We start from the raw sequence: 122,367 nt of genomic DNA, 5'->3' as shown, positions 1-122,367 counted from the left end.
TATCAAACCATACACCCAAGTACTTAAAAACCTCTTTCCAACTCTCTACCTGACAGATGAATTTTTAATTCAGGTCTTATGCTCCCCCCTACACTGTAAAAAGTGATTCTGAGTTTTAGTCAGGTGGACTAGTAAAATCATGTCCTGTCAACTTGCAGTGTCTCACTACACAATAGGATGAGTTATGACAACCTCAACTTGAAGGGAAATAGAAAACTTTAAATAACGTGTTCATATAACAACAAAACATAGGTTCTATCAACTTTCTGTGTAATGCGCATGTGCCAGAAACTCTACGTCATGATGACGTACTATTTGAACAAATTTGAAGCAGACGCGCCATCGCCATTTTCTGCACGAGAAGTTGCTGATGCAAGAAAAGACGAAGGAGCCCGCGTTTGAACGAGTAGGCTACAGGTGGACTTTTATGGACTCCAAATAATGAAATGAGTAAGTATACCCTGATTTGTGCTTTCTTTCATGTTAAATTAGGCTTGTTTCGTTAGCGCACCTCTTCCGTATTTTGATTCCAGTCACATTTTGATCACATTTGGCAAACTCGATTAACGTTATTTAACAGGAGCCACACGCACTGCTAGGCAAATTTCTGCTCGCTAGACAGAGACACCGAGCTGCTGTCGAGACGTGAGCACCGACTTCTCTTTCTGCTCAGTGAGCAGAAAGAGAAGTCGTCATTATAAGTTAATGTTGATAAATAGATAAATAGTGTACATATAAGTTATTTTTTTAGCGTGTTCTTAATCGTATCTCATTATCGTTAGAAACACCTAGCCTAATAACCAGTAAGTTAATATCTGAAGCAGCGCCGCCAGTCCATATTTGTGTTTAACATGACAAAAAAAAAAAAAAAATGCTCGATTGACTTATATTTCTTAAACACCCAGTTGTTATTTTTTCAAATGACATAGGCTACCATATGGATGTTTTGAGCACGTGCAAACGGTGTGTCTTCTGTAGGCCTAGGTAACTTGCAATGTAAGTTATTAATACAAGTCATAACTTTTTGTAGTGTAATAATCACTTTATTAAACTTATATGTAATTTGTGTTACCTGTGAAGCCCTGAAGAATCATGAAATTCAGAATTACGTTATTTGTAGAAAACATTTTTACATAATTAAAGCTATATTTATAGCATTGCTCACTTTTATATTGACAGCAACATCATCTGTATAATACAATGCATCACCCAGCCATAGAAATAAAAAATGTTGATATTGTTTTCCTCATTGTATTTGGGGAGTAAGATGTTTTAGGGCTACACATGATTATGGCAAAAATCATAATTTTCGATTAGGCTATTCCCTTGAAATTTTAATTGGCGATTATTAATTACGATTATCTGCATAATTTACATTGAATGATGTTTTAAATAGCTTTATAACAGTGGTTCTCAACTCGTTTAAATTCGACCCACATTTTCCCATGGTCATCAAGTCACGACCCTATTATTTTATGGATTTTTTTATGCCTATTATAACAATTGTAGACACAAACAAGTGCTGTTCTATTAGAAGATATGGGCAAACTTAATATCCTAGGATTATATGACCAGTTCTTTCATGTTGAGTGAAATTAAAATGTTTTAACTTGTTAATGTTTTAATACTGTCACTGAGATCCTGGCATCTTTGTTAAATTTGTAAATGTATTTATGTTTTTATAGATCAGCAAAGAATCAGGGCAACAAATTTGGAAATCCACTGTCTCCTCAAAAGAGTCCATTTGCAAGCAGCAGAAGGTCACTTTATGCGACACACAAACACACACAGTAAACCTGTGTTGTTCACTCAGCTGCGCATAATAGTACCGAATTATACTGACCCGCGTTCTGTTTTCTATCATGCGGCGTGCACGTTTGCCATGATGTAATATGCCCAAAAACGCACCAGGGTTCGATAGAATCAAGTTGAGTGTGAAACCAGACCAACGCCGGGAACAATCGCGCTCGGGCTCGGACCGCAACAAACGAGCCCAGTGTGAAAGCCCCCTAAACTAAACTGCCAGTGTGAAAGCACCCTTAGACACTCCTGATTTAAGTGCCATGAGCGTGTTACACCCACTATTAAATCTTATTTTGGTGCTGAACAAAAAGATAACAAACAACTGTTGTTGCACCACATCACTGGTAAATTACAACAAAAGTGTACAAGTGTAAATGCGCAAATTTGAAATGAATGTTTATGTGTTGTTTTGTTTTTTTTAAACAAGACAGAGGGAGGGGGAGAAAGGATAAACGAATAAAGAAAAACATTGGATTGAGGATTGAACCAATAAAGCTGGTACTTTAACCATCCTTTTATTTTACAGACAACAAACCAAAGGATGAGGACTGCAGCATTGCTTGGCCTGCCGTGGTACATGCGAGAGAATCCTTCAAAATTCATGAAGATATGTGAGGTAAGCTGAAACCTTTAAGGCAAAACAATGAAAAATTTAAATCTCTTAATTTGCAGGGGTCTGGGGACTGTAAATTGTTTGTGTAATTGGTTTTAAGTAGGCTAATGGTCCCTTGTTTTGTTTGCATTCTATAAAGCCCAGTGACACTGAAGAGGAAGTGATCAAGGGTGTGGTGATAGGAATCCTACTGGCTGTGGAAAATGTGATGGAACCTCAGTCAGCGTTCTACAATGACGTTGTCCTGGTGATTGAGGAAGAAGTGGTAATGTGTCACCTGAGTGATGTACCTAATGCTTTTCTGAACCTGATGGGCCTGGTGTACGCATTAAACCTTGACTACCCAAAGAAATTCAAATTCACTTTTGAAGTGATACAGCGCCTGTTTATTGGTGTTGGATCAGACTGGTGGTCAGTCCCTACGAGTGGGAATTGAAGACACTGTTTTTAAACAGTTTAATCTGTGAAGTTTTTTAACACAGCTTATTGTGAATTCTTCATGTACACTTGTTCCTGCAATGAAAATATCTGATAATGACAAGGAGAGTTATTTGTACTATTTTGGCTCTAAGATGGGTCTGTGCATAGAGAAGTTTGCACTTGTTTGTGTGAGCTGTATATATGTGAGGGTTTTTCTTGTGGTGTTTTTTAATCTTTGCAAGATAATTCTTTGTGTCTGTGTCTTTTAGGTGCAATGCATCTGTTTAAAAAAATAAATGCTTAGAGTTTCAATTTTGCAGTTGTTGATTTCATTAAAAATTTGGTTCCAGATAGATATCTAGAACTTCTTGTTAAAGCAAGCAATGAAGTCCAGTAAACTCAAATAGTTAAGTTATGATGTTGAGGAAAAATGACTATTTTATGTCAATTAGACTTGGTTAATGGTTGTGAAAACATGAAAAATTAAGTTCAACCAATATGTTTCTCAGTTGACTTAACTAAAAATTATAAATGCTTATTAATTGATACAGTACGTTGGTTCAATTTACTGCAAGTTATTTCAACAAATACATACAAGTTGAGAGAACTTAAATCCTAATGTTGGCTAAACTTAACTGAGTCAATGCAACAAGATGACTTGACTAAGTCAAGTTGTGTCAACAAATCATTTTTTACAGTGATAGAAAAGAACATAACTTTTGTTTTCTCTACTGAAATGACACAGCGACCCCATAGACTTCAACAGAGAAAAGTGAATTAGAAGCACTCACTTCCTGATGGTTGAGCGTACTGCGCAGACTCAAACTGAGCTTGACGACGTAGATGTGACGTGAGCAACCCGTTTGTCTTCTAATAGCTGTGCCAAGAGAAATCTGAATCATTCCCTTCCGAAACTTGCAGAGACAGAGAGTGTGAGTAGGAGCTGTCCATGAACTAGGAGCAGGAGCAACTTTATGAGTTGGAGCAACTCTCTATGGGCTTCTCCCTTGACTTCTCCCACCTCCTCCCGATTGCCTGCGAGCTTCTCCTCCTGTCGGCTTCTACGGGGCCGACAGCAAGTGATGGCTTTCTAACCAATGGATGCCCCCATAGAAGGTACACTTTCCAGGTGCTGGATTACCCCCTTGGTTTTACCAATGGTTTTACCAGATCTCTGATCAGTTTTATATGTTTGAAGACTTTTTATTTAGACATTAGTATAATTGGTTGCCAATTGCCGCTCAAATTAAAATCAAGGCACTGATGTTTGCCTACAGAACACTCTGTACTCCTTAACCTAAACTCACTACATCAGACCTATATTCCCTCCAGAAGCTTGCATAGTGAACAGCGTTTTGTCATCATCCCAAAGAGGCACAAAATCACTTTCACTGACTTTTGACTGTTCCCTGCCTAACTCAACAGAGCTGCTGAGTCTTTAACCATTTTCAAGAACCTGCTGAAGATGCATATTTTCAAAAAACATTTTATATATTTATTATTTATTAAAAAAAAAATGCATTTGATGCACTGATTCAGTATTTTATTTTACTGTAAAACAGTTTTATCTAGACAGGAGGTCAGACTTTGAGGTTCATAACAGCAGGACAGGAAGAAGCCCTTCACCTACAAACTAAACACACATGGAACAAGTGGCCACATTAAAGATATTTGTCCATCCAGCAGATCAAACCACGTTTCTATAGAAATCAGACCACAGGTGTGTTCACACCAGCTTGAGTGTTTTCAGTGTTCGATCAGTCATTTGAAGAAACAACTGAATAAAATGTTCCACATTTTTGTTTTGTTCTGTTTGTGCTGGTGGGTGTCGCCCACAATATAGGCTAATATTATGTAAAAAAATATATATTTCTATCACCATGCCCTGCTATTTTTACCAATGACAGAAATAAGCGGTTAGCAAAATACAGTAGGCTATGTGAGAGAACATTACTGTTACTATATTGCTTTTAAATGGATACAAATAAATGTTTCCATTCAATGAAAACCACTTTGCATGTGTAATAGGAAGGGGGTTAATAACAGTACTGACTGCTTGTTACAGCTGTAATGGTTATTACTAAGCATGTGCACTAAGATTGTTGTCATATTACAGTTCTGTTGTTTATTTAAATCCCTTTTCCCACGGGTTTTTCAGCCAATAGTTACTTACTAAATCACTTTTCACATAAATATTATGGAAAATGTTTCCCGTTTATTTTGTTCTGTTTATTATATCTTGTGATATGTTTTTTTTTTTTTTTTTACAGAGAGTTAAAGAGGAAGATTATGTGGACTATATGGAATAACCAGACCATTGGTCATTGATTTGACTGTAGAAACCTCCTACAACAACCTCACAGTCTGACATGGAGACAAGCATGATATAAAATTTGATGTTATTTTCAGCAGATTTCAAAGTTCTAGTTTTAATGTTAGTGGACACACAGCAGGGTCATTATGGGGATGTTCAATTGAGATCGTAAAGACCACCCAATGGCCCAAAGACAGAGTCCAACGTTCTGGGTGAAGGTATTGTATGTCTTTTCAGCGCTCCAGTGAAGTTTACTTACTTTATTTGAATTTAGTTTCAATATTACTTTAGCTTTACGCTTAACCCGACTCCAATTTCTAATGATAATCAAATTTAGATCGTGTTTCTTATTAGAAAATAATCATAAATATTGATTATGAATTAATTTACATCTTTCATTACTCTGGGTATTTTCAATTATACATTCATTAAGGACTCGGTATCGCTTTGAGACGTCACGTTGTGAATGTACACTCACGATCACACACGTAGCCAGTTCTGAAATAGTCAGAGGATGCAGTGCAAACTATTTAACCCTTAAGCGGTTGCCCATACTTCCCAAAAGGTGTCATTTTTTTGTAATAGTCGCAAGATGCTATGTGCTAAGACAGCTAAGTGATGTGCTAAGATAGTCAGAAATCGGAAGGTCTCCTTAATGATGTGCCCCATGCTCCATTCATAGTGCCTTTGGTTTGATCTATCCTGGACAGAGATTTGAGGAAACACCAGACTCCACATTGATCTACTAGAAATAATGATTTCAGAATACTTCAGAATAAATCAAGATTTATTTGTCAGGTAAAAATGTATCATGCCAATTACACAAGGAAATTATTAAAAGCCAACTCAATAAATACATGACATCAATTACTCAAAAATGACTCTAAGAGTAAGCTGACAGAGACACACAGTGGTGTGTGAGTGTTTTCCGAGGGGAAAACACTGAAACAGCACTGTATGGGGAATGATCCAGGCTACAGGTTTCCAAAGTCTGCTCTGCCACTTCCCCTTAAATACCCACACCAGAACAAAAGGGTTATACTAGTATTTTTTTAGAGTTGTTTTGGGTCAATTCATGTAGCCCAGGGGGTAGCACCTGCATTTGTTGGTTTTTAACCAGCATTGTGTAGCTTTTCCAGGATTTGAAAGCATCATGGGGTGTTCTATATAGAACCTTGAGTTCTATCAGGCACTTTTGGAACCCTTAAAATGTATAAGGTTCTTTGTAGCCAGGAAAAAATATGTTCTTTATAGAACCTATTTAGGGGTTCCCATATGAGATCATTTCAGTTTTATTTTGAATTAAATTTTATAAATTAAACAGCTCATTTAGATACTTTATCAATAGAAAAACTGAGATAACAAGCCATAACACATCAATCACTTAAGACACTTTTAATTAGCATTTACTATCACACAAGCAATCTATAACACAGGAATTCATTGAGTTAACAGAAATATGAGCTAAAAGACTAACTAGCATTGTGTTTAAATTAATAAGCATTAGACAATAATATAACATTCTGATAAGCATTTTTAACAATAAAAACAACTGACACATGACAATTTCAGCACTGGGCAGGGCCAAATAGTGCTGAATGAAGAAACACTGATTGCTTTATGATGCTCCATATTGAACAAAAAGTATTTTGACATCTCTGTGTTATCAGTCAGTGACAACCATTTTGATGTTGAGGGGGCTTGACAACCTAAAGGCATCTTTGTACACGGCATACAAAACATTCGGACATGAATGTTGAAATTCGCTGCCTTTTTTTGCAACTGTGACTTAGCTAAAACTTTGGCCAAATTGTTTTGAGTTAATGATTGTAAAAGACTTGCCATTAAATAAATATTTTTTATTTGTCCTATTGAGTGTTCTTGGACTATAATTTTACCAGCCATCCTTATAATCCTATTTATTTTTTACTTTATTTGCAGATGTTACTTGTCCAAACCAAGCTTCCTTGACAAGAACCACCTCTGATTTGCTTTATTAAGATTCACTTTGAAATTCAGTTTATATAAAATCAAATAATATAATTAATGTGAGGGATTCTGGGTGATTTAAAAATGAATTCAGAGATGGACTGATGAAACTGTCCCTTCAAATCTTCAGAGGTTTATTTGTTATACAAGGACTTTTAACAATTATCTGTATTTTATGGCCCAATTTAGCATTTTCATGTTTGACTGCTAAAGTCTCAAAACTAATTGAGACAGTGTGTGTATGTATATCTCCAGTGCAAAACAGATGCAAAACTCATACATCTCATTTGAACATGGTTTAATCTCTAGATGGACAAACAGGTTCTGCATGAACAAGGTATTACTGGAAGTGTGTGGTTGCTTTCAGTTTGTGTGTCAGTAGTGTGTCTACATGCGGTTGAAGGGCTTTTAAACGATTCAGGTGTAGCTTAGCTCAGTTATTTCTGATAACAAACTCTAAAATCATGACACAAATTCACAGATTCTAGCTGTTATAAGTAAATAAGATCTGTTTTAATGGCATCTAGTACATAAATATACAGATATCTATGAAAATGAATAATCTAGAGATCTTTGGCTCAGAGCTCAAGGCACACAATTACTGTCTCTTACTGATGTTGTGCTACAGTATGTTTAGCTCTGGGATGGAAATTATTCATTTAAAAATAGGCACCATGATGACATTTTAAAATCCTATTATTCTACGAAAGCAGGAACCGTTCAGTGCTCAGGTCCAAGTCTGTTTCGGTCACATAAACAATCATACACAGTACGACCTGTACTGAAATGCTTTGTACGACTCTCCACAGAATACAAACAAATAAATAAAAACAAATATATATATAGCTCTTTGATCGGCTGACTCTGGAAACAGCCCTGAGAGAGAGAGAGATTTGCACAATTAGTGCAATTTTCCAATGTTCAGACAAACAGATTTAAACTGGGGGAAAACATACTTTACCTGTTCAAGTGCAGGTGATCATTTCCATCAGAGTGATAAAATTCTACAATACAAACAGGAAAACAATAATAAAATATGAAGTTAAATACAGCACAGCTCAACATGCTTTAAGAACCAACACAGACCAAAAAAAGAAAGAAAAAGGAAGATGTGAAGTAGTGCATTTTTACCTTGAAGGCCCCACAGGTCTCCATCACTCCAGCATCAACCCGGCAGTAAAAAAAACCTAATCAACATCTCAAATGTTTACAAAAGGTAGAATGTCACACTTTACAATTTTTTTGTTGTTGTTGTAACAAGTAAAGAAAAATTCAGTTTAGCATATTTCAACAATGAATACATTCAGTAGAAATAAAAACATCTGTAATAAAAAAATAAAAAATTGTTTTATCAGTAAACACGCATTTGTGAAATGAACTTCACATTCAGATGCTTCACACCATTAAAAGGCTGCACAGCAGCCAGTAACAGTTATGAAATGTATAACAATTTAGTTACAAAAATATATTTGGCATTTTGTAACTGCTTCAATCCACTGTGTCTTTCAGTGCAGTTTTTACAGGTTCAGTTTCTGAAATTCAGAGTTTGATCAAGATCACAATGGCGATATTTCATGGATTAACTCTTGCTGGATTTTAACCTTTGATCTTTAACCACAAATGTTGTTACCCAAACATTAGTGTAGAGTGTATTGGTGTATTCCAATAACATTTTTGTGATAACATTTTGAGAATATTAAAGTCTTATTATAGTCGCTGGTATTTAACACAATTTCTCCCTGAGTAATGAGAATTTCATTCTGATCTTCTTCCAATTGCTTTTTCCTATTTTCCTATTTTTCATATTCCCTTTCAGTGAAACTATTAAAATAATAAATAATGTTACTATACAATCCCATTAGTATTAGTCACACTAGGAGATGCCCCATTATCAGTAGTCTCAGTTTTATTATGGGACGTGCTATTATCATCCTCCATCTGTGAAGTCTCAGTCCTCTGATTAAGGGGCACTGTGACACCATTCTCCTGAAAGACAGAAACAGATTCACAGAAGGTAAAAAAAAAATGTTCATGATTGATGATTCAGTCACACAAACACAGAAAAGTTTTATCTCTCTGATGTTTGTTGAATGCAAAGACCCTGTACTTCATTCTGAAGTAAAACAACAAGATCAGCGCTCTCTTAAAGAAGTCAGTTATTATTAGTGTTTATATGTGATAAATTTTGAATAAAACACACAGAGAAAACTCAAACAGGGGCTGGTTGCAACAAAGCCCTTAAGTTAAGAAAACCCAATTATAAGTTTAAAGGGAACCATTAGTGAAACCTGGGTTGCAAGAAAGAAAAAAAAAAAACCTTAAGCTCATCATTCAGCATTATCCCTTAACTGATTAGTGTTTCCTTGAGTTCTGTTATGTGTTGCAACCAGGGTTTGAAATTAACACCCACCAAATGTGGGTAAAAATCAATTGTGGCAGGTAACGCTGTCAAATCACTAGCCAATTTAGCGTGTTACTTATTGTTTACTCACTTTGCTGGGGAGGTTTGTGTAAATCAAATCTGCAGATTTAGCGCAAATACTCAACTCGTGATTCATCATGATGTATTAAATGCATATCTGGCTTACTTGAACATGCACGTCACTACGCAAAAAAATAATGGCACACTTGTTCATTTTCATTGAAGTAAAAGCGAAGATTAAAAAGCATTGGGTTAACAGAAAATACTTTATTTTCCAACATCATAAATTATTTTGATGTTCTTTGTACTGTATTGATCTGTCCACCTAAAACATGTTTTTGGTAAAAAAAGGATGAGGATGAAAGAGGAGGGGGGAGATGGCTGGATAACAGGATTTTGTTTGATTAAGAAATGAATGTATGAAATCTAAATTTCAAATATAATCTGTGACGTAGTTAATATGGTTTATTTCTTCTTCTTTTTCTTTTGGCTAGTAAAAGTTCTGAATGACCGGTACCTTAATTTAGTAGCCAAATTGTCCGAGTGAAAAAGTTCATTTCAAACCCTTGTAACAAAGACCTTAGTGACCATTTTACCCTCAAAAATAAAAGGACCAAAACGGCTCCTTCAAATTGTCTACTGAACTCACAAGCAATGGCTGATTTCATGTTTATTAAGAAGGAGGGAGTACCAAGGTTTATTTTAGTGATAGAAATAGAAATAAAGTATTATAAATATTATAGTTATGATATGATTTGAAACAATGTGTATAGTGAAGAACGCTTTTAAAAATTAATGCTTTTAAATTAAATTGAATTTTTAAGCAGCTTCGGTCTCATAATTTCACTCCTACTGTGTGTTTGACAGAAATATATATATTTCAGTTTCCTGAAATTAAGAATACTTTTAACTGTCAAACATCAAAATATTGACAACAAAATCAACAAAAATGTTACTGACAACAAGTTTATGTACACAATGTATCCTGCAGCCTATGGTAAAGTCTGGTTTGAGTGGCACACTCACATTTGTGCAGTGAAGTTCAAAAGAGACTCGCTTGTGGTAAAGAGAAGCAGGTTTGCCTTATGAAAATGTGCGTCTTGAAATCATACAGTCGTGGGAAGTTAAACAAGTAAGCTGTCGGTTATGTTCTGTTCGGGAGATGTCAAATCTATAGCAACTGCTTCCCTATTGCTGTGTTTTGACAGAAACTATCATGAAATGCTCAGTATAAACACTTAGGTAAAAAAATTACTTGCCTCAGGGAAATTTTCACCTTAGGGATACACTCAATAAAGGGTTTCATGCAACCGGGCCCTGATACACACTACTAACAAATGCAAATTTCTAGTAAGGTCAGTGTTTTGCAGACAGATTCAGAGCTCACAGTATCTCACCTAATAATGATGATGATGATAATAATCATCATCTCGCGGTGTCCCGTTTCCTGTTTGAACAACAACAAACTTTGTCTTTGGTCATTTAGAATAAAAATACATACTTTTACATGTTTTTAAAGATCCCTTTGCACATTAAATATCTTATTTATATTTTGTACAATCAGCTGTATGTACTACTTGCCTTTTCGTTTTCTGTGGAGACAGTAAATCACAGCAGCAGCAGCCACAAGCAGAACAACAGCAGCAATTATTCCTGTTCTAGCAGCTGAAGACAAACCTGCATCTGGAGGAGCTAAAGACACAGTCATTATTAATAGAGATCAACTGATAAATCAACTCTCTATAATCAATACCGTTGACTGATATTTACATCTTTCTGCTTTCAGTATAAAGTTGTATGATGTTGATTCATTCGATAAATCTGGTGGGGTTTTGAGTAACAGCAGCTAAATCAGCAGGGTTCACGTGAAAACTGACTAATTTTGTGCATTTTTCTATATTGTTAACAACAGAATTCAAAATTGTAAAATTCTTAATGTGACAAAACTCAATGTGACAATTGTCAGTCACTTTGATGTGCATAAGATCATGAAGATGATCCAAAATGAAAACATTTACTGGGAGGATTTAAGTAGGACTATTTCAAGCTGTATTCTAAAACTACTCGAGGTAAAATGCACTGAATGATTAAATGAGACTCACCAGTGATAGAAACACTGTATCTCCTAATGATGCTGAATCTGCTGTTGTTGATCTGTAGTTTATATTCTCCAGAGTCTGTGTTTGTGATGTTTGTGACGATCAGAGATCCAGTCTGATGATCCAGCTTCAGTCTGTCTCTGAATCTCTCTTTACACTGAACATCTGTACAGATCTTCCTCTGATCTCCAGTGATTTCAGCGATGAGAATGTCATTAAAATACCATGTAATAAAATCATTTTGTTTTCCTCCTACACTAGTATATAAAGTATAATATATAAAAACAGATTCTCCTTCCATTACGGTCTTTCTCTTCATTTCTTCTCGTTCAGCAGCAGAAACACCTGAAACACAAACCAACAGATGCTGGAGGATCTTTTTTGTGGAAAGATACAGAACATGAGAGAACTGGGCAATAAAACATGCTTTGACTTTCAGTTTGAAAAGCAACATTTATCAACATTATGTGATTATAAATACATTAAATTAAGTCAAGTTATTTAATTTATATAGCACTTTATACACTGATGTATTTAAATACATGATAACAGAAGGTGAGAAAAAAAAAAAAAAAGAAACTGTCCAGAACAAAACTGAGTGATAAAACTAACTACTAACCAATGGAGGAGCAAAATGTGTTTAAACAGCACCTAATGCTTTTTTCCCCCCATGTTCATTTTTTTTAGTGTATGAATTGCTGTTTGAGCATGAAAAAGCTCTGCAAAGTCCCTCCAGCAGGATGGGATGATTCTCTATATCAGTGTCACTGTTTCTGAACTCCCTGAAATTCTAGTCTTGAGTTTTCTTCCGGGAACGAACACGTCACAATATTCCTTATTTAAATAATTACCGTCCAAGGAATACACTATATAAAGGGACGTGGTTGAGTTAGTTAGTAGTGTTTTTTAGCCATGTACAAGAGAAACTGTCTTTCTACCCCAAATTGTACCCTCTTCTTCAAAATTTCTAAGGCTGATGTACTTAGGAAACACTGGTCAAAATTAATTTTTAACACTACTCCACAGCCGTACAACCACAACCTATTGTTGTGTTCTCAAAGTTTTTATAATAAATGCTTTTTGAACCAATGCAGGTCAGATGTTATAAATGACAGTTATAACATCACATGTGAAATGTAAGAGAAGTATAAAGTAAAGAATTACCACTGTGAAAAGTCGTACTTGCGGAGGTAGTTCGGCTTGATGCTTTTATTCTATATATTGTTTACACACATTGTTTAATGTTTTCAACTAAAAGAAAATCTCAAGATACAATGTAAGCATGTTGCGTATATTTGCTAAGCTCGCTCAGAAATTGTGACAAAAACATGATTAAAAAAATGCCTTTCAAGTTAAACTTCATTTAAATAAACAAATATTAGGATATTCCTTTTTTTATGAGCCCAAACATTTAAATGCAATATTTTTGAAAATATTTTTGAAAAGCCCATGCCTAGTTGAATGAATGCATGAATGCCTTTATTGTCATTGCATTTAAATACAACGAGATTATAGAGCCACTCTAGTAAGGTGCATCATTATAACACATTATAACATACCAATTTTGGTGGCTTTTGAAAGCAGTTTATACGAATAAAAGCCTAAGTTAAATCTGATTATCATATAAAGTGATCGACTCCCTTCAGAAAATCTGGACTAAAACGCTCAATTCATATCTCTTTATGAACTTTTTGAAGCATCAGTTGCGTAGACTGTCAGTGGAGAGACAGAAACAGCTCAAATTTCATTAAAAAGATCTTAATTCCTGTTCTGAAGATTGGAAAAAAAAAAGAGGGAGAGTAAATAATGACAGAATTTTCATTTTTGAAACTAACCTTTTAACTGTCATTATTGGACTCAAAACTGACACCCGAGTAGCTACAGTAGTGTTTACAGTGCACGGTTATGTTAAGAGCCATTACATTTCTGACACACAATCTAATGAAAAATCAGAGCAGACTGTGCTTTTTGGAAGGAGGGTTTAAATGAAACCGAAACTAAATCAGCTGTTGCAACAATAAAACTTATATGAAAAATAATGAGTTTTAACAGGTAAAAAGAAAAAAAAAACACCTCTGCATGTCAATGCAAAATAGTTCACTAAATGCATTAATGATGTGATTTAAATGTACAAGACTTGCTTTTAAACATAATGACTCACCATGAACAGAAACACTGAAGATCTTTTCAGTGTCACTGCTGCCGCTGCTGATCTGTAGTTGATAAACTCCAGCATCTGTGTTTCTGGTGTTTCTGATGGTCAGAGATCCAGTCTGATGATCCAGCTTCAGTCTGTCTCTGAATCTCTCAGTATCTTCATTACACTGAACATCTGTACAGATCTTACTCTGATCTCTATTGATTTGAGCGATGCGAGTGTCATAATAATACCATCTAATTCTGTCTTGTTGGTTTGTTTGAACACCAGAGTTTAGAGTGACTGAATCTCCCTCCATCACTGACACTCTGTCTGTATCAACACCAGAAGCTCCTGTAGAAGAAATCAACAGTTCATTATGAACCAAATAAAATTATACAACTGGAAAGTACTGTGAAAATGTTCATAAATATTGTGAGTAGAGAAATCTTTCTATATTCATAAATGTAACACATACAAACAAACAAACACTGATTTACACATTCACACATCAGACTCATGCAGCTCACATCTGATATTTGCCCTGTGCATCAATCACTTATTCTGTGCATTTACTCAACCAAGTATTTCCATACTCAAAATCACAATGAATATTACTCATTATTAATAATAAATAGATGAATACTGCTCATAATATTTTTTTTACTTTGTCCTTTATTAAAATTGTTTTATTTTTTACCACATTAAGATACAATGTCAAGTTTTTTCTACAAAATCGTATTTATACTCCTGCTGTTTAAATTTCACACAAAAAAAATGTGCTACAGTTATATACCGTATAAAACAAAAACAAATATAACAAAAATGAGTGACAGGAGACGTGGCTATACAAGACAGCTGTCAAGAGAGAAGAGACCTGGTATTGGTGTACTGATAATGTGGAAAAGCGGTATTTAAAAAAAAATATATATTTCAGTTGATGTATGTATCGAAAAATGTTAATTTTTGACAGCGTTATTAAGGAGAAACCTAAAAGATTCAGGGCTTTTGAAAAAGAAATTGGGGGCTAGAGCCCAGAACCCACCACATCGCTCTAGCCCTGGATTACACACTCAAGGAAAAGGAAAACATTTAAAAGCATCATATACAACCCCTTTAATGATGTGATTTAAATGCACAAGACTTGCTTTTAAACATAATGACTCACCAGTGACAGAAACACTGAAGATCTTTTCACTGTCGCTGCTGCCGATGCTGATCTTCAGTTTATAAACTCCAGAGTCTGTGTTTCTGGTGTTTGTGATGGTCAGAGATCCAGTCTGATGATCCAGCTTCAGTCTTTCTCTGAATCTCTCATTACCTTCATTACACTGAACATCTGTACAGATCTTACTCTGATCTCCACTGATTTGAGCGATGTGTATGTCATTATAATACCATCTAACTCTGTCTTGTTGGTTTGTTTGAACACCAGAGTTTAGAGTGACTGAATCTCCCTCCATCACTGACACTTCATCTGATCCAACACCTGACACACCTGAAGAAGAATGAACAGTTCATTATGAGCCAAGCAACATTATACAACAGGAAAGTGCCGTGACAATGTTCATAAAGATTGTGAGAAGAGAAATCTTTCTGAATTCATAATGTAACATGTAAACAAACAGCAGAAGAACATCATTGATTTGCACGTTCACTCATGATCAGACAAACATGAGTCTCATGTAGGAACTTATGCAACTTGATAGCCATCTTACAAACAACACCCTGATTCATATACAATTCTGCTCATAAGTTTGCATAACCCTTGCAGTATTCATTTTAACAAAAATAAATCATAACAAAAAATATATATATATATTTGGTCCTGAATAAGCTATTTCACATAACATTGCATATTTGAACCCATGCATTTCAGCAGTGACTGTATTTTTGCTTGTCGAAAAACAAACTTTACCACAAATCGTATCATCTAGATGCAATAAAGACATACGTTTAGAGTATGAAATACCTCCACATAAAGAGACAACACCCGAAGAGATAGCACCAATTACAGAGGCAAATTCTTTAGGGGAAACAGGGAAGTTGAAGTATGAAAGAAACTCATCATAAGTCATTTAATACCCCTGATAATTCAACAACTGTCCAACCACAAGAATGCCCTCGTCAAACCAAGTTTTCAAAAATATACTCTTATGTTTGTACAAAATATTACCATTATTCCAGATGTAATAATGATGTGGAGAAAAATTATGCTTGTAAATTAACTTCCAAGCCAAAAGTGCTTGCCTGTGAAAAGCTGACAGTTTAACTGGAAGTTTCTTGATTCTGTAATCGCACATAAGCAAAAATGGAAGACCACTAAGTTTGTCAAAAACCAATTTAGAAATTATATTCCACACAGAATCTGTGTTTTTTAGAAAATATTTCAACCAGTTAATTTTGAAAGTGTTATTTAAAATAGAAAGATCTAAATAATCAAACCCACTCCTTTGCTATATTTATGTCAACATCAATGTTGTCTTTACTTGTTGCTTTCTTGGCATATTTATCAGCCAACTCATTCCCCTCCACCCATATGTGGGGTGGACCCCATAAGAAGGAAAATTTTAATCCCGACTTTTGCAATCTACTCGCTAACTGTAAAACATCAAGAAGACTGTCTTTTCTGGACCCTGAGCGGGAATTCTGGATACTTCGAAGAGCAGAACTAGAGTCAGATGCTATGACTGCTTGTTTATTACCACCATTGCTTTCTACCCATAACAGGGCAAACCATATAGCTACAAGCTCTGCCGTATACAGCCAAATCATCATTTAGCCTCTTAACTACAGCCAGCCTCAGTTCAGGCACCACATGCGCCACTCCCACCCTTTTATCAGTTATTTTAGAAGCATCTGTAAATATGATTGTGTCATGTCTGTAGTGTTCTGCTATATATCCACTAACTCTCCATTTGTCCACTTCACTTTCCTGCTTTTCTTCATGCAGCCCTAGATCCACTTTTAATTCTTCAAAAGTCCAAGGGGGAACTGTAGAGTATGGAACCTTAGTGCAGATATTAAGATCACTTAACCCCATTCTCAACTTTTTGTTTGATAGTCCACCCAAAGCTTTCTACTCCCTCATTCAATCGCTCTTGACAATTTCTTAGAACTGGCTGTGCAATGTGATCATCATTATGTCCCATAAGATTAGCCCAATACACTAGGGCAAGCTGATCTCTTCTCAAATACAAGGACATCTCCCCCACCTCCACTTGGATGGCTGCCACTGGAGAGGTTTTGACAGCTCCACTACAAATTCTCAGGGCTTGGTTTTGCATTACATCAAGTTTATATAATAATGACTTGGAGGCTGACCCATATGCTACACACCCATAATCAAACACTTATCTCATTAGACCAGTGTAAATTGTTCTCAATGCTAACCCAGACGCACCCCACTCAACCCCACACAAGCACCTCATTACGTTTAGAATTTTCTTACACTTATCCACCATCTTCTGGATATGGAAGGCCCATGTCAACTTCTTATCAAACCATACACCCAAGTACTTAAAAACCTCTACTCTTTCCAGCTCTCTACCTGACAGATGAAATTTTAGTTGTAAGTCTTCTAGTAGCTGTGCCAAGATAAATCTGAATCATTCCCTTCCGAAACTTGCAGATACATAGAGCGTGAGGAGGTGTCCATGAGCTATAGCAGGAGCAACTTTATGACTCTCTATGGGCTTCTCCCTTGACTTTATCGGACTTTATGACTCCACGTCCCCCCGATTGACTGCAAGCTTCTCCTGACGGCTTCTACGGGGCCATAACGTAATATACAAGGTAATGGAGCCTTTTATACATTGTCGTGTTTCTTTAGAAATAAATAATGGGCAAATGGAGTCTTTAAACGCCTTTAATACGTTTGTAGAATTTTTATTTAGACAGTATAATTAAAATGAATAATGGTATGTTTTTGATGTGATATTTTTGTATAAGCTAATGTAAAAAATATTTATATCACCATGCCCTGCTATTTTTTACCAATGACAGAAATAAGCGGTTAAGAAAAATATAGGCCATGTGAGAGAGCATTACTGTTACTATATTGCATTTAAATGGCAGCAAATAAATGTTATCATTGAATGAAAACCACTTTGCATGTAGGTTATTAGGAGTTTAATAACAGTACTGCCTGCTTGTTACAGCTGAAATGGTTATTAATAATCTAAGCATGTGCACTGAGATGGTTGTCATAATACAGTTCTGTTGTGTTTATTTAAATCCCTTTTCCCACAGGTTTTTCAGCCAATAGTTCCTACTAAATCACTTTTCACTGAAATATTGTGGAAAATGTTTCCCGTTTATTTTGTTCTGTTTATTATATATCTTGGTTAATGTTTTGTTTTTCTTTTACAGAGAGTTAAAGAGGAAGATTATGTGGACTATATGGAATAACCAGACCATTGGCCGTTGATTTCACTGTAGAAACCTCCTACAACCTCACAGTCTGACATGGAGACAAGCATGATATAAAACTTAATGTTATTTTCAGCAGGTTTCAATGTTCTAGTTTTAATGATAGTGGACACACAGCAGGGTCATTATCGGGACGTTTAATTGTGATATTCAGAGATGGGCTGATGAAATGAAATGGTCCCTGAAAATCTTCAAAAGTAGTTGCTTTGTAATAATTTTAACAATTATATGTATTTATCTAGTGCTGTAATCTCATCTATATATCTCATCTAATACATCTCATACATTTCTGTACACAAATGTGATTTCATCGGTTGAGTGGACAAATGGTTTCTGCATGAACATATGGCATTAATGTAAGTTTGTGGTTGATGTCAGTTGTGTGTATTTCAGGAGACAAATGTCTCAAATGATTTACATTTACTCAAATGATTTACATTTACATTTTACATTTACATTTATGCATTTGGCAGACGCTTTTATCCAAAGCGACTTACATTGCATTCAAGGTACACATTTTACATTTTATCAGTTCTTGCTTTCCCTGGGAATCGAACCCATGACCTTGGCGTTGCTAGCGCCAACGCTCTACTGTTAAAGCTACAGGAAAGCCTAGATTTAAGATTTAAAGATTTAAGATCCTTCAAAACATCTGTGACTGTGAAACATCTAATATAATACTATAAATGAATGGTGTAAATGTAGCAAACACGTTTTGCCCACACAATGATGAAATTACAAGCTTTTACAGTAGGAGCTAATTGACCAAGTTAACCTTTAATCCAATATAATTTACATGATATAAAAAGTTTTTAAAATTACATTTGATTAGACATTGTGTTTATATTGCTGAGGATAGAGTTGAACCACTTGTTAGCTTGAGTAAAGCTTAAAGGTTGAGTTTTGAATGTACAAAAACACAATGATCTGTAAAATCATGACAAATTCACAGATTTCAGCAGTTATGAATTATGATCAGACCTGTTTTAATGGCATCTATCACATGAACAGAGATCTTTCAAATTTCTTTCCATTGTTAGAAAATGTGTTTACAGGCTCAAAATTAAGGCACTTTTTCTTGTTGGCTAATGCAACATTTAAGAAAAAAAAAAATATATACATATATTTATATATATGTTCTTCAAAACGGCAAGGCACACAATTTTTGTCTCTCACTGATGCCGTGTTTTTGATTCAGATGAGTTTGAGGAGTTTTGAGAAGGAGTTTGGCAATATTGCAGTACTTAAACCACATTAAACAGGATAAACCTGTGAAAGAGAGAGATTTGCACAATTAGAAATCTTTAACGTTTTTTAAACAAACAGATAATGTTTAAAACAAGTCAAACATACTTTAAATAGTTCTAGTAAACTTTTTGCAGCTCTTCAGGAAATGTGGCGGTGGAGACCGAACTGACCAGTCAAGTGCAGGTCATCATTTCCATCACACAGCATTCTACAAACACATCAAGGAAACATACATGATTAAATCACACTGAAAAAAGTTAAGAACTGAAACAGACAAAATGGAGGTAAATAGAGGGATAATGTCACAGTATTCTTTACCTTGAATGTCCCACAGGTCTCCATCATCCTCAGATCAAATACAAGACCTTCACTGTAAAAAACTAATCAGCAAAACTTACAAAAGGCAGATTGATACACTTTACAGATGTTTTTGTAACAAAGAAGAATTCACTTTACAATTTTCAACAGTGAAAACATTCAGTAGAAAACATCTGAAATCTATAATAACAAAAATGTTTTTCCATGGAAATCATTCAGATGCTTGAGCAGCAGCCATTAACAGTTGTGGAATATAATATACAATACAGTATATTACAAAGACAGCTGTAGCTGCTTCCATTCACAATACACAGTGTCTTTCAGTGCAGTTTTATACAGGTTCAGTTAATTCAGAGTTTGATCAAGGCCATAATGGTAATATTTCACAGATCAGCTGGATTTGAACTGCCTTTTTTAACCACAAACCTTTGTTAACCAGACATTCAAGCATCAATGTGGAGTGTGAAATGTTTAATTTTTCAAGTATTTCTGGTAAAAACACCAGTTTAGAGTTAACAAAGCTGGTTGAACAAGGGAGGTTTGTTGGTTAAATGAGCTGTTCAGCATCAAAATTCAATACTGGTGTTTTCAGCATAGAGAACAATCATTCCATTCCTGTAACTGGAATAACCCTGAGAGAACATTTCCAGAACATTAGCTGAGTTCTGAGATTAACATTCCCTGATAGTGTAGCCTAGATGACAATGCTAAAACTGTAAAAATGTAACATAATCAGGCATTCTACAGTGTCAAAAGTACACACTGAATTGTCTTAATATAGTCTGTGAAGAGCACTCGCATCTTGCAATATGCCATTTTTAGGCCAAAATTTCAGTCTTGAAAACATATTCATGTTCCCAGCCAGTTCTAAATGAATGTAAACAAAACAGATGATATGTCAAGATCACGCTTACATGCACCCAAATGATCTGTTAGTAATCAGACTGATGGCTCAGATGGATTGACAAGCCTTCATGTAAACACCTCAATCAATCCAATTCCATTAGACTGAAAAGTTCATAATGGATGAAACCTTTAAAGTTTGACTATCTTCTCAGTTGGATTCAAAAATATGCATGTTTATACATGTCTTGCATCTTATGAACTGGTGATGGATGAATATGAATATTTAGTAAACATTTGCTCTTCTTAAGCTCTACTGACATTTTTCTTAGCTTTCTTTTTATGGTTTGTCATCAAGGAAAATATACTTAAGGCAGCTGCGGTGATTATCATCACGACTTTCTCCTGTTCTGAAAACACTTGTGCAGCATTTTCGTTCTGAAAACACACAAGGACCCTTTTCACATTTCCACAGTTCTCAGAAGCGGAAGTACTCATGGTTGAGTAAACATCTATAGTGGTGAACGGAAACTACAATTTTTTTTTTTTTTTGCATTCCTATTTGCTCCAATCGTAAAAGAAAAGATCCACAATAGCATTTCCATGACTTTCCAACAGAGGAAAATAATATGGTAACATGACACTATTTTTTGCTGCGAGTAATGAGAATTTTAGCTGATCTTCTTCCCTTTCCAATAATTTTCTCATTTCTTTTCATGTTCATTTTTAGTGACACTATTAAAATAATAACGTTAGTCTGGAAACTAATAATCAACTCATCGCTGCAGTCTCTGTCTCCATATGGGACTGATCATTAGCAACACCCTCCTGTGGACTGTCAGTGTGAATAAGGGCCATTTCTCCTGTGAAAACATCCTCCTGTGTACTGTCAGTGTTAATAAGGGCCGTTTCTCCTGTGACAACATCCTCCTGTGTACTGTCAGTGTGAATAAGGGCCGTTTCTTCTGTGACAACACCCTCCTGTGGACTGTCAGTGTGAATAAGGGCCGTTTCTTCTGTGACAACATCCTCCTGTGGACTGCCAGTGTGAATAAGGGCCGTTTCTTCTGTGACAACACCCTCCTGTGGACTGTCAGTGTGAATAAGGGCCGTTTCTCCTGTGAAAACATCCTCCTGTGTACTGTCAGTGTTAATAAGGGCCGTTTCTCCTGTGACAACATCCTCCTGTGGACTGCCAGTGTGAATAAGGGCCGTTTCTTCTGTGACAACATCTTTCTGTGGACTGCCAGTGTGAATAAGGGCCGTTTCTTCTGTGACAACATCCTCCTGTGGACTGCCAGTGTGAATAAGGGCCGTTTCTTCTGTGACAACATCTTTCTGTGGACTGCCAGTGTGAATAAGGGCCGTTTCTTCTGTGACAACACCCTCCTGTGGACTGCCAGTGTGAATAAGGGCCGTTTCTTCTGTGACAACATCCTCCTGTGGACTGCCAGTGTGAATAAGGGCCGTTTCTTCTGTGACAACATCCTTCTGTGGACTGCCAGTGTGAATAAGGGCCGTTTCTTCTGTGACAACATCCTCCTGTGGACTGCCAGTGTGAATAAGGGCCGTTTCTTCTGTGACAACATCTTTCTGTGGACTGCCAGTGTGAATAAGGGCCGTTTCTTCTGTGACAACATCTTTCTGTGGACTGCCAGTGTGAATAAGGGCCGTTTCTTCTGTGACAACATCCTTCTGTGGACTGCCAGTGTGAATAAGGGCCGTTTCTTCTGTGACAACATCCTCCTGAAAGGAAGAAGTAGATTCACAAATGGTAAAACAAATGATCTCATAAAATGATCATAATTGATGATTCAGTCACACACACAAAGAAAAGTGTTTTTCTCTCTGATGTTTAGGCAAGGCAAGGCAAGGCAAGTTTATTTATATAGCACATTTCATACACAGTGGCAATTCAAAGTGCTTTACATAGAAGAAATTAAAATAATAAAAAGAAATAAGAATAATTAAAACAGTTTAGAAAAATAAAAAATAAAATACAGTACAAACAGTCGGACGAACATTGGCACAGTGCTCATTCAGTAAATGCACAGCTAAACAGAAGTGTTATGAGTCTGGATTTGAATGTGACTACTGTAGGATTACGTCTGATCTTCTCTGGAAGCTGGTTCCAATTGCGACTGGCATAGTAGCTAAAAGCAGATTCGCCATGCTTTGAGTGAACCCTTGGTATTTCTAGCTGATATGATCCTAATGATCTGAGTGATCTGTTGGGTTTATATTCAGTGAGCATATCTGCAATGTACTGAGGTCCTAGGCCATTGAATGATTTATACACCAGTAATAATACTTTAAAATCAATCCTAAATCTAACTGGGAGCCAGTGTAAAGACCTGAGGACTGGTGTGATATGTTCATATTAGGGCTGCACGATATTGGGAAAAAAATTACATTGCGATATTTTTTTCCCAAAGATATATATCGCGATATTGCGAGCCATCAATCCAGGCTAAAGTCAATAATTACCATTCCATGTTATTAATAATTTCACTAATAAGCAAGCTTCATTACAAGTAACAAAAAGGCCACTTAATATTTTATTCCAGAAACATATTTCTCTCAGAATTCGGTGAACGTTCTACACAGGACCTAACGTTCTTCAGGTTCTAGGACCCGAAAAATTATGTTTTCTGTGCTGATTCAGTGACGCGTTCATGTAAACGGCACCTAGAACCAGCAAAAGTAATGATTAATAATATGTAAAATATTACAGTGAGACATTTTAATTGTTTATTAATAAACAAGTGTTTTCTGTAAAGATGAAGTTGACAATTACTGACTCGCGATCTTCGCAGCAGTGATCGGGAGAAATGCACTTTTCATACAGATTAAATTTTTTTTTAATGGTTCTTCTGTAGATAATAGTTATATTTCTATTTTTTTATTATTATTGTTATTTTTAGGTGTGTGAGGCGAGTAGACTACCTTTTATGCTGAGTTTCGGTTCATGGATTATAGCTTAATCTCCAGTTCAGGCGCTGGCTGCTATATTTAATTTTTAGGCTAGGCCCTATTTATTAAATCCAGAAAATTGGATAATGAAATACTGATTAAAATTAAGATACAATTAATACAAAACGAAATTCGTTTTAAAGAAAGGCTTTGTGCTTTCTGTTTGAGGTCTCTGTGAAAGTTTTAAAGCAGTCTTTTAGTGCGGCTTTCATAACGGTCGCATCCGTAATGGAGAACTGTCACGCAACATTGTTTTTTCCTCATAAATGCGAACACGAAAAATAAAAGACTTTTTAAAAAAGACAACATCCACAACTTTATAACACTCCTTTTTGTAGCCAAAATAGTCCCAAATAGCCAACTATATAGCCAAGATATTTTGACTTTCGTTTTGGTACGAAATCATCATTTCGTCACCCCAGCAACAAGCCATACAACAAACTCGTGTTTACTGTGTGCTACCCTGGTGCTACCATTCTCTTAATACACCATGGGTGCTACTATCCTTCACATCGCATGTTCCGGCGATGTGACTATCGCTCATGCGTGACGCGTCCATAATGTCACGTAACATTGTTTTTTCCTCATAAATGCGAACACGAAACGATTTTTAAAAAAAGACAACCATCCACGACTTTATAACACTCCAGCAAAGTAGCCTACCTCTTTTTGGTCAACATCCTCCTTTTTGTAGACGAAATAGGCTAGTCCCAAATAGCTGATTTTGATTTTGTTGCGGACGACCCACTTCGTCGCGCATTTTTAGCTATAGGATTGCCAGTGAATGTTGGCTGTGAGCGTGAGCGCGGCAGAGCAACCAATCTCTGTGCAGGCACGCGGAACGCGTATGTCACCCCAGCAAAAAGCCATACAACAAACTCGTGTTTACTGCTACCGTTCTCTTACACTATGGGTGCTACTAACGTTACCCTTCACATCGCATGTTCCGGCGATGTGACTATCGCTCATTTGCACATCGCGATGTCGATGTTAAAACAGAATATCGTTCAGCCCTAGTTCATATTTTCTGGTTCTGCTCAGAATCCTGGCGGCAGCGTTCTGTATGAGCTGCAACTGTCTTATGGTCTTTTTGGGAAGGCCAGTGAGGAGTCCATTACAATAATCCACCCTGCTGGTGATGAAAGCATGAACAAGTTTCTCTAAGTCTTGTCTGGAAACAAAGTATCTAATTCTTGCAATATTTTTCAGATGATAGTATGCTGATTTAGTTATTGCTTTGACATGACTACTGAAACTAAGGTCTGACTCTAGTGTCACACCAAGATTCCTGACTTGATTTTTAGTTGTTTGACCCCTAGAGTGAAGGTATGCGTTCACCTTGAGAACTTCATCTTTGTTTCCAAACGCAATGACTTCAGTTTTGTCTTTGTTTAATTGAAGAAAGTTTTGACACATCCAACTTTTGACTTCATCAATGCATTGGCACAGGGAGTCAATGGGGCTGTAATCGTTAGGCGATAGGGCTAAGTAGATCTGTGTGTCGTCTGCATAGCTGTGGTAAGCAGTTTGGTTCTTTCTCATTATTTGGCTCATTGGGAGCATATACAGGTTGAACAGGAGTGGCGCAAGAATCGAGCCTTGAGGGACTCCGCATGTCATGGATGTCCACTCAGACTTATGATCTCCTATACTCACATAATAACCTCTCCCATCTAAGTATGACCTGAACCATTTTAGGACTATCCCAGAAAGCCCCACCCAGTTTTCCAGCCTGTCAAGAAGTATGTTATGATCGACAGTGTCAAATGCAGCACTGAGGTCGAGTAGTACCAGCACTGATAATTTGCCTGAATCAGTATTTAAGCGAATATCGTTTATCTTTATGAGCGCTGTCTCTGTGCTGTGGTGCGGTCGGAAACCAGATTGAAAATTGTCAAAGTATCCATTCAAGCATAAGAATTTGTTCAGCTGATTGAAGACAACTTTTTCAATGATCTTGCCTATGAAAGGAAGATTTGAGATCGGCCTATAGTTGCTTAATATGGTCTTATCCAGATTGCTCTTTTTCAGGAGGGGCTTGACAACTGCAGTTTTCAGGGAGTTTGGAAAACTCCCAGAGAGAAGTGAGGCATTTACCACTTCTAGAAGATCTGCTTCTAAACTGTTTAACACACTTTTGAAAAATGATGTGGGAAGTGTGTCAAGAGCGCATGTTGATGTTTTAAGGTGCTGTACGGTTTCTTCCAAAATTTTGCCATCAATTTCTTTGAAGTCAGACATAGTAACTACTTTCTCAGGTGGTTTGATCTGTCTGACCTCAGGGCAACTCAAGGATGTGCTGATCACCTTTCTGATATTATTGATTTTCTCAGAGAAGAAAGAAGCAAACTCACTGCACTTGTTGTCTGAGAGCATTTCACTGGGAATCTGGCTTGGGGGGTTTGTCAGTCTCTCTACAGTAGCAAAAAGAGTGCGTGTGTTGTTTAAATTACTGTTTATAATATTTGAGAAGAAAGTCTGTCTAGCTTTGCCTAGTTCCATATTGAAAGCATGGATGCAGTCTTTGTAGATGTTATAATTAGGGATGGGAATTGATAAGAATTTAACGATTCCGATTCCATTATCGATATTGCTTATCGATCCGATTCCTTAGCGATTCTCTTATCGATTCTTATTGGGTGAGGGAATAAGTACATATTTGTTTGTATTAACTCGCTTTAATATCTGATCAGAAGACACAGCACAGAGTATACACAAATTATGTGTAGCAACCTCAGAACAAACCTAAAAGTAGGTGAGCTACTTCTCAAAGTAAAGTCCAGGGACATATAGCCTAGGGCAGTGTTTCTCAACCAGTATGCCACGGCACGCTAGTGTGTGCCTTGAAAGATTATCAAGAAGAGTGCCTTAGGATTAGGAAATTGATAATTTTCACATTCATTGGTCCGGACAAAAAAAATAAATAAAACTGCCATTTATGTGCCATAAAAACTAAGAACACAGACTGAAAACAGTTAAGGAAGAGCTTGTGTCTTTTGGAATATTAACAGTGCTCATTTGGATTAGGCTATTGAGTTACTAAAACAATCTTTGTCAAATAATACACGGGTTTTCTTCACATTTTGAACGTTTTTGTTTCCATTTGTTTAATTTCAAGATCTGATGGGACTTATCCATTGTTGTTTTTACAGCTACAAAGCTGGGAGCACTAAATGATATTCAGTCACATTATACACGCTTTTAACATTAAATAAAGCACAAAAATAGTACCTGATATTATCATTGCCACACTTTGAGATTGTTGTTCCAGCGCGACGTCGCAGTAAAATAGGATACGTTTCAAATAGAATCGTCGCGTGTCGCGGCTGGTTAAACTTTGATTAACATGGAAAATTATACTTTTTATTGCGTGTCGCGCCGTCGCGTCGCATGTAGTTAGGACGCGGTCAGAGCGCTTCTGTCTCGATGCCATGTTTGCTCATAGTGTTTGCTACGTTCTGAACCAAAACAACGCAGCACGTGTGTGATGTCGTGTCACATTTGAATGAGCGGAACCGATAAGCGGAATCGTTAAGGAGGCATGCTAACGGTTCCAAGGAATCGATTCACTGGGCACCGGTTCTGTAGAAGAACCGGTTCTCGGTTCCCATCCCTAGTTATAATGTACTACAAGTTTTGTCTTCCGCCACATGCGCTCTGCTTTTCTGCATTGTCTTTTCATATTTTGCACTGCTGTTGAATTTCTCCAAGGTGCTTTTTGTCTGCCACTCTTCTTCCTGACTTTAACAGGAGCAATATCATCAATTACACTTTTAACTTTTGAGTTAAAAGAATTAAGGAGAAAATCAACAGAGTCTGCAGATATGCTTGGTGTTAAGGATATAGCCTTCATAAATAGTGCACTAGTGTTCTCATTTAAGCATCACTTCTTGACAGACACAGATCTAGCTTCAGTGGCAGGAGAGATCAATATATCAAAGAAAATACAGAAATGATCAGACAGTGCTACGTCCTTAATAACAATCGATGAAATGTTTAGACCCTTACTGATGAGTAAATCTAGAGTGTGTCCACGATTGTGTGTGGGTCCATGAACATGCTGAGTCAGATCAAAAGTTTTTAAAACAGTATTGATTTCTTTTGCCATATTGGTTTCTGCATTATCTATGTGGATGTTTAAATGTCCAGCAATGGCAAAACAGTCAAACTCTGAGGTAATTGTTGATAACAGTTCTGTAAAGTCCTCAGCAAAGGCTGGAGAGTATTTTGGAGGCCTGTAAATAATGATAAGTAAAATGCGTGGAGCACCTTTTAACACAATACCCAGATATTCGAAAGACAAGTAATTCCCAAATGATATTTGCTTACATTGATAGATATCTTTAAAAAGAGCAGCTAGACCCCCACCTCTCTTAACAGCACTGCAGACACTCATAAAAGTAAAGTTAGGAGGGGCTGCTTCATTGAGGATTGTTGCACTGCAGCTGTCTTCTAGCCAGGTTTCATTTAGAAGCATAAAATCCAGATTGTTTGTGGTTATTAAGTCGTTGACTAGAAGTGATTTATTTTTAAGTGAGCGGATGTTAAGGAGTGCTAACTTAACAGACTTACTTTTCCCCACAGCAATATTAGTTTGACGTGTAAGAGGCACCAGATTAGTTGGGTTTGCTGTACGGCTATTGAAGGCCTTAGACTTTTTATCTTGTAATAGAACAGCAATAGAGGAAGATACAGGCACACTGGATGTTTAGTGAATGTAAAGACCCCTGTTCTTGATTCGAGTGGCGCTCTCTTAAATACATCAATTATAATTGATATTTCTATGTGATAATTTCTGAATGAAACCACCTATACATTCACACAGAAAACACAAACAAATACACACTACCTCAGTGTCAGCAGGAGCAGTCTGAGACGTCGTAGTTTGATTAAGGGACATCCTTTTATCAGCATCTGTCTGTGGATTCTCAGGCTGATGAAGGAACGTTAGTTCATGGCCATTTTCCTTCTGAATGAAAACAAATTCACTAAAGTTAAAACAAATGTTCAGGATTGATGATTCAGTTGTTTACTGAAGTAAAACAGCAGAGAATCACTCTCTTAAATAAGTCAATTATTAATGTTTCTATGTAATAATTTCCGAATGAAACACGCAAAGAAAAACGAAACAGGAGCTGGTTGCAACAAAGCCTAATGAAAATGTGTGCGTTGAATTCATACAGCCATGTTTGACAGTCAATAAGTGATCACTAAACTTTTGCCACAAAATCACTTGCTTGCATGCATATTATTGTATTATAAATGTTATATTTTATAAAACTGAATGGTCTTAGGCACAGCCAAACTACACCTCAAAGCACCATCTATATGAAACGGGTAGCTGCAGCTCGGAGTAATAATCGTGTGGAAATAATTTAATAATCTATTATTTTGTCATTAGTACAAGCCATTTTTGTTCAGTGATAACAAAGAAAAAAGATAGGCTGTCAAACCATAGACACAATGGTGTTTTCAAGTAATTGTACGAACTTCTGGGTAATGCCCACTTCCGGTTGTATCCTAATACAGATAGATACAACTAATTTTGAGGGTGATACAGATAGAGATGTTGTCTCCACTGCACGCCCCTAGTGCAAACACTCAGAAAACAATGTGTTAGGATTTTAGGTCATTTGTGTCTTTTAGGACACTTTGTGCTTCTTTAATCTTGTCTTTAGTAATCTCCATATAGGTAAAATATTGTAGTGCAGATATACAACTGTGTTAAGTTAAACATGTTTAAAAGTAAGCGGTCGTTATGTTCTGTTTATGGGATATGGCAAATCTATAGCAACCGCTTCCCTATCGCTGTGTTTTGCCAGAAACTATTGTGTAATGCTTAGTATAAAACACTTAGGTAAAGAAATTACCTGACTCAGGGAAATTTTCCCCTTAGGGATACACTCAATTAAGGTTTTTCATGCAACCAGGCCCTGATACACACTACTTAGAGAAGTCAATCTGTAGTATTCACAGTGTTTTGCAGACAGAGATTCAGTGCTCACAGTATCTCACCTGATGATAATAATCTCGCTGTATCCCGTTTCCTGTTTGAACTATAACAACAAACTCTTACTTTGGTCAATTAGAATAAAATACTTATTTTTACATTATTTAAATCATCTTTGTGCACATTAAATCTCTTATTTACATTTTGTAAATCACTATGTTATACTTGCCATTTTGTATTGCTTCACTTTTGCTAGATCTCCTGTGGTGATAGTAAATCACACCCACAGTCATGAGCAGCAGAACACCAGCAGCAGCAGCAGCACATATTCCTGTTATAACAGCTGAAGATGGACCTGAATCTGGAGGAGCTGAAGACAGACACACATCATTACTGGAGATCACCTGATAATAAACTCCTTATAATCAACCAATACATTTACACCTTTCTATTTTCAGTAGAAATGTTTATGATATTGATTTATTTGATAAATGGCGGCATCTGGTGGGTTTTTGAGCAACAGCAGCTAAACAGCGGTGTTCACATGAAAACTGACTAATATTGTGCAATTTTCTTTATCATTAATAACAGAATAACATATAAGAATAACAAAACTCAATGTGACGATTGTTTGTAGCTTTGATGTGCATAAGGTAATAGAGATGATCCATATTGAAAACATTTACTTGGGGAATATTTTCAAACTGTATTCTAAAACTACTCTAAGTGACGAAGTCAAAAGGCACTGAATGACTAAAATATTCTTACCAATGACAGAAACACTAAATGTCTTTAAGATGCTGAATCTGCTGTTGTTGATCTGTAGTTTGTATTCTCCAGAGTCTGTGTTTCTGGTGTTTGTGATGGTCAGAGATCCAGTCTGATGATCCAGCCTCAGTCTGTCTCTGAATCTCTCTTTACACTGAACAACTGTACAGATCTTACTCTGATCTCCAGTGATTTCAGCGATGGGAAACTCATTAAAATAACATGTCATCACATCACTTGGTTTTCTTCTTAAACCAGGAACCAAAGTAACAGATTCTCCCTCCATCACTGACTTTTTCTTCATTTCTTCTAGTTCAGCAGCAGAAACACCTGAAACATAAAAAAAAACGATGCTGAGAATCTTTCTTCTTTTTTTTAGGGGGGGACACACAACATGAGAGAACTGTGCAATAAAATATACTTTGACTTTCAGTTTGAAAAGCAACATTTATCCATGTTCTGTGATTATAAATACACTTTAAGTCAAGTCACCTTTATTTATACAGCAATTTATACAATAAAACTTTTACATCATAACCTCTGTATTTTGGATTGCTAGTGAACTAAAAAAAAAAACTTATGGATTTAAACAGATATTTTAAAGAATGTGGTAATCAGACAGTTTATGGACCCCATTGACTTCCATGGTATTTATTTTGTCCTATACTATGGAAGTCAATTGGATCCATCAACTGTCTGGTTACCAACGTTCCTCAAAATATCTTCTTTTGTGTTCGGCAGAAGAAAAACATTCATACACGTTTGAAACAACTTGATAATGAGTAAATGATGACAGAATATGTATTTCTGGGTGATCTATTTCTTTAAATCTGTTCATTATACAAAGTGATCGACTCTCTTCAGAATAAATTGGACTAAACAGCTCGATTCATTATCAAAATATCAATATCAAAAATCTCTTTATATTAACTTTTTGAAGCGTCAAAGTGTCAGGTATGAGCCGTCAATGAAGAAAATGAAATCGCTCAGATTTCATTAAAAATATTTTCAGTTTTGTTTTTGATGATGAACAAAATTTGTATTGGTTTGGAACGACATGAGGGTGAATAATCAAATGACACAATTTTCATTTTTGGCTGAACAAATAAACAAAACTGACGACATAGTTACAGTAGTGTTTAGAGGTTATGTAAGATGCGTCTGACACGCACTGTAGACCAAGCTGTAGACCAATCACAATTCAATTCAATAAACACATTTATGATGCAATTTAAATGTACAAGACTTGCTTTTAAACATGACTCACCATGAACAGAAACACTGAAGGTCTCGTCACTGCCGCTGCCGCTACTGATCTTCAGATAATAATCTCCAGCATCTGTGTCTGTGATGTTCATGATGGTCAGAGATCCAGTCTGATGATCCAGCTTCAGTCTGTCTCTGAATCTCTCATTATCTTCATTACACTGAACATCTGTACAGATCTTACTGAGATCTCTATTGATTTGAGCGATGCAAGTGGCATTATAATACCATCTAATTCTGTCTTGTTGGTTTGTTTGAACACCAGTGTGTAGAGTGACTGAATCTCCCTCCATCACTGGCACTTCATCTGTATCAGCACCTGACACACCTGAAGAAGAAATGAACGGTTCATTATGAGCTGAACAACATTATACAACAGGAAAGTGTTTTGAAATAGTTTTTCTACAGTACATAAAGATTGTGAGTAGAGAAATCCATCTGGATTCATAAATGTAACATGCAAACAAACAGCAGAAGAACATCACTGATTTACACACTCACCCATCAGACAAACATACGTACATGCAGCACACATCTGATATTTTGCCCCCTTCCCTATATACGCATTCACATTACCAAGTATTTTATTTTATTTTCAGAAACATGGCTGCATAGTTTAATTACTGATGATGAAATTAAAATTGATGATTATGTTTTGAATAGATCTAATAGTCTATAGATCTAGAGGTGGTGTGGTGGCCACATATGTTTCTATAAATCTTATTTCTAAATGCGTCATTCTTAATATAAATCCTGTTCATTTTGAGTGCCTTTTCATTAAAGTTACTTTTCATGTTAACAAAAATGTAACTACAGGTACAATTTATAGACCACCCTCTGCTTCGTTTGATTTTATGATGTGTATTCTGTCGACTTAATTCTCTTGAGAAGCACAAATTAATTGATTATTTTGGGTGATTTTAATAGTAATTGGTTGGATCATTCCTCTGTTAATGATATAAATTTATTTGGTAGTTCAAATCTTACTCTGTTAATCAACAAGCCTACCAGAGTTGAGTATCTTTCTTCATCTTTGCTGGATTGGATACTAGTTATTAATCCTGAAAGGATAATCACATTTGGTGTAATGTCAGATTGTTTAAAGGGCACCTATTATGACCCTTTTCACAAGATGTAAAATAAGTCTCTGATGTCCCCAGAGTATGTATGTGAAGTTTTAGCTCAAAATACCCAACAGATAATTTTTTACAGCATGTTTAAATTGTCATTTTTGGGAGCTCAGAAAAATGTGCTGTTTTAGTTTGTATCCCTTTAAATGCAAATTAACTGCTGCTGAACAGCACAGGAGGCGGAGCCTCACGAGCTCGCGCTTCAGTCAGGACAATCTCATCTGATAATATCAGAACAGAAACTCTCAGTTGCGGTGTTCATATTGACTCGGAGACGGACAATAATGCCCACAGAGCCAGAGAATATATGCTGTATGGAGATAGAATAGGTACAGTTTAGCTTAATTATGGTTATAACTTATTTATCATCTGCTTTTATCCACTTTTATACAAGCCTGCAGAAGCAGACCTCGTCCGAATGATGACCAAAATATACTGATGAGTTCAATGAAGTTTATTGTACATCACACAAAAGATGAAGTGTTAGTTTTACTCCAGAAAATCACTGTAAGAGCAGCTAAATAAACATAGTATAAGAAGTGAGCATTAAAGTCTTATGCATAAACTCTCTCTCCATTTCATTATCATGGAACATACACAGCGAAGTACACAAAACACTCGTTACAACTAACAGTAAACAAATATATACACACCTTTTCAGTGGGTGCTTAAAGGGACACTCCACCCATTTGCATTAAGCTTTGCATTGTTAGAAACCCAGTCATACTATTGAATGGTTGTGCAACACTCTCTCATTATTTACCTCTTACACTTCCTCCTACAATGACGCAAAAATCGTCATTTTGCGTCATTGTAGGAGGAAGTGTAAGAGGGGGGGATTTCTGTTGAGACTACAAGCACTAGTCATAGACAGTATAAGAAGTGGACAGAGCCATCTCATTGGATCTCAATTGAGACAAGTGAAGCCCATTTTTAGCGATTTCTTAGCACTTCCTTTCCTGACGCGCAGACTCAAACAGAGTTTGACGACGTAGATGTCATGTGAGCAACCCGTCTGTCTTCTAGTGGCTGTGGCAAGAGAAATCTGAATCATTCCCTTCCGAAACTTGCAGAGACGGAGAGTGTGAGTAGGAGCTGTCAATGATCTTGGAGCAGGAGAAACTTTTGCTAGGTATTATGATTAATTATTTTGTCATTTTGCCTCCACATCCCCCCGATTGCCCGCGAGCTTCTCCTCCTGTCTATACGGTAATCTCTCTACTGTGTGACAGAGAGTCGCCTGGTTATGACGCAATCGTTAGCCTACTTTTACAAAAACTGCTTCTACGGGGCCATAACATAAGCTACAAGGTAATGGAGCATTTTATACATTGTCGTGTTTCTTTAGAAATAAATAATGGACAAATGGAGTCTTCAAACGCCTCAGATGTAAAGTTATTCGCTGTCAAAGTGACGCCAAAATGAATGGGAGTCAATGGGATGCTAACAGCAGGTGAAGTTCTGCTACAAGATGGTGGCACGCGGCCGGCTTCAACTTCCGGTCGACTTCCTTCCCGCTTGGCACTAGTTCCTCATCTTTCCCAGGGGGCGGGACCCGCTCACGCTACAGACCTATTACAGATCAGTGGGTGGGACTTTACTCTCTGAAACTGAAAGCAATATCCTCCATCTTGTTTGAAGCTAAGCTAACAGGTGCTGTGGAGACAGTACAGTTATGACAATAGCGGAGGAGAGTACTCAATATGATATAGAAGAAGAGTATTTCGGAAGTCTGATGCTTGAATCAGGTGTTTGTGGCTACCTTTACAAGCCGCATTATAGCGAAGAGCAGCCGAGGCAGAAGACCTGCCTGCCGCGGACGAGGAGCCCGGACTGGCTCGAGTTAGGGCGGACTGGTGGCGCCGGTGATCTCACTATGCAACTACGAACCGCTACGAACACAGAGATAGAGTCCGTCTGCGGCCAAGAATTTCAATGATGACAATTTCTCCTGGACGAAATCTCTGAATCAGACGAGGACACGGACGTTTGTGTTGAGAACTATCCTAGTTTCGCACCGCATATGTTCTGACTGAACATCCAGGTACCATGCAATAATTCACCTTTTCGAAAGAAATACAAACGAGGAGTAATGCACTAATGAGTTCGCTAACTAACTAGACATTTTGTGTGAATGTGAAATGAATTTCAAGCTCTGGTGGTAGCTAGCCTTGTAGACGGAAGAGTGATTTCTCTTATAGGCAGATATGCGCTTTCTGGATTAGTGGGAGTGGCTTGCGGAGCTGTGCAATGTGGTGCATTGTGGGAGTTGTTGTCTTTCATACAAATGCGTCCTGAAGTTATTTTTTGTAACTTCAAAAAACTTTATTAACTTTATTTTTGAAGTCACGAAGGCACCAAATTCAAAATTTATTTTACATTTCGACTACATATATGACCCACTTTAAATAAAAACCAATGTTCAAATGGGTGGAATGCCCCTTTAATAAACTGGTAAACCTTATATCTGTAAAATGACTCGATGAGCTGTCATAAAGTGCGTGCTCTCACTTTCATTTCTGCCGTGATCAGTAATGTTAGTCCTAGATGTCGCTCCGGAGAGTGTAAGCTGGATCACGAACAGTTGGTACAGATCCATCCTCGAGTAACAACGAGAGTAAATGAAGACTGCTGTTCATTCTTACATCCAACAACAAAACACCTCAATCGCTTAGGAGACATTCTTGTCTACAGCTGCTCAAGAGTCGAAACAATGGCGGACTGTGTGCCACTCCCTCAGGGCGGGTCTATGCTCAAACTGCAGTGTCACTGGACAAAGCGACCCCGTTGGATTCAACGGAGACAAGTCAATAGAGAGCCTAAGTCCCGCCCCTCCGCTTCCGGCTCATGGGACCTTACTTCGGAAAAAATATGTATGGAAGTCAATGGCGAGAGATAACTTATATTTTTATTCCGTCTGAACTGTGCCCTGAACTACACATATGATGTTTGTCAATTTAAAAGGTAATTATGAAAGTCAAGAAAGTCGCAGTTTGTCATAAAACAGAAGAGTAACGTTTAGTTTTATGTGAAAATCGCTCAATGAACTACATCTCTCGTCTCGCACTATGTACGTCACAAGATCCGTTGCTCATATGTGTGTATTCTGGCTCAAAACACTCGGGCATGACGGCGTAACGTTACGATTAAGGTAAGACTATAGAAAAAATGACAGACGTTAGCTTCAGTAAAGTTAGCTTCATTCATTGAGAGAAAAGGTATGACGTCGCATGTGCGCCTTCTGGGTTTGTAGTCTTTCTAATTACGTATTTTCACAGTCTTATACCTCAGCAGTTTTACATCAAGCTGCGACTTTCTTGACTTTAAAATGTATCTTTTAAATTGACAAACATCATATGTGTAAATCAGGGCACAATTCAAACGAGATCAAAATATTTGTTGTCTCTCGCCATTGACTACCATACAATATTTTTCCGAAATAAGGTCCCATGGTGGTCGACCGGAAGGGGAGGGACTTAGGCTCTCTATAGGCTATGTCAGAGCCCGTCTACGGAGAGCCTGCCCACTCCCTATTAAGCTCTATTGTACCGAATTTTGGTTGTAGTACCACCAGAGTTCCACTGGGGGCGATCGCCATGAGTGCAAAATGAATGGGAGTCAATGGGGCTAGACAGCTAAATGTGTCTCTTTCACCCGATTGCCGTTGATAAATCTCAAATCTGATTGTAGATTTTGCAAGTTCAACATGGGTTTTAGGTCGAAAGTTGAATGAACGAGTACTTATGTCCTTTCGATTTCTTACAGGTTGAGTTGTTGTTGCCCATAACACGCTAGCATTCTGCTAATGAACGCTGATTGGTCAGTGAAGGACTGATTACGACCAGAGATACCGCTTGATGGCATCGTGTCATCCGCAGCGGGACCAGAAACAAACAAAACAAAAACTCTTCTAGCACGTGTGTTTACCTGTGTCAGCTGTGTTGTCGATGCCTCGAGTGAAAAGAAAGTGCAGAGCGCGAACGCACCAAAGTGACTGAAGGATTGCCGTAAAGCAGTATCTCTGGTTGTACTTGTATATGACGTCATTGACACTTTAAAAGACTTTTTAAAGCAAATAAGTGACTCAAAAAAATCTAACACCCAGCAATGTGTAATTTATTTGCATCTCCTTTCGAATACAACATTCAAATTACTAGACAAAAAATTATATCCTGAGAAAAGTGGATTTTTATTGGTATATAGACCTCCATTCATTCTGCACTCGTCCTGTGAGCGCCCTCATATGGAATCAGAGAGGAACTGCAACCAGTTCGGAAGCCGGAAGTTTACTGAGAGTGAAACTTCTCGCCATATTAGACATTCTCTGGCTATGTGCACAAGCGTCGCGACGAACTTCCGCTATTGTCAGTTGTCGGCATATCAGTTTCCGGTTTACGGCCGCTTCATCGGCACCGCTGTAAACAAACAAGATGAGTGCTGCTGTTGTACGAAATAAAGAGATACTATGTGCGTGACACATCTAAGTTTCTAAGAACTGTAGGTGGATCTTACGGCCGTTTCCCACATACTCCGTGTGCAGTGTGTGTGTGTGCGCGCGCGCGGTGCAGGAGCAGCACGCGATATAGTGCTTCATATATGATGCGTTTGCAGTGAATAACTGATTCACGGCTGTACCACAAACACTTACTATTTTTATTTAAAATCCAGAAGTTACGCTGCAACTTTTATTTAATAAAACGTTTTTTTTTCAGCATTGCGATTCTCTTTGTACACATATAACCTACACTCTTTAATGGACGCATGCACGTTTAAACACAATTTAAACAACGTAGGGCTATATTCCATGCATTACTTCTATTAAGTTGCTCAAGCAAGTGGTCAAATATTTAACTGTAAATTGACAAAAACAGCCGACTCTCATGCCTTTTCTTTTCCATTTAAATTTTAATAAAATAAATCTTGCATGTCACAACTTGTTTTTCCACCTCCACGAATGAGAGTGTTGATGTCGCCTTGTTGAAGTAAATTGTAGTTTACCTTGCTTTACCCCGGTCTTCTAAAAGTAAAAAGATGACTGTGAAAAATAGTAGTAGGCCTATAGAATTAAATGCATTTATGGTGAGATTACTACAATTTATTGACAAATTACAATTTATCTAGATTTCCGCACCGAGTCTATTTCTGCTGTGCTGCAAAGTGCAAACGCTGAATTAAATTGACAGCGCATGTTTCGTGGTCAAAATTAACAAAGATTGACATGAAAATGTAGTAATTTCACCATAAATGCGTTTAATTAAATAAATTGTAGTCTCATTCGTGGAGGTGGAAAAACAAGTTCTTTGTGACATGCAAGATTTATTTTACTTGGTGGTTGGGCAGAAGAGTGTTTTCAGCTGGAGACTACGGCAACTCTGCTGTAGCAAGGACCGGTACAGAAAGTCATTCCTACCCACTGCAATAACAATATATAACAGATCTTCTCTGGGTAGATAAGAGATTATGGACATTAATGACAGAATAGAGAATAACACATGAATATATGGTATATGACATTTTAAACTGCACATCTTGTGTAACTATTTTATTTATTTATTATTATTCTTAAGGATTTTTATACAGTATAGGTCAATGTATGTTATATGTAATATGTCTGGTATGTATTGTAATTTTGCTGCTGTGACATCACAATTTCCCCTTGGGGATTATTAAAGTCTTTCTATTCTATTCTATTCTATTCTATTCTATTCTATTCTATTCTATTCTATTCTATTATTAAAATTTAAATGGAAAAGAAAAGAAAAGGCATGAGAGTCGGCTGTTTTTGTCAATTTACAGTTAAATATTTGACCACTTGCTTGAGCAACTTAATATAAGTAATGCATGGAATAGCCCTACGTTGTTTAAATTGTGTTTAAACGTGCATGCGTCCATTAAAGAGTGTAGGTTATGTGTACAAAGAGAAACGCAATGCTGAAAAAACATTTTATTAAACAAAAGTTGCAGCGTAACTTCTGGATTTTAAATAAAAATAGTAAGTGTTTGTGGTACAGCCGTGAATCAGTTATTCACTGCAAACGCATCATATATGAAGCACTATAGCGCGTGCTGCTCCTGCACCGCGCACACACACACACACACACTGACTGCACACGGAGTATGTGGGAAACGGCCGTAAGATCCACCTACAGTTCTTAGAAAATTAGATGTGTCACGCACATAGTATCTCTTTATTTCGTACAACAGCAGCACTCATCTTGTTTGTTTACAGCGGATGCCGATGAAGCGGCCGTAAACCGGAAACTGATATGCCGACAACTGACAATAGCGGAAGTTCGTCGCGACGCTTGTGCACATAGCCTATTGTCCCGCGTTCCAGTCCAAAATTGTCATGCCCTTCACTCGCTAACTTCCCTCCGTCTCGTTCACTCGGATGTACGTCATTGCTTACGTTGCACAAGTGCCCACTACTGGCGGAAACTGCAATGGGCTGAACTGGAACGTCCTAAGCCCTTGATCACTTGGAATCAGCTGTGGAGTTGATTTATTATGTAAATTTTTTTTATCCTTTAAGAATTTGTTTAATGCAGCATCCAAATGTTTGTGTGTTTGGGTTAAAAAAAAAATATATATATATAATTAATATATCGTTGTCTGTTGTGGTGGTGATTAGACGAGATATGTGGTGACGTCACAGTCGTACTGCATTGTGGGACATATAGGTACCTGAAGTGTACATTTGAAGTAGACTCGCTCCCTCGGTCAAGATCGAGGGAACGAGTGTCTGTCCATCTAAACTTCACGAAGTGGAACGCACTTCAAAATGGCGGCGGGGATTCCCCCGAGGGGAAGTGCTTAGGGAAGTTCGCAAGTGCGTGTCTAAAAGTGGACTGGAACGCAGCACCAGAAGCTCTAACTTTCTGATGGTCGAGCGTACTGCGCAGACTCAAACTGAGCTTGACGACGTAGATGTGACGTGAGCAACCCGTCTGTCTTCTAGTTGCTGTGCCAAGAGAAATCTGAATCATTCCCTTCTGAATCTTGCAGAGATGGAGAGCGTGAGTTGGAGCTGTCCATGATCTAGGAGCAGGAGAAACTTTTGCTATGTATTCTGATTAATTATTTTGTCATTTTGCCTCCACATCCCCCCGATTGCCCGCGAGCTTCTCCTCCTGTCCATACGGTAATCTCTCTACTGTGCGACAGAGAGTCGCGTGGTTATGACGCAATCGTTAGCCTATTCTTACAAAAACTGCTTCTACGGGGCCATAACATAAGCTACAAGGCAATGGAGCATTTTATACATTTTCGAGTTTCTTTAGAAATAAATAATGGACAAATGGAGTCTTTAAACACCTCAGATGTAATGTTATTCGCTGTCAAAGTGACGCCAAAATGAATGGGAGTCAATGGGATGCTAACAGCAGGTGATGGTCTGATAGCCAATGGCGGCGCCCGGGGAAACTTCAAAATAATATGAAACCCTGCCCCCCTGAGTGTCACCAGAGAATGTCTAATAGGAAGAGAATTGGCACTCTCTGGTTACTTCCGGTTTCTGGACTGGCTGCAGTAACACGTCTCTGTCCATGCGGGGGCGCTCGCAGGCGAGTGCTGGATGAATGGAGGTCTATGGCGCTATACCCATCAAAATCCACTTTTCTCAGGATATAATTTGTCTAGTAATTTGAATGTTGTATTCGAAAGGAGATGCAAAGAAATTACACATTGCTGGGTGATTTTTTAGAGTCACTTATTTGCTTTAAAAAGTCTTTTAAAATGTCAATGACGTCATACACATCGTACGACCAGAGATACTGCTTTACGGCAATCCTTCAGTCACTCTGGTGCTTTCGCGCTCTGCACTTTCTTTTCACTCGAGGCATCGACAACACAGCTGACACAGGTAAACACACGTGCTAAAAGAGTTTTTGTTTTGTTTGTTTCTGGTCCCGCTTCGGATGCCACGATGCCATCAAGCGGCATCTCTGGCCGTAATCAGTCCTTCACTGACCAATCAGCGTTCATGAGCAGAATGCTAGCATGTTATGGGCAACAACAACTCAACCTGTAAGAAATCGAAAGGACATAAGTACTCGTTCATTCAATTTTCAACCTATAAACCATGTTGAACTTGCAAAACCTACAATAAAATCTGAGATTTCTCAACGGCAATCGGGTGAAAGAGACAAATTTAGCCGTCTAGCTCCATAGACTCCAATTCATTCTGCACTCGCCCGCGATCACCTCCAGTGGAATTCTAATGGAACTGCAACCAAGATCAATACAATGGGGCTAATAGGAAGTGCCAAGGCTCTCCTAGACGGGCTCTGGTGTCACTCAACAGTCGTGGGAGGTGCCTGTGCAATTCTACGTCATATTGCATAGAATCTGAGAACCTGGAGTTTTAATTTTCCAGACACAATATAAGACTGAGACAGTGTAAATATATGAATGTAGATGATTTTATCCAAGACCTTATTGATTTAGGTTTCAGTTGATTCCCTTTGTTGAGGATACATTGATTTTTTTTTTCATTCCAAAGTTATAAATATAATAAACATGCTCATATAAAGACTGTTAGAGTCATAGACAGACATTAACTTGGATCAGTTCTAATCTTATCAAACTTCTTAAGCCAAGGGGTAAAGCGTAATACAGTTACTCAGGGATCTCACTGATTGGGGAAACTATAGATATTTGAGGAATTTATGCAAGTTAGAAACATGGAATACAACAGCTTTTTATTATAAAGATTGTTTCTCTCAGGATTTTCACAACCCTAACCAGTTTAGGAATCAGTTGAACAATCTTTTGAATAAACCCAATAAAAGCTTGGTAAAAATATTACATTTAATAATGAAAGTATTTCTGATCCTTTACTCATTTCTTATGCTTTTAATCAGCATTTCTCTTCTATCTGTGGTTCTCACTGCTCTGATTTCTATTGTACTTCTGGTTCTTTTAATTCCACTATATCGAATGGCTCATTTTCCTTCAAGAAGATTATGCCTGTCGATGTATACTATGCTATTTGTGATCTAAAAACAAATAGTAGTGCTGGTCCTGATGGTTTGGTAGCTACATTTGATGCTCATGTATTAATGTATTTTATTTGCAGATTCATTTAATTTGTAATATTCCACTTGTTCCGTTCCCTTTATATGTAAATGTGCAAGATTTACTACTTTGTTCAAAGATGGAGACTCATCCGATGTGAATAATTATCATCCAATTTATATTATTTTTTCTATTGCAAAAAAATGGTGGCTCACTGATGCCCACAAATTATATACAATATAATTACCCAACTATATAAGTGCAACTATAAAGTAAAATCATTGAAATATATTTTTACTTCCAATCTCATATTATTTTCCTTTCCAAACATAGTATTCGGGTTTTGGGCAACATCCCTAACGACAACACTACAATTCACTGAAGTCTTGTCTTCTTTTAGTTGCGTATGCCTTTGGGTGGGCATTATGCTAATATTTCACATTGAGACTTGAGGAAATAATATCTGGACTTTGATCAAGGCATATAAGCAGGTCTGGATCAGTATTGTCTGTTACAGTAGATAGAATAAATGACTTAGTTTGAATACTATATACTAATATATATATATATATATATATATATATATATATATATATATAATACTGGGAGACTTGAATACTATAGCTGTGTCCAAAATGACGCACTACTACACTATGCACTTATAAACTATGTACTTATGCACTATGTACTCAACCATGTAGTGTATAAACTTTGTTTATGTTGTCTTTCAATATCGGAGTCTGAAATGTACAAGACTTTTAAACATAATGACTCACCAGTGACAGAAACAATGAAGATCTTTTCACTGTCGCTGCTGCTGCTGATCTGTAGTTGATATTCTCCAGAGTCTGTGTTTCTGGTGTTTGTGATGTTCAGAGATCCAGTCTGATGATCCAGCTTCAGTCTGTCTCTGAATCTCTCATTATCTTCATTACACTGAACATCTGTACAGATCTTACTGAGATCTCTATTGATTTGAGCGATGCAAATGTCATTATAATACCATCTAATTCTGTCTTGTTGGTTTGTTTTAACACCAGTGTTTAGAGTGACTGAATCTCCCTCCATCACTGACACTGACACTGGCACTTCATCTGTATTAACACCAGACACACCTGAAGAGGAAAAGAACAGTTCATTATGAGCTGAACAACATACAGGAAAGTACTGTGAAAATATTTTTCTACAGATCATAAAGATAGTAAGTAACTACATTTGTCTGGATTCATAATGTAACATGCAAACAAACAGCAGAAGAACATCGATTCACATTCACTCATCAGACGAGTCTCATGTACAATCTTGAACTTCATGAACATCATACAAACCACATCCTGATTCACAAAGTTCTGCTCATAAGTTGACATAATTCACAATGTTAATTTTATCAAAGAGGGATCATAAAAAATGGCATGTCATTTTCTATTTGGTGCTGTATTGCTAAAGCGATTTCACAAAACAAATGTTGGCACACAAGACAAAATAACTTAATATACACAAAAGAAACAGTTCAAAAGTTTACATACCATTGAATCTTAAAGTGACAGTTCACCCAAAAATTAAAATTGTCATTATTTACTCTCTCATGTCATTCCAAACCTGTAAGACTTACGTTCATCTTATGAACACAAATTAAGATTTTTTGACTCCAGTGGTATAACCTCAATTTTATGAAATGACAGGTGCTTTGATTTAAAAAAAAAAAAAAAAAAAAAAAATACTACTTAAATAGTGCAACACAGTGTTGTTAAAAGTACCGACTTCGGTACCAAGTCAGTATACTAAAATTTTAAAAATGTGACGGTTTGAACGCTGTTGAGCACAAACATCTCTGACTGCCCAATGTTTTCACATGCTCATCAGATATGTCTGTGATTGGCTACAATGATCAATGCATGGGAGCGTTTGAGAGCACACGGGAGGGTTTAAAAGTGTTTTAAAAAAAAAACAGGAGCAGGAGCACTAGCAGCCATCTATCAGCGGACCGGTCTGCTTTCAAAAGCTTAAGTTATTATGGTTATGAACTTATGCAATGCCACCCTCCCCCTTCCCTATCTCATTTTTTTGGGGGGGATATTATTACAATTGTGCTACTTTCCACCAAATGAAGATACAATTGTGTGTTTTTAAACCAAACATTTTTGTTTTTAGATCAATTAGATCAAGGCACTTATCAAATACTTTAGACGTACTCACGGCATGATGCCATATAATCTTTAGAATACGTTTTTACAAAATCATACGACCTGATCATTATGTAGACCTTTTCCATATTTTAATGATTTGTTCAATCACGACTCGGAAGACTGACTGTTAGGCCGCTATGGCGTCGTTCTTTTTATCGTAGACAAGAAGCGATTGTGACAAATATTTTTTATCATGGTCAGCTTGGTCAGGGTGAAAAAACACACACTGAAAAATATAATCGATAAATGCATTTCTGTCAAATATAACATAGCCTAGCTGATACAAAACATAAATAGGCCTACTTCACTTTGCTTTTTGGACGATTGAGATACTGTAACATAGCCTACTGCTTAAATGTAACAATGGTCAAGTAAAACAGAATGCAAAATACAAATGATAAACGTTTTTCTGTCGAATATAAAACAATGAGAAAATACGTCACATCGTAGCCTAGCCTATTACGCCCGGAAACGAGAATAGATCAGCCTAAACATATCTTACCATGGTCGAGTAAACACCAGAACAATGAGAGGAAACTAAAGAGAAGCTTCATCATCAGGATTTTCCCTAAAAACATCAGTGCAGATTTTGTTTTGATAAACAAAAGTGATCTGGCCTTCCTTTTTCGACGACGATTCCTTTTTCCTCAGCCAAAACTCAGACCGAAACCGAAACAGATTTGTTTGCAGCCTGTACTATGTTGCCAGACTGGGACAATTGTCAGTGATTTCCAACCGCCAAACCCTTTTATATCCGCACAATCAAACTCCAAACCGCACAATCTGGCAACCTGTTCATCTTCTTCTTCTTCAGTTTTAACGGCAGCTTGCATCCGTTTCACGTTGCATTACAGCCACCCAGATAGCAATTACATTTGGGCCACATGTGGGTATTATCTGGCACATATGGCCTAGATGTGGCATGGCTGAACAGATATGGGCCATATCGTAGCCATATTTGTTTTGCCATAACTTTAAAATCTGCGGGAAATGCTGTCTTGGTTCACAACTGATATTGAGGTATATGGCCCAGATAACAACGAACACATGAGGACCATATGTGGTTGAGCTATGGCACACAGTGAGAAACACCTACTTGTGGTAAACATTTGGCTTATACGTGGAAAAACACAGGAATCCTGAAATCAAGTGCGGCAAACATCCGCCGTTCCACACCTCAGGTTGCTCTGCATCTTCCCTCCTATTGGTGGAGTGAGACTACGGCGCGAGTTTGACTGCGACGCTGGGCAGCTGACGCCATTTACTCTGCTTTCCTCACGACTGTGTACATTCAGGTAAGTGATGTTTTGGCATTTTAAAGTCATATAAATGAAATATGCAGCATTATGTGTCAATATTGCCTGTTATTATGCGTTTAGTTATTCGTTTCATCGAGGAAGGGGTTGAACTAGCTAATATTTTCCTCAGTTTACTGCTATAACTTACAATAAGTTTAATGTAACTTAACCGTTAACTTCGGCTATAGCAGTTCGCTGGTTTGTCGTTTTAAATTAAGATGTTTTTGTTTATAAATCAACAGCTCACTGTCGTACACAATAAAATAGTATAGTTTGTCATATGTAGTAGCCTATTTGTGAATTAACGTGAAGGCGACGCGGTCCAATGTTGGTGTTACTGTTTGTCAAAAAACCTAAATCCTAATTTGTGTTCACAATCATTCAACTAATCATAATAATATAAAAATGCCAAAAATAAACACATTAATACGTGTGCATAATTGTATGTATCTTTATTTAACTCTGAAATGATATTCAACCAAGACTTTTTCTCATGACTTTTCCCTCTTTAAAATTAAAGTTGTAATGTTAACGTTAAGCTATTAGTGTCAAGTCACAATACCAAAATTATGACTTTCAATACAATACCTGAACATTAACATGAACTAATAATGAACTGCACTTCTACTGCATATATTAATATGTGTTAATGTTAATTTCAACATTTACTAACACATTCAATATAAAAAATTGTACTTGTTAACTTTAGTATGCACTGTGAACTAACATGAACAAACAATGAATTGCTGTATTTCTGTTAACTATCAATTAATTGAGCAGCCATTCACTGCCATTATAAAGCTTGGAAGAGGCAGGACATTTTTATAATTACTCTAATTTCTCACGATAGAGTTTATATACCATGCTATGGTATACTGTCATACCACCCAGCCCTAATGTGTGGTATGGGTGGGGCAATGACAATAATTTCCATATTAAAAACCTAGAAAATATGGTTTCAGATGGAGTAAGTAATAGTTTATAGTTCATTTTTGAATATAAAAGCACTTTCATTTTAGGGTGGTCTATTTAAATGCATATTTCAACCACTTACACAATGTTTTTTTTTTCCTATCAGATTACCTATCTGGGTCTGGTTGGTGGCTTTGACCCTGAATAACACCGTGTGGAGAGTGCTGAAAGCCACTTTTACAACTGCTGTGGCACGTTAAGAATTGGAGAGAAGTCAATGGGAAGATTGGTGTCCAACGCCTGGTCGTAAAGGAAGTTGTCATTGGTGAGACCTTTTTTAGAAGTCACTTTTATTTGTATAGCACTTTGCACAATACACAACTTTTCAAAACCGCTTTACAGAACATTGTATTTTTATTTCTGTTATCTCAGTATCGAACCAAACAACTTTTTTTGTCATTATCTGATCACATCCGTGGCTCACTTAAGTGTCTGCATTTTTTATTTAGAAGTTTTATGTTTTGTTTTTAAAGAAAGTTATTTTTTATATATTGCGAATCATATCGTTTCAATTATACATTTTAAAGCTGTAATCACAATATAAGATTATCATTCTGTCAAAGTCTCATACCAGCGCATGCCTACAACTATCTGTATTTAGTTCATTATCACTGTGTATTTAAAAGGTTAGTTTACCCAAAAATGAAAATTCTGTCAGTAATTACTCACCCATGTTGTTCCAACCCCCGTAAGACCTTCGTTCATCTTCGGAACACAAATTAAGATTTATATGATGAAATCTGAGAGCTGTCTCACTGCTCCATAGGCTTCTCTGTTATTGAAACTTGCCAGCCCAGAAAGTTAGTAAAGACATTGTTAAAATAGTCCAAGAATACAATGGCTGAACCTTAAGTTTATCAAGTGTCGAAAATAAATTATTTATTAAAAAAAAAAAATTTGTGCGCAAAACAAGCTAAAATAAAGACTTTATTCAACGTAGTGTAACAGCACAGCGCTTCTGTGTTGTACGTCAGAACGTAGGCTCACGATTGGCCAGCATCCCACACATGACCAGCTTTGGCCAATAGTGAGTCTATGCTCTGACGTACAACCCAGAAGTTGGAAAAACTTGAGGGTAATTACAGATAGAATTTTCATTTTTGGGCGAACTAACCCTTTATGTTCCTCCTTGCATTCAGTACTTGGCCCATTATTGTTTGTGTGTTTCTGCTTCCAAATTGTCTCGCATCATTGCAGATTATCTTGAGTTTATTTTGTGTTAGTAAAAACACTTATTTTTGTAGACTCTGTCTTTGGACTAAAACATGACATTAATGCTATCTGTGTTGGTGTGTTTTTACATTAGAGTGTGCATGTCTTTTTTTTAAAAAAGAAGCAGAATACATGCAGTGCTGTAAATTTTAACCGGTTGTTGGTGCAAAATTATTCTAAAAATTGAAATAATTTGTCATAAGGAATTACGGTATAATTCTTGCCCACATATTGAAAAATACAATTTGCAATTCCTTTTGAAAATTTACTGGAAAAAACTTTCATACACTGGTAATTCAGAGGTGTTTAATTTGTTAATAATTGCAATTAAAATATTAAAGGATATTTACATTAATTATTTTTTTTATTATCCTGCAGCTCTAGCTTCCAGGTTGTATTGCTGCTAACATTATTTAAATTCTTCTTTATTGCAGGTGCAGTCAGGCAGAATCCCCTTACTGGAAAAGGTCAACACATTGCCGACCCTCATTGGAGACTTCTCTGCACATCAACACACTTCTCAACTCTTTACCTTTCAAGTTTGCTTTAACTTTCTCAATTTCTCTTTAAAGTTCTCTTTACCAACTGTGATTTATTTGTATTACTCTCATTGGACTAATTAAACATAACATTAATACACGCTTTGATCGAGTGTTTTGAACTTTGGTGTAAAAAATTAGCTTTGAATGCTATTTATATTATTAATTTGTATTCTTAAATGTTTTCAACTGAATTCTACTTAAAATAAGTACAACTGAGTAGCTGTAATTATGTATTCTTAAATGTTTTCAACTGAATACTACTGTAATTATTAAATTCAACTCTGTTGCTGTAATTATATTTATTTTGATAAATGTTTTCAACTGAATACTACTGTTATTATTCAACTCTTGCTGTAATTATATTTATTTTTATGAAATGTTTTCAACTGAATACTGCTGTAATTAAGTACAACACTTTAGCTGTAATTATTTAAATGCTTGTCAAAATAAATAGTTTTGAGTGCATTTGTTGTTGAGTGTTTAATTTACCTGTGAGTTAATAAGACTTTAAATACTGTCAGCTGCATGTGGGCCACATAAGGGCCGTTAGATTTTAACAGAACTCAACCATACTAAAGTTGCATACCAGGCCCACATATGGGCCACATGAAATTGTAGTATTTGGCTCATGCTTGGTGGAGTTATGGCAGTCCTTTGGTTCAGTTCTGGCAAAGGAGATGTGGGCCATATCTGGGCCGGCAAACACAAACTAATCTGGGCCACAGCTCAGCTGTTTATCTGGCCCACATCTTTGCCAAAGGTAATTTGCTGACTGGGATCTTCTGGTAGTTATTATCATGGTTATTACCATATAATATTTGGCGGCGTTTTATTATTTTGCTCATGGACATCTGGATGAATGATGCCTTCACGTGCTATTGGAATTGTTGTAGTTTCCTAGTTAAAACAATTAAGAATTAAGGACATTAATGCCCTCTTCAAGTCAAAATTGGAATGCGACGCTTAATCACGATTTCAGAAGTGGGAACAGGACATTTCCGATAGCACGTGAAAGCATCATACATTAAGTTAACTCAAGCGAACACACATAACTCCGTTCAGTTCGATATAACTTACTGTATAGTTGAGCACTTAATTTTTACCTATTCATTAAACCATGTTGACAGGATAAAGCGAGGAAGAGGAGCATTAAAAAGCGATTACAGTCTCTCTATAATCTTTATCCTTCTAGCACCTGCTGGTACTGTAGATGTTGTAGCACTTTTGTTGTTAGCATCTTTATACAATCACATCGTGATTTTTTGTAATAAATAAATAAATAAATAAATAAATAGGTAAATGTTCAATGGGTACTGCCATAGCCAGGAAAATGTATAAGTTACATAATAACATAAACTCTTCTAAATCGACAACATAACATATTGAATTAAAAATATTAAACATGAAAAAGTCTTTACCTTCACTGAAAAGCACATAACAATTCAACATTTAACCAAAGAGTATAGAAGTAACAAGAGGCGAAACTCCGTTGCAGTTTTGACAACAGCCACTAGGTGGCGCTTCGGTAGCGCGGCCGCCATTTTGGACTGAACCAACGGCTTTACCGTTAGCACAACTAGCTACTGTACAGCATTAACATTATGTCTGGAAATAATTGGAAACAAAGAAAACAGTGTTCTGCCATCAACTGCAACAACTACCAGTGTACAAACAATCAACTAGCATTTCATAGATTCCCCAAAGATCCAGAGAGGTAAAGTAGAAAAGGTTTTTATTAACTTTAAAGTGATCTAACGTCAACGATAACAGGTGCTGTAACGTTAATGTAAGCTATCCCATAACCGCAGTAACAGTTTGCTAATGTTATGTATTTGGTCGAAATTGTCAAGACTCGGGCCATGTCCACACTAATACGTTTTCGTTTGAAAACGCATCTTTTTCTCTCCGTTTTGGCCTTCCGTCCACACTGAGACGGCGTTTTTATTAATGAAAACGAAGCTTTTTGAATACGCACTCCAAAGCGTATACATTTGAAAACGCCGTTTTCGCGTTGTAGTGTGGACTGTGAAACCGGAGGGATTTAAAAACGATGACGTAAATTTAGTCATGTGACGCATATTGTACCAATAGATATTCATGTTTATACCAGTATTGTGCCTGTTATGTGCTATTCACTTTCACACTGTTGCTAAAAATATTCTACATTGCACACTCTTCATATCACAGTCCTGCAAAGATGACAGAATTTACTCACATTTGCTGTCCTGCGGCGAGACATGAGAACAGTCGCGTTTTAGACCAAACATGTGGTGACTGCGTGCGACCTGGACGCATCAGTGAATGGTGAGATATTTTACTAAATAAAATTATCCTGTCAGAAGAATTGCGCGATAACTTCATTATTTATTTTTCCATCTGAATCATATCAGTGAGCTTTTGTGGGGTTTTACACATGCGCAGTAAATGTGAATTTAGCGTTTTCAGGCGTTTTTCAAAAGTTTCTCATCCACACTGAAACGTCCGAAAACGCTTGAAAACGCTAGTGTGGACGGAGAGCGTTTATAAACGAAAACGCCGTTTTCAAATGTATCCGGATTAATGTAGACGTAGCCTCGAAATGGGCTTTTTAAATCGCATACTTTCAGAGATATGAACCTAACCTGGCAAATGACCGCTTTATTAATTCATTGTTATCACTAAATTAACCCTTTAACTAGTGTCACCTTTTTTTCGCATAAACATGAAAATCACTATCCAAACTTAAATGGTTGTAATCAGGGGCGGTTCTAGAGGCGGGGCCACAGGGGCCCTGGCCCCTGCTGAAATTTGATTGGCCCCTGATTGGCCCCCGTTCCTAGGGGTGGGAGAAAAAATCGATTCTTAGATGCATCGCGATGCGGACGTGGACGATTCTGAATCGATTCACAAATGTCAAAAATCGATTTTCTAAAAAAATATAGCCTATATATTTTTTCCCTAATAACGTAATATTGACGGAACGCAAAAGGCGGAACTCTAAAGCGGACGTGCAGTGCGCGGACAGTCTGTGGCGTGCACATAACAGAGTCGCGCACATAACAGACCTATGTAACCGACGCATGATGGCTGAGCACCAAATTCGAACAGCACCCTCTTCGTTAAAAGCTAACGTATGGAAAATTGGCAATTTCATTGTTACCTATTTAGTATTTTTTGTATGAGAGCTGCTTTCTGTATTGTTTAGTTTTCACATCAATATACTGTAAACCGATCTGTTATACGTACGTTACACTGCCCTGCAATATGTGCAATGCCAGTCACAAAAAGTTACATTTTGACTGTGCTCTCTGCAGATGTTCATTCACTTTTTTTGTATAAGCTTTTTTTGATTGTGGTATACAGCAAATATTTCAAGTCATAACTCTTTATTATTTAGTTGTGAATAAGAGCGGCTTTGTATGTTACTAATTATTCAGAATATGCATAAGTCCACAAGCATTATATGAGAGCTGCTGGTACATAATTCTATATTTTTGAACGAAAACTGTTTGTGAATTTGCTACAGCAAAATGTTTTTTTGTCTGAAGGATTATATTGCTCATTGGAAATAACAGGAGGATGTGGGATAGAAGTCTATTATTAAATGCTAGAGATTCAGAATATGCTGAAGTTTGTATTAATTTACTACAAGTACGCTGCTAGTACAGGCACACATTTATTTTCCTGTTGGTTCTTTGCAATGTTGGGACAAATGCTGGCAAATGTAACCTTACAGTTGACTTGCCAAATCACTTCCATTTGTTTTATTAATAAAATTAATATAGGAAGTATTGGAAGTAAGTTTGTTATGGGTCATCATAAATACTTTGCTTTAAAAGTACCAAGTAGTAAAAAAAAAAAAAGTAAAAAAAAGAAGTTGTTACCCTCTGAATCGTAATCGAATCGAATCGTGAGGTGCCTAGAGATTCCCACCCATCAATCATCGACGAGAAGAGCAACCGGAGAATTCTTCACAACGATCACAGATGCAATTCCACCCCCAAACAATTAACAATAATTTACTGTTTATAAGCGACGACATGATTATGAAACTTGAAAGGTGGAATTCAGAAAGAAGTGCATTGTGTCCTTTATGCACAGTATAAATAAATGAAAAAAATCATTAAGAACTTTACTGGCTCATAATTTTTTATTAGAGCGTTTGAAAAAGGAATGACTGCCGAAATGTATTTGCACCGTACTGAATAAATTATTTTGTGTGCTTGAATGTACCCTGTATTTGGCCCCTGAATGTAACATGTGGCCCCTTAATGGCCCCTGTTACAGAAAAATCCTAGAACCGCCACTGGTTGTAATTCAAGAATGCTTTGGAATTTAGACCTATGGTTGGTCTTGTTTTAATTTGTCAGATTATTGTTGAAGTGAAATAAATTATGAAAGTGAAACAGAAAAAAGTTATGCAAGTTTGAGTTTATTAAAATGTACAAATTTAAAATATAATTATTTATATTTTATATAAATATATATATTACAAAATATATTTTACTCTAGAACTGCAAGAAAATGAAAGCAAAAAATCTGAACAAATTGTGTTCCACATTTTAGGTTGATATGTTGATATTTCGCTTCCTCACCCTTTCTGCCGTGTGCTCTAACGTTACACGGTTTGGAGCTGCGCGCTCTTGCTCGCTCGCTTTAGATTCCGGGTGATTTTAGCTAATTTGCGGGCATCAGGGAGCCGCTATCAATATGCGGGAGACTCCCGGATCTTCCGGGAGACATGGGATATGTCTGCTCTAGAGATATTAAAAACTAGAAACTACTTTTTAGTTAATTTAACCGCTTTTGAATTTGAACCGGTATCGTTCAATTCTATGACAGCTGTGTTGCGTTCAGTCCAAGATGGCGGAGCTGCAGCTCTGCGCATGGGTGAGTTTGTTGCAATGGAACGTTCTATTGAGTTTCGCCTCTTGGTACTTCTATACTCTTTGATTTAACCCTTGTGTGGTGTTCATATTTTTGTTACTCAGCCAGTGTTCGTGGGTCTGGTGGACCCGCTGCATTTTTGGGTTTTTAATTCAACACAATCAAAAATGTTATGTTAAAATACTCAACAGATGTTTACTTCATCCCAATTACAAGCAATATAAACAGCATATATGGTCAATATTTTCTCTTTACCTTTGTTAGATCACATTTAAGAATTGCAACCTCGTGTGGGAATGGCAGGAGTAGAAGCACAAAACTCTTGCACTCTTTCACACTTACACACAATCTCTCTCTCACACGCACGCACACACACACTCATGCAGACACATACACACACCCACAACACACACACCCACAACACACACACAGACACACACAAAACACACACCCACACACACACACACACATACACATGCACATACACACACACTCACTTGGATATGTGGTTTACGGGGACTCTCCATAGGCATAATGGTTTTTCTAATGTACAAACTGTATAATATATCCCCCTACACTAACTCTACCACTAAACCTACCAATCACAGAAAACTTTTGGCATTTTTTGAATTTCAAAAAACACCATTTAGTATGTTTTAGTATGAGGACACAGATGTCGTCATAAACCATGTTTACGTTGTAATACCCATGTCATTATACACATTTGTGTCCTCATAAACCATATACAAGAACATACACACACTAACAGCAGGCCCTGACAGGAGGAGGACAGAGTAAAGGTACACAGGACCTACAATTTCCACACTTTTATTAGCCCCGGGTCCAGTGGACCCGAACATCCTGTGTGTAATATAAATGTGTAGGGGGGGTGAACAGTGTGTTTTCATTAAAAATGTGTTCTGATATATATTCCTCAAAGAAAATGAGCAAAGGCCAATAAGTCTCAGTTTTTAAAAAAATAATTAATTGTATCATTTTTCTTTTGATAAAAAATGAAAACGGGTCCAACAGACCCGAACACCATACAAGGGTTAAGCTGCATCCAAGCATGCGCCTTCCATACTATATAGAGTAGAGCGGGGTGAGTTGAGGCAGTTTTTACTTGGTGCATCCCGTGGAACATGTTGAATCTAAAATAAACTGCTTTACAAATATCACTTTCCAAAAAAAAAAGAAAAAAAAAGAAAAAAGAAAGTGGTCCTACCAGACTCTCGTACATTTCATTTGTACAGACAGTCTGGCCACTCTCCATTGACGACCGTTAACTTCCTTGAAGGCAGGTAGCCTACTCTGTTGAAGTTTAAAACTATTGCCCAGAGTCACTCTGGATCTGCCATAACCGATCGCTAACGTTTGGTCGTGACGTGACCATAGGGTCGTGACGTCTATGGTCGTGACGTAGCCTAATGTCTACAACTCAAACTAGCGCACGTCATCGTTCTCAGCCACTCCCTATCTGTTTGCTGATTGGACGGTAAAAAATTGACAGGAGAAAGCCCAATAATAGAGCTCGTAAGTCCCGCCCATTCGTAAAACCCCAAGTGGACCTCTAGGTTGAAAAATCGTCAATGCAAGTGAATGTGAGAAAATAATTATTTTCTGGTCCCGTTTGAATTGTGCCATGAATGTGAACATATGTTGTCTGTGAATTTTTAATATAATTTTTTCATGTTACGAGTTTGACAGTATATTGTATGATTCTTTGGCTAGCAGTTGTGGAAAAGACATAACGAGAAAGACTACATGTCGCCTATGTGACGTCACCCCATTACACATTTTCCCTCCAATTGTCAAATCACGGTGCTAATGCTGCGATAATTTATGGAGACAGATCGAGATGCCTGTGTGTTTTGTACCCAAATGTCACCATTCAAACCAAATGGGCTGTTCTTTCTTCAGATTCCCGTCTGAAAGCAGCGAAGAGTTGTAGTCCACAAAGTGCTCTCACACAAAGTCTAACCGTATCAAACTTCTACCTGCTAAATTGTAGCATTCTTCAAATGAAAAATTATATTAAAAATTCACAGACAACATATGTTCACATTCATGGCAAAATTCAAACGGGACCAGAAAATAATTATTTTCTCGCATTCGTTTGCATTGACGATTTTTCAACCTAGAGGTCCAGTGGAGTTAGCGGAAGGGGCAGGTCTTACCAGCTCTATATACAGCAAACACAGACAGAGTACTGAAGGGAAAAGAAAATTGAGTGGAAATACGTAGGAGTGCGGAGCCAGGCTAGCCTAAAACTTGCCCCCATTGAGGGGTAGGCCTACTGTATATAAAGAGGATAAGTTGAGCCACATGGGGGTAGATTGTGCCACTGATTATGCTGGCTTATAACATGGCTTACTGCTTATTAACATGGCTTATTTTAAAATTTCAGAACAAAATAAAGTTCAAATTGAAAAAAAAAAGAATGACTGCACGGAGCCCCTAAGGAGACGTTAGGGGACATGGTGGTGGGAAAAATCTGGGATAGGTGAAAAAATATTTTTCAAATCTTTTGCATTCCCCCGAGAAACTTTGCGTTCCCTTGCAAACCCTTTTGCGTTCCCTCGCAAAGATATTTGCGTTCCCTTGTGTCCTGTTGTGACCTCGGACAGACACCTCCTGTTTAATGTCGCTGGCAGTGTTTCAGAGCTCCATATGTGAGTAACAATGGGAGTTAAGCACTGACCGCATTTCTTTATATTTGTGTCAAAGTTCAAACGAAATGCTCCTAAACTCACTACATCAGACCTCCAGAGTATACGTGCCCACCAGAAACTTGTGTTCTGCATGTAAACGGCACCTTGTGGTGCCAGTATCTCAAAGAGAGACAACATCACTTTCATCGACCTTTGACTGTTCCCTGCCTAACTCAACAGCGCTGCTGAGTCTTTAGCCATTTTCAAGAATCTGCTGAAGATGCTTTTTGGCAACACTTTTATCTATTCATTATTTATTTAAAAAAAATGCATTTGATTCACTGATACAGTATTTTATTTTACTGTAAAGCAGCTTTATCTAGAGAGGAAGTTAGACTGTGAGGTTCATAACAGCAGGACAGGAAGAAGCCCTTCACTTACAAACTAAACACACATGGAACAAGTGGCCACATTCAAGATGTTTGTCCATCCAGCAGATCAAACCACGTTTCTATAGAAATCAGACCACAGGTTTCAGTTTGACTCAGATGTTGCACTGCTAGAGTCACACCTCAATAATACTGGCATTGTGAGATAGCAGACAGTTTTACCTTTCTGTTTTGATTTTCTATAAAAACAACAATAGGCTATATGGATAACTTAATTGAATGATAAAACCATTTAGATTATTATTATTAGTAGTAGTAGTAGTATTTACCGATGCCTATTAAATGCAACATCATACAACATTACCATTGTTAACATTATTTTTTTTAAATCCATTATTAAAACCGTTAAAGTGTTAATAAGAGCCAAAAGATTATTTTGATGCTATATGACGTGTTCAGATTGTGTGAACTATAGGAGGGTTAAACTGTCGTGGGAGGATTCACAACAGCTTGAGTGTTTTCAGTGAACAGTGTTAGGTCAGAGTTTTCACTGAACAACAGAAGAAAATGTTCCACATGTTTGTTTTGTTCTGTTTGTGCTGGTGGAGACTGACAGGTAAGTTATAAACACATTTTATGGCTTAATATTTCAGAACAGTGTAACAAACTACTCTTTATTATTGTGCTGTAGTTACAAACTACTACATTTTCCTCTAGATCAAATCAAACTGAGATATTATTGTGTGATCTGCTTTGCAGTCAGGTCTCTGTTTGACAAATCATTTTAAAATTGTGAATTACAGGTCTGGACAAGTCAGGGAAAAGTATTAAAATGTTAAAAGTCAGAGAAAGTGGCTCGGGCTCAGAGAGTCAGAAAGTGAGCTGCTTTTCAAATGTCAGGCGGGTTTTTTGTGGTTTTAAAAAGTCATTTTAATGATTGTTTCTGGACATACAAATACAAATAGCCATCTCTAAAAAAGATTTTAAAAATAATTCTGCAGTAATCATGAACAACAACAAAGACAAATAAATTCAAAATTGCCCATTACCATATAATTTCAAAGTAAAGGTGACTTTGGGGTTTGTAAACCAACAGAAGCCTGATCTGTTCCTCTTCATGTTCTTCAGGAGTGTTTGCTGTTGAAACAAATGAAATACAGTCAGTGTCAGTGATGGAGGGAGATTCTGTCACTCTAAACACTGATGTTACTGAAATACGTGAAGATGAAGATATACTGTGGAAATATGGAGCTGAAAAGTCTCTCATAGCTAAAATCAGCGTTGAGAACCGAATCTCCTCCACATATGATGATGTTCCTGATGGGAGATTCAGAGACAGACTGAAGCTGGACAATCAAACTGGATCTCTGACCATCACAAACACCAGAACTGAACATGCTGGAGTTTATAAACTAGAGATAAGGGGAATGAAGCTGACAATAAAAACATTCAGTGTTTCTGTCTATGGTGAGTAGAGATCATTTGTCTCGTCCTTCACATGATTACAAGTTAAACTCAATCCGCAGCATTTATGGCATCATGTTGATTGACATAAAAATATTTAGACTCATCCCTCATTTGGAGGTAACGGTGAGGCAATTATAATGGACGTGAATGAGGCCAATATTTGAAGGATTTAAAAGAATATCGGAAAGAAAACTTCAGAAGCACTTTAGTATTTTTACAGTCATTGTATGGTTTATGCCATTGTTGTCATGGCAAACAAGTTGTAGAAATTGGATATAACTTTACACAGAAAAGGTTAGTAGGTGATTTGTCTCACAAAAATCATGTTAACATGCTTATTGTTCACATCTTGTGGCTGTTGGCTCAGGGCTGCCATTGAAACAGTGAGTAATTTAACATTTACCGATTGGCCCCGTTCTATGGAAACTTGTTTAAAAATAAAAACGGTAATTGTCACCTTTATCTCACAATTCTGACTTTTTTTTCTCTGAATCGCAATTCTGTGAAAAACAAAAACAAAACAAAAACCTTTTCCTCAGAATTGGGCTTTTTAACTTGCAAGAACGTCAAGGAAAAAGTCAAAATTGCGAGATAAAGAGTCAGAATTATCTTTTACATGCTTTTATTCCGTGGCAGAAAGCTTCCATACCATTCAGCGCTTCACTGTAACATAGATTTTTGCTTTTCTGGTGGACAAATGGAAATACATTTTTGTGGCAATTAACATGTCAAAAATGCATCACATTGAGATTTACTTGAAATTAACCCACAATATTCCTTTAAATATTTATATACTGAAATGTTTCATTGCTTTTTGAGAAACACTCACTGACCGTCAACACACTACATAAGTAAGCTTGATGTTCAGATTTATCCATATTTCTGTTAATTATCTTGTTTTCCAGCTCCTCTGCCCACTCCTAACATTACCAGAGATTGTTCAACATCATCAAATTGTTCATTGGTGTGTTCATCAGTGTTGAATGTGAGTGATGCGACTCTCTCCTGGTACAAAGGAATCAGTGTATTGTCCAGCATCAGTGTGTGTGATCTCAGCATCAGTCTCTCTCTACCTCTGGAGGTGGAATATCAGGATAAAAACACCTACAGCTGTGTGCTGAACAATCCCATCAGCAACCAGACCACACATCTGGACATCAACACACTCTGTCACACATGTGCAGGTATGTTGGTGTTAATATTAACATTGATTAATAAGCTGATCTATTAAGTTATAGTGCTGATGATTTGATGCATGTGTGCAATTTGTCCTTTGGCCAAACCAACAACAATTCATGAACGTTGTATTATAGGACAGATAAGAGAAGCCCTTCTAAGATTAGACACACACAATGGCGACAACTGTCACATCTGGTGTAGACACAGTGTAATATATGGTCGGTTGCAAAGGTTGCCCATCCGAATGAAAAATTTGACTGGAGACCAGTTTCCTTAACTTCTTGCATTCGTAAAAGACTCCATATATCAACCCGTGAAGTAATTTTCAGTGATGCACTGGACACGGCTTATGCAGAATATCATGTGCTATTAAGTTAAAAGACAAAGAAAGAGACAAGATAAAATAGAGATGGAGGCACATTTGTCTTTAGAAAAAATATGCTTTGTAAAATTTCCAACACAACCAGCACCACGCAAATTGGATGGTTACTGTGGTATTGTACACCTTGTCAACCAACTAAATGGAAATGATCAAGCACTGTAAAAAAAAAAAAACCTTCTAATTTTACACAAAATAACACATTTTTTCCACTCTTATTATTTTGTTTTAAATTGTACTCAAAACTCTGAAAAATTACAAACATTATCTGTAAATTAACTGTTATTTTAAGTATTATGACATTAATGACAAATTACAGTAATTCACATTTTCTATACATAAAATATTACAGTATTTTTTACATACAAATGTATTTAAAATGACAAAAATGATCTGTAATTAAACAGTAACTTATTTTTTGACAACAGTGCTTAGTCAAATGTGTAAAAAAGATATCCCAGTGTCTTTATTTCTTGAAAGTGTTGAAGTGTGGAACACAAAACTTCTGCTGATGATTTTGTTAGTATGCATTTTTTTCCCCTGATAAGATCCTGTCTATGCAAATGTCTTATTAGTTGATTGCACAGAAAAGCAAGCAGCTTCATTGGAAAGAGAAAAGAGCTCAACGGATTAGTGGATGAACTAATACATCATCTATCTGATCTGGAAGCTCGGAAAGAGCAAACGCAAATGTCTCAGAAAGTTCATCCCCTTCACAATGACCATATGACAATATTAGCCCGGTTCTGTCAACACTGCACTGGCTCCCTATTAAACATCGTATACATTTTTAAATATTGCTGATTACTTACAAAGCACTAAATGGTTTAGCTCCGCAGTACTTGAGCGCTTCACGTCTATTGCAATCTCAAAATTCCGGCCAGTTGACAATACCTAGAATATCAAAATCGACTGCTGGCAGTAGATCCTTTTCCTATTTAGCACCAAAACTCTGGAACAGTCTTCCTACCATTGTCCGGGAAGCAGACACACTCTGTCAGTTCAAAGCTAGATTAAAGACACATCTCTTTGACCTAGCATTCACATAATACATTATAGACTTCTATAATTCAATGTTAGGCTGCATAGTTTAGGTCAGCCGGAACCGGGAACACTTCCCATAAATCCTGATGTACTTGTTACATCAAGAATGGCGTGTACGTTAATATTGGTCTCTCTGTTTATCCCGAGGTTTAGCGCAGTCCGCCGGATCTAGGCTGTATCCAGATCTGATGAAGGACATTCGCCTGGACGCAACGACAACGCAGTCCTGAAATTTCAACTAGTCTCTTCCCTGTGAAGGCCTCCTTCCCCTCCCTTTCCTTTACCTATCTACAGATAAAGCGTTGTCGGGATAATTCCGGTTCGCGTGGCTACGCAAGCGTGACAAAAATGTTCTGTATTATACATTTTTAAGGCCAGAGAAGTAGTTTATTGAGGGTTGATTTGTAAAGAAGGACTACACTCCTGTGCTCATATACTGTATATATTCAAACGCGCATACCTTGGGACTGAACACATAATGCGCATGTGCGCGAGATCTGCGTTTCACTGAAGTTTGCGCAGAGATAATGGATAATCGTTTGCACCTTCAAACATATTTCAGAGAGAGTGCGTTCTCGAGACCCCAGGCACTGTTTTGTGCGGATGGGCAGCCAGAGCGTGTTAAGGGTTTTCCTGTTAGAACGGTGTTGGGTTAGAGGCCCCTAAGTTAATAACTAATGATCTTCGCAATGGAAGAGAATCAATCAATCAAAACTTATTTTAGCTGGACAATAACTTCCTAGCCTAGAGCTGTTGTAAAGCCTAAACAGTCTATTACAGTAATTTCCTATTATCACTGTAAAGCTGCTTTGAAACAATCCATATTGTTAAAAACATTATATAAATGAAGGTGACTTGACTTGACTTCACAATCTTTTCCACCAACTAGGGCTGAAAAAAACTGTTTGGCTTCTAATGGCTCCGTTTCCACCTGGTTTTAAAACGAGTTTTTGTCGATCGGATCACAAGTAGATGAGGAAGACATACCCGTTTACACCTGGTGTTTTAATCCGTCTCTTTTGTCCACTTTCAACCACTTCCGTCCTGATTTCTTTGAGGGGACGGGGGGGGTTAAATGTATGGGCTTTTCAGATGTTTAAATTAATGGACAAAAAAATTTTATACCCAGTTTTATACCCAGTTTACATCTGTATTTAGCGCCAACTACTTGTGATCCAATCGACAAAAGCGCATCTGAATACCAGTTGTAAACAGGGCCTTAGGAATCACAGCAAGGACAACACATAATGCTTGTTCTACCATTGGTATTAGATAGTTCAATGAAAATAAGGTAGTTATTATAATAGGTTTTTTTGTTTTTGTATTGTACCCCTGAGCATGTTTTATACATTTCTACATTTATTTACATTTATTTTATATATATAAATGTGTGTGTGAATGTGTATATATGTATCATTATTTTTTGGTATTGTACTTCTGACCATGTTTTGTATATTTGTATTCATCTGTTTTTATACTTCTATTAGTATTTGTATCTGTATTCATTTTACTTTTTTAATGTACATTCTGTATTCATTCAATCCTAGTACTGCTAAGCAGAAAAGTAAACAAACTTTAAACTTCTAACATAGTGTTAGCTGTAGATCAGATGAACAGATTCACTCACACTAATGGCTCATTTTGTCCATTACAGATCAAGGCCTACCTTTATTGTACATAGTGTTGATCTCTTCTGCTGCTGGATCCCTGATGATTGTTGTTATAGTCGTGATCTTCTGTATCTGTAAGAAATGTAGAAAAACAGGTCAGAAGAGCAAGTAATTATCTGTATAAATATCTATCTTTTTTAAGACAGAAATTTCAATATAATATTGTAACTGTCGTTTTAACATATCTGTGGTGTTGTTAATGCAGTTGAGACCCAGGAGGAAGACAGCACTGATTCAGCATTGTGTAAACCAACAACACGACAAAAGGTAAGAAGTTTTTGCAGTCAGTTAGTGTGATTGAAGTTTGCAGCATCAGACGGTCAGTGAACAGACGTTTGTGGCCTTTAGACTCAACTGTCATTATTACCTTCAGCAGAGAGCCGAACAAAAGGAGAGTTTTTTTTAAATGGTATTTACACTAAGCCTATGAAGGCCACTATTTGCACCTCTGTGTAAGTTTTTCCATTCTGCAGATCTAAAAAAAGATGTGTGGCTCAAAGGTGATGCTCACTAGCACGTGTGCCACCAGCATCGGTCCATTCCCACGGCTCTCAACTTTGCCCTGCTTGTCACAATATATAATACATTAAAAATGTTATAGTTTTACAGTGCGTGTCCACTGGCGAGGAGAAGAGTGAGCATTTTCAATTAATTCCTACTAACATGAGAGCGTGAAGCTCAACTTCAATTGGAATAAACTGATAATGCTCGCTCTGCTCCTCACACCATAAAACTATTACATTTTTAACGGATTATATGTTGTGGTCTTGCTCTGTCAGTCTGGTGTCTACACCGGTGAATCGTTTGACTGAACTAGACCACTCCTCTTATAATCAATGGAGTTGCATCGTTACACATCTTTAGTTTTTTTGCTCATCATGTGATCTTTGGACCAAATGATCTTTTGTTTAAAATCACATGTTATAGGCTGTGTGGTTTGTCATTTTTAAATAGCCTAACCCATACAAAATCAGGTTTTATTTATACCATTAGATTTTAATTGTAGAGAAAGTAGGACATTAGTTCTCTGAAAGTAGTTATTAGCTTGTGTCACCTCTGCTGAAGTGTGTCCTCTCTGCGGTTTATCATTATCTGAGGTTAGATGCAACTTTAGCAGTCATTGGTTGCTTTGTAGACGTGATGCAACAAGTATCTTTGCACTGTTCTCTTAATCTGTTTGATGATTTAACGGTTTGAAAAGTCATGACTGATGTCATTTCCTCTTGCTGCTCCATGTTAGCATCTAGTAGTAGTTTTTTTCAAAACAAAATTGTCAGTATTTGTATTAAGATTTGCACAGAGAATGCTAAGTTTGTGATCTTGTTGCCTGTTGCATGAGCAGTTTCCTGAAAGTTTGTGTTTCCTTTCAGAAATCGAAGACGGAGTCTGTGTATGAAAATGTCCCCAAAAAACGATGATCAAATACTTATCTACTTTAACTTTTGTAAGAGCTCAAATGGGACAATTGCTCACATTTTTGGTTTTATTTACATTCATTCTCTGACAGGATGTCTATATTTGATTTTGCACATGCTACTATTGTATTGTTTAAAATGTTGTTGCTTTGTATTAGTTTAATAGCATCCAAATGTTATGGGGAATGATATAGTGTAGCCTACTCAACTAAAATGTTATATTTTCATCTTGTGAAATGTATCTAACTTTAATTATTAAACATTGGACCATGTCTGGTTTACTATCTTTGTGGGGACTCTCCATAGATGTAATGGTTTTTATACTGTACAATCTGTATATTCTATCCCCTTACATTTTTACATACACAAACAATGCTGGCAAATGTTACACAAGCACATTACATCATCACTCTGGAGTCTCTCTAAGAATAGCGCTCTTTTTACCGATAGGGTGCGCTATAACATATTGTCATACTGTTCAGTTCTCATAGAAAAGCTGCATGCTAATAATAGACACATTACCTGATCATTGCGCTTCCTCCTAGCCTGTTTGAATAATAATACAGTTAGGCATAGATTATATCAGCTTTATACAACGGGGCTTGAATGCTTGATTCTGATTGGTTGGTGCAATTATTTTATGGCCACTGGCTGCATTGTTTTTCTAATAGCCTATACTTCAACGGCTCATTGTCAATTATTCCTTATATAATGCTTACTATCTGTCCTGCTTGTGTAGTTTCTACGGTGATAGTTATCAGCAGTAGACCAGCAGAACAACACATTCCTGCTATAGAACCTGAAGACAGTCCTGAAAATATCAATATCATCATTTAGTGAACGGATGATATTGGGTTATAGGCCTTTCATTCAGTCATTAATTGGCTGTTTGTATGTTTCTATTTCAGGCAAGTTTATTAATAAATATCATACATATACATAAACATAACCTAGCCTACTGATATTTTTGACTGATAGCTTACTTAACTTCCTTAATCACTTTTATGATATTGATGATACACCTGACAAAAGGCGCCATCTGTTGTTGATAAAACAGCATCATATAGCTCTCAGGGGCGTTTACAGGATAATTTAAAAGCATCATGGACTATTCTTCTCTGTTGTACATTGTGAGTCGGCCCATTGCTACGTAAATATATAAATTAATTATGGTAAATGCAGGCTATCCATCTAGCGCTCAAGCTCAGTGTAGCGGTCTAACAGCGCTCGTCGATGTCAACATGTTTAGCCAATCATTTTGAAGGAGGCGCGGTTTATTGTTCACAGAAACTGGCCTCGCATTACCATTGCGTGTGCAAAACTGCATTATTTTTCTAACAATTCTATGGCCCGTCGTCAGTTATTCCTTATTGTTCACAACATAGTTTGAGATTTGAAACTAAATGGCAATGAACAAAATGTAAAAGACAGGCATGCTGATCTATATTTGGAAAGTTCTGGTCCAGTCGTACACTTGAAGCTTTTGCCGTCACACCCACTGAAGCTAAGCAGGGTTGAGCCTGGTTCGGAAACCTCATGGGAAAACCAGGTTGCTGCTGGAAGAGGTGTCAGTGAGGCCAGCAGGGGGTGCTGTTCATCCTGCAGTCTGAAAGTGAAAGTGTTGTGTAGCCAAGAGTGGTGTCCCATACTCGGAATTTGTGCTGCATTTCACCCATCCAGGTAGCGAACAGCACACACACACACACACACACACACACACACACACACACACACACACACACACACACACACACACACACACACACACACACACACACACACACACACACACACACACACACACACACAGCAGTGAGTATTGAACACAGTGGACACCTCATTGTAGTTCTTGGAAAGTGGATTATGTTTAATAAAACCAGAATATATTATATATCACATAAAACCATCTATCACATAAAGAGAGATATTTCATGTTTACTTCCATTGTTAGAAAATGTGTGTGTGTGTGTGTGTGTGTGTTTATTCTTCAAAAGTGCAAGGCATACAATTATTTTTCTCTTATGTCGTGTTTTTGAGTTTGAGGAGTTTTGGCAATATTGCAGTACTTATGTTCTAAAAACAGATCTGATAAAATTAAACAGGATAAACCTGTGAAAAAGAGAGAGATTTGCACAATTAGAAATATTTTCCATATAGTTCAGACAAACAGATAATGTTTAAAACAAGTCAACCATACTTTACCTGTTCAAACTTCTCTCTGCAGCTCTTCAGGAAATGTGGCGGTAGAGACCAAACTGACCAGTTAATTGCAGGTCATCATTTCCATCACACAGTGATATATTCTACAATACAAACACATCAAGGAAATATAATCACATGATAAAATCACACAGAAAAAAAAGTTAAGAACTGACACAGACAAAATGGAGGTAAATAGAGGGATAATGTTACAGTATGCTTTACCTTGAATGTCCCACAGGTCTCCATCATCCTCACATCAAATACAAGAACTTCACTGTAAAAAACTAATCAGCAATGCTTACAAAAGGCAGAATGATACACTTTACAGATTTTTTGTAACAAAGGAAAACTCACTTTTACACATTTCAACATTGAATATATGAAATCTATAATAACAATATTGTTTTACCATGAAAATCATTCAGATGCTTAACACTATTAAAATGCTTGTGCAGCAGTAACAGAGTATATATAACAATACAATACACAATACATAAAAACATATTTGACATTTATGTACCTGCAACAATTCACAATTCAAGTCGTTCAGTGCATTTTTACAGGTTCACTTCCTGAGATTCAGAGTTTGATCAAGGACACGATAATTCGGATCAACTCTTACTGAATTTGAACTGCCTTTTTTAACCACAAAACTTTGTTAACCAGACATTCAAGCATCGGTGTGGAGAATGTACAGAGAAATGTATAATTTTTCAAGTATTCCTGGTAAAAAACCCAGTAAAGAGTTAACAAAGCTGGATGAACAAGGGAGGTGGTTAAATGAGCTGTTCCGTGAACGATGTATAAATAACGTTTTTGTGCAAACATTTGGAGTAGAATCATTATATTACCAATACTGGAAATACCCTGAGAGAACCTTTCAAGAACATTAGCTGAGTTCTGAGATTAACATTCCCTGATAGTGTAGCCTAGATGACAATGCTAAAACTGTACAAATGTAACATAATCAGGCATTCTACAGTGTCAATAGTACAGACTGAATTGCATTTAAATGCTCATTTGCACGTATAGTCTATTAAGAGCACTTGCATCTTGAAAACATATAAATTTTCCTAACCAGTTATAAATGAATGTAAACAAACAGATGATATGTCAAGATCACGTTGCATGCACCCAAATGATCTGTTAGTAATTGGACTGATGGCTCAGATGGATTGACAAGCCTTCATGTAAACACCTCAATCAATCAATTTCCATCAGACTAAAAAAGGGTTGTGTAGATCTGAAATGCTCGTATCAACAGGGAAAAAAAAACATACTAATAATAACTTATTACTTGTCTTGAATCTTATGAACTAGTGATGGATGAGAATGAATATTTAGTAAACCTTAGCTCTTCTATGCTTTTCTTCTTTCTTTTTTTGGTTTGTTAATTCTCAGGAATTATACTTGAGGCAATATACTTGAGACTTTCTCCTGTTCTGAAAACACATCAAGGACCCTCTGCACATTTCCACGGTTCTCAGAAGTGGAAGTACTCATGGTTGAGTAAACATAGTGAAAAGATCTACGATAGCGTTTCCACGACTTTGCGAAATAGGAAAATAATGTGGTATTTTGACTGTTTTTCAGATTATCTTCTTCCATTTCCTTTTTCTTAACTTTCTCATCTCTCTTAATGTTCCTTTTCAGTGCCACTGTTAAAATAATAATGTTACTGTGGAATCTCATTATCAGCTCCAGTCAGCGGCCCATCAGTCTGACCAGTGGACGTCCCGTTAGCAGCACCCTGCTGTAGATTGTGGATCGTTTGAAGGGGCAATGTTACACCATTCTAAAAAAAAAAAAAAAAAAAAAAAGATTTGCAGAAGGTAAAGCAAATGTTCAGTATTGATGATTCAGTTGCACAAACACAAAACAGTGATTTTCTCTCTGATGTTTGCTGAATGTCAAGAGCCCTGTTCTTCATTCTGAAGTCGAACAGCACAAGATCAGCGCTCTCTTAAAGTGTTACTGTGCTGATTTTCAACCTGCTTTGTACTGTTATAATGACGGTAATATATGTAAACGAACAAAGTTTACTTGTTCTCCATGTTACCTGGACCGAGAAATTCATGTTTATTTGTCAGCAAAAGTCCGCCGGATGACACAAAGCACTTTTGACAGCTCCAGGGCTTTTCGTGACAACTAAAGATTGTACTTCTGGATGTTTGTATCCGTGCCCATCAACAGTCGGACTGACATAGGGTTATTAACAGAACAGTTATTGTAAGGGTTTATCACTGAAAACAGTATTGCACTATGTCTACTCTTATAGTTTTTGTCTATTTTAGAAATGGTTTCTATTTTTCTGTGATGTCGCGCTGGAACAACAAACACAAAGTGTGGCAATGATAATCTCAGGTACTGTTTATGTGCTTTATTTAATGTTAAAAGCATGCAATGTGACTTTGAATATCATTTAGTGCTCCAGCTTTGTAGCTGTAAAAGCAACAATGGATAATTCACCTCAGATCTTGAAATTAAACAAATGGAAACAAGAACGTTCAAACAGTGAACAAACAAGTGTATTCTTTGACAAAGATTGTTTTAGTAACTCCGTAGCCTATGTATTTAAATAATGTTTAAATGGTGTAATATTTGTGAATTTGATTATGTAGCTACTTATCCATTTTCTTGCGAGTGCCGTCAAGATTACTCTCTGGTGCCGTGCACTCGCCAAGAGACTCCGCCCACACGCTGTTCTGATTGGCTGTGGGTTTTGATTGATTTTGACGTATCTCGCAGTCGCGTCGCTTCAAGTGTGGACAGACTAATTATTTGTCGCTGGAATCTTATCGCATCGCGTCTGGTAAGGACAGTGTTATGGTATAAATTAACACTATGGCTTTGTATGCATTGTATGTGATGCAGTTTTGCTTCGGGCTTTAAGTTTTCAGTTTTTTCAGTTTTTCCCTAGTCTCAGCCTCAGATGTCTCGCCCACAGACTGTTGGATGAACGTCTGATGCATTCGGCACGCTTTTCTAAAAACACTTCAGGAGTTCACGTTATAAGTGACTCAAACTCACAGTGCTTTCAGATGAAGCAGCCTTTACAGGGCCATACATCAATGACAAGCTGTGCATAAAAAATAATAATAATGAATCGCATCCTTTGCGGTATCATAATCACGATAAACCAACTAGATTTAAGTGCTATTTCATGTAAAATGCAAATAACCGTGCAGCCCTATACCATTATGACTACTAAGTTTGCTAAGTGTTTCTTCCTGTCAGTATTTGACTCCGGTAAGCGTATCCATAACAGACGGGTGGGAGTGGCCTTGGATGGCAACATGCCCAGTGCATTATGGGTTTTTCTACCAATTTGGCAAAACTGAAGACAACAGACTTTTCCCTACATTTTCTCTAGTCAGGTGGTACCCAATAAAATAACAATAAAATAAATAAATTGCCTTTCTGTATAGGCAACAAGGTTTTATTGAAAGCCCATTTTGCCAGCGGTGAAGTACCCCTTAAAATAACTCAATAATTATTGTTTTTTATCTGTGTTGATTTCTGAATGAGACCACACTGGGTTTCAGACACACCACTTACAGATCTCTATCTGTTATAAATTCAGTTTTTGCAGACAGATTCAGAGCTCACAGTATCTCACCTGATCACAATCATGGGGCAGTGTCCAGTTTCCTGTTTAAACAACAACAAACTCTTACTTTGGTCAATTAGAGTAAAAATACACACTTTAATATTTTTAAAGATTCTTTTTGTAAAATACATCTAATTTAAATTATGAAAGATAAGCTGTTTGTAATACTTGCCTTTTTGTTTTGATCTGTAGAGATAGTAAATCACAGCAGCAGCAGCCACAAACAGAACAGCTCCACCAGCAGCAGCAGCACATATTACTTCTACAGCAGCTGAAGACAAACCTGCATCTGGAACAGCTGAAGACAGACACACATTATTACATTACTAGAGATCAACTGATAATCAACTCTCCTTATTTTTCAACGCAGAACTTTTTCAGAGACTTCTGATTTATTACCTGCTATAAGGAAATAAAGAGAAGAAAATATCAAAGTGCAGTAAACTATAAAACTATTTGCGCTACAAACCAGCTTTTTTATAATAAGACAGTACATTAAAATAATATGGTTAGAAACACCAGTTTTCAAGAGGCATGATGAGTATAGCGGCAGCCAGTAACCGCTAAGAGGCTGAGTAGAGGGATTAAATATTGACGCGTTTCCACTGTTGATCCAGGTAATTTATTATAACATTGAAAAGAACAGCAAAATCATGATGATGATGACAGTAAACAAAAAGAAATGAAATGAAATAAATCTAAATGAAATGAAAACGGTCAACAGAAAGTGAGCGTCCCAGCTACTCACCCCCTTCCTCCATGCTAACCACGCGCAAACTAACAGGTAATATACACCTAAAACAAGTGACGTAACAAACCGAAAGTAAAAATTTCTAAATAAAAGACATCAACCCAAACCTGGCACCTACAATGAGTTTTTTTATACAGATAAAAATAACTGGAAGCGAATGACACCGAAAGCCAGACACATTGAAATTACAAATGGAAAATGGCTATATTAGTATATAATGGCTCATTACCTGAAAAATAAGGTGGATACTTTTGACTGACATTTACATCAGTACATATGGAGTCCAAAACTCACTTTTTAAACAGGCCACAATGAAAACATTTACTTTTTGGATTTAAATATTGTGAACTTTATTTTGAAATTGCTCGAGGGAAAATGCACTGAATTATCAAATGAGACTCACCAGTGACAGAAACACTGAAGCTCCTAATGATGCTGAACCTGCTGTTGTTGATCTGTAGTTTATATTCTCCAGAGTCTGTGTTTCTGGTGTCTGTGATGGTCAGAGATCCAGTCTGATAATCCAGCTTCAGTCTGTCTCTGAATCTCTCTTCACACTGAACATCTGTACAGATCTTACTCTGATCTCCAGTGATTTCAGCGATGAGAATGTCATTCAAATACCATGTTATTGAATCATTCAGTTCTCTCATCACAACAGTGTACAAAGTGACCGATTCTCCTTCCATCACTGACTTTCTCTTCATTTTATCTCGTTCAGCAGCAGAAACACCTGAAACACAAACCAACAGATGATTGGAGGATCTTGTTTTGCGGTAAAAGACAAAAAAAACCAAAAAACTTGAGATGAAAGCAAAAAAAATATGAAAGCGATAAAACAGACTCTCTTGACTTTCAGTCTGAAAAGCAACATTTATCCACATTTGTGATTATGAAAACATTTTACATGAAACATTTTACATGTCCTCTATGTTCTGGATTGCTAGTGAGCTAAAAAAAAAAAAAAAACTTTTAAACCGATAACAATAGAAGAGATGACATTGAAAGAAAATGACATCATCAGAACAAAACTGACAAATCTCACCACTACACACACAAAGAAGAGATGAACAATTAATTATGAGCCAAACAAAATAATACAACAAAGATCATAAAGATTGTGAGCTGAGAAATATGTCTGGATTCATAATGTAATGTACAAACAAACAGCAGAAGAACATCATTGATTTACTCATCAGACAAACATACATGCAACCATCATGCCGTCCACATCCGACTCATATTTTTCCCCTTTTCCCTTATCTGCGCATTCACACAACCAGATATTCAAATTCATAATGCATATTACTTATTATTAATATTAAATAGTGGAGTATTGCCCATTTTATTTTTATTCATTAAAGTTGAATAGCAGTACTCCTGCTGTTTGAACCATATTAACATGCCAAGGACAAAATGTTTTTGGATAATTTTTCCACGAAAAGCTACTTTTTAATGTTTCAATGACAAGAAGGACTGCTTGGATGGGGAAATTGTGTTCTATATTGCAGAAATCACAGTCTGAGAGACTGAGTTTTAATTGAAATGTTGAACTATGAAGATGACTTGCTCGTTTGGCCGTTCAAACAGATGCAATGACACTTTACATTGTGTACATATGCATATGCTGTTGTTGGTGTCGTTGGATACTGTATATTGCACATTCCGATCGCAAAGACCTTCACATTGCCTCTGTCTCAGCTTATTATCCGGGGTAAAAAAAGGTTGACATCTGATACTGATGCTGCACCAAATATTAGTACAAATTAAAATTATGCTTATACATTTCTTGCTTCTAGCTACCTTTTCAGAGCGGCCCTTATGGAAATCACTATACAATGTGTCTGGTTGTCATGTGAACTTCCCATACTCACTGCTGCTCTACTGTCACAAAATCATTTGAATATTACTTATGGAGAAACAATGATTTTTAAAAAAGCACCACAGTCACATGCATGTTTATAGAGCATTTACAAAAGCTTTGAACGTGGCTCACACAATCATAATCAAGGACTGGAATTATAATTGTAGTTAAATGTTTTTATTTTTTATTTTTTAATCTATCCACAGCATGTAAAATACGTACGTGTGATTGATATACACTACTGGTCAGTGGTCAAAAGTTTTCGATTTTAGAAGAATCATTTTAATATGCTGATTTTATGCTCAAAATTATTATTTTCAATGTTGAAAACAGTTGTGTACAATTTTTTTCAAATTTTTTTGATGAATAGAAAGTTCAAAAGAACAGCATTTATTTAAAATAGAATATTTTCAAACATTAGAAATGTCTTTACTGTAACTTTTGATCAATTTAAATCATCCTTGATGAATAAAAGTATTGATTTATTTTATTTCTTTCCCCTCAAAATAAAATTAAAATTCCTACTGACCCCAAACTTTTGAAGGATAGTGTTTAATGTTACAAAAGCTTTCCATTTCAGATAAATGCTGTTCTTTTGAACTTTCTATTCATCATAGTATCATGAAATAAAAAACTGTTTTCAACATTGATAATATCAATAAATGTTTCTTGAGCATCAAATCCTCATATTAGAATGATTTCTGAAGGATCATGTGACACTGAAGACTGGAGTAATGATGCTGAAAATTCAGCTTTGATCACAGGAATAAATTACACTTTACTATATATTCACATGGAAAACAGCTGTTTTAAATTGTAATAATATTTCACAATATGACTTTTTGTTTGTATTTTTAATCAAATAAATGCAGCAAAATCACTGAACACAATAATGATGTGATTTAAATGACAAGATTGTAATGACTCACCATGAACTATAACATTGTAGATCTTTTCACTGTCGCTACTGCTGCTGATGATCTTTAGTTGATAAACTCCAGAGTCTGTGTCTGTGATGTTCATGATGGTCAGAGATCCAGTCTGATGATCCAGCTTCAGTCTGTCTCTGAATCTCTCATCACTATCTTCACACTGAACATCTGTACAGATAAAACTGAGATCTCCATTGATTTGAGCGATGCGAATGTCATTATAATACCATCTAATCTTTTCTTGTTGGTTTGTTTCAACATCAGTGTATAGAGTGACTGAATCTCCCTCCATCACGGACACTGCGACTCCATCTGTACCGACAGCAGACACACCTGGAGAAGAAATAAACAGATAATTATGAGACAAACAAACTGAACTGCGTCACATACACTAAGGTTCGGTGTTCTGACTGATATTACACTGTCATATTTTACAAACGAAACAAATACAATGACGGATAGTCTTGGATTGATGATTTTATTTGCTGATTAACCAAAAAGATTTGTCAGTTAGGAACTCTTACAATTCAAATTAAATTTCTCTGGTAGCTACACACTCGAAGGCGCGCTCCCTTTTTGATCTGTTTCTCTCACAGCCAATCACAGACACTGTTGCTCTCACAGCCAATCACAAACATCAAAAGTAAACTCAAATGAAAGTTAACAGTAATACAAATGTTAATACACAACAGACACTTATCAGGATACTAACACTATATTTGCTATGTATGCAATGACGTAAGCCTACACGTTAAGCTTGGTAACAACGTTCTATCGAGTTAATTTCCCAGTCAAAACATTTCGCGCAGACTAACGGTTAGAAGGCTGTCTCAGACACGGAAGAAACATACAGCAGCCTATAGGCGTAAATATCTTACCATGGTCGAAACAACAGCACAAGAGCAGAATAAAGAAATGTTTCATTTTCATCAGTTTGTCTAAAAAATAAATGCAGCTTTTGATACAAAAAAATACTAGGTTTGAGTTTGAGTAGCCTACTTCTTCATCTGAGTAAAACCTGACGCTATCATTTTTTTTTTTCCCTGGAGAAAGTGAAAGCAATACTACAACTTCCTATCACTGGGCTTTTTATTTTATTTTATTTTATTTTATTATTATTATTTTTTTTTTTTTACATTAATTTATTACGCTTTCACAGACACAAACAAAAAAGTGAGAGATTCGCTGTAAAACTTATTGTGTAATTGAAGATTTTATTTTAGCCTGAAGCTTCATGCCAGTTGTCAAGGAAGATAAAGGGGAAGCACCTAAGACAATAGAAAACAGATTATGGTCTTTGCGTGTAAGCTTTATCCAGCTATTACCTCCTGGTAGACTATGTAACACACTCTGAATCCAGTTAGCAAATTTCTTCATTGTAATATTCTTCTAAAAACCCTTACATTTTTGGTTTAAAAAAAAATACAAGACATAACTTGCATTTTAAATGAAAATACAACAACAATAACAATAATACCCTAACTTTATTTCTATACCATCGTTTACACTCCAAAACACATCATAGTCACTGTAGTTGTAGTCAACCTACAACCTAAACCCAAGCACCAAAACATAAAACAAACTCTTTTAAATCACCTACGTAACACTAAAAAGTCTTTACCTTTATTAAAAAAGTGCATAAAAAAACATTTGATTTTAATGTGTACTCACCTAATGCAGTATCAAGCAAAGCATGCTGGGAACTAGATTTACTCTTTAGTTAGTTATGCCATTAAAAATGACTCATGTAGTCACAACACTAAAGTTAACCTAACATTTTACACATTTAAGTGAATTGAACAATCAAATTAATGCGTGACTTTTTTTTTTAAAACAAAATATATTGAACAGGCAGCAAAGATCCTTATTTTCAGTGTATTAGTTTAGCTCAATCTGTGTAGTTTATCAATGATGCATGATGGGTAAGAATCAGTTTGACCTCTGAACTGTGACTCTTCTTTGACTGTTTTAAGTTTTACAAACAAGATGCTTGTCCATCCAGATAAAACCATGTTTCTATAGAAATCAGACCACAGAAAGTTTCAGTTTGACTCAAAAGATAAGCTGCTAATTTCACACCTCAGTATAACTGGCAGCGTGAGATAGCAAACAGTTTGATCTTTTCAGTGTTTTTTTTTTTTCATATACACAATTGATATAATTGATCAACCTATGCATAATTCAATTGAATTCTAAAACCATTTTAAGGTCATTAAGCTCTTTCTACCCATGCAATTCAAGACGATTCACACAATATAAGACAACTACATTATGAATGATAAAAAATATATATTTTCCACTATTATGATAAAATCTCAAAAAGAGCCAGAAGAGTATTTTAATGTCACTACAGGCTATATGACGTGCGTTCAGAATGTGTGAACTAGGAGGGTTACACTGTTGTGGGAGGATTCACACCAGCTTGAGTGTTTCCAGCAGATAGTCACATCAGACACTGAACTGATGGAAATGTTTCAGGTCCTTGTTTTGTTCTGTTTGTGCTGGTGCCATCTGATCGGTAAGTTATAAAACATTTTTATAGCTTAATATTTCAGAACAGAGATTGCGTGTGATCTGATTCGCAGTCAATCTCTGCCACATAATTTTAAAATTGTGATTTACAGGCCTTTAACAGTGTCACTTTTTGGTGGTTTCAAGTGATTTTAAGGCTTGATAGTGGACATATTGTATTAAGCATACTCTAAAAATGATTAAAAATACTCCTGCAGTAATCATGAGCAGCGCCATTAGTAAAATTAGTCAAAAAAAACAATTAACGTGTACAACTACTGACTTGAGGCTTTGTAAACACAACTCTTAATCTGTTCTTGTTTGTTCATAAGGTGTGTTTAGTGAATCAGTGTCAGTGATGGAGAGAGATTCTGTCACTCTAAACACTGATCTTACTAAAATACATGAAGACGATGACATACTGTGGAAATTTGGAGCTAAAAAGTCTCTTATAGCTAAAATCAGCGTTGGGAAAAACATCTTCTCCACATTTAATGATGTTCCTGATGGGAGATTCAGAGACAGACTGAAACTGGATCATGAAAGTGGATCTCTGACCATCACAAACACCACAACTGAACATGCTGGAGTTTATCAGCTAGAGATAAATGGAGCGAAACTGACATCAAAAACATTCAGTGTTTCTGTCTATGGTGAGTAGAAAGATCCTCTGTCTCGTCCTTTTGCATAGTTAAACTCCGTTCACAAGTTCAACTCAGGATTTTTAGCATTGTGTTGTTTACCACCAAAAAAATTATTTATACTCATCCCTCATTTGGCGGTTATGGTGAGACACTTATAATGGATGGATTATAATTTGGATATAAAGATAACTTCAATAGCACTTCAGAGTTTTTACAGTCATTTTACGGTTTTCTGGTGCTGTATTGCCATTAGCAAAGAAGTTGTTGCATTTTAAGGTTTACAGATCGGCCCCATTCTATGGAAGCTTGTTTCCAACTGTAACGCGGTTAGATGTTGTGGGAAGAAGGAGGCGGGAACCGGCGAACATTCAACACATTTTAACACCAAAAATAAAACAAATACAAAACGAAAGTAAAAGACAGCAGCCCCTCACAGACGACTGCGGTCACATCAAATAAAACATAAACATCAAATAAAATCCAGGCCTGGCCTCTCTCGATCTTCACTCTCGTCGCTCCTCCTTTTATGCTTCCGCTCCTCCGTGAGAGATACGAGACCGGTGCGTCTCACAGGTGTCGCTCATTAGCAATCACGGCCCTCCCACGGCCCTCAGCCTCGTCCTGCTCGCCACACCGCCACTTAATAAAAGATAAAAAGGTTATTGCGACTCTTTATCTCACAATTCTGACTTTTTTTTTTCTCAGAATTGCAAGATGTGACCTTTCTGACTAAAAAAGTCTGTCTTTTTACCCCTGCAAAATTGGTCTCGCAATTGCGGGGAAAAGGTCATAAATCAGAATTGCAAGGTGTAAACGTAAAATTGTAAGAAAAAAAAGCAAAATTATTATTACATGGCGGAAACAAGCTTCCATACCATTCAGCGCCTCATTCTAACCAGATTTTTGCTTTTCTGGTGGGCAAATGAAAATACATTTTTGTTGCAAATAACATGGTCAAAAATGCATAAGATTGAGTTTAACTTGAAATTAGCCTGGAATATTCCTTAAAATATTTATACACTGAAATGTTTAATCATTTTATAGTTTGAGATACACTATATTGCCAAAAGTTTTGGGAAGTCTGCCTTTACATGCACATGGACTTTATTGGCATCCCATTCTTAATCCGTAGGGTTTAATATGGAGTTGGCCAACTCTTTGCAGCTATAACAGCTTCAACTCTTCTGGGAAGGCTTTCCACAAGTTTAGGAGTGTGTTTATGGGAATTTTTGACCATTCTTAAAGAAGCCCATTTGTAAGGTCAGGCACTGATGTTGGACGAGAAGGCCTGACTCGCAGTCTCCGCTCTAATTCATCCCAAAGCTGTTCTATTGGGTTGAGGTCAGGACAAGGTCAAGGTCAAGGTGGCAACATATCACGGTACCACACTTGAATTCACTGAGCTCCCCATTCTTTCACAAATGTTTGTAGTAAGTTGTGGCCATGGAAGTGATTGGAACACCTGAATTCAATGATTTAGAGGGGTGTCCCAATACTTTTAGCAATATAGTGTACACTCAGATCATCAACACACTACACTCAAGATGTTTAGATTTATCCATATTTCTAATTATTCTGTCATGTTTTCCAGCTCCTCTTGTCACTCCTAATATTACCAGAGATTGTTCTTCGTCATCATCACCATCATCAAATTGTTCATTGGTGTGTTCATCAGTGTTGAATGTGTGTGATGCGACCCTCTCCTGGTACAAAGGAATCAGTGTTATGTCCAGCATCAGTGTGTGTGATCTCAGCATCAGTCTCTCTCTACCTCTGGAGGTGGAATATCAGGATAAAAACACCTACAGCTGTGTGCTGAACAATCCCATCAGCAACCAGACCACACATCTGGACATCAACACACTCTGTCACACATGTGCAGGTATGATGGTGGTGATATTGACGTTGATTAACAAGCTGATCTATCAAGTTACAGTGCTGATGTTTTGATCCATGTGTGCAATTTGTTCTTTGGCCAAACCAACAAAAGTGCATGAACTTTTAAGTATAGGACAGATAAAACAAGCCCTTCCAAGATTAGACACACATTTTGGTCGATCGGATCACAAGTAGACGAGGAAGGCACATTCCTGTTTAAACCTGGAGTTTTACTCTTTTGTCCACTTTCGACCGCTTCAGTCCTGATTTCTTTGAGGGGAGGGTCTATGAAAACAAACTTTAAACCTCTAACATAGTGTTAGCTGTAGATCAGATTAACAGATTCACTCACACTAATGGCTCATTTTGTCCATTACAGATCAAGGCCTACCTTTATTGTACATAGTGTTGATCTCTGCTGCTGCTGCTGGATCTCTGATGATTATTGTTATAGTCGTGATGTGCTGTATCTGCAAGAAATGTAGAAAAACAGGTCGGAAGAGCAAGCAATTATTCTGTAAAATATCTATTGTCTATATCTATAATATAATATTGAAACTGTCGTTTTAACATATCTGTGATTATTGTAAATGCAGTTGAGACCCAGGAGAAAGACAAAACTGATTCAGCATCGAGTAAACCAACAACACAACAAAATGTGAGTACGACTCTTTCAGGGCCTATTTTGTGTGTACGCAACGGCTATAAATGAGGCCCCTGGCCTGGTCCTCTCTCGTCTTGCTTTGTCGTCACTCCTCTTATACGTCCGGAGCTCACAGGTGACACTCAATAGCACGTGTGCCACCGTCCTCGCTCCATTCCCATGGCTCTCGACTTCATCCTGCTTGCAACAATATTTCATAAAAATGTTATAGTTTTATGGTGCGTGTCCACTGACAAGGAGCAGAGCGAGCATTTGCAATTAATTAAAGCTCAACTTTCATAGGAATGAACTGAAAATGCTTGCTCTGATTCACGCAGCATAAACTATTACATTTTTAATGGATTATGTGTTGTGGTCTTGCTCTGTCATTCTCATCTCTACACCGGTGTATCATTTGACTGAACTAGATCACTCCTCTTATAATCAATTGAGTTGCAACGTGGAGTTGCGAGATCATGTGATTTTTGGCCTAAATTATCTTTTGTTTTAAATCACATCTATGAGGTTTGTTATTTTTAAATATTCTCACCCATACAAAATCAGGTTTTATACCATTAGATTTTAATTGTAGAGAAAGTAGGTCACAGAGTTTTTACTCATGCCTCGAGCTGCAGCATCTCTGCGGTTTATGATTATCTGAGGTTAGATGCAGCTTTAGCAGCCATTGGTTGCTTTGTAGACGTGATGCAACAAGTGTCAGTGCTGTTGTGTGAAAGACAGTCATTCTCAGCACAGGCTGTCAAAACAAATCCTGCAGAACTGTTTGATGATTTAACAGTTTGAAAAGTCATGATTGATGTCATTTTCTCTTGCTGCTCCATGTTAGCATCTGTTCTGTAGTAGCAGTTTTTCAAAACAAAAGTGTCAGTATTTGTATTAAGATTTGCACAGAGAAACATAAGTTTGTGATCTTATTGCCTGTCACATCAGCAGGTTCCTGACTGAGTTTGTGTTTCCTTTCAGAAATCGAAGATGGAGTCTGTGTATGAAAATGTCCCCAAAAAACGATGATCAAATACCATATTTACTTGAAGTTTTTATTAGAGCTCATATTGGACAAAAGCTCACATTTTTGGTTTTATTTACATTTATTCTTGTACATTCTTTATTCTTTATGTCTATATTTGTTTTTTCACAAATGTTATTATTGTATTGTTTAAAATGTCGTTGCTCTGTATTAGTTTAATAGCATCCAGAAACTCAACTAAAGTGTTCTATTTTAATCTTATCATATGGAATCTAACTTTAAGTATTAAACAAGATTGAAAAGGGGAACGAAAAAGAAATGTAAGAGAAGAATAATGTTATACGGTGAGATGCCATTGACCATGCTATCTTTCTCGAATGGTTGAGTAACTGAGGTTGGGAATTTTTCTTCCTCTTCTGTACCATTAACTTGTGGTGTACCTCAGGGGTCTATTTTGGGCCCGCTTTTTTCCCGCTGTATTTGCTCCCTTCAGGCTTGATTTTTCGAAAGCACAACATTACATACCATTTTTATGCGGATGACACCCAGGTGTACCTCCTTTTGAAAAATGGGGATAATTATTATGACATACACTCTCTGTTGAACTGTATTGAGGAGGTAAGACTCTGGCTGGCAACCAATTTTCTAACATTGAATGACTCTAAAACTGAAATTGTAGTTTTTGGACAACCAGCTTGTATTATACAGATAAATAAACATCTGGGTCCTTTATCTGTGAATTCTCATGATTCTCCTCACTACATTACAGATCTTATTCTCCACCGGAAATGTTCTAGGTCCTTAAGGTCTTCACACAGGTTGATGCTGACTGTGCCACGTTTTCACTTGAAGTTAAAGGGTGATCGTGCCTTTTCTGTTGTTGTTCCACATCTGTGGAATGATTTGCTGGAACACATAAGGCTGTCTTCCAATGTTGATAGCTTTAAATCCCCTCTTTTTTCTTCCCTGGCTTTTGGTTCAATGTAATTTTATGAATTTTTGTGTGTTCCTGTGTGTTTAGATTGTACATCACTTTGGTCAGCAGTGGCTGTTTTAAATATGCTCTAGAAATAAAAGTGCCTTGCCTTGCTAAATCTATTTAACTATTCAGTTCAATCAAATCGAAGGAGGCGGGGTTTACTGTTCATAGAACCTGAACTCACGTCATGGCCGCGCATTATCATCGCGTGTGCAAAACTGTACATTATTTTTCGAATAATTCTATGGCCCGTTGTCAATTATTCCTTAATGTTCACAACATAGTTTGTTTTAAATATGCTCTAGAAATAAAAGTGCCTTGCCTTGCTAAATCTATTTAACTATTCAGTTCAATCAAATCGAAGGAGGCGGGGTTTACTGTTCATAGAACCTGAACTCACGTCATGGCCGCGCATTATCATCGCGTGTGCAAAACTGTACATTATTTTTCGAATAATTCTATGGCCCGTTGTCAATTATTCCTTAATGTTCACAACATAGTTTGAGATTATAAACTAAATGGCAATGAACAACATGTAAAATACAGTCATGCTGATCTATGTCTGGAAAGTTCTGGTCCAGACGTATATGGGACGCCTGAAGCTTTCGCCTGCACACTCACTGAATCTAAGCAGGGTTGAGTCTGGTTAGTACAGATGGGAAACCTCATGGGAAAACCAGATTGCTGCTGGAAGAGGTATCAGTTAGGCCAGCAGGGGGTGCTGCTCATCCTGCGGTCTGAAAGTGAAAGTGAAAGTGATGTGTATAGCCAAGAATGCTATCCCATACTCGGAATTTGTGCTGCATTTCACTCATCCAAATGTGACACACACACACACACACACACACACACACACACACACACACACACACACACACACACACACACACACACACACACACACACACACACACACACACACACACACACACCAGCCATATCACCCTGCAGCCCAAGACTGGTTGCCCACTGAAGCTAAGCAGGGTTCAGTCTGGTTAGTACCTGGATGCTGCAGGTGGTTGAGGAGAGACCCCGACATGATTGTAAAGCGCTATATAAAAATGCCTCCATTCCATCACACACACACACACACACACACACACACACACACTGATCACATTGTAGTTCTTGGAAAGCAGATTCTGTTTAATAAAATATCTCTCTTTGGGGTGGACTTTGAGCTTTGTAACGGCAACATTACAAGTATAATATGTATAATAACAAGTATAATAATCTCCCTTTAATAGTGATTATTTCATTTGAAGTCACCTTTATGGTGTGTTCAGTGTTTTCTTTAATTGGGCTCTTGAGCCTTGAATTTTTAACATTATTTTTGTCTTTGGCTGCAGTAACTAATTTTGTGTTGTTGGTGGTTAAGTTTTGACATAATCATCATGTGGTGGTCTGAATCACTGATCTCATTCAGAGCCTTATCTCGGATTTTATCAGCATATGAATCTCAACAATGGTGACAATCAACCAAATAGATATACAGATTGATTCTCAATATCACAAACCAAGCTATTAAAAAGCCACAAAAAAACAACACCAAAATTAAATGCAAATAAAGAACAGTAAGACATTTTAGTTGCATAACTTATTCATGTTGCAATGCATGCTGGGAGACAGTTTTTTTTTACTATACTGGTACTGAGCATGCATTGCAGCATGAAGCTTTCCATTAGATTGTCACCATTGCTGAGGATCAAATGCTGATTGTTGGTGTCTGTGTGTGTCTGAATAATGCTGGAGTTTTGGGCTAATTATTTTTGTGACCTAGATGGGAACAAACACAGTGTTGAAAAGCTTTGAGTAATCCTTTCACAATACACAAAGCTTTGTTTAACCATTACTATCTCATGATGCCCACTCATACAACCCTCCAGTCAGTTCAAAATTAAATTGATGTACACTTAAACTTGAAGATTTTGCGGCCAAACTCAAAAACAAAAGTGTTTTTTTTTTGTTTGTTTTTTTCTGTTCACCACAACCCCTGCAAAACCAATTTAGGCCTAACAGATGATTAAATACTAACACATCTTTCCCTATATTAATTTTGAGGAAAAAAAAATTGCATGCCGGGATACACATTTACATACACATAAATAAACATTTTATTTGGTTAATATCACTGTTTGAGTTGGATTATAAGTGGCATATAGAACAAGATCCAGGGTTATGTACTGTATATGCACCCCACATAGGACTAAAGAACCTTTTACAGGTTTCCATCATGGGATAATTTTTTGGATTTAATTTTAATTAATTTAGTTTAATTTAATTTAAAAACAACATAAATGACAGTCATTCTACATGTCTGAATGGCAGAGATTATGATCAGTGTTTCTTCATCTGTGTCAAACGCAGTTTCAGATCTCGCTTTTTTGTTACCGTAGATTAAAGCAGGACAGGAAGAAGCCCCTCACAAGATGCGTGGAGAACCAAAAGATCAAACCACGTTTCCATTCTGAAGAGAATCGACTGCAGCAGGTTTCAATTTGACTCAGAAGCTGAGGATTTCAGTAAAACTGGTAATGCGGCATGGGAGATGGGGAGGGGTGTATGTGAATTATAGCAGGGTCAAATTGTGTCTTGGGTGGATTCACTCACTGTTCTGCTGTGCTTTTGGCAGAAAGTCTTATTAGATCAGACACTCAACAATCAAATAAAATGGGTAACACTTTAGAATACTGTATCTTACTTACTGCATAACTAATAAGTAATTATTGAAGAACTAATAGGTAATTATTCATTAACTACTTCTTCACTACTGTTAACTACTAAGGAAGATGTGTTAACTAATCAGTATGTAATATATTTTTATGATTGTGTTAAGTAACAGTTAGTTAATCAATAAATAATGAATTCTGTCATAACTCTTGAAGAACTACTACTAATTATCTACTAATTAAGGTTCAAGAAAAATAACTAAGAAGTAACTACTAATGAACAGTCATACAAAACTAACCTCAGATTAGTTTTTATGTTTTATATACAGTACTGTGTGTGTCTGTTTTCCTCAGCATAGAATGCCATTGAGTAAATTCATGTTTGAGGCAATGACTGAGGGAAACTGAAAATATAGGGAACTTATTAGTAATTCATAAATAATTATCAAATAATTCTGCAGGAATTACTTAGAACCTGGAACAGTATTCTAAAGTGAGAATATAGGGAACTCATTAGTAATTAATAAATAATTATCAAATAATTATCCAGGAATTAGGCTACTTATAACCTGAAACAGTATTCTAAAGTGAACATATAAGGAAATTAATTGGTAATTAACAAATAATTATTAGATAATTCTTCAGGAATTACTTGGAACCTGGAACAGTATTCTAAAGTGAGAATATAGGGAACTCATTAGTAATTAATACAGAATTACCACATACTTCTGACTCAAATCAAACTTACTGTAAAAAACACATTATTAACGGTATTATCTAAACCTTTGTAAAATAGATAAGTTATCATACATTATGATACATTTTGCTAATTAAATAAAAAGTTTGCTTATTTGCAGATCAATATATAGCCTAGTAAATGTCTGCACTTATCTTACTTATTAGTGCTGAAGAATGACTAAAACTGGCTAGAAAATAAAATAAAAAACATTGATCAGTGCTTTTTACTTTTCAGGTAATTACCTTTGTACTTTTACTAAGGTAATTTTGAAAATGAATAGGCCAATAGTTTATCATTTTACTGGAGTAATATTTTATTGGGTTATCTGTACTTTTACTCAAGTACTTGATTTGTGTACTTCATCCACCACTCCACAGCTAAAATAAAACGGTTTATTGTAGTAACCACTGTGTATGACTGTTCATTAGTAGTTACTTCTTAGTTATTTTTCTTGCACATTAATTAATAGATAATTAATAATAGTTCTTCAAGAGTTATGACATAATTCATTAGTTATTGATTAACTAACTGAAACTTAACACAATCATACAATTTTATTACATACTAATTAGTTAACACATCTTCCTTAGTAGTTACCAGTAGTGACTTAAGTGTTAATAAATAATTATCTATTAGTTCCTCAATAATTCCTTATTAGTTATGCAGTAAGTAAGATACAGTATTCTAAAGTGTTACCATAAAATGTTTCACATGTTTGTAGAGATCTTTGATGGAATCATATCATCACGTTCTGATATCAAAGAAAGACATAAAAAAAATCAATTTGTATGAATTTCTTCATCTACAAGTTGAAATGGAACTCAATTGCATTTGAAATAATTGAAGCTGTATTATATTCCTTGTATATATATATAGTCTTCACATGATATCATTTTATTAATTGATTTTCTAAATACACACAATAGCACTGTGTTATTAATGTATTATATTTAATACTGTATCTCTTCAATTAAAACCAAAAATGCATACTCAAGTGGACATCTGAAAATATCTTTGAAAAATGTGACCCTGGACCACAAAACCAGTCACATGGGTACATTTTTTGAAATTGTGATTTATACATCACATGAAAGCTGAATAACTACGCTTTCCATTGATGTATGGTTTGTTAGGATAGGACAATATTTGGCCCAGATACAACTATTTGGATATCTGGAATCTGAGGGTGCAAAAAATTGTAAATAATTAAACATTGAGAAAATCACCTTTAAAGTTGTCCATTTATGTTCGCGATTGTGCTACATTCACTCACAAAAATAAATGTTTTATATATTTACGGTAGGAAATTTACAAAATATCTTCATGGAACATGAACTTTACTTAAAATCCAAATGATTTTTGGCATAAAAGAAAAATCGATCATTTGGACCCACAATGTATTGTTGTCTATTGCCACAAAGATTTACCATGCAACTGGTTTTGTGATCCAGGGTCACAAATGTGTAAAAAAAAAAAATTAAAGTTCAAATCTTGTTTATCGTGTCCTTAGACCAATAAAAACACATATGAAAGAAAAAAAATCTTGACTGAGGTTATCATAATTCATGCTTGGAATGAACCACTATGCCTTCTTCATAATGTACAGGCCAGCCTTCTGCACACCCCAACACAACGTAGCGAGTGGACTTCTTCCCTTTACGATATTCACAGTTTGGGGGTCTCTCCCCACTTTGTAATTTGCATGTGATCACAGGAAAAGGCTGGTTGCTCTTAAACAGGTCACCAGTCTGATGAGTTCCTCCTTTGCCACAAACTGCGTTAATCTGATTCTTATTTGCTTGTATGAAGGTGTTGACAGGTTTGCAGACATTTCCAGTTCCAGTTATGCCTCTCTTTCTCATTTCACTGGTACACTTCTGCTCACTCATATCAGGACCGAAATGCTGATTGAGGAATTTTTGATATCGGGTCTTTATATTGTCTGGTTGAGTATGAGCGGAGAACGACACACACAAGACCAGCAGCAGAATCACAGCAGACTGATGAATCTCCATGACCTGCTGAACAATACACACATCAGAACACCTTTACTGACATTTGACTTACTAAAGCAGTTTGGTTGTGATTAGTGAAGAAAATATTAATAGAAATTAAATGAAGAGCTGATATATACCTTTTTTTTAAGCGATATTAAATGTTCCAAGAGTTTCCTTTCTTCTTTTCTCCTAAGGCTGTAAAACAGTGAAAAGCAAATGAATAATCAAAACCTCAACTAATACCAGTGAAACTTGCTCCACACACTTACATGCTGGACTTAAACTAACAGATGCAAGTAAAAACTGGATGTAGGATCTGTGTAGGCTAACTCTAAATGAAAGCATAACTATTTTTCATGTTTAAGGGTATGCCTACATTACCACAATGTACTAAAAAAATAGATGACAGATGACAGTGTTGTTAAATCTATCCCAGTTCACGCTGATCTATGAAAACATCTAAAAACACAGTATTCTGCTGCCAGGCCAGTATCGATGGCCAAAGAGACCACTATAACACACACACACGCGCACACACACACTTCTTTATGATTTAGGCCTACCGGTCAAATTTGTAACTGAAACAAGATGATTTCCATTAATAAAAAAATAAATAAAAAAGCAGGATTTCCAGAATATATTCATCCCAGAATGACGTTAAGTTATTTTTTTTTCTACATTAGCCCATCATGTAGCCTATCTAACCATCCAAGAGCACATGCAGTGTTAGCTGGAAAGACCGCCATAAGTGGCAACTCCGCAGAGACTGGATATGTTTACACAAACAACTTTTGTTTCAATCGGACTGAATTCATTCCGAATGATACATCTGAATTGTTCACATAAACGCTAAACATCGTGGTGTGATAAGCCTACATGTGCGCGTTTATTAAGTCAAAAGATTCAAATCCTAATAGATTTTTTTACATGCGCACACTGCACAAAACAGCAGACTTAATATTTATCCAAATCTGGTCATAATTTGGAGACTAGTCTTATATGGTCACATGGTCATACGAAGTAAAAATGCCCAAAAACAGTCGTCTGTATGATACAAGGACTGGTGAGCCGTTGTCCTGCTTCACTGCACAAATGCTGAGTGAAATGAGAATCATAGAATGACAGGACACTCAATTATATGACACTTTATTCATCAGGAGAACAGCTCGTTCAGCGAGTCATACAGTATGTCCTTTCAGTTTCGGTTTTCAATCGATCAAGTGTTTGTTCTCTCGATAAACCACCCCTTTCAATCCGATCGAAATGATTGGGTTATGTACTTGTTTTTAATGTTTATTATAAAATATCTATAGTGACTGCATGATCATATCACTGTATTATTACCACCATGCGAGTCACAAATTAAAGCTTGGCGAGCCGCGCAACAGTAACACTGGTAATGCAGGAAGGGAAAAAGCATAACTATAGAATGACACAATACATATTGTCACGAATAATCCATATTTACTCGACTAACAGAACTAGGAGCTGAAAGACAAAATAAGTTAACTTGTGTTTAGTGCAAAAGTCCAACCTTGCACTTGAAAACAATCCAAACTTATTTGTTAAGATAATGCAGTCATCAAGGTAACTTACCTGCCTGCAGCGAGAGATCTGTGACACTGCCAATGTTGCCAGATCCAGTTAACGATTTCCAACCCCAGTGCTCTCAAAAACCTGCCAAAATCCTTCACTAATAACATAATGTGATAGAATTATATTGTCATGACAACCAAGGTACATCATTTACCTCATTAAAACTCATACAATAAAATAAAATAATAATAAAAATGAATATTTTTTTTCCTGCCAGGAGAACAATAAAGATATTAACAAACTTTAACACTTGCACACAACATAAAAGCCAAAAATGTGTCATTCGTGTTCAAAAAATGAATGGCATTAATAATAATAATACTACTAATAATAATAATAATATTAATAATAATCTGCTTAGCTCATTGCGCTTAAATTTCAAACTACAGTACGTCTTTTTTTTAATGCACATTGTAGAACATAATGCAAAACTATGCACAGTCAAACTGATTAATCATTGATTCCGACCTGATCAGGCCAGTGTGTATGACGGTGGACAGTAGTCACATATTTGATTTGATTAAGTCATTCAACTCTCAAAGGTACAGCTATATTTACAAAGAGCCTTCGAGTTTTTTCCCACCAGGTGTAATCCACATTTGGAGAGAGTTGTTACTAGCTACAGCTTACTTATTGCACTTAAGCAAAACTATCACTTGAATTTACAGCTATGAATTCAAAATATGGCCCATTATCACACTGAAGGTTGGCTAAAGGTCTGTGCTCCTCAGCGAGGTCAATAACAAAACCAGCAAACCCTGCACCGTGTGTGTGTGTTTATTAATTTCATGATGACTGATTTTATGGAGTACATGCATGCACACTGTTTTATTTAACCAATTAGCCTATAAAACTTTGATGTTTGAAAACCACCAAACTGACCCTAAACTATTTTTTTTTTCCTGCACAACAAAATTCAAAACCTGCCCAATCTGGCAACACTGGACTTTGTTGCGATTTTGTAGCACCGCCCCATAATATAATGTATGCAAATACAAGCAGTGCAACAATATATAGATATTAATCAACATTTATAATATAGTTCCTTCTATATAATATATATATGTATATATATATATATATATATATATATTATCAATTTTGTCTGTAACGTTGGAATGAAGCTTGCATATATTTGCATATTACTATATGTAATATTTAGGCACGCTAGAAAGCCCTTACAAAAAAAGTATATGTGAGATTGTGCCGGAATATCAGATGGATCTCCACGTCAGAAATATCAGATTCGACCCCTGACGCCGAACCTTGTCAGATGTATCTATTTTTGCCTTGTGTCCAAAACCAGTAAAACCTGTTAACATCTGCTTTAACAGCCTTCTGTCAGCTCGAGAGCTGACTGAGAAATAATCTTAGATGCAAATATTTCAATGTTCAGACTTAGTCAGGCTTCATCTATAGATGTTTTACAGTCTTAGTCTGCTGAAACTTCATCTGACAAGCACAATTCCAACAAGTGTTACGTATATACATTTAAGTTCACTCGACTATAGGCTTCTTATGACGTCATATACATCCTCGCAGTGAATCGGCACAAAATAAACTCATATCATGAAAATAAAAGTGTAATGGGGTGATCCGAATCACAAAAGGATAATAAGAAAAACTACAACACCACTACATACACTTGTGACTGTACTTCAATCATCTTGGCAGCAGCATCAGTGTGCGTGCGGTAGGCTACATTTATGCTAATCATGTGCTCAGAAATGATCATTAATGCTAAATACAGAGTTTGCAGATATAATAATTCACTTATACATCGGGAAATAGAACAATAAAGGTGTGCAATTCATACCTGCTGTGGATGACTGCGGTCAAGCCAGCTGCAGTTTGAAAATACACTGTAAATTACAAGCCAAAAATATTGCAAGGTAGGCCTATTTCACAAAAATGACCGCCGAGACCGGAACTAGGGACAACTCTTTTCCGGTGAAAGCGCTAACAGTCGCAGAACAATGGCGGAGACTAAAAGCAGTCAATCCTGTTGTGTTTCAACTCTAAGAAGAAACAACCATATAATTTCACAGCTTTCCCAGCGCCGAAATGGTGAAAAAGTGTTGGATTTGGGCTATACGAAGAGAAGAGAGGCGACATTTACAGTGAGGAAAGGCAGCACTTTTATGTGTGCTAAGCACTTCATGGAGGATGAAGTTCGTGCACAAGAAACCGGTCATAAATATCTTACACCACAGGCTGTGCCTTCCAGGTTTTCATGGAACAACTGGGGAGAAGTTAAATCACGCCAGACACGGACGGCAAAAAGGTGAGTGTGTTGTTTCATTATTTGCGATGTCTGCTGCGGAGTGCGATCCAATAACAGCAGCCAGCAGCCATATCACCCTGTAGCCCAAGACTGGTTGCCCACTGAAGCTAAGCAGGGCTGAGCCTGGTTAGTACCTGGATGGGAGACCTCCTGAGAAAAACCAGGTTGCTGCTGGAAGAGGTGTTAGTGAGGCCAGCAGGGGGTGCTCACCCTGTGGTCTGTGTGGGTCCTAACGCCCCAGTGTAGTGACGGGGACACTATACTGCCAAAAGAGCACCGTCCTTCGGATGAGACGTTAAACCGAGGTCCTGACTCTCTGTGGTCATTAAAAATCCCATGATGTCCTTCGAAAAGAGTAGGGGTGTAACCCCGGCATCCTGGCCAAATTTGCCCCTTGGCCTCTGTCCATCATGGCCTCCTAATCATCCCCATATACTGATATACTGATTGGCTTCATCACTGTCTCCTCTCCACCAGTAAGCTGGTGTGTGGTGGGCGTTCTGGCGCAATATGGCTGCCGTCGCATCATCCAAGTGGATGCTGCACATTGGTGGTGGTTGAGGAGATTCCCCCTTCTATGTAAAGCGCTTTGAGTGCCTAGAAAAGCGCTATATAAATGTAACAAATTATTATTATTATTATTATAACATAATTTAAAATCTATCTCTGACTGGTCATTTTTACTCTTGTCAGACTGCTCTCTGTGGTTTAACTCAGAGGACCCCAAACACTGCATACTTTGCATGTCTCCTTTTTCTGACACACCCATTTTCGGTCTTAGAGACTCTATAATGAGCTGATGTCCTGAATCGTGTGTTCATCCTCCTCGTCACCCAGTAACATCAGCGGAGTGAATGTAATTTGGGCCTAATGGGTGGAGCTAGAATATCCAACCACACCCTAACCCTACCCACAACTCTATCCCTCCACCCCATTGGAGCTCCAGAGAGCAGGAACTGGTTGTAATTTGACTCTGCAGTGAGTACCACTTGGGATTGGGTTGACGATTTCCAGCCCAAAAGTTCACCATAACCAGCCTACTCCAAGAAAAACCCTCCCAAAACTTCTGCCCAAATAATGTGATGGAATTTAATTACCATAAAGTTGATAAGTCATTGGCATTTCAAGAGAAATGGCACCAATACTTTCCATGGCTACATTACAGTCCATAAGTGAGAGGGGTCTTGTGTTTTTACTGCAGCAAAGGTGTTTCAAATCAGTACTCTTTAGGTCATCGACCTGATGCTGCTTTCATTGGTACAGGCTTTAGAAATTGGACAAAGCCATTGAAACATTTACAGCACACCACACCTCCCAAGCCCACCGAAATTATGTGACTGTGAGTGCACATCAGTCAAACCCAATCAGTGCCCAGTTATCCAGTGCATGGGGTAAACAGCAGAAGGTGGCAAGACATTGCTTGAGGAGAATTGTTAGCTCTGTACGGCATGTGGCAAGGCAGGGACATACTTTAAGAGGCCATGCTGATGAAAGTGGGAATCTATATCAGCTCCTAAAACTTAGGGCAGGATGATCCCATTTTATTGAAATGGTTAATAGATTACACCATTTCATACACAAGCCCTAAATCACAGAATGAAATCCTGAAAATTATGGCCAATACAATAATCCAAGGCATTGCAAGTGAGATTAGGTCTCCAGCCCTTGTTCAGTTTTCTGTAGAAGTCGAGGGTACCCAGGATTTTTCCGGTGTTGTGCAGGAAAGTGTCTGTTTGCACTATGTGGACCTTGGCCTTGTTCCACATGAGGAATGTATTGGATTATACAGTTTGTCAGAGACAACAGGCCAGGGCATTGCTAAGATGGTAACTGGTGTGCTGTTGAGGCGAGTTTTTTTTTATGGCTTTTGATACTTCTTCATACAAGATGGATTTGCATTTGCTATTATTATTACTCATAAAATAAATTCTCATATTCAGTATGAGGATTATTACCGGTTTATGAAATTGCATATCCAAACACCCACTTAATGTATTTTGTTTTTAATAACAAGCTCTCATTTTCCCATTTACTTGTCATGCAACTTAATTCATTAATGAAATGAAATAATCACAAAGATCAAATATTGAATTACTGGCCCACATATAATCTCACAATGTCTGTTGATCTATATCTGCCTGTTCCTGTCATCAGAAGTAGCCTAACTCTTCATAATACTCTTTGTCATCAGCTTATACTAAAAGTGAGGAAGCAAAAAGAAGTAGTCTTAAAAATGCTAAAGAAATAACCGTTACAAATCATGCAACAAAGTGGTCAGGAGAAATCTTACATTATTTATCTTTGAAAAACCCTGTTTAAAAAGTTTCTGTTTAGAAATACTCTTATATGGACAACTTCAGATGGTGTATTTTCTTCAGTTTAATTGATTCACTCCCGTGCTTAACATGTCAGTGGAACATATGGCTTCTGTGGTGTCCTTCCATGTGGGTTTTCTTTAGAAATAAGCAGATTTTCTTTCAGATAGTTTTTCATTGACACTCAAGATGATGATGCCGATTACTACAAAATTATTGTAGTGTAAACAAGAGTGGGAGAGGCCAAAAATCAGTACAGTATTATTAATGTGATGACATGCTGAGGCACATGAGGCAAGAAAAAAGAGGATAAGATCTGAAGTACAACCCTCTACTGGCACCGACTGAATCAGTTTTCACATCAGTAGACTCTCTACAGGACTTAAACTTTTCGCTTTTTCTGAACTGCTGAAGAAAATGTTTTGCTCACTTGTTTTTTGCTCTTTGTGCTTTTGGCATCTGATTGGTAAGTTCTAACCATTTCTATAGTTTTTATAAATATATTATAAATCTGTATAGTCTGTGTTTGATCCCACATTCAGTGCATTCTTTTTCTATTATCTTTTTGGCATATTAAATGATGAATTTGGAAGTCTTAATGTTCTAAAAGTCACTCAGCTGATTCCATCTGACAGTACAAAGTATCTGCAATATAAATAAAGTTTATGTTCCTTCTGAATTTCAAACTGGGGAGAGCCTAAATCTGATTTAAACAAGACAAAGCGAGAGCATCAATACGTTGCTGGATCCAGTTCACCCAATGGCCATCAGTATTTCATGGGTTGCTGAATTATACATATGCCAAAGCCAAATCTAAAGATAGTTATTCTTACTTAAATGTACCTGCTTAAATGTGCTACTGATGATAAACTCCCTCTGTTCTGCAGTGTTTGGTAATTCAGATGCAGTGAAAACAGTGTCAGTATCAGTGACGGAGGGAGATACTATCACCCTACAGTATAATGATTCTCAGCTACAGGAAAATGATCTGTTATCATGGACATTTGAACGTCCAGAGAGTCTTATAGCTGAAATCAATAAAATGGCTAAAATCTCCCTCACACATGATGGTGTTCCTGATGGGAGATTCAAAAACAGACTGAAGCTGGACAATCAAACTGGATCTCTGACCATCATGAACACCAGAACCTCAGACTCTGGACTTTATGAAATGACCATCAAGAGCAAGAAAGACAACACATACAGATTTACTGTTGCTGTCTATGGTGAGTCCACAATTACAGGTTTGCTTCTTCTGTCTACTATTTATTACTAAATCAGCTTCTTTGCAGTGGCATAACTATGATGCTGTAGTACTTATTCACAGTGAAAATGTTGGATTGTTTCTACCAAACTTGGGTAAAATATGGACAAACACAAGTGTACGGTTAAAATTTAATTAATCGCTGTTAAAAAAGGACAACATTTAAGCTGTTTGGGGTCATTTTGACCCCAAACTTTTAAAGAGCAATTGCATAAGGAAATATACATTTTTTATATGGAAAACTATATATCATTTTTTTTATTTACTTCTCAACTATACATTTATGCTGTGTTTTTGTGGAAATTTTGAAGTTTTTTACCTATTTACTGCACAATTACATAACTAGGCCATAAATTGGCTCATGAAAAATGATTTTTTAAAGAAAAAATCACTTAAATGATGATCTTAATTAAATCTAAATAGTTTTTGGACATTGCTCTATGTGTTAGAGATAGAATACTGACATCTGCTGGTTTGTGGAAAAACTTTAGAAATTATAATTAAAGAAAGAAAGTGCAATGACCACATATATCCAATAGAGGGCCATAGAGACTCATTCATTTTCACTTTATTGTTTGTGATGCTTCAACTTCTCCTCACAACTTTGATATATATATATTTTGTGAATATTTATTTAAACATTTTGAAATACATAAAAAAATCTGTATTTTTGTCAGAGTTAGAATTTGTTGTTGTTTTCTGATATATTTTGAATTATCTGCTTTTGCAAATTATTATACATACATTTGCAGAACCATTACAAGTCACCACTATGACATGACTGTGGTGTGTGTGTGTGTGGGGGTGTGTGTGTGTGTGTGTGTGTGTGTGTGTGTGTGTGTGAACAAGCTTGTTCCATGTTGCATATGTGACATTTTTCAGATTTATGCCAGTTTAGTTGATTTTATTTGCCAATTTCTATAAAAATGCTCTCTGTTGCAGGGACATACACGTGTGTGTTTGTGTATGAGATAGAAAGTTCGTTCCACTTTGGGTTTATGCTCTAGGACCAGACCTTGATTTAAATGTAAAAATTTTCAGATTTATAATGGATTTAATTTTATTTTTTTGACAAACAAAATAAAAAAAAGTCATTTTTTTCATTTTCCCATTCATTTTCAATGTGGGGTCATTTTGACCCCAAACAGCTTAAACGGTAAATTTTTTTTTACACACCTTTAGAACAACCAAATCAAGCCCAGTTTTTTTGTGCATGTTTAGATAGGTTATTTAGGAAAAGTCCCAGAGTTTCATGCCTCTGATATGAAGGTAACATTTTTAAAAAATGAAAGAAAAGTCCAGTGGGGTCATAATGACCCCAAACAGCGATTAAGGGTTAAAACATTTAACCCAACTGATGGGTTTGTCCATATTTTAGCCAAATCCTTTTGATTACTGCGAAGGTTGTGTGATTTCTGTAAATGTGGCTTTGTTACAGCATAACTGTTTCGAAACGTTTAGAAATTCCAACGTTTCACCAATGTCACCGATGGATAACTGAGATCGCTCTCCAGCGGCCAAACATTGAACAAGTGTATAGTTTTTACCTGACCTCTGATCAGTTTAAAAAAACGACAGACGTTTTAATGAGGAATTTGTTTAATTAAAAGAAATAACAGTAACCTAGTTAACTGTCTATTGGCCTTTTTATTGTACCTACGCCATCCATAAAACAAACCAAACAAGCCCTGAAAAATAATAAAAGAACACATATAATACAGACACTTTAATATTAGATGTTAATTGCATTTGATAGATTATACTTTCAATAAAACATTTGCAATGGGTTTGTAAAAAACCAGCAGGGCTCAGGCGCTCCGAGCGCTTCGAAACGGTGAATCATTTTGTGAAGCAATTGGTTTAACTGATTTGAAGCTTTTATAACGTTTTTAATTAACTTTAATATTATTTATGCTGAAAAAAAAACACAAAAAAACATAAAATTTAATTATATTCAAAGATTTAAGGCAGCAACTGAACTTAAGTTTTTAAGTTGAAATAGGTGTAATTTACATGCACAGATGCTCACATGTACTTTATGTAAAGATCCAGTTTTAGTCATTTTAGCATTTAAGTTTTAGAAAAATACGGTAGTTTTCAGGGTTTAAAGAAGTGTCACAATTATTGAGAAACATTACCTAATATGTGGGGTAACAGTAGAACCAGTCCTTTCCTTTTAATCATTTATTATTTGTTGTTAGTTATTCCCTACATATTTTTAATTCTCTTTATTTCAGCTTATCTGATTGCTCCTGTCATCAGCAGTGGCTCTTCACGATGTTTTTCACCATTATCATCGTGTTCATTGGTGTGTTCATCTGTGAATCTGGGTCATGCGACTCTCTCCTGGTACAAAGGAATCAGTGTATTGTCCAGCATCAGTAGGTCTGATCTCAAAATCCATCTCTCTCTACCTCTGGAGGTGAAATATCAGGATAAAAACACCTACAGCTGTGTGCTGAACAATCCCATCAGCAACAAGACCACACATCTCAACGTCACTCAATTCTGTCACACATGTGCAGGTACCACAGCACTGTTATTAGTTGCATTTATTCACTGAATTAATCTGCTGATTGGTAGTTTGAGATAAATGAGCTTCTGTCATCATTTACTCATGTCTTTCTAAGCTATTTTTACTTTTTTTCCTGTGGAGAAAAAATGACATATTTTTGAGTTCATGACAGAGACTAAATTCAACTTCTTGAAAATCTCAATTCTGTTTCAGTTGATTCTTCGGAAGGCCACGCCTCCCGTTGTGATTCTGTTGAAGCTGTGCTCCGATTGGTCATCACTGCACTGATGGGCGTGGCTGCTGCGACTGCTATGCTCTTCTGATTGATGAGGTCAGATCTCATATAATTTATTCAGTTAAGCATGTTTTGGAGAGGTTTAAAGTCAACATTTCTGTCAACATACCTGTGAATTTATGAAGATTTTTGCATCTGTTTTATCATTGTATCTACTCTACTGTTTTGGAAAGATTTAGACATGTAGCCTATATTCATAGAAAACTGTGAGGAGTGAAATGGCAAACATGAAATGCTTGAATGACTGATATTTTAGTTAAACTAACAAAATAAATAAATGAATAAATAATTATGTTATGGTCAGTTTACTTCTGTTGAAAATAATGCCATAGATCTAAAGGAAGTTGAGGCCTACTGGAGCTTAAAATGCCAATTAACATTGACATTAACATGAAATGACATTTACAGTTATGCATTTGGTAGATGCTTTTATCCAAAGTGACTAACAAAGACGTTTTCTTTGCTTACATGATGGAATATCATACATCTCGCAAGTTATTTTGGCAAAAACTGCAAACTACCATATTCAAGGTTATTTTGGCAAGTGGGTTACTCATAGCCGGACTATATCGGGTCTATAGTTAATCTAGACGGTCCTTTTTCTGAAGTGTTTTTTTTTTAGGAGTTTGGCTCTAAATAAATACATTTATTTTAGCTCTGACACTGAAATTACTTTCTGAAGCCATCAACAAAAACTTTTTTTCACATAGCTTAATGTTATTTTTTAGTATTATTTTTCTTTATTCATTTTCATAATAATTTCATAATGGATTTTATGAGTCAGAGTATGTTTAGGTGGATGGTGAAAGACATAAATTGTTTGCAATCTTCCATTGAGAAATGTGATTTATTAAAATTGTTTGACAATTCTCTCATGAAACTTGGCACAAAAAAGGCATGACCCATCTTGCAAGCAAAGACTGAGATGCTCATTTTATACCCAATCGAGCTTTTGACAATTCACCTGCTTATTGTGGGCTGTTTCTAAACAGTTTAACTTGGATATTCTATAATCCTATTTTTATTTTGCCCATCTCAACTTTTTTGGAGTGTCTTGCAGCCATCAACATCCAATTTGTTTATCTTTACAGAATACAATTAATTTGGTCTGTGAAAACATTGGAAATCTTTACTTTTGTACTTTTTTTTTCAGTTAAATAAAAGTTTAAGAAAATGAACAAATCACTGATTCTTGATTTTATTGCACTTCCCAACTTTTCTGCAATTGGGGTTGTAGATAAATGTTTCATTATGATGTATTTTGGTGTATTGATCTTAATATTCTGAACCTTTTGAAAGTCAGTTAAGGTATCATTGGACCTAAAAGTGTTGTGCTGTAACAACTACAGCAGCAATGCTGCAAGATATTGTGGTGTCGGGAAATAAGAGAAGGAGGTTGTGGAAGAGGAGGAAGTTTTGACAAAACAGACTTGTGCAAGACATGCTTCTTTTCCATGTGCCAATATTGATAATCCTGGTGTCTTTTAGCAGATTAATGCTCACCTCAATTTACTACATTTATCTGTGAAATATCACTGACTGATAGCAACGCCTGTGAACTAATGTTATGAAGTATACAGAGAAAAAAAACTTATGTTTCTTATTTATCTTCAAAATGGTGTTGAGATGCAAGACAATCAAGCAGACGAGTTTAAGGGTAGTAGTGAAGTTTAATTGAGGATTACACAAAGGTAATCATTATGTTATGACTTTACTTGTTGAGGCACATAACTATTAACTAATTGTTAAGTAATATGCCATTTTGGTGCCATGTAAACCCATAAATGGCATATTACTTAACAATTAGTTAATAGTCATGTGCCTCAACAAGTAAAGTCATAACATAATGATACATTTGCAAATCATTAGTTAATGATTAATTAAAGCAGACAGCTGGAAGTTGAAGTACATTGCTTTGACCAACTGTGGTAATTAACACATTAATTTACACTTTTAGTTAATAAAATAAGTTATTAAGGAATTAATACATTATGACACATTTGATTAATAACAATTCATTTATTACTTAATCAATTAATCATTTAGAATCTTTATTAGTTGCTGATGCAGTAATCATTAATTAATGGTTTAGTTCTTCATGAGTCATACATAACACATGATTATTTGTGCATTAGTTAAGCATGAATTAATGCAGATTAGTGCACCCATATTGTAAAGTGTTACCAAAACTTCTATACAGTTTGTGGCATTAAGGCAACAAACATCATGTTCCTGATTAAAGGAATACGTTTTGTTATGGTATACAGGAATTAAGGGGAATCACCTCAAGGGGTCTCAGCTGGTTCTTGAAAGCCCATTCCCATTTGTTCATTATAAATAATATCCTATTCCTCAGGGTGTTGTACCCTGCAGTTGCATCAGGTTGTGGACACTTTTCACAATGAAAAATAAGCCATCCAAGTAATGCAGTTGCTGGTGATCGGGTATTGAGGAGCTCCGATTTTTTTGGGCAGACTGCTGTAACTTCTCACAGCTCCCCCTCAATGATGCTGTTGGATCTCACATACTATATAGTGAGCCCCTGCCTTAGGTTGTCCTCTGCTTGGCCAAAAGAGGATATTACCCATCATTGAGAAATCACCTTATGCACACTGGTAACCGATCTTTCACATTACAACATCTTTGACAGTTTTCTTCAACAGAGTCAAGTATTTTCAGGGGTGTAGCCATCATTTCAGAAGTGAGGGATCAGAAATATCAGGTGTAGCCTAATAGTTTTATCTGAACTTTGTCTAATTGTGGATTTTTTTTTTTTTATCCCATCTCCTGCTTTTAATTCGATAAGAAATCAAATCCACTGCTTAACAACCACTAACATCTATAGTATGTTTTCCCCTATATTTTATGACTACTATATGTACTTATGTGCTACAAACACTTGTGCATTAAGTCCTCACGGATTTTTTACATGTAAAAAAAGATCACACAATAGGGAAGAAAATACAGTATCAGAACAAAACAAAATAATTGGAATGATATCTTCTTGTACTTTAGCATGAAAAAAAGTCACACTTATAGTCACACTTAGTCACATAAAATACTTATTCATCAATGGGAGACTATGAAAATAGCTTTTTGTTACATAATTCGTCTAAAAAATTCAGTTACAATGTAGAAAACACACACAAAAAACTTAAGGGCCGACGCCACAACACATCCCTGACAGAGTAAACACACATTTTGCATGTGAATGAATAACTTGTAAGGGTTAATAGCTGTTTTCTTCGTGAATATATTATATAATGTTATTTATTCCTGCATCGAATATTAATTTTCAGCATCATTCCAGTCTTCAGTGCAACATGATTGTTCAGAAATCATTCAATATGCTGATTTCCTGCTAAATGTATTATTATTATTATTATTATTATAATTATTATTATTATCAATGTTGAAAACAAATGTGCCACTTCATATTTTTATGTTTAAATATCAGTGTGACATGAACAGGTGACCTACTACAGTACAACTACACCCCAGTGCACACCGCCGTCTAGTGGTTAAGTAATCATTACATTTGGCTCCTTCATTCACTGTTGTCTGTCAGTATCACTGGAGTTTTTATTGCAAACCTCACGTGTTGAGCTGTGCTTCATTATAGACTTTGCTCTCAAACTGTGTCATGTTTACAGCACAAGAACTGGTTAAAAACTACGACACATTAACCTCTAACTGAGGTCAAGTATTTATTCATCTTTTGTATTTGCTTCGTGATTGATTCTGATTGTTTGATTGTTGTTGTTGTTTTTGCACTTGAAAAACAAAGAAATACAGAAAACGAGAAGTGAACATATGATTAGGAAAATATTGTAAAGCTCTGTGATGCTCTATTCAGCCGGTCATCTGTACATCACTTAAAGGTTTTCATAGTGTACAGGCCAGCCGCCTACACACCCCAACACTATATATCGAGTGGACAACCTTCCACTACGATATGTACAGTTTGGGGGTCTCTTTCCTGTTTGAAATCTACACGTGACCACAGGAAAAGGCTGGCCGCTCTTAAATAGGTTTCTGTCTTTGTTCAGTTGATTCTTTTTATCACAAACTGCTTTAAGCTGATTTTCATTTGCTTGTATGAAGGTGTTGACAGGTTTGCAGCCATTGTCAGTTCCAGTGATGTTTCTTTTTCTTATTTCACTGGTACACTTCTGCACATTCATATCAGGACCCAAATGCTGATTGAGGAATTTTTGATACCGGGGCTTTATCTGTGCTGGTTGACCATGAGCGGAGAACGACACACACAAGACCAGCAGCAGAATCACAGCAGACTGATGAATCTCCATGACCTGCTGAACAATACACACATCAAAACACCTTTACTGACATTTGACTTACTAAAGCAGTTTAGTTGTGATAAGTTAAGAAAATATGAAGAAAAATGAAATGAAGAACTGATATACCTTGTTTTCTGAGTAAACTGATATTAAATGTTCCAAGAGTTTTCTTTATTTTCTTCTCCCAAGGCTGTAAAACAATGAAAAGCAAATGAATGAGCTTTCCTGTAGCTCAAACAGTAGAGCGTTGGCGCTTGCAACCCCAAGGTCATGGGTTTAATTCCCAGGGAAAGCAAGAACTGATAAGAATGTAAATGTGTACCTTGAAATGCAATGTAAGCCACTTTGGATTAAAGCGTCTGCCAAATGCGTAAATGAATGATCAAAACCTCGACTAATAATATTAAAACTTGCTCCGCACCACTAATGTGCTGGAATGAAACTAACTGGTTTCAACACAGACTTACAGTGATAGTTCACCCAAAAAATGAACATCCTGTCATTGTTTACTCACTCTCAAATTGTTCCAAACCTGTGTGAATTTCTTTATTCTGTCTTACACAATGGAAGATATTTGGCAGAATGTTGCAGATTTTGGGCCCCATTGACAACCATATTATTTTTTTCCCCTATAGTCAGTAGTGCCCAAGATCTGCTTGGTTACCAACATTCTTCCAAATATCTTCCTTGAGTCAACACTATTTATAATGCACTGTAATTGAATTAGTCATCAACCCCTATATAAATACTTTACAAAGAGGACATTCATCTGAAATGTTACCTGAGTTTGTGTAGGTGTGTTGTTTTTGAGACCCACTACACCAATACACTCAATATGATCAATATGATACACTCAAATTGACTGCTTAAAAAGAACAGCGATCTACAAATACAGAATTATTGAAAAAAACACATGAGAGATACTTACTGTCTATAGTTAGCGGAAAGAGCCTTCAGTCCTGTCACAAACAAATTATGTTCTGCTAACTTCAGGTATCACCTTTAAATACTCAGATATGAGCAAATAAAAGTGTGATGTTTGCAGTGAACAGCCAATCACTGAAGAACAAGAGATAAGAGATTATCAAAGATAAAAGCCCTTGTGAAAGTGACTTTAATTTGGTCCTCAACAAGGTAAAAATAACATATAAGCTTAATTTAAAAGCTTAAAATAAAATAACATTATTATCAAAATAATATTATTGCTTGCATATAATGCATTCTTCCATCTTTGGTGATGATTATAATCAAATCTTTATGTTTTAGGCCAAGCCTCTGTGTTTCAGTGAATGATAATATATTTCTTCCCAGGGATGAATGACCAATGATCAATGTCAATTTGTTTAACCCTAATGAAAAATAAGTATACTTCAAGTTTATTTTGTGAAGTAAACTTAGGCTAAGTAATGTTAAAGTATATTTTAAAGTATATTTTTTATAGGAAGTATACTAATTTCAATATACTCATAGTAAACTTGCAAGTTTACTATTTCAGTACTGCTTGGGACTAAATTGACCCACTTTTTTATATAAAAGAATGTTTAAGTGTACTATAAGTGTAGTAAACTTTTAAGTGCACAACTAGTTCACAACTACGTTTCTCATTTGCACTGCATCTTCACTACAAGTAAACTTATAAGTATACTGTACTAGTAGATTACTATTTTAATACTTTGAAAAAAAAAATGTTTATGAAATCACACTTTGAAGTACACTCAGTAAACTACTAGTTTAGTAGTTTTATACTGAATAGTCATTGAATCGGTGCAAAACTCTATATATAAAAATAGAAAATATTTATTTTCACAGTAAAGTAAATGTCTCAGTAGTAGAAATGCACTAAATTCTTTACATTCCCTTACATATAAACCCACTTCACACAACAGGTAACCAATAATACGTCAATATTTGTCATGGGTTGCTCAGGGAAATGAGTTGAGGCAAGGGTATGGGTGCAGCTGGTTCAAATAAACAAAGGGTAATCAAAAACAACAGTGAAGGAACAAGGAAAAAGAAAATATTTTTTTTTTTTTTTTATCAAACAGACAAAGTTAATGTACAGTCAGACTGCAATTATACATACATGAAACAACAAACAGCCAGGGGGTATAGACTAACCACTATGTAAACATGTTAAAGGTCTCACATATATTAACGATTATAATTGTTTTTTTATTATGTGGATAAATTACCCTGATATACGTATATTTTAATTTTATTTCAAATTAAAAGTCAAAACAAAGGTTGGATTTACTTTATTTACATTTAAGAATATGTGTCAAAGATACTTTAACTTGGAATACACACACAAAAAAAAGTTCTTGGATTCGAGTTTACGTGGTTGAAATTCAAAAAAGTAACAAATCATTTCCTTGCGGGACAATTTCACCCAAATTGGAGTGAATGTAATGTGAAGATTTTTTTTTTAATTTGTCAAAAAACAACAACAACAACAACAACAACAACAACAACAACAACAACAAAAAAAATCTGGCACGATTTTTGTTCCAGAACAAACACACAAATGAAGGCATGACACACACACACACACACACACACACACACACACACACACACACACACACACACACACACAAAAATCAATCACTGACAATATAGACTGCTCTTAATGGATTGCTTGGGGAAATGAGTTGAGGAAAGGGTATAGGTGCTGCTGGTTTAATCACTTTGTAAACATATTAAATGGGTCATGCATTGTTTTATATTGTTTCCTGGGGTGCACTTGATGTTAGTATTGTGACGTTCTGCCTTCCAGCAATACTCTTCCACTGAAAGAGGTGCAATAGTCCAGAGGTCCAAAGAACAAAACTTTAATCTGGTTGACAGAAATATGGGTGTCTGTGGTTTCCTACAAAAGTAGAAATATAATATGTTACATTATATAACATTGCTGAATTAAGAAATACATTTTTACATATAAGTCACAGTTTATAAGTCACATATTAGAAAAAACACCATAATCCCTGCTTATTGCACAAATAAATGCACAAATAAAGGTGACATCTTAAATGTGACAATAAGTTTACACAATATCACACCAAATGCGACTGCGATAGTGAAACGGTTAAGTCATACAGCTAGTACGAATGTAATGATCACAGCAACAATATCATACACTATCTAAGCTAAATAATTATAATGATTCAAGCATTTAACATTTAGAAATGAATTTCTTGTCAATACCATACTGCCCAAATTATAACAATAATAAAATTATAACAATAACACCATACTGCCCAAATTATAACAATAACAAAGAACAGTCTTCACTGTTCACTGTACAATCTGTTCCAATAAGACGAACACAGATAATACACTGCTTTAGATGCCGTTCCATACTGCCACCTGCAGGCACAGTTGTGTCACTTAGAGAACCTTGTACGGCCTCCCCACAAATATACTTGTATTTGTAATCATGCAAAGTGCTTTACTTCGTCTTTATCAATCAATTCAGGTATAGCACAATCAGCTTAGCTACAGGGCGAGTATATGTACAGTCTTTGATGTTTACCTCTGTGGTGCGTACATTACCATCATCACTTGCAGTGATTTACATAACACGGCCCACCGGCCACAAGGATCTGGGTAGTTGAAGGTCAACAGCCATACATACTTGTCCCGTTGTGATATTAGACGTGCACACTAACAAGGACGCTAAAGAACACGGCCTCTAGCGTTAGTCAAAAGTGCGCCCCTTGATATCAGGGGAGTGTGGTTTACCTACTCATCAACTTGTCCATCACTTTCACCCCATCTAGCGCCATGGACCTGGCTTGTCAGACTTAAAACTCTTCTTTGGCCATGAGTTTTTCAGGCCCTGGAGTGTCCACCAGCTTCCTGGCACTGATGGTGGGGTTTCACATTAATAATCAGTTTATAAATACAGCTACAAGTGCTTGTTTCTTGATTTATAAGCATAGCCTATATATATATATATATATATATATATATATATATATAATGTTTAATAATTTTATTTTCCTACTTTATTAATGTTCAATATATAATTTCTAAATGAAGTATTTTATTATTTACAAACCAGTTATTTAGGATTTGTCAGTGGTTTATAAGATCACTTAGAAAGTGTAAGTAAATGATTAATAAACTATTTAAATGTACATTCATACATCTTATTATTCATACATATGGTGATGGTTACTTTGTGTGTTAATAAATGCTTTATTAACACATATTTCTACTGTAATTCATGGTTAATTCAGGTTGTTATAAAGCATTTAGTAGTGGTCAGTTAACTATTTTTGTGAGCTCATCTAAAGTGAGGACTATGTATGCCTTATAAAGCATTTATAAAGGAGATTTAAAGGCTCACTTATCTTCTAAACAGAAAAAGGAAACAAACACAACACAGTGATAGAGAACATATATATTTCACGTTGCAAAAAATAAAACTGTACACTTGACATAAAATGAAAAATAAACTTCTGCAATACAATGAATAACAAGCAAAAAATGAACAAAAAAGGCATTATATTATGAGTTTTTGACATCTTTGGTACACTCCAAAGACATTTTCAAAAAAAAAATTCAAGTAGTTAAGATTCGGAGGAACCTGTTCAACCTACCCAGAGGGAAATGTTATTGTCCAAGGTTGCTCTCTCAAAGCATATACTGTAGGAAACCTGATGAAGTTCTCAGTGCTCATGCTGCTGATTTGAAAGGTGAGGGTTAATGGGTCTGTTTATCTTAAATTTGATCTTCAAGAAATATAAGATGAAGGAAAATGAGTTAAGAGCTAATTAAAGGCTTGTACAGCATTTTTAAAGGGTAACTAAACCCTAAACCAACTTTTTTTTAGTTAATGATCTGTAAGAATGTGGCTTTATTAGTGCTGTTCATTGATTCGAGTAACTTTTTTGACATTTGGGTATAAAGTGTTTTAATTCTACAATATATGATGTAAAAACGTTGAACCTGAAGAGTGCTGCCCTCTTCAGCTTGAACGGTGGCTACTGCAGTTGAATTTTCCTATTGGATGTTTGCGGTACTACGTGACGTAAGCGGTACTACATGACGTTAGCAGGTTCAACCACATTAACAAGTGATGAATAGTTTACACTTTAGATTAGGGGATGCAGAAAGTGTTGTAAATGATTAATTTATGCAATCTTCTTTATAATCAACAACTGCAAGTGTACACTTTGAAGAGTAAAAAATACATAGAAGGTTAGCTAATACAACTTTATTAAAACTGTATGTGTATATTAGTAATTCCTTTAGAAAAAAATACAGTAGTAACACTTGATTCATTATGGGTTACCGTTACCTTTTCGCTAAATCTTACCTCACTCTCTTTCAGCGTTAAACTGAGTCTTCACACTGGAATTCACGCTCTGCTTCTGTGAAAAATAAAAGTTTGATTTGATTGACCATCTCAACAATTTGGCCATTTTTATATTTGGGGGGACTTGTCCTCGAGAACCACTGTCTCCAAATACTAAAAATGTAGTCATAAAAAAATTCTGTTCGTAAATGATTCATTATAATTCATTGATTGTAATGTGTGGATATAAAAACGAAACAAAATATGAAGTGGTTGATAACTTGTCATTTACACTTTGAATAAAAGCAAAGACAAATAAATTAAGTAAATGGTTATTTTCAATTAGTGTTGTTGAGATGAAAGTCAATCAAGAAAACGAGTTTAAGAGTAGAGAAGTTTTATTGAGGATACAGACAGGTGGATAAAACCATCTGTGTCTTTCTTCCCTCGTCTGTTTTTGCTCATTCACTACTCCCATTAAAACGTTTTTTTTTAATGCTCAAAAAGTGTTAAAAGAGTGCTTAAATTCAGTAGACTAGTTGAATCTTGCACATGAAAAGCACAATTACACAGAGACATGCATGAAGAAGTGAGGAATATACCATCAACTTAGAGAAATATTGTAAATATATTTTTAACATTATGCTCATTTAAGGTAAATGATGAGAGACAGTGAAGATATTCTCATTCATATCAGAGTCTCATAAAGACAGAGGGGTACACTTTCTATTTGTATTTTGTATTTATTCACTATATTAAGTGTGGCCAACTGCCCTCTACGATATGTACAGTTTGGGGGTGTACCAGATTGTAATCTACACGTGACCACGTTAAAAGGATTGTTGCTCCGAAACAGATTTCCGCCCTGTGGAGTTCCTCCTCTGCCACAAACTGGGTTAATTTGATTTTCATTTGCTTGTATGAAGGTGTTGACAGGTTTGCAGCCACCGTCAGGTGCAGAGATGCGTCTGTTTCTGATTTCACTGGTACACATTTCCACGTTCACAAGAGGACCCACATGCTGATTGCGGAAATGTTGATAACCGGGTGGTTGAGCATGAGCGGAGAACGACACACACAAGACCAGCAGCAGAATCACAGCAGACTGATGAATCTCCATGACCTGCTGAACAATACACACATCAAAACACCTTTACTGACATCTGACTTAATAAAGCAGTTTAGTTGTGATTAGTAAATAAAATACTGATGAGACCCTTCCTTTATTTTTACTTGCACATATCTTAATTTAAATTGATCCAGTTGTGCACGTTTTATACATAGTTGATTCCAATCCCTTTGTTTTCTGTATTTGTGTAAAGGTGTTTTTGACTGTGCTTTGTTTCCATCAAGTCCATTCCATTGAGTCAAGACAAATATCTTGTATATCATATACTTGCTGATTAAAGTTCTTAACATTTAAAGTCAAGGTAAATCACCCCAGAAAACATTTTTTCTCAAAGTATGTTGCTTTTTAATACTTATTACTCAATGCTTTGAAGATTATTGATAGACCTTTTTCCCCCAAAAAAATGCATACATGCTACAAATATGTTGAGTGAGCTCATGTGAACTGATACTCACAGGTTGCAGTCTATAGTCTGAGATAGTAAACCTCTGGCCTTTATTATGATGCACCTTCACAAAGTCCAAGCGAATGCAGTCAGGCTTAATCTTTGGGTTAGATGAATCTTCAGGTAGATTATCTGCAGATCAGATGTGTATCAGCAGCGTCGTGAGATCTCGGGAGATGATCAAGCAGATGCAGAGACGGACCATATTTATACACAAGATAAAGCAGAATCATCCATGATGTCCAGGCCATCCAATCATAGTACTCAAAGATCAACCCTACATAGCATATTAAGAAATATAATAGTGAGCGGTTAAATGTTTAAATGTATGTATGTGTCTTGAGTTCCTGTTTGTGTGCGAGTGTATAAGTGTGTTCAAGGCCCAGTCCATGATGTGCACATAATATAACGAAAAGAAGTTACACAAGGACAGCCTTACACAAGAATTGTCAAAACTGGAGCCTGAGAAATGAGAACATATTGACACTTGGTGTCACGACACTGACTTTAAAATTTCCCGGTCCACTCAGGATTTGAGTGAGCATTCAGTCGTGTGACACATGAAGAGTTTCATACAGATACTTCTCTGATGAAGATTGAGAGATAATAACCAAAGAGTAGATCATTTAAACACATTATATCAGAAACAGGCAACACTATTACTGCAGTATAAGCTTTAAAGAACTGTTGAAAGAATATAAAAAAAATGTGTCATTACTAAAGTGAATTAATATTAGTTCATAACCAGGGTGAAAGAGAACAAATAGGATTTATTTAAACTAATAAGGCAGCGGCTATTTGCACCAAGTACAAATATCATTATTATCTGTATTAGCATAGTGTATATTATCGATATTAGTGTATCTGTATATCAACATATTTTCTATATACTCTGTAAAAAGTGAACGTGCAGTTGTTGCTTTAAGGATGTATATCTATCTGATTTTATCTATACATTTTAATTTAGTTGTTGTAACCTAATTCAATCAGGTTTATGTAACAAAACAAGGGAATGCTGTTTTAACTTAGTTGAGTAACATTGACCCATCATACAGTTTCCATATAAGCTCAGGATGGACACATTCGACACATGCGCACCTGCTCCTTGCTGATCTGAGAATTTAGCTTATATGACAAATCGTGATTTGGGGTTATTATAAACAAAGATGAAAAACACATAAAATAAAACTTAATCCCCAAATTTACTCTCCTAATGCAGTCCCTTGCAAAGCATGCTGGGAACTACAGATCCACTGCCGTTGCATTTCTCAAAAGCATTGTGAGCTAAGTTGATCGTAGAGACCATTGGTGGCAAAAGCATGATCTACTTAGGCTTACAATGCTTTTGGGAAACACAGCCCTGGGCAGTGGATCTGTAGTTCCCAGCATGCTTTGCAAGGGACTGCATTTGGAGACGCATCCATATCTTCATGTGAGGTATCTTTAGCTTAAATGCTGATTTGACCAGACCTTCTCTTAAATGAGCTATAGCGGTCTTCATCTTTAGCCGTCACCATGTTTTGAAATGATCCTATGCAATGTCTAAGGAGCTGCATGAGTGAAAACTATGACATATGTTCAACATCAGCACGGCCTCACGGCTTCAGAGTAAAACTGAATGTAAAACTTCTATACTGTTTGTGCCATTAAGGCACAAAGTCATGTTGCTGATTAAATGAATATGTTTTGTTATGGACTCCACAGTAATTAAGGGAATCACCTCATGGTCTCAGCTGGTTCTTAAAAGCTCATTCCCATTAGCTTTTTATACATAATCTCCTTTTTCTCAGGGTGTCGTATTACATACGAATGTACAGTTGCACAGGTCCAAGGAATGTGGTTGCTGGTGATCGGGTATCTTGGATGACTTGTTTTTCATTGTGAAAAGTGTCCGTGACCTGTGCAACTGTACATTCGTATGTAATACGACACCCTGAGAAAAAGGAGATTATGTATAAAAAGCTAATGGGAATGAGCTTTTAAGAACCAGCTGAGACCATGAGGTGATTCCCTTAATTACTGTGGAGTCCATAACAAAACATATTCATTTAATCAGCAACATGACTTTGTGCCTTAATGGCACAAACAGTATAGAAGTTTTACATTCAGTTTTACTCTGAAGCCGTGAGGCCGTGCTTCTTTCATGATCCAACAAACACCAAACGTATGTGGCAAGGTATCCGGACCATAACAGATTATAAGGCTGCTCCCTTACCTTGTGAGGACAACATAGACTTCCTCAACGAACTCAATAACTACTTTGGCCAGTTTGAATCACTTAACAACACTTCTGTGAAGAAATCCACACCACACCCAGACGAACAAGTACTTACACTTGAGAAAGCTGATGTCCGGAGGATGTTGAGAAAACTGAATGCACGGAAAGCAGCGGGCCCCGATAATATACAGGGACGGGTGCTCAAAGACTGTGCGGACCAGCTGGCATATGTCCTCACAGACATTTTCAACATCTCGCTGACTTATGCTACTGTTCCATCCTGTTTCAAGACTGCTACCATCATACCAGTGCCCAAAAAACACACAATTGCATCACTGAATGATTACCGCCCTGTCGCACTTACTCCTATAATCATGAAGTGCTTCGAGAGGCTGGTGAAGGAACATATAATTTCCAAACTCCCCCCTACTTTTGATCCGTTACAGTTTGCATATCGCACCAATCGCTCCACAGAGGACGCCGTCTCCTCTGCAATCCACCTGAGCCTGGAACACCTGGAAAAGAAAAATACGCATGTGCGAATGCTGTTTCTGGACTTCAGCTCCGCATTTAATACAATCATTCCCCAGAATCTGGTGAGCAAACTGGCTCCCCTTGGACTTAATACCTCTCTGTGTAATTGGCTGCTGGATTTCCTGACAGACAGACCTCAGTCCGTGAGGGTTGGGAATAACACCTCCAGCGTCATCTCCCTTAGTACCGGCTCCCCCCAGGGCTGCGTACTGAGCCCACTGCTCTTCACCATGATGACCCATGACTGTCGTGCCAGATACAGTACAAACCATATCATTAAATATGCGGATGACACGACAGTGGTGGGTCTCATCAGTGACAATAACGAACTGGCCTACAGAGAGGAGGTAAAACATCTGGTGAGATGGTGTGACACAAACAATCTAATCCTGAATGTCGACAAAACAAGAGAGATTGTCGTCGACTTCAGGAAAAAACAGCCAAGCCACAGCCCCCTCCTCATCAAAAACGCCATAGTGGAGCGTGTGAGCAGCATCAAATTCCTGGGGGTGCAGATCACAGATACTTTGACCTGGTCCCTCAACACCTCTGCTCTTGTAAAGAGAGCACAGCAGCGTCTGCACTTTTTGCGTCGAATGAGAGGGGCTAATCTCCCCCCTCCCATCCTCACCACTTTTTACAGAGGCACAATAGAGAGCATACTGACCAGCTGCATCTCTGTCTGGTTTGGGTCCTGCAACGCCTCAGACTGGAAATGTGTGCAGAGAGTGGTGAGGACTGCGGAAAAAATCATAGGGACAGCACTTCCCCCCATCGACAACACTGCTGGCAGCCGCTGCCTGACCAGGGCTCAGTCAATTGTAAAGGACCCTTTCCATCCCAATCATGCACTGTTCTCTCTGTTGCCCTCTGGGAAGAGGTTCAACAGCTTCAAATGCAGAACAACAAGACTTTATAATAGTTTCATCCCCTATGCAATAAGACTGCTGAACTCCCACTGAATGAATCCTTTTTTGCATTTGCACTTATGTATCTTGCTGAAATAGATCCTGCTGCCATTTTTTATTTTTTATTTTATTTTTTTATTTTTTATTTTTATTTATATTAGATCTAGTTAGAATTTTAATTAATTTTTATCTTGCATATATATATAAATATCTCATGTACATATATGTATTTTTATGCTCAGAGTCTTGCAACGAAATTTCGTTCAACTGTACATTGCAAAATGTGTAGCTGGATGACAATAAAGTCTGTCTAAGTCTAAGTCTAAGTCTAAGTATGGAGGATCTCACATTTTTTGATATACCCATCACACCTCCCTTCAGGGGCAGCAGTGACCTCCTGCCTTAGGTTGTCCTCTGTTTGGCCAAAAGAGGATCTTACTCATCATTGCAAAATCGCCTCATGCACACTGATAACTGATCTTTCCCATTACAAAATCTTTGACAGTTTTCAGTTTTCAAGTATTTTCTTGAGCTCAGGGGAAGTGCATTCAAGAACCATCAGAGCCATTTGGACTGCATAATAGTGCTAAAACAGGGAGACAGGTTCATGACAGCAGTATTTAATAACTAAAATCCAGTATAGACAGCTTCAAAGCAGCAACATAGCAATGCTTAGATTATACTCAGTGAATTTAGAAATCACAACCGTCCATTCAGTGTAATGTTCTGCTACCTCTGTAACCAACACCATCGGGCCTGTATCACTGTGGACACTAAGATGAGGCAAATAGTTACGGTTCACAGAGCAAAGCAGGGATCCATTTGGTTGAAACTAAAATGTATTGTGATGTAAGTGAGGGGACAGAAATATCAGATGATATAGTTTTATCTGACCTTTGTCTAACTGACAGGTTTATTGTTTATTTTTTTTATCCCATCTCTTGCTATTACTTCGGTAAGGAATCGAACGCACTGCTGAACAATAACCACTAACATCTATAGTATATTTTTCCAATAATTTTTGACTACATCTATATGTATTTAGCCTATATGCACTACAAACTCTTTTTGTCACAGTGTCTGGTTGTGTTCCCTGGGGTTCACTAGAGGTCCTCGTTCTCACGGTGTCATTCACATTAGACTACAATTCCCAGCATTCTGTTCTGTCACTTATCTGATTATTGCACTCAGCTGGTTCCCATCACCTTGTTAGTTCTGTGTTTATATATGCCCTGTCTGTGTTAGTGTTTGTTACGGAGTCCTTGTTTTATGTCAGCACTTCTGAAGTTTGTATCTGCCCTGTTCATGTTTATTTCTTGTGTTTTGGATTGCCTTACCGGATATTTGACCCTTGCCTGGACTAGTTGTGAGTACGGATTACCCAATAAATATCACTGCTTTTGGATCTACCTTTTCCTGTGTGTGTCCGTGACAGAAGGACTCCGTCACAATGAATAGATCCAGCAGTTCGGGATTCCGTAACCCTTCTCCTGTGTATGGGGAAGGAAGGGGACCACAGAGAGGAGGTTCGCAGGTCGGGGAGGAAGCGCCTCGACTAAACATTTTTCAATGTTTTGCCTTATGGGCCCAGCAGACTGAGGAAGCAGCAGCGGCTAAGGCTTCAGCGAACTCGTCCATCAGAAATGGTGAGTCGTTTCTGGGGACTCGTCTGGCGAAGTTCTCCGGAACTCGGGGAGGTTGCAGGGGAGGAGGTGGTCGACAAATTCCACGACACCGTCCTCCGCCTTGCCATTCTTCTGATCCGGAGCCGCCGGACTGGTCTAGTACAAGATCCTCGCCGCTGGTTCCGTCCAGCACAAGATCCTCACCGCTGGTTCCGCCCAGCACAAGATCTTCGCCGCTGGTCCCATCCATCATAAAACCCTCGCCGCTGGTTTCGTCCAGCCCAAGGTTCTCACCGCTGGTCCTGTCCAGTTCAAAGTCCTCGCCGCTGGTCTCGTCTAGTACTGAGGCTGCACCTCGCCATCAAGGACGGAGGAGGAGGAGAAGGGCCTCTTATCTTCCCAATGCCCCGGTGGTCGTCCCTGTGCAGCATGCGGTCATTTCAGAGGCCGTCCCTGTGCAGCGTGCGGTCATTTTGGAGGCCGTCCCTGTGCAGCATGCGGTCATTTCAGAGGCCGTCCCTGTGCAGCGTGCGGTCGTTTTGGAGGCCGTCCCTGTACAGCATGCGGTTGTTTCAGAAGCCGTCCCAGTGCAGTCCGCTGTTATCCCAGAGACCATCCCAGAACTACCCGTCATCTCTCCTGCCACGGTCAAGAAGGTAGTCTTCCTTTTCTACTCCTTAACGGTGTTAAATGCTTGGAGGAGGTTTAGGAGGTCTGCCGGTCCAGAGACTGTTCACGTCACTTCTGCCCAGCCAGAGACTGTTCACGTCACGTCTGCCCAGCCAGAGACTGTTCACGTCACGTCTGCCCAGCCAGAGACTGTTCACGTCACGTCTGCCCAGCCAGAGACTGTTCAATCCATGGATGCGCCGCCTGAGCCCTCAGTGACCGCGACACTGGCCATTATGGCCACAGCCATGTGGTGTGTGTGGGCTACGCACACACTTGAGCCGGTGGTGTCTGTTCCTGAGCCGATGGTGCCAGTTCCTGTTTCTGAGTCGGTGGTGCCAGTTCCTGTTTCTGAGTCAGTGGTGCCAGTTCCAGTGCCTGAGCCGTTAGTGCCAGCTCCAGTGCCTGAGCCGGTGGTGCCAGTTCCAGTGCCTGAACCGGTGGTGTCTGTTCCAGTTCCTGAGCCATGGCCGCCCGAGGGGTCGTCTCCGCCCTGGCCGCCCGAGGGGTCGTCTCCGCCCTGGCCGCCCGAGGGGTCGTCACCGCCGTGGCCGCCCGAGGGGTCGTCACCACCGTGGCCGCCCGAGGGGTCTTCACCGCCCTGGTCTTCACCGCCGTGGCCGCCCGAGGGGTCTACACCACCGTGGCTGCCCGAGGGGTCTTCACCACCGTGGCCGCCCGAGGGGTCGTCTTCGCCCTGGTCTTCACCGCCGTGGCCGCCCGAGGGGTCTTCACCGCCGTGGCCGCCCGATGGACTGTCTGCTTTGCCCTGGCCGCCCGATGGACTGTCTGTTTTGCCCTGGCCGCCCGATGGATTGTCTACTTTGCCCTGGCCGCCGGATGAACTGTCTGCTTCGTCCTGGCCGCCGGCTAAGCCATCACCCCCTGTTCCTGTTCCCCTGCATGGTCCTGGCCCTCCCATCCCTCCCTCCCTCGGATTTTTCACGTTCCACCTTCCTCTTGGACTCTTGTGTTGTCTTGGTTTCTGTCATGGAGCGTCTGGTAGCCGCTCCGTAGAGGGGAGGTTCTGTCACAGTGTCTGGTTGTGTTCCCTGGGGTTCACTAGAGGTCCTCGTTCTCACGGTGTCATTCACATTAGACTACAATTCCCAGCATTCTGTTCTGTCACTTATCTGATTATTGCACTCAGCTGGTTCCCATCACCTTGTTAGTTCTGTGTTTATATATGCCCTGTCTGTGTTAGTGTTTGTTACGGAGTCCTTGTTTTATGTCAGCACTTCTGAAGTTTGTATCTGCCCTGTTCATGTTTATTTCTTGTGTTTTGGATTGCCTTACCGGATATTTGACCCTTGCCTGGACTAGTTGTGAGTACGGATTACCCAATAAATATCACTGCTTTTGGATCTACCTTTTCCTGTGTGTGTCCGTGACACTTTTAGATTAAGTCCTCACTGATTTTATACAATGTAAAAAAAAAAAATCACAGAATAAGGAGGAAAATATACAGTAGCAGGACAAAAATAAAATAAAAAATGATTGGAATGATCTTGTTGTACGTTAGCGTAAAAAGAAAAGAAAAAAGAAAATCACATTCAAGATGTTCAAGGTCTCCCAAGACCTCGGACAATAAAAAGTGATTTCGAAACATCATAATATATATATCACTAAAAAAGTGAGATATATTACATTTGTTTTAATATATATATATATGTATATGTATATATATATATAGCATTAATATATATATTAAAACAAATGTAATATATCTCACTTTTTTAATGTTTTTACTCTACATTTGTGCAGTGTTGAGGGGATTTAAGGTATTTTGAAAATGTATATATATATATATATATATATATATATATATATATATATATATATACAAAGTAACATTTTTTTTTATTTATATAGACATCAGTGGTAGATTATAAAAGTTACTTTTTGTTACAAAATTTGTCTAAAAAATTCAGTTATGATGCAGAAAACACACAAAAAATGAAGGGCCCATGCCACAACACAGCCCTGACAGAGAGTAAACACACATTTTGAATAATTTTTATTTTATTTTTATAAAATCCTATTTTTAAAAAATAAATGTTTAAATTGATTTATATTAATTTAAACTGCACAAATGTAGAGATATTACTTTGTTATATATATATATATATATATATATATATATATATATATATATATATATATAATCATTATTATGTTACAAACTCACATTTTACATGGGACCCCCAACATCGGGTGTACATTAAAAATGAATAACTCATATGGGTTAATAGCTGTTTTCTATGTAAATATATTGTAAAATGTAATTTATTCCTGGATCAAAGCTGAATTTTCAGCATCATTCCAGTCTTCAGTGTCACATGATCCTTCAGAAATCAATCCATTATGCTGATTTGCTGCTCAAAAAAACATTTATTATTATTATCAATGTGCTGCTTCATATTTTTGTGTTTAAAGGTCAATGGATGATATTTAACAATTCTAAGCATGAACAGGTGACCTACTACAGTATACACCCCTGCAGTGCACACCACCATCTAATGGTTGAGTTATCATTACATTTGGCTCCTTCTGTTCATTCACTGTTGTTTGTCAGTATCACTGGAGATTTTGTAAAAATATGTGACAGTGTTTGGTAAATGCCTACAGTAGATTTGCCAATATACTGTATATAAAAAAAGGAAAACATTAATTATGTTTCAAAGTCCAGTTTCTACACACCAGAGCTCCTTTAGCGAGATTTTTAAATAATTTTAAAATATCCTGTTGTGAGTCACACTGTTTATTTGATTGTTGTACTCTATATTGGTGGTTGTCAGATGAAGTAACACATGATCAAAGTGAAGTGTCACTAACATGTGAAACATCGTGCCATTCACTTTCAATGAAAGAAAGTGGGCAATGTCTTAAGGTTCTAATGATAAGACACACAAAGCTATAATAAAATTGCAGATCAGAAATGAGATGAATATGGTAAAATAAAATGCACATTTAATTTTTTTTTTCACTGTGGTGTGATTGTGATGTACTCCTTACTCATTAATTTACTCTACATTTAAATTAGATACCAGTTTATAGGAATGTCCATGAACTGATTTTATGAAGTACAGACAAGTGGAAAAAGTTTTTTTTTTAATGCTTTTTAATTTTTTTATGCTCATTTAAGGTAAATGACGAGAGACAGTGAAGATATTCTCTTTTCATATCAGAGTCTCATAAAGACAGAGAGGTACATTTTCTTTTAACTTAAGTTGAACATGTGTGATGTTCTTCAAAAGAAAAAAATAACTATTTTTCCCGATTTTTCTCAAATATAATTATGTACAGTATAAATCAGTTTTGTTCATGTTCACAGCTGCTAAATTAAGTTTGCCTTCATCATAATGTACAGGCCAGCCTTGCTCACACCCCAACACAACGTAACGACTGGACTTCTTCCCTCTATATTCACATCTTGGGGGTCTTGACCCACATCGTAATGTACACGTGATCACAGGAAAAGGCTGGTTGCTCTTAAACAGGTTACGTCCCTGTGAAGTTCCTCCTCTGCCACAAACTGCTTTAATATTATTTGTATTTGCTTGTATGAAGGTGTTGACAGGTTTGCAGCCCTTTCCAGTTCCAGTAATGCCTCTCTTTCTGATTTCACTGGTACACTTCTGCACACTCATATCAGGACCCCTATGCTGATTGAGGAATTTTTGATACCGGGTCTTTATATTGTCTGGTTGCATGAGCGGAGAACGACACACACAAGACCAGCAGCAGAATCACAGAAGACTGATGAATCTCCATGACCTGCTAAACAATACACACATCAAAACACCTTTACTGACATCTGACTTAATAAAACAGTTTGGAGGTGATTAGTTAAGAAAATATTTAGAACAATTAAATGAAAAGCTGTTATATACCTTGTTTTCTGACTAAAGTGATATTAAATATTCCAAGAGTTTTTTTCTTTCTTTTCTTCTCCCAAGGCTGTAAAACAATGAAAAGCAAATGAATTATCACAACCTCAACTAATACTAGCGAAACTTACTCCACACCATTTATGTGTTGGAATGAAACTAACCGGCTTCAACACAGACTGAAAGTGATAGTTCACCCAAAAAAATGAAAATTCTGTCACTGTTTACTCACTCTCAGATTGTTCCAAACCTGTATGAATTTTATTTATTCTGTCGTACACAAAGGAAGATATTTGGAAGAATGTTGGTAACCAAGCAGATCTCGGGCCCAAAATCTTTAGTCAAGAAACCGCTATTTATAATTATTTATAATGCACTGTAAATTAATGAATAGTCATCAACCCCTGTATAAATACTTTACAGAGAGGACACTCGTCTAAAATGTGAGTTTTTCTGTAGGTGTGTTGCTATTTGAGACCCACTACACCAGTACACTCAACATGATTATTGATACACAAATTCCTATCCAAATTGGCTGCTTAAAAAGAACAGCATACAGAACTATTGAAAAAAGAAGAAAACACATGAGAGATACTTACAGCAGAAAGAGCCTTCAGTCCTGTCACAAACTAATAATTCTGTTCAGCTAACTTCAGGTATCACCTTTTTCTCAGGTTTGGATCCTCAGGCTTTTAATACTCATATGTGAGCAAATAAAAGTGTGAACAGCCAATCACTGAAGAACAAGAGATAAGATAAGAGACTATCAAAGATAAAAGCAACACAACTAAATATTTCACTTTGTGAAAGTTAATTTAAATTGGTCCTAATATAAAATAATATTATCAAAATATCATTTATTGCATATAATGCATTCATCCATCTTTGTGATGGTTATCAAATGTTTTTGTTTTAGGTCAGACATCTGGGTTTTTTCCCAAGGACGAATGACCAATGACCAATATCAATTTGATTTCCCTTACGAAAAAGGAGTATACTTTATTTTATGAATTAAAAGTCTTTTGCAGCTGTCTTTGTACTTTTTCTAAAATACACATTTTTCTTCAGGACATACGGTAGTTAAATATTGTACAGAGATGAAAAAAAGAATAAGTAAGGCATTTTGTCTGCTCACATTAGTTCTGTTTCAACTTTAAAAAAAAATTCTGAAAATGTCATTGAATAGGTGGTGCAAAACTCTATGTATTACCATAGAAAATATTTATCTTTTTAAAGTTTACTTTAAAAGTAGAAATGTCTCAGTAGTAGAAATGTGAGAGGCACTAAACTCTACATTTCCTTACAGATAAAGACACACTTCACACAACAGGTAACCAATAAAATGTCAATATTTGTCATGGGTTGCTCAGGGAAATGAGTTGAGGCAAGAGTATGGGTGCAGCTGGGTCAAATAAACAAAGGGTAATCAAAAACAACTGTGGAGGAACAAGGAAAAGGGAAAATGTTTTATTTATTTTGTTATCAAACGGGCAAAGTTAATGTACAGTCAGACTGCAATGATACATTGAACATGAAAAAACAAACAGCAGGGGGTATAGGTTAACCATGTAAACATGTTAAAGGGGTCATGGACTGCATTTTTTATTGTTTTATATTGTTATATTGATGTTAGTATTGTGACTGATATTGTGTACTTTAAACGTTCCACCTTCCAGCCAAACTCTCCCACTGAAAGAGGTGCAATAGTCCAGAGGTCTGAAGAACAAAACTTTAATCCGGTTGACAGAAGTATACAAATGTATGGATGTCTGTGGTTTCCTGCAAATCTAGAAGTACAATATGTTACAACATTATATAACATTGCTGAATTAAGATATACATCTTTAAATTGAGAAGTGACAGTTCCTATAGATATACATTTCGTGAAACAGCATGTTAAAATAATGAAGCAGTTACAATAAGATTGTGCTGGTCAAATTGCCGATTAGAAAAAAAAAAAAAACATAATCCCTGCTTATTGACGAAAAATCAGGTACTTTAAAAACACACAAATAAATGCACAAATGCCATTCTAAAATGTGACATCAATATCAGTTTCAATAAGTTGACACAGTATCACACTCAATGTGTCTGCGCTAGTGAAACGATTGAGTCATACAGCTAGTAAGAATGTAATGATAACAACAACAACAATAACATACACTTCTAAGCTAACCGGCCACAAGGATCTGAGTAGTTGAGGATCAACAACCATAACCACTTGTCCCGTGATATTAGGAGATGAGTTCTGCCATTTATGACGAAGTTGCAGACTGGGCAAATACTTCCGGATGAACTGTTTCCAGAAGTGATCAGCTATTACCTGGCTGTGTCGGTAGTGCTTGCGTCCCAATAGATCACTTGGTCCATACCGCTTGGACCAATAACTTGATCTGCTGGGGATCTGCCTGTCCAGGACATCTTCCTGTCCATGCCTGTCCAGGACATCTTCTCCACCCACCTCATCTAAGCTCCCTGCTGCTGCATGTCCACCCTCCTGCAGGTCCTTTCCTCTTCAGCACCAGCCCACACCTCCTCCAGGCTGGCGGCGGTCCCTAATATGGGCCTTGTAATAGCAGGGATGATGGTTGGCTCCTAGCCCTGACCGGCCCGTAGTTACCATGCCCACCAATACACTGTGTCTCAGCTCAGACTCAGCAATCTCCAGGCCTTCTTGTGGTCTCCACTTTCTAGCTGTCTGCACCTTTATGCCTGCTGATGCCACCTTTGAGTCCTCTGAGTCCCGATAGTGTAGTGCCTCTGGTGTGAGAGACCTTGAACTCCTCATCGAGGCTGCTAAACAGAAAGTTGGAGCTTGTTTCTCTTTCCATAGGGTGATTCGCTGCTCAAGCTGCATGACAGTCCCAGCCACCTGCGGAGGTATCTACTTACTTTCTTCTCCATGGTCTCCACTGTTGACAAGGATACCTCATACACCAAGATTGTAAATCCAGGCCGTAGATCAGCCTTGTAGGCCTGACTTTTTGACTGTGAGGAGCCAAGATTCAAGCTCCCTGATGATGGCTGTTGCATGCCCGAGGATGCTGTCAAAAACCATGCCAATATATGTAACCACTCCGGTCCTACTTGCCCTGCTCTGAGTGGGATTCAAACCAGCTTCTCTGGCATGGGAGACATAGACACTAACAAGAACGCAAAAGACCACGGCCTCTAGCGTCAGTCAGTGCGCCTCTTGATATCAGTAGAGTGAGGTTTACCTGATCAGCTCTCACTAGCTGGCCTCCATTACATCAAGGCTACTGACTACTTCTTGGTGATGGATTGGATAACAATACCACCCACCTAGAAGTGGAACTTTACAGCACCATGGACCTGGCTTGTCGGACTTAAAGGATTAGTTCACCTCAAAATGAAAATTTCCTGATAATTTACTCACCCCAATGCCATCCAAGATGTTCATGTATTTCTTTCTTCAGCGTAAAATAAATTACGTTTTTTTGAGAAAAACATTTCAGGATTTTTCTCCACAAAATGGACTTCAACCGGAACCAACATGTTGAAGTCCAAATCAATGCAGTTTCAAAGGCCTTTGAAGTTCTTCAAATGAGTCTGCACGTTCCCAGCTGAGGATTAGGGTATTTATCTAGCGAACCGATTATTCTATTGTCTCTGCCCATCCTGAGGTAACTAGAGAGTATGTCAGCTCCAGTTTGGATCCAGTCTATTATGAAGACTTCAGATGCCTAACATATGTGAAGAGACAGTGCCAACTCTTGTGAAGACTTCAGATTAAGTAAACTCTGAATCAACACGCACCAATGCTACATTTTTCTAAGTGTCATAATAATTTGTTAATAGACATGTATCTATTACTTCACTGTAAAAAAAAAAAAAATACATCCCCAAGTCAAAAATTTCTAGTGACTGATCACATAAATTTTTCAATTAGTCTGACGTATTATTTCTCATTGAGCCAATGTTAACGGACTATTGCAACAAGAATTGCACTTGGGCCAATTTAAAAATTTAGATGTGACCAGTCACTAGAAAATTTTGACTTGGAGAGGTACAGTGTTCAATGAGCTAGTTTGTTTCAGCCTTAAATGAATACATTGTTTAAATTAATCCATTGACAGTTAACAGCGTGATTTGTATATGCACATTTATGAAATACATAACTTGGACACACAGTTATCTCTGATAACTTGGACACACAGTTATCTCTGATAACTGATAATGTAGACACATGCATTTTCTGTTAAAGGGGGGGTGAAACTCTCAGTTTCAGTCAATCTCATGTTAATCTTGAGTACCTATAGAGTAGTATTGCATCCTTCATATCTCCAAAAAGTCTTTAGTTTTATTATATTTATAAAAGAAAGATAAGTTGTTCCGAGTCTTTCCGGAAAAAAACGAGCGGTTGGAGGCGGAGCTAAAGAATCACGAGCGCTGTTCACTGTTTACGTGCTGTGCTTACTCGCCGATAGCTAACAACACACAGACATTTGAACCAGTTTTACTCACCGCCTGCGGTTCCAACGCACGACCGTGAACCTTTATTGTTGGGACTGCTCCATCCTTAATGATTAGACGATCTGCAAATCTGGCGTCGAACTGGGCCTTGTTTATAAAACAATCATCGTCGAAATGCAGGGAACAGGGAACTCTGTTGATGCTCTGGAAAAACAAACTCCATCCACTGGTCCCTTAACGCTGGGTTCTTCGGGAATCTGTGCAAGATTGTCTTGCCCTGGCAACCAAAAACACACTTCTTTCTTTGACATCGCGAGCACAGCGCTTTGATGGGCGTACTGCTTTCGCTCTCTCGCTCGTCGCTCTGGTCTACGGGTCAGTGTTGCCAGATTGGGACAGTGATTTCCAGCCCAAAAGCTCACCAAAACCCGCCCACTACAAGAAAAAACCGCCCAAAATTTTACTGCCAAAATAATGTCATATAATTTCATTACCATGTCATTCAAAGTTGATATAAGCACAATTTGTATCGCCTTAACAAAATAAACGATGATAAAATAAAAAAATAAAAAATAAAAATTCCCAGGAAAACAGATCAAAACAGGGCAATAATTAAGGAGAATTAGCCAATATGACTAAAATGTCCAGGTGGACACTGTCAAAACGGCAATCAAGAAATGAACCGATGACTTTAACCCTCGGAAGAACACATTGCAGAACATAACGCAGAATTTAGCAATCAAAACGGATTTATCGTTGATTCAAACCTTTTTCAGCAGCTGTCAGGGACAAGTAGAGTGCAGTCTGGATGGTAAAAGTTGCAGATGTCTGGTTAGGCTAGTGTGCACATGACCATGGACAGGAGTCGTCCCATATTTGATTTCAATTCAAGTCATTCAACTGCTCTCTCCTCTCAGAGTTATATTCACCATTGAGTCATCTCCCACCACATGTGTACGTTTTTAGAGTTTCTCACTATCTCACTCCTGTAGATACAACTTACTGTATAGGCTATCGTCACTTTGGTATTAGCGTGCGCGCCCTCCCGAAGGAGTGCCCTTAGGACCCTTATAAGGAAATTCCGCTCCATCTGACGTCACACATGCCCATACTCGAAAAAAACTTTCCGAAACTTGTGACAAACCGGAAGGAGTATTTTTGGCACAGAAATACTCCATCAAACATACAACTTAATTTTTGAAACTTTGTCCATGTTTAGCATGGGAA

General features: G+C 37.0%; 5 protein-coding genes and 4 long non-coding RNA genes across 12 annotated transcripts; 4 read left to right on the top strand and 5 right to left on the bottom strand.

Moving 5' to 3' along the window:
- Window positions 1–18,986: 18,986 nt before the first annotated feature.
- LOC311084770 (uncharacterized protein) lies at window positions 18,987–44,629 on the bottom strand. 2 transcript variants are annotated; one of them, XM_084117034.1, is made up of 10 exons: window positions 44,428–44,629; window positions 42,516–42,854; window positions 31,596–31,922; window positions 30,329–30,658; window positions 29,790–29,930; window positions 29,626–29,666; window positions 28,460–28,579; window positions 19,795–22,383; window positions 19,582–19,684; window positions 18,987–19,497 (listed from the first exon to the last, which is right to left on the bottom strand). In XM_084117034.1, the coding sequence occupies exons 1-8, from the start codon at window positions 44,501–44,503 to the stop codon at window positions 21,409–21,411; spliced, it is 2,349 nt and encodes a 782-aa protein (XP_083973160.1). In that variant the 5' UTR covers window positions 44,504–44,629; the 3' UTR covers window positions 18,987–19,497; window positions 19,582–19,684; window positions 19,795–21,408. The 2 variants fall into 2 exon arrangements, with proteins under 2 accessions (XP_083973160.1, XP_083973161.1); XM_084117035.1 differs by having other exon boundaries at window positions 19,795–22,332.
- A 159-nt stretch (window positions 44,630–44,788) lies between these two features.
- LOC311084829 lies at window positions 44,789–48,414 on the top strand. Of its 2 annotated transcripts, XR_014606626.1 has the most exons (3): window positions 44,789–45,220; window positions 46,302–46,460; window positions 47,842–48,414. It is a non-coding gene; the product is annotated as an uncharacterized lncRNA (long non-coding RNA). The 2 variants fall into 2 exon arrangements; XR_014606627.1 differs by having other exon boundaries at window positions 44,789–46,460.
- Window positions 48,415–56,384: 7,970 nt separating this feature from the next.
- LOC311084798 (SLAM family member 5-like) lies at window positions 56,385–63,291 on the top strand. Its single transcript, XM_084117090.1, has 6 exons — window positions 56,385–56,471; window positions 56,984–57,322; window positions 58,228–58,506; window positions 61,579–61,689; window positions 61,800–61,861; window positions 62,965–63,291. The coding sequence occupies exons 1-6, from the start codon at window positions 56,423–56,425 to the stop codon at window positions 63,010–63,012; spliced, it is 888 nt and encodes a 295-aa protein (XP_083973216.1). The 5' UTR covers window positions 56,385–56,422; the 3' UTR covers window positions 63,013–63,291.
- Window positions 63,292–64,849: 1,558 nt separating this feature from the next.
- On the bottom strand, window positions 64,850–73,430 carry LOC311084786 (uncharacterized protein). Of its 2 annotated transcripts, none has more exons than XM_084117065.1 (8): window positions 73,247–73,430; window positions 72,366–72,701; window positions 69,976–70,305; window positions 68,994–69,119; window positions 68,831–68,862; window positions 65,434–67,006; window positions 65,212–65,312; window positions 64,850–65,118 (listed from the first exon to the last, which is right to left on the bottom strand). In XM_084117065.1, exons 1-6 carry the CDS (start codon window positions 73,296–73,298, stop codon window positions 66,887–66,889), a joined length of 996 nt encoding a protein of 331 aa, XP_083973191.1. In that variant the 5' UTR covers window positions 73,299–73,430; the 3' UTR covers window positions 64,850–65,118; window positions 65,212–65,312; window positions 65,434–66,886. The 2 variants fall into 2 exon arrangements, with proteins under 2 accessions (XP_083973191.1, XP_083973192.1); XM_084117066.1 differs by having other exon boundaries at window positions 65,434–66,964; window positions 73,247–73,407.
- Window positions 73,431–74,810: 1,380 nt separating this feature from the next.
- LOC311084793 (SLAM family member 9-like) lies at window positions 74,811–80,128 on the top strand. Its single transcript, XM_084117077.1, has 6 exons — window positions 74,811–74,886; window positions 75,212–75,532; window positions 77,115–77,405; window positions 77,781–77,894; window positions 77,998–78,059; window positions 79,029–80,128. Exons 1-6 carry the CDS (start codon window positions 74,832–74,834, stop codon window positions 79,074–79,076), a joined length of 891 nt encoding a protein of 296 aa, XP_083973203.1. The 5' UTR covers window positions 74,811–74,831; the 3' UTR covers window positions 79,077–80,128.
- A 3,590-nt stretch (window positions 80,129–83,718) lies between these two features.
- LOC311084833 lies at window positions 83,719–87,043 on the bottom strand. The gene is made up of 3 exons (XR_014606631.1): window positions 87,013–87,043; window positions 85,554–85,611; window positions 83,719–85,440 (listed from the first exon to the last, which is right to left on the bottom strand). It is a non-coding gene; the product is annotated as an uncharacterized lncRNA (long non-coding RNA).
- A 4,672-nt stretch (window positions 87,044–91,715) lies between these two features.
- LOC311084807 (CD48 antigen-like) lies at window positions 91,716–96,872 on the top strand. The gene is made up of 4 exons (XM_084117104.1): window positions 91,716–92,077; window positions 92,499–92,837; window positions 95,113–95,400; window positions 95,604–96,872. The coding sequence occupies exons 1-4, from the start codon at window positions 92,029–92,031 to the stop codon at window positions 95,711–95,713; spliced, it is 786 nt and encodes a 261-aa protein (XP_083973230.1). The 5' UTR covers window positions 91,716–92,028; the 3' UTR covers window positions 95,714–96,872.
- Window positions 96,873–99,238: 2,366 nt separating this feature from the next.
- LOC311084835 lies at window positions 99,239–100,967 on the bottom strand. The gene is made up of 3 exons (XR_014606633.1): window positions 100,915–100,967; window positions 100,113–100,176; window positions 99,239–100,001 (listed from the first exon to the last, which is right to left on the bottom strand). It is a non-coding gene; the product is annotated as an uncharacterized lncRNA (long non-coding RNA).
- Window positions 100,968–105,668: 4,701 nt separating this feature from the next.
- Window positions 105,669–107,241, bottom strand: LOC311084823. Its single transcript, XR_014606620.1, has 2 exons — window positions 106,873–107,241; window positions 105,669–106,414 (listed from the first exon to the last, which is right to left on the bottom strand). It is a non-coding gene; the product is annotated as an uncharacterized lncRNA (long non-coding RNA).
- Between the last annotated feature and the right edge of the window lie 15,126 nt (window positions 107,242–122,367).

This window comes from Abramis brama, assembly GCF_963993115.1.
Source record: "Abramis brama genome assembly, chromosome: 6".
Lineage (NCBI taxonomy): Eukaryota > Metazoa > Chordata > Actinopteri > Cypriniformes > Leuciscidae > Abramis > Abramis brama.
The sequence above is the reverse complement of the archived record's forward strand: the minus strand, read 5'-3'. Positions and strand labels throughout refer to the sequence as shown.

Coding starts and splice junctions, on each gene's coding strand:
- LOC311084770 (XM_084117034.1), bottom strand. CDS start 44,503: ATGTTTTTAGGGAAAATCCTGATGATGAAGCTTCTCTTTAGTTTCCTC. Junction 42,855..44,427: donor CTGGTGTTTACTCGACCATG/GTAAGATATGTT, acceptor TTTCCTCTTCAG/GTGTGTCTGGTGTTAATACA. Junction 31,923..42,515: donor CTTCATTGTTTCTGTCACTG/GTGAGTCATTAT, acceptor TTTCTTCTTCAG/GTGTGTCAGGTGCTGATACA.
- LOC311084798 (XM_084117090.1), top strand. CDS start 56,423: ATGTTCCACATGTTTGTTTTGTTCTGTTTGTGCTGGTGGAGACTGACA. Junction 58,507..61,578: donor ACTCTGTCACACATGTGCAG/GTATGTTGGTGT, acceptor TGTCCATTACAG/ATCAAGGCCTACCTTTATTG. Junction 61,690..61,799: donor TAAGAAATGTAGAAAAACAG/GTCAGAAGAGCA, acceptor TTGTTAATGCAG/TTGAGACCCAGGAGGAAGAC.
- LOC311084786 (XM_084117065.1), bottom strand. CDS start 73,298: ATGAAAATGAAACATTTCTTTATTCTGCTCTTGTGCTGTTGTTTCGAC. Junction 70,306..72,365: donor CTACAATGTTATAGTTCATG/GTGAGTCATTAC, acceptor TTTGTGTTTCAG/GTGTTTCTGCTGCTGAACGA. Junction 69,120..69,975: donor CTTCAGTGTTTCTGTCACTG/GTGAGTCTCATT, acceptor GTCTGTCTTCAG/CTGTTCCAGATGCAGGTTTG.
- LOC311084793 (XM_084117077.1), top strand. CDS start 74,832: ATGGAAATGTTTCAGGTCCTTGTTTTGTTCTGTTTGTGCTGGTGCCAT. Junction 74,887..75,211: donor GTGCTGGTGCCATCTGATCG/GTAAGTTATAAA, acceptor TTTGTTCATAAG/GTGTGTTTAGTGAATCAGTG. Junction 77,895..77,997: donor CAAGAAATGTAGAAAAACAG/GTCGGAAGAGCA, acceptor TTGTAAATGCAG/TTGAGACCCAGGAGAAAGAC.
- LOC311084807 (XM_084117104.1), top strand. CDS start 92,029: ATGTTTTGCTCACTTGTTTTTTGCTCTTTGTGCTTTTGGCATCTGATT. Junction 92,078..92,498: donor GTGCTTTTGGCATCTGATTG/GTAAGTTCTAAC, acceptor TCTGTTCTGCAG/TGTTTGGTAATTCAGATGCA. Junction 92,838..95,112: donor ATTTACTGTTGCTGTCTATG/GTGAGTCCACAA, acceptor TCTTTATTTCAG/CTTATCTGATTGCTCCTGTC.